The sequence below is a fragment of the Tetrao urogallus genome (genome assembly GCF_951394365.1).
Source record: "Tetrao urogallus genome assembly, chromosome: 24".
Classification (NCBI taxonomy): domain Eukaryota; kingdom Metazoa; phylum Chordata; class Aves; order Galliformes; family Phasianidae; genus Tetrao; species Tetrao urogallus.
In genome coordinates, this window is record NC_136837.1 from 5,143,364 (window position 1) to 5,282,517 (window position 139,154).

General features: G+C 55.4%; 6 protein-coding genes across 10 annotated transcripts; 2 read left to right on the forward strand and 4 right to left on the reverse strand.

Moving 5' to 3' along the window:
* Nucleotides 1–566: 566 nt before the first annotated feature.
* On the reverse strand, nucleotides 567–3,021 carry ELF3 (E74 like ETS transcription factor 3; the record flags this gene model as incomplete). The annotated part of the gene is made up of 8 exons (XM_079546558.1): nucleotides 567–687; nucleotides 784–979; nucleotides 1,121–1,237; nucleotides 1,615–1,704; nucleotides 1,889–2,008; nucleotides 2,096–2,182; nucleotides 2,351–2,572; nucleotides 2,859–3,021. 8 exons carry the CDS (start codon nucleotides 3,019–3,021, stop codon nucleotides 567–569), a joined length of 1,116 nt encoding a protein of 371 aa, XP_079402684.1.
* A 7,054-nt stretch (nucleotides 3,022–10,075) lies between these two features.
* On the reverse strand, nucleotides 10,076–37,479 carry KIF21B (kinesin family member 21B; the record flags this gene model as incomplete). 4 transcript variants are annotated; one of them, XM_079546523.1, is made up of 35 exons in its annotated part: nucleotides 10,076–10,130; nucleotides 11,312–11,511; nucleotides 11,885–12,055; nucleotides 13,023–13,140; nucleotides 13,648–13,812; nucleotides 14,597–14,777; nucleotides 15,056–15,192; nucleotides 16,850–16,888; nucleotides 17,523–17,636; nucleotides 17,802–17,876; nucleotides 18,337–18,542; nucleotides 18,637–18,694; nucleotides 19,003–19,063; nucleotides 19,336–19,501; nucleotides 19,616–19,717; nucleotides 20,141–20,335; nucleotides 20,409–20,556; nucleotides 20,897–21,126; nucleotides 21,275–21,343; nucleotides 21,645–21,752; nucleotides 21,943–22,142; nucleotides 22,664–22,855; nucleotides 23,099–23,216; nucleotides 23,673–23,754; nucleotides 24,036–24,260; nucleotides 24,659–24,722; nucleotides 24,832–25,021; nucleotides 25,576–25,771; nucleotides 26,217–26,332; nucleotides 26,818–26,985; nucleotides 27,324–27,458; nucleotides 27,553–27,702; nucleotides 27,855–28,037; nucleotides 28,289–28,511; nucleotides 37,442–37,479. In XM_079546523.1, the coding sequence occupies 35 exons, from the start codon at nucleotides 37,477–37,479 to the stop codon at nucleotides 10,076–10,078; spliced, it is 4,878 nt and encodes a 1,625-aa protein (XP_079402649.1). The 4 variants fall into 4 exon arrangements, with proteins under 4 accessions (XP_079402649.1, XP_079402650.1, XP_079402647.1 ...); XM_079546521.1 differs by lacking the exon at nucleotides 10,076–10,130 and adding an exon at nucleotides 10,830–10,929; XM_079546524.1 differs by lacking the exon at nucleotides 16,850–16,888.
* A 1,459-nt stretch (nucleotides 37,480–38,938) lies between these two features.
* On the reverse strand, nucleotides 38,939–67,420 carry CACNA1S (calcium voltage-gated channel subunit alpha1 S; the record flags this gene model as incomplete). 2 transcript variants are annotated; one of them, XM_079546542.1, is made up of 44 exons in its annotated part: nucleotides 38,939–39,543; nucleotides 39,713–39,817; nucleotides 40,292–40,389; nucleotides 40,830–40,894; nucleotides 41,562–41,752; nucleotides 42,154–42,282; nucleotides 42,655–42,779; nucleotides 42,900–43,001; nucleotides 43,911–44,013; nucleotides 44,516–44,612; nucleotides 45,041–45,168; nucleotides 45,570–45,729; nucleotides 46,091–46,182; nucleotides 46,455–46,520; nucleotides 46,802–46,930; nucleotides 47,335–47,391; nucleotides 49,506–49,589; nucleotides 49,836–49,946; nucleotides 50,219–50,377; nucleotides 50,569–50,770; nucleotides 51,024–51,170; nucleotides 51,395–51,447; nucleotides 51,914–52,021; nucleotides 52,263–52,350; nucleotides 52,731–52,837; nucleotides 53,395–53,454; nucleotides 53,590–53,719; nucleotides 53,878–54,010; nucleotides 54,133–54,202; nucleotides 54,346–54,439; nucleotides 54,564–54,678; nucleotides 54,973–55,093; nucleotides 55,347–55,554; nucleotides 55,908–56,133; nucleotides 56,732–56,892; nucleotides 57,086–57,167; nucleotides 57,678–57,826; nucleotides 58,325–58,428; nucleotides 58,959–59,164; nucleotides 59,398–59,550; nucleotides 60,088–60,221; nucleotides 60,986–61,125; nucleotides 64,362–64,467; nucleotides 67,260–67,420. In XM_079546542.1, 44 exons carry the CDS (start codon nucleotides 67,418–67,420, stop codon nucleotides 39,283–39,285), a joined length of 5,520 nt encoding a protein of 1,839 aa, XP_079402668.1. In that variant the 3' UTR covers nucleotides 38,939–39,282. The 2 variants fall into 2 exon arrangements, with proteins under 2 accessions (XP_079402668.1, XP_079402669.1); XM_079546543.1 differs by lacking the exon at nucleotides 47,335–47,391.
* A 20,328-nt stretch (nucleotides 67,421–87,748) lies between these two features.
* On the forward strand, nucleotides 87,749–90,086 carry PIM1 (Pim-1 proto-oncogene, serine/threonine kinase; the record flags this gene model as incomplete). Its single annotated transcript, XM_079546407.1, has 6 exons — nucleotides 87,749–87,830; nucleotides 87,912–88,018; nucleotides 88,095–88,145; nucleotides 88,600–88,966; nucleotides 89,576–89,752; nucleotides 89,929–90,086. The coding sequence occupies 6 exons, from the start codon at nucleotides 87,749–87,751 to the stop codon at nucleotides 90,084–90,086; spliced, it is 942 nt and encodes a 313-aa protein (XP_079402533.1).
* Nucleotides 90,087–96,324: 6,238 nt separating this feature from the next.
* Nucleotides 96,325–109,059, forward strand: TBC1D22B (TBC1 domain family member 22B; the record flags this gene model as incomplete). The annotated part of the gene is made up of 13 exons (XM_079546549.1): nucleotides 96,325–96,380; nucleotides 100,143–100,199; nucleotides 101,288–101,601; nucleotides 102,145–102,324; nucleotides 102,784–102,854; nucleotides 103,266–103,394; nucleotides 103,751–103,816; nucleotides 104,645–104,759; nucleotides 107,098–107,204; nucleotides 107,602–107,677; nucleotides 107,988–108,115; nucleotides 108,328–108,423; nucleotides 108,931–109,059. 13 exons carry the CDS (start codon nucleotides 96,325–96,327, stop codon nucleotides 109,057–109,059), a joined length of 1,524 nt encoding a protein of 507 aa, XP_079402675.1.
* Nucleotides 109,060–114,045: 4,986 nt separating this feature from the next.
* Nucleotides 114,046–133,899, reverse strand: BRPF3 (bromodomain and PHD finger containing 3; the record flags this gene model as incomplete). The annotated part of the gene is made up of 13 exons (XM_079546290.1): nucleotides 133,684–133,899; nucleotides 127,581–128,985; nucleotides 126,452–126,608; nucleotides 124,876–125,007; nucleotides 123,676–123,804; nucleotides 122,983–123,295; nucleotides 121,718–121,984; nucleotides 121,072–121,563; nucleotides 118,987–119,080; nucleotides 117,553–117,650; nucleotides 116,188–116,285; nucleotides 115,305–115,459; nucleotides 114,046–114,229 (listed from the first exon to the last, which is right to left on the reverse strand). Exons 2-13 carry the CDS (start codon nucleotides 128,963–128,965, stop codon nucleotides 114,046–114,048), a joined length of 3,504 nt encoding a protein of 1,167 aa, XP_079402416.1. The 5' UTR covers nucleotides 128,966–128,985; nucleotides 133,684–133,899.
* Nucleotides 133,900–139,154: the final 5,255 nt, after the last annotated feature.

Below are 139,154 nucleotides of genomic sequence, written 5' to 3' on the forward strand. Positions count from 1 at the left end.
CTTACATAAATTAAAAGCTACTCTTAGGGAAAAAGCCTGATCCTGGGGAGCCGGGCTGGAAACGCAGCCAAGCCCTGGTGAACTCAGTCCTTGGGCGCTCTTTGGGCTCGCCGGGATCGGGTGAAGCTCTGCAGTGTTTCCATCTTCTCGCGGCAGACGTTGCTCTGAGATGCTGCACAGAGGGGCTTCACCCACCCACAAGGAGCAGGTGGCTGGGACGAGTCACGGGTGGGTGCCCGCAGGAGCCTGCTGCGCCATCACATCAGTGCCTAACGCCACTCACGCTTCTCTTCCCCATTGTTCTTGTCCAGGCTTTGAAACAGACAGAGTCCCAAAGTCACTGCCTCTCCAGTTGGAGGTACAAATCCAGCAAGAGAAATAATGGTTTACAATAACCTACTGGAGCCAAAATATTAGCTTTAAACACCTTGGTGCTGGTGGACACCAGCACACACGAATGTGCCCACGCAAGGCTCGGAGCGCCATGCGCTGCATGGGGCAGCAGCTTCCAGTCCGTCTGCACACAACAAACTCCTGCCAAGGAGCCAGGGGCTGATCCGGGGCTCCTACAGCTCCTTGTTCCTGTTGAGCACCTCCTCCTCCTTCCATCCACTGGAGTTCTTCCCAAACTTGTAGACCAGGCGGCGTCCGTCGACCCTCTCCAAGATCTCCCGTTTGTAGTAATACCTGCAGGGGACAGAGGCGGGCTCAGGGCTCTGGATGCAGCCCTCACGTTGGTGTGTGGGTAGTCTCCCTCCCTGGAGGGGACGTGGGGGCACTCACCGCATCGCTCGGCTCAGCTTCTCGTAGGTCATGCTGCTGTTCTTCTTCTTCTGCCCCCAAAGCTGAGCCACCGCCTCGGAGCGCAGGAACTTGAAGACGCCCTCACGTCGGTCCTCCCACTTCATCAGCCCCTCGTTCAGCTCGGGGTGGATCAGGATGTCACGGATGAACTCCCACAGGTGAGTTCCTCGTGGGGCTGAGAAGAGAGTGAGCTGTTAGGGGAGGGGTCCTCCTGCCACGGGCACAGCCAGCGGGCACCATGCTGCCCCTCGTGTCCCGCCAAGCAGCCAGCAGGGCCAGGGCTGAGGTAAGGGTTAGGGCTCGGGTTAGGACGTACAGTGCTTACTTTTCCGACCCTCCAGGCACTCTCTGCTGTCCTTGCTGAGTTTTCGGGGCCGGCCCCGTTTCCGCTTGCCGTGTTTGCCATCCCCTTTCTTGCTGCCTGCGAAGCCATCTGCACACCGACAAGGGGACATGTTAGTTACCTGTAGATTGCAGCTCCCTCACCCTGGGCTCAGAGGCGCCTTCCAGGGGAGAGCTGGCTGGAGATAGCAGGACCAGGGGCTGCACCCTCTTTACAAGCCCGTTCCGTAGAGCAGAGTCCTCCCATTCCATCCAGCATCGTCCCTCCCTCCTCCCACCAAGATCCCCACTGCCCCAGCTCTGTTCCACCATCCCCCTGCACCATCGCCACTCTCAGTGGGAAGAAATGGGCCCAGGGCACAGAGAAAACCCATCCCAGTGGGGCAGGCAGATGCTCCAAGATCACTGCCTGGCTCTGCTGCTCCAGAAGATGGGAAGCAGCCACGCTCTGCTCTCCCAGCAACTCACCCTCAGGAAAGAGCTTTGCTTCCATGGGATCGAGGTCGAGGTCACTTCCACCGGAGTCCTGCGAGTTGGGACTGTGGGACATGACGGGCCCTGGGGGGCACAGGGACAGGGCTCAGATCGTGGCTCTTTGCAGCACGAGGAGCTTCCCTCTGGCTCTGCCCCCTCCTCCCAGCATCAGCCAGGAATGGAGCCACACTTGGTGCTCTCTCAGCTCTGTGCGAGCAAAGGGAGCTCTGAGCCAGGTAAAATTCTATGGCTCTATGAAAGCACTGACCTGAGAGGTCAGAGCTGCCTGGGGACATGGCACCAGACAAGCAGGTGAAGTCTGTGGCGAGGAAAGGGTTTGTGGGCTTCAGGTCCTCCAGGGAGTCCTTGGCACAGGGATTGCCGAGCTCTGGAGGAGGCAGAGAAATGAAGAAGAGGGTGAGCCCTTCCTGCACCCCTTGTGGCACTGGGGAAAAGCCTGTGGCCCTCCTCGTACCCAGGTGGCTGCTGTCCAGGGAGGTCTCTTGGGAATCCGCATCCTCTTTCTCCAGCAGCTCAATGATCCAGCTCAGCTCGTCAGAGGCTGCGGGGTTCCAGGGAACAGGGATTAGTGATGCTTCAGCACAGAGGGGAGCAGAGCCCAGCCCTGCATGGGCCTTTCTCTGTGCCCCCGCCCTGGGCTGGCACAGGGCTCTTGGCCTCACTCTGTGAGCTGCCAGATCTGGGGACTGAGGGGACGCGGGACACTCACTGATCTCATGCAGGCGGTCGTACAGCTCATCCCCCAGCGGCCCAAATATGAGGCGCATCTGGTCCCTGGTGCAGTGGCAGAGCGCGCGCCCATCCATGTTGCAGCAGGAGAAGTCAATGGAGGTGGCATCGTATTTGTTCTTCTCCACATGGTAGCTGATCCACTCCAGCACCTGCACCTTGGTCCAGAAGTACGGGAGCTCACCGAACCACTCCGGCTTGTCTGTAAGGGACAGAGAATGAGACTTAGCGTAGGGCTGGGCACCTGAGCCGGTCCCACAGGCACAGTGTGTTATATGGGGCTGCCATCACACCTTGTGCCAGCTGAAGTACCCTCCAGCCAAAATACTCCTGGGGAAACTGAGGCACGATACAAGCCTCGACCTGTCCCAGTGGGACTGTGTCCTTGCAATGCTCTTCCAGCACCACCTCATTTATGCCCTATGTGCTGGGCACCCCACCTGCACGCCACCACCACTGCACCCCACCGCCGCTGTGCCCTATCCCACCTGTGCCCTCTGCCAGGGGTTGACTGGTGGGGAGGCTCAGCCCCATGCTGCTGTCCTCCCCGGAGCATCCCAGCACATCCAGGGGCAGCTGCACCTCCTCGGGTTGGTACATGGCGCTGATGTAGTTGGAGAAGATGTTGCTGATCTCACAAGATGCCGCCATCAAGTTCTGTGACGAGAGGTGACAGTGAGCCCTGGCACCAGACACCCAAACCCACAGCGCCCACTGTAACCCCACAATCTCCGTGCCTCCATCCGGCAATGCCGCTGCTGAGCCCCCCACCCAGTGCTGCACTGATTGCCATGGGGCTGAGCCGTAGCAGGATGAGGACGTGGCATCCTCCTCACCAAAGCCCCCTCCCCAGCACCTATCCGTGCTCGCACACAGGGACGGCAAGCAGGTGGTCCCACTGTCGGTGAGACAGCCCCTCCATGGGGATGGACGTTGCAGGACCATCAAATGCTGCCCAGCCCCACAGATGCCCCACGAGCAGGGCCATCCTCCAAGTTGGTACAATAAGCAAATCCCATCAGCTGCAGGGCTGCGAGGCCACAGTGGAAGAGTTGCATCCTGCTGGTCGCCTGGAGCCCACCGCCTCGCTGCTCCCCAAAAGGCAACGATGGGAAAACCAGTGAAGAGCCAGAAAGCACCGAGCACGTTCCCAGCACACATGGAGGGAGCAAAGCGGCCGCCGAGGCTGGGGGACTTCCCCACCAGAGAGGAAAATCTTGGGTACCTTCTGCGCTGTAATCCCTGGGCAGCGGCTAAATCCAGAGAGCAGCGAGCGAGCCCTGCCCGCCGCCACCACAGCTGCGCTGATGGGCAGATCCTGCCCTGCCTTCTCTCTTTTATAGCACGCGTGGCGTAATGCGATCTGGAGGCCGGAGGGGAATTCCAGCCCCGAAACGTTCATGCTCCCTGATCCAGGTGATTTGCATAATATGAACCATCGGCCCCAGCCCAGCGCTGCCTTGCCGGGAAATCTGGGTTGGCCAGTTTAATCATTGTCAGAGCCTCGGACGGCGCTGCCCGGAGTTTCACCCACTCCGGCTGTGCGGGCGCTGCTCTCGGCCGCCGCTCGCTGTTGTTTGCTCACGGCGGTGGGTTCACCTCCGTCCTGCTGCCAAGAAGCGTGCCCAGGAGGGGCAGACCAACCCCAGGGCTGCAGATCCCACCTGGGAGCAATGCCCAGGGAAACGTACCCCCACCACGCACCCCTTCGCCGAGGGGAGGGCAGCGGATGCCTGTAGGGTGCTCAGATGTGGCCATGCCCCGTGCTGGGTCACTCACTGGTGACCACGCGTGGCAGGTCTGGGAGCAGGCTGTCTGCCCAGGGCTGGTGGCCAAGCATCGCTGCTTGGAGAAGATGTTGCTGATCTCACAAGTGGATCACTTTTTGCCCAGGAGGGGTGGCTGGGTGGGCAGTGGAGCTGTGCCAGCCCATTTGTTGCCGTTTCCCAAGTGCACTGGTACACACAGGGCAGGACTGAGGGATGCGTGCGGGATGCATTCTGCCTGTCCCTCAGCCGGTGTATTTGGGACCCAGGCTGGATGCGCTCCTGCTGGGTTCAGCCCTGTGCTGGCAGTTGGGATCTGTCCCTGGGATGCGCCCAAGCCTCCAGCCTGGCGCCCATCTGCCTGGTGCTGCCCCTGCCACGTCTGGGTGCTGGGATTGAGGGGGGACCCCCGCAGGTTCTCCCTGCTGCTCACCTCAAACCAGTGTGCGAGGTATGATGGTGGCAGAGCGGGGTAAATACGAGAGCCCTCCTCCAGCCCAGCAAGGGCAGGTGGCTGCGTGCCCATCCCTCGGTCACGTCACCCTGCCCTGCTGTGCCATGTCGTGGCCCTGGGCAGCAGGGCCAGTGTGCGACCCAGGAGGCACTGAGCCACGCGAGCTGAGCACCTGCCCAGCTTCATTCCTGCAGGCACAGTCACGAGTGCTGGGCGCTGCCAGTCCCTTTTGTTTCCCAGGCTCAGCATCCTGGTGCCTGGCAGCTGCCCCAGCATCGTGGCCAGGTGGCACCAATGGAACGCTGAGCTGCAGTACTGATGGGCGCAGAGCAACCCGTCCTGTGCAGGTAGGCTCAAATTCCCTGCTGCAAACATTCTGACCAGTTTGACTCTTTCCTCTGTTCCTCCTGGCCTCAAGATTTCAGCAAGGCCACGGTTGGGGTGAGACAGAGCACCCTGCAGCAGGGACACGGCTCTGTGAGGTCCTGCAGGGAGCACAGCGCGCTGTCAGCCTGGCCTTTGTGTCGTACCGGGGTGACAAAGAAGCGGCCACGAGTTTGGGGTGAGCTGCTGACACGATGCCAGCGAGGTGTGGGGGACAGCAGGCAGGAGATCCATGTCCCTGCTGTCACCTGCCCTGCTGGAGAAGCTGAGCCCACAGTGCCCCACATTTGTGACCCACTGACACCACAACCCCGGCGTGGGGCACAGCGCGGCGCCAACATCGTCACCTCTGCGGGCACTGCAGCGCGGTCACAGCTCAGGGGGCCCCAGAACGGGTTGGGACGGAGGGAGGAACCTCACAACATCCCCGCAAAAGGCACCGCAGCCCGCGCTGCCACCTGGCGGCGGTCCCCGCAGCATTGCGGGGGGCTGGGGGGGCTCCAGCAGCCGGGCGGCCCCCAGGGTGGAACAAAACGCGGAGGCAATTAGAATTGGATGGAGCAGCCGGAAGGGTCCGATCGGGTCCTGACCTGAAGTTAACGCAGCGCATCGGGGCGTTGTTCAAATGCCACTCGGACGCTGACGGGCTCAGGGCATCGCCACCCCCCGCGGGGGCCCGTGCCAGCGTTGGACCACCCCCACGTGTGGTTGGTGAAGACGTGTTTTCCAGCGCCCCGTCCGAGCCCTCCTTCACATCCATCATCAGTTAGGGACAGCTCTGTGCCATTCCCCTGCTCAGGAAGCCACAACGAGAAGTGGGACAGACTCTCAGCCCCATTTCCTGCAGCTCAGACAACCCGGGGGTCCTCAGCCTCTCACACAGGATGTACCTTGCAGCCCTTTCCGGCTTTGTTGCCTCCTCGGGATGCTTTCAAGGACCTTTTCGGAGGGTGGAGCGCCCCCAAATGCATTTTGCCGCTGTTGCCCGGCTCAGCACTGGCTCACTGAGCCCAGGCAGCAGCTCAGGCACATCCCAGAGGCACACGGCCATCCCTGCAGTCCCTGAGGGCCCGGTTCCTATACGGTCACTTCCTCGCAGCTCCCAGGCCATGCGCATCAGGGCGGGCGGCTTCCAGCTCTGTTCTTCCCCATAACAGTCATCACTGCTTTGTCTCTTCCTTTCAGTACGCTTTATTTGCGAAGACAAAGAGGCAAGGAACAAACACATCCATTGGGAAAAAATCCAAACAAACATACATCATGAGACCGAAATAAGTTACACTATTTACAGGAACACATCGAGGTATAAAATATTTGTACACACCTTGTCCTCTGACAAACCCAGACTGCAGCGCTGGGCTGCGCCACCCAGCAGAGACAAAAAAAGCCTTCACAAACAGGAGTTGGCCTCTGTACAACAGCTCCGAGCAAGCAAAGGCACCTGCTGCTGTGCCAGTTGTGCAGCGGGATGGGCTGCTGGAGCAGGCGGTGCAGCGCAGGGAGCAGAGCAGGGCGGCCGTGGGATGCGGAGCAGTGAGCAGATAAAGGGGCAGAGCTGCTCCACTGGGAATGTGGACAAAGCCCCGGGGTGGCAGGGAGGCAAAGGGTGACGCTTTGCGGGGGACAAGGCCTGGGGGGAGTGGGACTGTGCTGGGATCCCTCCCAGCTGGAGCGGGAGCACCACGGGGTGCGAGACCTGGGGGAGCGGGAGGCGATGCTGCCTGCAGGATGGAGCAAGGCAGCAGTGAGCAGGCTGCAAGGCAAGGAGAGAAGTGACAAGTGCTCTGTGGGATTGTACCTGGACCCCATCCAGCGCGGGATGGGAGCAGAATGCTGAGGCAGGGAGCCCAAAGCAGCTGTGCTTGGAGGTGCTGGGGAGGAACAACGTACCCTTGTGCTTCTCGCAGCTGGCTGGGCTGGGGACAGCCCTACAGCCTTGTCGTTTGTGCTGGGAAAGCTGCAGCTCCCTGGATGGGCTCACAGTGGTTTGGGGGCCCAAAAATTTGGGCTTCTGAGTCAACTCCTTCCCTTCTGTGCAAAGCTCAGCTCCAGGCAGTGCTGTGCCCTCAGCAGAGCACGAAGCTGGCCCCTGTGTGCTGGGAGGAGGAGATTCAGGAGCAAGAGGCAGAGCCCAGGAACAAAAAGTCCCCCAGCTCTCAGCAAGGGAAGGAGCTCCCAGGACAGCAGCGATCATCCCCATGCTTGGCACAAACAAAGGCACCGAGGGAGAAGCAAAACGAGGTGCAGAGAGGCTCAGAGACCACAAGAAAGCAGTGCAAGTCCTGAGCCCCAAAGGAGCACCCAGCACAGTGCGAAAGGACCGACCCCATCTGCATCCCAGCCCTTCACCTTCACCCTCTGCGTCCAAAACCACAGCCCCAGCCGGGGCCTGCAGGCACCGTACCCCGGGCCCTGGAACAGATGGCAAAACGGGCAAATGCAGCCCCAGGGCCTTCTGGTGCCCGCCCAGGCAGAGGCAGGGCAGCCACAGCAAGGGAAGGAGCCGAAGGACCAGAGGCCAAGGGGCCACACTTGGTGGACTTCAGCTGGGGTGGGACTTTGTGCTTTAGCGTTCGGAGGACCTGCCCTCCCCACCTGACAGCATGGCTCAGAGCTGCCCCCTCCCACAGCCCCCCGTGCTGGGGAGCAGGGAAGAGCCCCGCGCCAGCTTCCTAGGGCTGTCCTAGTCATGCTCAGTGCCTGGGACAGGATCTAGATTGAACTACATTTTGGGGACAACAACTCTAACAGCACCTATGAGATTCAGTTCATCTCAGGCTGCCTCCGTTTCGGGCAGAGGCTGTTACAGCACCAGCTGCCTGCTGCTACCACATCACAGCAGGTTCTGGAACACAGGGACCAGGACCAGCCCATTCCAATAACGTGCCCTGCATGGCATTGCCCAGGCAAGAAGAGCTGCTTTGCACCCACAGCAAATCTCTGTGAGAGCAGAGGCAAGAACACAGGCTGAGCTCAGCCCGACAGAGGGACCTGTCTGTCCTTCAAGGGAACCACCGCCCTCAGGCTGCACATCGACCCCACGCCTAAGAGCAGAAGCACAGAGCCCTGTGCTGAGCAACAGGAGGAAACAGGAGGGGCTCAGAAACACAGCAAGGCGCAGTGAGGCCGCGCGTCTTTGGGACAAACTCAAGTGTCAAATCCATAACAGCAATGGCCAAAGGAATACAAACAAAGCCTCCCCAGCCCACCCCCAAAATGAAACCAATGACAACAGCACCCAGCTTGCACCGTGAGGTAGCTAAACCAAATCAACATCCCCCTCCCCCCCCAAAAAAGTCACTCTTCCACATGGGAAATACCAACCCACACAGGTACTTAGACACCAATGCCCATGGTACACCCAGCTACAGCCACACAAATGCAGACACACACATCCCAATGAAAAACAACAGGCTGAGAGGGCAGCACTGCCTCCACCTCCTGGTGCTGTGCGTCACGGGGCAGCCGTGGGGCCTCTGAGCCTTTCTGCCCACCCCCAGCCCCACAGCACAGGGCTCAGCTGTGACCCAGGTGCAGTCACCATCCTGTCCTGGGCAGGGTGACCCTGTGCAGCCGTCATGCCCTCCAGCAGGGCGTGTAAACAGCATTTTCTTCATTCCCCCCCCCCCCCCCCCCCAAAAGGTTAAAAGAAGAAAGATTTCATCAAGTCAGTAGAGATGCTCCTGTTTCAAGGTGTGCAGAAATTCCCTCCTGCAGTGGTTTGAACAAGGGCTGGTGACAAAAAAACAGGGCTGCAGAAAGCAGAAGGAAACTGGTCTGTGCTTTACGGGGCACATCCTGGAGCTCCTCCGAGATCCTAGCTCAGCACCAATGGGATCACACAGAGAAATCCTTAAATCTGAGTTCAAACGTTGTTTCTTCAGTGACAAAAGTGAAGTGAGAGCACATAAGGTGAGAACACCACTCCCAGGGTCAACACAGCCGTTCCCCCATGAGCCCAGCGTGGGGCAGGGCAGATGGAGCAGGGGATGCTCCGAGGGACCACAGGAGAGGTAGAAGAAAGCTCCAGTGTGAGACCAGGGCCTTGTCGGCCCCCTGACCAGAGAAAAGCGAGCAGGACAGCTGGAGAGGCTGCATCCTCACTGACACTCCTGGGCTGAGCCTTCAGCCTTCTGAAGGACTCCAGCTGTGCACAATCATTCTCTGTAGGATTGTCCTTCAGGCGTGCAGCCATGGGGGGACTCGTGCAGGACCAGCGTCCAACCCGCCTGCGCTTTGCTCCTGGCACAGCCATCTCCATCCTCACCCACCTGCAGCCGTAGCTGAGGGTGAGAAGCCCTTCCCTACCCCACCACAGAGCAAAGTGGGCGCACGGGGAAGGGGAGAGGGTCAGCAGAGTTTGCAGTCGGAATTCAGAGATGGCTGCAGGGAAGCACAGCGGGTTGGGCTGGAAGTGGTATGATGGCATAGCAGGGAAGCTCCGGGTGAGCCAGGTCAGATGTGCAGCTCCAGCTGCTGCAGCCAGGTATGCTGAGGTTAGGGAAGGATGGAACTAACTGAAGGTCCTTCTGCAGATCCACTGCAGCACAGAGGACATCCCACAGGAAATGTCTCCAAAGGAAAAAAGAACAACCTGACCTCTGGTTCCGGCCAGAAGACTTCAAATAGCCTTGAGACTGTGGAACAGAGAAAGATTCTTGCAGGAACCAGCCTGGAGACAGCGGGGACAAAAGCAGCAAATCCAGGCAGAGGCTGCATGACGCCACAGAGGCAGGAGGGAGCTGGGTGTCTCTGAAAAGGAGCCAGGAAGCTCACCTGGACTCCAACCTCTCACAGACCTGGCAGGCAGCACAGTAGGGTGGGTGAGAAAAGAGATGAAGTCTTTCCTGGTCACTGGAAAACCACTGAGAAACTGCAGCAGGAGGCAAAGTGGAGCGGATGGTGCTTCGTTGAGCTGCCTCTTCACAGGATCTGTCAGTGCTCAAGGATGGGACAGGATGGATCTCATCCACCCTGCCGGGTCAGGCACAAGAATCCCCATCCCTGGGCAGAGTTCCCATAGATGATGGGGTCTTGGTAGCAAGGGAGATGAACCCCAGCCTTCACCCTCCTGCCACATCTTCTAGCAGTTCTGCAGTTCCTAGTTGGAGCTGGTGGGTAACCTCCTCCCACTCCAGAGCTTCACTGTCAGGTCGCTGAGAAACAGAAGCAAGAGAGAGGTGTGAGCCAGGAGCTTCACATGCCTCAGGCAGGCACTGCGAGAGAAGCGCCGCCCACCCCCAGCCCATGGCAGCATGCAGCCCACGAGGCTCCCAGGCTCTTGCAGGAGGATGCTACGTCTGTCTGAGGGAGCAGGCAGGCCCAATGGGGCTCAGCCTCCAGCTCACCCCACTGGCAGAGCTGAGGACAAAGGCAAGCAGTGACCCGCAGGACTCCCACAGCCCCTGCATCGGCTCTGCCTACGGCTCAAAGTGGTGGGGTAGAGAATTTGGTCTCCCCAGGGCATGGGTTGGTTGGCAGGGGGCTGCCGACTCCCCCCCACCATCCATGCAAGGGTGAGGGCAGAACACAGCTGCCACAGATGTGGGCATTGGGCAAGAGGTTAAAAAAAAGAAGAAAAAAAAAGGAAACAAAACAAAACTCCACAGGGGAATGACTGGTTTGGCTGGGACAAAGGGGCAAGTCACCTCCAGCACGGATTTATCAAGTGGGGAAAAACGCAAAAGAGTTTCATACCGTTAAGAAGCAGCTCAGACCAGAGAGAGAGAAAGAAAGAGAGAAGAACAAAAGCAAGCAACAGCAAGAAAGACAGAGGGAAGAGGAGATGGAGAGAGAGAAAAGGAAAGAAAAGACAGAAGAGTGCATGTGCAAGAGAGTCAGAAAGAGCAGGAGGGTCAAGGCAGACTAGTAGCACGGCCCTTTATGGCAAGGACGCGTCGTGGAAGGCAAGGGGTGAGCCCAGGCACGTAATTCCATAACTTTACCCGGCAGTCACTGTGGCACAGATGGGAGGTGGGGAGGAGGAGAGACAGAGAGAGACAGAGAAAGGAAGGGGGAAAAGGGACATGGTGGAAAAGAGGACATCAGAGTCTTGCTGCCAAATTGCTCCCCGAGAGCAGCAGGGGACGCCCAGCCCCAGGGAAGAGGGGTCCCTGTGTGGGGATATCCCAGAGAGTGGGCAGGGGACAGACTAAGATGGGCAAGAAGAGATGAAGGCACGGAGGGACCAGAAAGCTGCGAGATCCCTCCCACCCTTTTCTCCCTCCAGGCTCCCTGCCCTGCTCAGTGCAAACCCACCCAGGCCCAGGGATGACAGGTCAACCCAGGGCTCTCCCACCTCCCGGGGGCTCTGGGGAGTACCAAGCCTCAGGCTCACCTGGAGGCAGTGAAGATGTGCTTGGAGTTGGTACAGATGGCGTTGATGGGGCTGTCGTGCCCTTTGATCTCCCCAACCGGGGTGAAGTTGTCCACATTCCAGACTTTGATCATGCCTCCTCGGCAGGCACTCAGCACCATGGGGCGGCCAGGGATGAAGGCCAGGGCACAGACCCAGTCTTTGTGTGCATTTGGGATTTGCTGTGGGCATGGGGACAGAGCAGAGATCACAGTCGGCCTCACACACTCAGCTGCAGGGCTGCAGATCATCACTGCTGCCCCGGGGTTGATCCGAATCACCGAGCTGGACTCAAGACTTAGGGCTGAATCCTGTTTTCAGAGTAGCACAGCGACTGATGCTGCAAGCCTATGTCCCAAGGGGAGCTGGCAGTTCTGGGCGCCCTGCAGTACACATCTATAGGCACCCTGAGCCACTTGGCACACGCTGCCAGATCCCCAGGAACCGGTTGCCCTCCCAGGATAGCAGGACCCAGACCAGGTCCCTCAGCCTTTCCCCAGACACACAGCAGCAATCCTGCTCTGCCCCACATTACCCCTATGCTCCCCTCCTGACCTGGAGAAGTTCCTGCTGCTCCAGATCCCACTTTTTAATGCCGTTGTCCCTGGAGCCGCTGAAGAGGACGTCTCCCTGGATGGCCAGGCACTCGATGCCATCGTAGTGAGGGGGCTCGAAGTTGTGAGTGGGGCTGACATTGCCCACCACGCCCTCAGCAATCTCAAACACCTGGGGGGAAAACAGCAGCTGGGAGACCCCGGATGGCTCCGGAAACAGAGGACAGCCCTCCTCGAAGAACTTGGCCACCACCCTCCATTCCCGAGGCTCAGCGCACCGAGCACACAGAAAGCAGATCTGCTGAAAACAGGGCTGTGGTTAAATAGCACCGCTTGGGTGGGTGGTTACAGTGATCCACACATCCCTCACCATGGGCACAGGAGTCCGTGTCATAGCTGGAAATTGTTCTCAGGGTTCCAAGACAATACCTCAGGCACTTACTTTCTCCTTACTCCTATACTTTGCAGTGGAACTATCACTTCATTCTACAAACGCCTAACGACTTCCTACAGTAATGGAGAACTCTCCTGCCAGCACGGCTCAAGGATGTCACAAAAGGGAAATCCAATTCAGAGATGCCATCAGAACTCAGTTACAATTACTGTCTTCCTCATTTCATCCACCGGGAGAGATGTGCCACCACAGAGCCTCTGTTCTGCTACATTTTACCCATCATGAGCTTTCTTCATGATGCTAAGAAGAGTGGAATCCTGCCACCCCCCCACCTCACCACCCCTCTCCACTCCCCTGATGCCAGCTCCAATTCAAACCTACTAATAGCCAGAAAAATAAAATAATAAAATAAAATAACATAAAATGAAGGTGCAATCTTTTGTTGTCCTGGAGCTGCAAATGAGCAGGTGCAAATCACCTGTAACAGGAGGGAGGATTGAGCAGAACAGGACAAACTGCTCAGCTGAGTCAGATGTGACATGGAAGCATGAGCCACAGAGTCCAAGGAGTGAGAGATGCAAACCCCCATCTCCAAATCTGTATTTGTATCACACATGAAATAAAAAGCAAGATTTGGGGTGAGAAGATGCACAAAAAGCCACGTGCAGAACAGGGAAAACCAGAAATCTGGGCAAGGAGGAGAGAAGAGGGCTCTGGGCTCTGCCCAGCAGCCACAGGAGAGTACCTTGACGTAGTGATCTTTGGAGCCTGTCACCACCAGGTCATGGTTGCTTGCAGTCTGGTTTACCGTGAGACACATCACGGGCCCAATGTGGCCACTCAGCTTTCCAACAGGCTGCAGCCTGCAACCAGTGACAAGGGTCAGTCAGCCCCTTCCCAACAGCACAGCTCCTTCAGGGCCCTCCCCCAGCACAAACCCCACTGCCCTCACATCAGCCCCCGACAGAGGAAGATCCTTCTGGGGACATCGCCATCGGAGGTACCCTGCTTCACAGTGATGCTGAGGGATGAAGGCAGCTTTGGGGGACAACAACAGCCACCTGCAGAGCCCACGCTGCACTGAGGGCTCAGTGTCAGTGGCACAGCCTGGGGAAACTGCTGTTCATCCACCATCTCTTCCCTCTTCCCACAGATGGAACCCACATCTCAAGTAGCCCTGTCGCTGCTCATCACCCCTTGGTCCCAAAACAGGGACTAGAAAAGGTGTACAGAAGGGTTCTGAAAGCCTTCATTTCAGGCAGCTTCCACAGCTAAAAAGATTTTCCCTTTCCTTAGGGCAGTCTTTTCAGATGGACACTGTCCACACAGAATCAGTAAGTCGTCCTGCCTGCCTCTGTGCTGCCCCTCACCTGCTCAGCTCCCAGATGCGGACGGAGTTTCCAGTGGCAGCATAGAGGGTGGTGCCAGTGGGGTTGAGAGCGATCTGGTTGATCTGGTGCTCCCCCTGCACACTGGTCACAGTGCGTGTGGTTGTCCCAGCACACGCATCCCCAGAGATCACCTGGCCAGAAGACCTAGAGAGGAAGGGAGGAGAAAGGATGATCAGAGACCAGGTCAGAGCCTCTGAGGCCCTGCTGAGGAGCCCAAAGGGGCTGCTGGCTCCCAGGTGGTCCCACACTGGGAAAGGTCCTGCAGGTATCATCAGTGGTATCATCTGGCCATGGGACCAGGATCACCTCCACCTTCCAGACCAGTGCTCTGCCTGGGGTGGAGCCACAGATGGCAGGTGTGCACAGAACACAGAATACCCTGCCCTAGTTCCCACTTGGGTGCTGCTGCTTTCTCAGTCCTCCTGCAGGAAGAGCTGGATTATTGCTGGCCACACTGGGAGGCAGACATATTTGGCCTCCCCATCACAGGAGAGGGGGGAGGGAGAAAGACCTTGAGGCACAGAAGTGAGCTGGTAACACTGGTCTGCCACGCTCTTTGAGTCCATGATTCGTTCCAATCTTAGACTCCTCCTTGGAGACCCACGTTTTCCACTGCAAAGCCTGGGATGGACTCAGCAATGCTGTTCGGGTCTGGGCCTCCTCTGCAGAGCTGCTGGCTCTCTTGGCCACCCCCAAGAAGGGCTGAAATCCTCTTCAAGGCTCCTTCCTTTGAGCCTTTTCTGCAGAGGGTCCTCACAGATTGCCCTCCAAGATCTCCTTAAGCCTCCCTGTTTCCTACAGCTACTGGTAGGTAGTACTGGTAGTGCTGGTACTAAAGCAGCTGGGCTGTCTCCACCCTATGGGATCCCGGGAGTTTTGGAGACCTGCAAAGCCAGAGGTGCCCACAGCCTCCCTTCCCCCCACGTACGTGAGGGTGCGGATGCAGCGGGCTGAGTCCCGGATGTCCCACACTTTGATGTACGACGTGGACACGGTGAACACCAACCCCGTATGGCTGCAGTACTTGATGGAAACAACGTTATTTGGGTGACCCTTGAGGGAAGCGATTTCCTGACCAGTCACCAAGTTCCACATCTTACAGCTCCGGTCTGCAGGAAGAAGAGCACGTCTGAGAGCGTCAGGCTGGGGAGATCCTCCATGGCACGGAGGCACCGATCCCTTCCCAAACACTGCCTCCCGCCACCCTCAGCTCCTTTCCAGGGGAACGGAGCCAGCCTGCTCCAGCACGTGGACATCAGAGGGCAGGGACAGGAGAGCAGCCCAGGAGGAACCATGCCCGCAGTGCCCACGAATTCCCCATGCCAACCTGCTCCCATAGCGCATAAAAAGCCAGCAACCCCCAACGCCTTCTCTGTCCACCACTCACCTTTGGAGCCAGTGAAAAGCAGTTCATCGGTGGCATCCAGGCAGAGCACTGGCTTGGTGTGTCCTTCTGCCACAGAGACGCACTGCAGTGGGGCTGTCCGCGCGTTCTTGGTGCCACCCACTGGATTAATGATGCCCCTTGCATGGGAAAGAAAGAACAAGTGTGGTGGGGTAGGTGTGTGGAAAGGCACAGCACCACAAGGTCCTACGGGCATGAGAAAGCACGAGGCGCCTCACCCCAAGCATCTTCCTCTGCCTGGCAGAGCAATGGGCCCCTCTGTCTGAACTCAGGCACGTGAGCAAACACCTTCATGGAAAACCTGGGAGTCTCCCCACGAGCAGCCCCAGCCTAACGGCTCTGCCCAGGGGACACAGACTGTGAGACACGGTGCTCATGGCCTCTGCTCTGCTGCTGAGCCACTCAAACCTGGGCAGCACTGAGATGAACCTGGAGGCTCAGCTCATTGGCCTCAGCTCAGTTTAGGACAAACTGCACTTTCTCCATTCTGAAGCTAGGAATGCTTCATTATGATGGCAGCTCCTTCGAGCCCGCCAGCCAGCCTGTGGCTGGCAACGTTTGGAAACAGAACTGTACTCCTTTTAAGACCATAAGGATGACAGAGGCAGCACTGGCATCTGTACCCAGCATCCCTGTGCCCAGTGCTGGCCCAGGGCAGGAGAGAATCTATCCTTGCCAAACCTTCCTCCAAGGGATGCCGGCAGGCACACGCAGCTCAGCCCTTTGGGCACAGCATCTGCCAATCACCTCCACATCAGAGTGTTCAAAGCACCGCGGTCCAACAGCCCCACAGCTGCAGCCCTGATGTTTATGGCCATCAGCAGCTCTTCCCTGCTGGCACCCCAAGCACTGCCAGGGGCTCTGAGCTATGCTAAATCTTATGAGTAGGGAAAACAAGGCAGGAGGCTGGAGAATGACAGGCCCAGGGCCACATGAGGTTTGCATTAGTCAGAAGGATGAATGTAAGCTCATTAATTCGGGTTTGGAAGTCGCATGCGTGCGATCTCTTTCTCAAGTAGCAGCTGTGCTCACAAATTAAGCAGCTCTCCTCTGACCCCTAGTGTTTCTACTGGTCTTGAGGTGACACTGAGACCAAATGGAAATTCTGGCTCCCCAGCGTGAGACGTGATCAGAGCAAACAGCTCAAGGTGACAAAGCACACGCACATCTGGTGCCACATCTCCAGTATCCTCTGCACCAGAGGTGCTCCTAAAGGCAGGGAGAAGGTTGTCCTCGCACCAGGGATCCTCTCTACTGCACTGGGACAAACCTTCACCCCTATGCTGAGCTTTGCACAGCACTGACTTGGCTTCTGCCCACCCGGAACCCAGTGCTGCAGAGATGCAGCCAAGCATGGGGAACACCTGCACATATTTCCCTGGAAGACGCTTGCAAGAAGAACACACTGACACAGTGTCCAGTGTTGCTCATCCCAGCATCACAGTCCTGCTGGAGAGCCAGGGATGGGACAGGACATGCTGACAAGAGCCCATCAGAGATGGCACAGAGCATGCTGCCTCTGCAAAGCAGCCCGTGTCTGCAGGCAAGCCCAGTGCCTGGCTTCCAAAGGCTGAGCAGAGCAGGAACGGTTCAAACTCACAACCGGGGGGACACTGTCAGGGACTGTCGGTGGCGTGCCAAGAGGGGACAGCACACACAAGCTGGGAGGTGGGCAAAGCAGCAAGGCACAGGTGAAGCATGCAGGGACAAGGGAGAGCAAACTCGTGAGACAGAGAAAAGAAGAGGAAGGGGTAATAAATAGAAAGTTGTCTATACCTCAGCACCTCCGAGACAGAGGAATCGCTGTCATCAGACCTAGGGGCAGAAAATTAGCAGGATTATGGGAGAGAAAACCCAGACTAGAAGGGGCAGCAGAGGAGTCAGAGTGGAGGATTGTTATTGCATCCAAGCCAGGGGAGAACACGGAGAAAGAGGAGAGAGGGAAAAGAGAAGCACACACAGAGAACAGAGGAAAGGGCAGAGGAGCAGCAGGGACCGTGAGGGTCAGACAGCAGATCTCCGTCAGGAACGTCCGCGCTGCAAGCAGTGCTCCAAGGTGAGGGCAGCTGCCCAACCTGCCCTGCGGGCGGCCGGCGCTGCGCCTGTGGGTCAGTGCCACCCCATCAGCTTCCTGCCAACCCCCACCCTGCCTCACTGCATCCTGCTTCACATCTTCCAGCCATCCCAGCCTGGCACTGCACGGCTCAACCAAAGCCCAGGACTGGGAGCTCCTGCAAGCAGCTCAGAGGGATACACGCAAGGCAGGAGTGCAGCAGGGCCCAGCGCAGCATCCAGCTGCTCTTGCAGAGGGGCACTAAGGAAAAGCAGTGCCAGGAGGGTGGCTCGAGACAACCTGGGCGCTCCAACACCCACAGTGGGACCTGATAAGGTTTTGCTGTTACTGCACAGGTGCCCCTCGCTCAGACTCTCCCACCCCACCTCGACTTACTTGTCCAAGGCAGACCCCTGGCTCTGGTTGCTCGTGAGACGAGAGAAGACATTGCGGTCGTTGCGAGGGCGTGTGGGTGGGGATGAGGGAGGAGTGAAGCCGACATCTGGAGGCCTGGGCCAGGAAGGATCAGAGGAACACATGACTTGGGAACCGCTCACCTGGCAGCTGCCAAACTGCCCAGGGCGCAGCTGAAGCAGCAGGAGCTGATCAGCAGGCATCTCTGCCAGCCTGCCCAGACCTCCCAGCCTCCCCCTGCCCAAGGCCTCCCCGGCTCACCTAGCAGGTTGCCCACGGTCGTAGGATTTCCTCCTTGTGAGAGGCGACGTGTCTGAGACACGAGATTGTCTGGGACTTAAATAAAAAAAAGAACATAGCAGGTGCCTGCCCTCCTCCATCCAGAGACCTCCGTGCTGAACCTCCACATCCCCCCCTCCCAAATGGAGAAGGTGGGCTGCCTGGTGACACAGTCATGAGATCAGAAGATGCCTCTGAGCGCAGAAACCTTTGGCAACGCAAGAAGCCACCATGAAGGCTGATCAGCCAGGGCAGTGAGACAGGGCCCTCACACCGCCCCTTCTTTCCTTCCTCTTGGACCACTCTCCACCCACACTGAGTGCCAACATAAGCCTCAACGTTCTGAAAAGCCTGCTGGAGAAACCCACCGCTACGTGCTGCAGGCTGAGCTGCATGGCAGGATTTGGCTCATCCTCATTGCTTTGCCCCTCGACATCCAGGGCAGAGTTTCCCACCCCGTGGTCCACGCCTCCCAGCCAACCTCCCGGAGCCCGATGGACCATCGCCCTGTGCTCACAAAGTGCTCCCCCGCGTGGGCAGGCTGACGGTGCGTGACACCTTCTCCTTGTAATAGGGGTCTCGGATTGAGAAGCTGATCCCATCCTCTTTAATCTCCATGAGCGACGCCAAGGACTTGGTGATGTTCTTGGTGGAGATGTCCAGCGTGGGTCCTAGACATTCAGCTGACACTGCCTTCATCTGCCCCGAAAGCTTGGGCTCTCCCTAGAGCAGGACACGGGGCTCAGGCATGGACCCAACACGTCCCTCAACCCTTTCTCCAACACCCTGTAACAGGGCCATGCGATGGCCAACTCACCTTGAACTTGAAATCATCCTGACTCGCTGAGCCCTTCATGCTGAAAGACTGGGAGATGCTGCAAGGAGAAGGTGGCAGAGATGGATCTTCAGCACTGAACTCCTTTCACAGACTGCTACCAGTCCCTCAGCCTCCCTAGGTCACTCCCTGCTCCTCAGCACCCCTTCTCCAAAGGATGATCAAGTCTTTTAGTGTCTAAGAGATGTCTGTGCTCCCCTCCCCAAAGGGCTACGCACCACAAGAAAGTGTAGATGGTGTTTTTTTCCTCAATATCTACCTGCCAGTTCCCTAGGTGGCAACCCTCCCCACCTCCAGCCACCACACACGAACGCACAGCCTGCAGGCTGTGAGGGGCTGGCTGCTCACCTCCCATCCGAAGCCAAGCTGAATTCGGAGACCTCCTCATCTGTGCTGGTGTAGCCGTTCTCTGCACACAAGGGAGAAGGCACATCAGCAGCACGAAGGGAACCAAGTCCCAATCAAAGCACACTGCGCTGGAGCTGGGGGCACAGCCTGGGCAGCCATGAGGCAGCAGGCCTTCTTCTGCACCCTCCGTGCAGCCCAAGGGCATGCTGATGCCAATGGCGGCACCTCCTGGTGCTTCCCGAGCGCCCAACACAGAAAGTCCAGCTCTATCCCACGGGGAAGAGGCGGAGGCCATACCCAATGTAAGGGAGGGCGGTCTGGGCTCTGGCCCACCTTGCTGGACGTTGTGGATCAGCGCCTGGAGCTCAGGGTGCGACTCAGCCTTCTCCCGCAGGGCATCCAGGATGAGGTGGTTCTGCGAGGAGCCGGTCACATCCGTCTGCTTCAGCCGTCCCTCCAGGAGGCGGATCTGGGCCTCCTTCTGTGCCACCTGCAGGCCCTGCCGGATGGACGATCACACCGTCCTCAGACAGGCGCTATGGGATCCCCACCGCACGACTCACAGGTGGGAGAAAGCCCCACGTGCAGACAGCGCTCCAAGCAGCAGCAGCACCTTGTCGATGGATGCCTTCAGGAAGTTGTCCAGCAGCAGCCGGGCTTCAGCGAGGGAGCAGGAGCTGATCACCACCGAGGTGTCCGTGGAGTCCAGCTCCTCCTGGGAGGGGAAGGAACTGGATGAGGCCGGGGGAATGGCAACGGGGCAGGGCCTGACAGAGCGGGCACCACAGCCTGCACAGGCACTCGGGGCTGAAGCTGCTCCACTGCTGCCCCATGGGGTCCTGGCCGGTGGCACAGCCACTGTCCCAGAGGCTGCAGAGACACAAAGCCTCCTGATGACAGAGGGGTAAGGAGCTGTGCGCATTGTGTCTGGTGTCAAAATTGGGCACTAAAACCTGTGGGGTTTGTGCTGAAGCCCAGCTTTTTTCCCAGCAAGTTTCCAGTACAGACCCCACAAAAGCTTGCATGGAGACCACTGAAGTGGGAGCATGCAACTTTCCCACGCCCAGGAAGCACTGTGATGCCTGAGTTCCCTCCCAGGGACGTTCCCATCTCCCTCCCAGCCTCTCCTCCTGCCCACCTTGGTCTCCTCAATCTGCATGATGGTAGCTTGGCAGTCAGAGATGCTGTCATTGATGTAGTCAATGTTGGCCCCCAGCACCTCAATCTCCTCGTTCAGCTCCTGCAGCCCCTTCTGCTCCTTCGGGCTCTCTGCCTGCAGTTTCGCCCTCTTGCCCAGCAGGGCCTCCTGCAGCAGTGCCAGCTCCTCTCGTTTCTGAAGGAAAAAGGGAGAAGGATTGGCACTGTGCTGACACGGCCACCCGCAGCCCCACGGCCACCCCACTCACCTTGATGAGCCTCTCCATGTCAGCCTCCAGGTTGACGATGGTCATCCTCTGCATCACGATGTCGAAGATGCGCCGCTCCAGCGACTGCCACTTGAGGCGGGCAGCTTTACTGAAGGTCTGACTCGATCCCTTCTTGGGGAACTTCTTCCTACAGCACGAGGGGAGCAGAGGCACGTGGGCACCCAGTTGCACCATGTCTGGGAAGCTGTGCTGTCCCCAGAATGATGCCCAAGTGCTGGTTGCATCACAGGAGGCTGTCTCGCTTTTGGATTATCCACCTCTGCCATCACCCCTCCCTGCTCTAACAGCTCCATAGAGAGCACACTCCAAGCACAGCCCATCCCTTTACCTCCAGGCACTTTACCTCCAGCCAAACACACAATGAAGAGCTGGCCTCCAGCCTCTGCCATCAGCCAAAAGGCAGACCCCTGAGCCCTGGGATTCCCTGTCTCGTTAACCCAGCCCTGCAGTGCCACCACTGCCCTGACCTGACTGGCCGAGCCCCATTGACAGAAGATGAGGGGTCTCCCAGGAAGTTATTGATTTTCCTGTTCCATTGGCGCACGATGCTGGAGACGGAGCGAGCGCCGGACTCTGGCTCAGACGAGGTGGTGCTGGCTGAGACCTCTGCACCAGAGTCCAGCATGGCTGGCTTCTGGCTCGTCCTGCCTGCAACTCGGTCCGACATGGGCTTGGCGAGACGGCGCAGCGCTGAGACCTGCCCAGAAGACAGTGTGAGCATGCTGCCATCAGCCATCCCCAGACAAACCCATCACCGACCTCAGCTCCCAGATTTGGTGTTACTGAGCCACTGTTTGGGATCCCTCTTGGGGCTGAAGGCTGCACGAAGGTGGTCCCCCCCTCACCTCCTGAGTTTTCCTTCGCAGCACAATTTCCTGCTGCCGCTTCTGAGACTCCAGAGCCCGGATCTGAAACTGCATAGGAGAGACAGACTATGAGGTCCTGCTGGGGAAAGGCAAGCCGCCCAGACACCTTAGCAATGGCTGCAGAACCAGCACTTCCACCACCAAATACTAGAGCAGTTGCTTTGGCATGAGCATCACTTGTGATTTTAACAGTGCAGAAGCCTCCATTCCAGCCTCAAGGCTAGTTTTGGTGGCACTATTCCCCTGAACGCAGTGGGGAGCTCACAGATCTCCAACAACCACACTGCGAGATTCAGGATCGTCCTGGCACCAGGTGACCCAGCAGCACACAGGCAGGCTGCCTTCTCACCTCCTGCCGGCGCTGCTCCTTCTTGAGCTGTGCTATTTCCCTGTTCCTCTTCGTCTCTGCCAGTCGTCTCCGCTGCTGCTCCTCCCGCATCTGCTTCATCAGCGCGACCTGCAGAGGGAAGGTGCGATGTCTGCACCTGGTGTTCCCAGCAGCCAGGACAGCCATCCACCAGGCAGGCATCCTGCATCACCAGCAGGAGCAGAAAACAGCTTTTTCCTTGAGCTGAGAGGAAGCCAGGCTTGGCCAAACCAGTCTCAGCCTCGCTGCTCCCAAGCAACGCCCTTCCCACCCTGAGTACCTTTGCTTTCTTCATCTCAGCCACCTCTGCCTGCAGCTTCCTCAGCTCCCGCTCGTAGCGGGACTGGTTCTTGAGCAGGCGAGCATGTTCCTTCTGGGCAGCCTGCAGCTTCTGCAGGTCCCTGTTCATCTCCTTCAGCCGTTTCTCATAGTCTGCTTTGATCTTGTTGGCCTTCTCCTCTGTGTAGCACTCCATGGTGCCTGCAGGAGTAGGGAGAGAGTTTGTAAGGGTCTCTGTGCCCCTTGTTTCACTAGAGCCCTCTGTCATGCTGCACTGGCAGGGGTCTGTCTGGGGCATCCAATGGGATGACACAAAACAGGGGCAGTGAGTTACACCAATTGCTGGGCTGAAAGGAGATGTGGACCTGGACCTACAGCCAAGTGCAGCCTCCTTGGCTCATGCTGAGCCTGGAAATCAGCTACGCTGTGGGTCTTTGGGGTCTTTCATATGCCCACAGCACAATTCACCCAGGAATCCGTACACCCCACAAAGCAGTGTTCAATAAAGGCTTTGCCTCACCATCCTCCCCAGCAGTCCCCAGCTCCCACTCCCACAGTGATAAGAGCACAGCCTTGGGATCCCAGCTGCTCAAGCAGAGCAGGGTTGGTGGCAAAGCCTGCGGCTGCATGCAGGGGATGGATGTGTCAGCCCTTAGCCAGGTGGGCAGGAGGAGAAAAGGGACCCAATGCTGCTGGGATGCTGTGGGTGAGGTGGCTCTCACTGAGGTTCTGCAGGACCCGGTCCCGCTCCAGCTGCGTGTCCCGGATCTTGTTCTGCAGCAGGATCAGCTTCTCCTCATACTGGTGCTTGAGCGTCTGCAGGCGCCGTTGGCTGTTCTCCAGCTCATCGATCAGCTTCTGCTTGATCTCTATCTCACAAGTCAAATCTGCAAGGTCAGCCTGGAAATTCACCGCTGGAAGCCAGAGAGCATAGTCAGGCCAGCAGGGATGGGGACAGCATTGCTCCCATGGTCCCACAGAGCCACAGCGCAAGGAGGGAGCAGGGGGGGCTGATGGGAACTTGGAGGCTCCCTGCACTGACTCTGGTGCTCTGCCAGTCCCCCAGAGAGGAGACAACCCAGCATATTGGGGAATTCTCCCTTCCCAGGACCGGAGTCCAGCAAATGCACCCCCGTGCTCTGGGCTCTGTACTTTACCCTTCTCCTCTGCATCCGAGTCCGAGTCCACCAGGCTTTCTTCACTGCCTGAGTCCTCATCTTCATCCTCACGTCCATCCTCTTCCTCACAGCCACTCTCATCCTGTTCCTCCTCCTCCTCCTCCTAAGAGAAAGTGCCATATTTCAACTTGCAGCATGGCTTTGCCCTTCTCTCTGTGATCGCTCCCCTGCTCCAAACCTGAACTCACCCCACAGCAACCAACTGCAGCCCCTGCAGTGTGACTCAATCTCCTACATGGGATGCCCATGGGCTGAAGCATCATTTCTGGGCCCACAGTGCACACCACAGCTAAGGACAGCTCTGTGCTACATCCATTCCCTACCAGCTGAACAGCACTGCGTCCCCTCAGCCTTCCTTCAGCTACCTCTGAAACCAGGCCCCAAAGAGACATGGGCTCCTCACTGCACAGCAGGGCTGACTCCTGGCTGTGTCTGCATGTCCACAGCCCCTCCTTGCAGGGCCAGGGCAGAACCTGATCACCCTCCCTCTCAGGGTGACGACAGTCCTCCATAAGTGAACATCCCTTCCATAGGAACACGAAGCCCCTCTCACCTCTTCTGCTTCGTTCTCATCCGTCTCCTCCCCGTTGTCCTGCTGCAGCTTTGGCCGCTTCTTAAATGCTTCCTTCTCTGGGCTGGGGGAGAGCAATGGGGTACAGGTGAGTCTTAATGTCAGAACGAGCCTCGCAGGGCTACCAACGTCCTGCTTTTGTATTCTATGGGGAAAGCAGCCTCCAGATACTTGGTGGGTGAAAAGCCAACCAAGGCAGTGCCAGGAAAGGAATACACGTGCCCAGGCTTTGTCTGGGTGCTCTGGTTTTAGCAAGGATAGGGGAAAAAGTGAGATATCCATCCCCATGAGGACAGAGAGGGCTGATGTGGGGCATCCCCCTTTCCAGCATCACACAGCCTTCACCTTTTCCTCCGCTGCCTCCTCTCTTTCTTTTTCAGCCGCTCCAGGTCCTGCTTGGCCCGTCGCAGGACGTCAGAGGCCTCGGTTTCCACAGGGGCAGCAGGGCTGCCCAGCCCAGCCAGGCCAGGAGCTGGGGATGAGCCCACAGAGTAGGGGGGACGGGCAGAGAGGCGCGAGAGGCTGCGACGCAAGGACTCATTCATGGATTCACTCTCCAGAAGCTTCGTCCTGGGGAGCAGAGACAAGATGTGGTCAATGAGGAAACGTGCCACTGACATGTCAAACACAAACCGTGCCCAGACACCTCGGACTGGAAGGCCAGGATGCAGTACCCAGGGGTCACATGAGGCAGAGACGGACGCAGATTTGTGGGTCAGCAGCCCCTGGGGGACAACAGAGACTGCCAGCAGGGTCTCCCCATCCATCAGTAGCCATGCAAAGAGCAGTACTGGCCAAATCGCTGCCCAGCACCGAGACTGGGACTACCACAGGCCCAGTGGTCTTGGCTGCTTTGAGGTTTATAAACAAAATGGTGGAGACACAGAGCCAGGAGCAGCATCTTGACTCGCACCCCGCATTGGCACCCACCAGCCCAAACGACCCAACAGACACCGTGCCCAGCTCACCTCAGCTCCTCAATCTCTCGGATGTAGTTCTGGATGAGAGCACCGATGGCCTCATTGCTATCACCTGGAGAAGCAGAGGCTTAAGGGGCTCAAGGCAAGACACAGACAGTGCTGCAGCACCCATCCCTCCCGCACTGGGTGGACCAGGCCAACATGCGTGTGCCCAGCCTCACCTGCCTTGGCCAGCATCAGGTTGGCCTCCTGGCTCATCAGTTGGGTGACCCTGTTGTTGATGGAGTCGATGGCCTCCTGCATGGCCTTCACCCGCATGCGCAGGGCGCTGTTCTCCTTCTGCAGCATGGCGTTCTCACGGAACAAATCGCTGTAGCCCTCTGAACCGTCCTCCCCAATGACCCTCTTGCCCTGTGGGGACACACGGGCAGTTCCTGAGCGCGGGGTGTGCCAGGACACGGAGCCCCACCACTGCCTTCCTGAGGGCAACCCCAGTCTCCGAATCAGGGGAATGAAAAACCTAAGGACCAGGAAAGCCTGAACTCAACAGGTCAGAGGTGCTTCAAGGCTTTTCCCTGCCTAGAATCCCCGAGCCCTAGTCTGAGCCTTCTAAAGCTTGATCCACCAATCCAATCTTCCACCCCACAGGAGTACTGGGCAGGTAGCAGCTCAGCAGCTATCATCAGCAACGGCAAAGTGCCATCCTCACAGTGTCTTAGCTTCACTCACACCATCCACTGTCATCCAAACACTCATCCAGAATGAAGCTCAACTGGCCAGGCCACGGGACACACTCTGTAGGGGAAAGGGCCTCACAACAGGGCCAGAGACGGCCACTTATCTGTGGGAGGAAGAATCATGGGCAGGAGGGTCCTGCTGGCTAAAACTGCCCCAAACCAAACACAAGAAGGGTTCCTCCTCCTCCCGGCTCCATTCCACCTGCATGGACTCGCTTGGGCACTCACTGCCTTGTACTCCATCAGCTCCATCTGCAGACGGGCAATCTCAGCCCGCAGGGCACTGATCTGCTGACTTGTCTTGTCCTGGTTCACCACCACCTTGTTCTTGATGTTGCGAGCCCGGTTGGCATACTTGAGAGTGTTCAGGGTCTCCATGAAGTCGCGGTCAGATGGGCTCACACAAGCGATCATGATGGTTTGGCTTGGGAAGGTGAAGGGCAGGGTGAAGGGGTGGTTTCCCCACTCAGTACACTCAGCTCAAGCCCTGTGCCTCGGCAGCCATCCCAGCCCTCCTATGGTTTATAACTGGGTTCAATCCCTCCTAGCGACAGAGCACCATCAGGAATGGGCTCTACAAAAAAGTGTCCTCACAGCAGGCAGAGAATCCTGGCTGTCATGCCACGCAACAGCACCCATTGCGTCGCAGATCTGCAAGGGCTCCGGAACATTTAGCACCAGCTAACTCTACCAAAGCTGCCTAATTGCAGCTGGGACTCATAAGCAGGCAAGGCATTCACATCTGCAATGCCATGTTGCCTGTCAGGAGGCACCCAACCCACAGCAGGCAACCCACCAGTCATCTGAAATAGCTCCCACACACTCCACGGCCCCTCAGCCCATCGCAGCCCTATGTGGGGTCCCCACACCTGTTGCCACCGAGGGAATCCTGCAGCAGGCGGGTGAGCTTGGAGTCGCGGTAGGGCACATGCACAGCTTTCTTGCTCTGGTCTCCGAGGGCACTGATGACATTCCCCAGCGCCAGCTGCCAACACAAAGGAAAGCCACCATCCAACTTCAGCCCCTGCTGAGTACACAGCTGCCACACAGCCAGAATTTCAGGCTGGGACTGCACACTGCGACACACGCGGTGCAAGATGCGAAGGCATGAGGCTTTCCCAACCAGTTTCGGCATTTGCCCTCCTTCCCTGTGTTGCGCCTCTCACTCTCACAAGCACCAGAGCAGTGAAGAAAAACACTGAACTTCAGGGTAGTTTTTAAGCTCAAATTAGCAGCCCTCAATTTTCTGGGGACTAGCACACTTGGGCTGTACACCATAGTCCTGCTCTCAGCAGTAAAGCCATGCCCTCTAGAATTTTGGATCACAGAATCTTCCCTACAGTTCCAGGCAGCAAAACCCGCAGCAACTCCAGCAGCGCGGAGCAACTGCAAGCAGGACCCAAAGGTCCCCTGGGTCCTCAGGCAGCCCCTGCCCTCCCCCTGCTGCCCCTCGCATGCCCAGGGTCGTACCAGCCCACAGTTGATGGAGATGCCTTCCTTGGCTCTCTCGCCAGTAGCGCCCGTTCTCTTCAGCCTCTCCGAGCCAGCCAGGTCCACAAAGTGAAACTTGGCTGTGAGGGTCTCGTACTCAGTGGTGGGCTGGGCTCCATCCGGCAGGCCGGTCACCTCCCCGTTCACCTGCAGCCAGGCACACAGAGGGCTCGCTACCACAGACCCTGCAGGAGCCCCCTCAGCCCTACGAGCATTTACCCTCGGCTTGCAGCCCCCTGACGATCAGGTGAGAGGAGCCCAACAGCAACTTGCCGCAGGTCACCCCATCCCTGGGACAGGGCTGCTTTGGCGAATATCTTAGCTCCCAATAAATGCTAATATTCCCTACAACCACAGAGAAACAAGACAAAACCCTGCCTGTCTGGGAGACTTCAGACCCTCTCCCCCTCCCAGGGAACCCACACAGAGCCAGGAAGAGCCCATCTAGGAAGCAAGAGCGGAGGGGCAGGGCCTCTCAGTCTCACCAGCTCCGGGCGGGCACACACTCTCATCTGGCACAGATGAATGGTGAAGATGGCGTGGGACCGGGAGCTCTGCACATTCATCTGGGTGCTGGCAGTGGTGCGGGAAAGAGCTCCCTGCTTCAGGCACTGGATGAGCTGCAACAACACACAGCAGAGGAAGAAAACCTTCAAGCACAAAGTACATCCCTGCCTTCCATCCCTCTTCTGCACTCACTGATGCCGCACCCACCTCGTCCTGGGAGCTGATGAGCCGCGATGTGACCCCCGTGGTGTAGATGCTCCCGCTGGCATCCTCGTGGATTTTGATGTTGGATTTGCGGTGACGTGCATCTGGGTCACGGGTGCTGTCAAACAGGTCCAGGATCTCTTCATTGTAGAGCTGAATGGGGCAAAAATGCACGTGAGTAACAGAGAAGAGGAGGCTGCTCACTTCAAAAGGAGCCAGAGGACGCCTTCCTGCCACCCTTGCTGGGAGGAGGGCTGTGCAGAGGACGCAGGCCATGCCATCACCCCTGACTCCTTGTCACTCACCTCCAGGAATTGGGCGCTGACTTTGAACTCAGGCGCTGCCACCCCCTGACTCTGTGCCGCCCGCTTGCGCTCCTCAATGCCGCTGAAGAGGTGGCCGATGGCCCGCGGGATGATGCCCTGCTCATCCTCAGAGATGCTCATGTCGAAGCCAGTGCCCATGGTGTATGTCTTTCCCGCACCAGTCTGCAAAGGTGGAGCTGGGTCCTGCGCTGCAGCCACAGCTGCCCGTACCACCCCGAGCTCCTCTGCTGAGCCCCCCACACCCATCACGCACCCCAGCCCCGCCACCCCTTCTCTCCCTGCTGCAACTCCCACCCGACCCTGAGACTGCTCCATCCCCTCCACACCCTGCAGCTTTAAGTCCCTGCCTGCTCCTAACTTCTGCACTGCCGCCCTGGGAGAGCCCAAAGCCCAGGGCAGAGCAAAGCGGGTACCTGGCCATACGCCAGCACGGTGGCATTGTAGCCCTCGAAGCAGCCTTCAATGAGCTTGCCCACGCACGTTGTGTAGATCTGCTCCTGCCACGTGTCCAGGTCAAAGACAAAGTCATAGGTGAAGGCTTTGTCCTTCCCCAGCAGCACTTGGGGCTCACCGGGCGTCACGGAGGTGCAGATGTGACATCCCTCGATTTTCTCTTTGGACAGCTGGGGACGGATCCTGCAGGGGGAGGAACACGCTGAGGGTGGCCTCAGAGATCACCCCACTGCCTGGCTCTGGGGACATGCTCTGCATTGGGACTGCGGCTGCTCCAGGCTGAGGCCCAGCAGTGCCACCGCTCACAGCGTGAAGCAAACAGCACACAAAGCAGGATGGGGTAACAACCCACAGACTGCACTAAAAGCTTCCCTTGCACCAACCCACACCTACAGCAGCTCATTTGCTGCAGTGTCCGCAGCCAGGCAGCGAGCTCTGGGCTGCATGTAGGAATGATGCGTGGAAGCAACCTGGACTGCCAGGGCACGGTAGGCAGAAGAGACGCACGGCAGTCAGACACAGCATGGCTGCACCCGAACAGGAGACAGCGAGATCAAACTGCATTCAAAAGCCTGAAACGCAAAACGCAACCAGACTGCCCCAGCACCAAAACAACCATCTGAACCAAAGCACCGCCCAGCCCGATGGCTGTCCCAGGCTGCGGGCCCTGCAGACGGAGCCGGGACAGCAGAGGCTGTGCTGGGCTCCAGCGGCGCCGTGACAACACCGCGCTCCCCACCCCGAGGGCTTTGGAGCACCGACGGCGCCGACGGAGCCGCGCAGGCGCAGATCTGCTGCACGTCAGACAGCGGCGCACGTCGGGGCCGCACAGCTCCAGGTTTGGATGCGTTGGCTGCGGGAAGCAGCTGGGCGCCCCAGGGAGCTGCGGAGGAAGGGAACGCAAAGCCAAACGCCCTGGCAAACAGCTCTCATTAGAGCTTAATGACTGCACATCTCCCTCCCTGGATGCTTCATGAAAACAGCTATTAATTCCTCCAAAGCCGCATGGCTGGCAGCGACCGCAGCGGAGGCTCTGCAGGTCGGGGCTCCCATGTCTCACCAGGCTGAGGGCAGCGAGAGCCGGGGGGACCACCGGCGCACGACCCCCCCGGAAGCCGCACAGCAGACATGTGGGAACAGCTATCCGTGTCTCAGGGTGTATTTAGCACCGCAGCCACAACAGAAGGCAGCTTCTGATGTGCTCAGCCCAACTCGCTCCTGTCGCCTTCCCAGGATCCCACCCTCCCGCAGGAAAATGAACCCCAGTTTTAATTACTTTCTGACTAAAGTGAAGTGCTGCCCCTCCCCAGACGCGCACAGCATTTCTGGGGATCAGACAGAACAACAAACTGCAACCACTGTATTTCTGGAAAATTTTTCCTCTCAAGAAAAACGAGAGCAGAGTTTTCAGCAAAAGGCTTTCTTCCCTTCCCTCCCCAGAAAGTGGTTTAATTCGTGCATGTGGGTTTGGGAGAGAGGCTGTGCAGCAGCACTGTGTGACTGCATATGGACTTTCCATAGGACTTCTGGGGACCACAACTGTGGGACCTGCAAGGGTATGAATGGAGACCCAGGTGCCAGCATCCCCTTGTACCACCCCGTGTCCCCAAGAGTGGCTGGGGACATGGGTGCCCCACAGGCTGGTCTGAGCCCCAGCACTTGTCCCAAATGTCATTTCATTGAACCGTAGAATTATTGAGGCTGGAGGAGACCTCTGAGAACACTGAGTCCAACCCCAACCCACCCCACCGTGCCCACAGCCACATCCCTCAGTGCCTCATCTCCACAGCTCTGAACGCCTCCAGGGACAGGGACTCCATCGCCTCCCTGGGCAGCTGTGCCAATGCTGACCACTCTTTCCAAGAAGAAATTGTTTCTAACATCCAACCTGAACCTCCACCGGCACAACTTAGACCACTTGTCTGCAGCAGCTTCCAGCCTGTAGACGGTGCAAATACCAGCCCCTCCTCACACCATGAGAGCAGCAGAAGGAGCCGGGGGCAGAGATGAGCCCAGGAAGCAGCAGCAGCTTCCAGCAGACACAACCCTGCATGGGATGTTCTGGGGAAGCAGCGACCCTCACCAGCAGCCCTACCAGCCAGCACGGGGAGATTTACATGGCCACCACCAAGAGCCAGCACAGAAGAAATCTCTGGGTCAGTGATGCTGTTCTTCCTGCTCACAGCCATCAGACAGTCCCAGCTCTCTGTCATCCATTCCCATCCCTGCCCCACCCCTGCAGGCACTCCAGGTGAGGGGGACGGGGCTCTGAGCAGCTGATGGAGCTGTGAGCGTCCCTATTCACTGCAAGGAGTGGGAGCTGATGGCCTTCAAAGGTCCCTTCCAATTCAAATGATTCTACTGTTCTATCCCCTCCTACCCCAGGGGGAGCATCGCCATGCCACGCACTGGGCAATGCAGGACCTGACCAGGCGGGTCACATCACATCAGCCTCCTCTTCTCTGGGCCAAAGCAAGGCACTCCAACCACCCCTCACACGTCTTGCCGGCCCTCCCTGCACTTGGGCTGGTGGCAAAGGACCGAGGGGGTGACAGACGGCCCAGCAGATCCTGCCTGCTTGGCATTGGCACACAAAACCCGCAGCAGCGGCAGCCTCTGTGCCAAGCAGGGCCCAGAGCCGAGTAGGGGACACAAAGGCCCGGCAGAGGCTCAGCATCTCTCTCTCTCTCTCCCCCCCCTTTCCTGCCATGCTGGCAGGCTGTGAAAGCACTCGTCTCCATGGTTCGGCTGCCAGGGCGACCGAGCATCTGGGAGGAAGCGGCTGAGTGGGGCTGCACCCTCAGGGGCAGGGAGTGTGGGGCACACACAAAGGCAGGGCTGTTGGGGCCAGGCTGGGAGCCAAGTGCCCGATGGGCACCACGGGAAGCAGATCCCACAGGCAGCCCTCAGGGCCCCTCTTGCCTGGGGGAAGAAGCAGAGCCCACAGGAAGAACCCAGCATCTCTTGGCCTTGCAGACAGCAGAATGGGCTTTGGAAGGGGTACAGCCCACATCCTCATGGCAGGGCTTCACCCACTGCTTGGCCAGGAAAAGGGGCTGCACCCACTGGGACACCCCACACAGCCTCCAGCGCACAGGAAGGTTCCATTCAAGTGAAGGGGATGGCTGCAATCATGTCCTCATGCCCCCTGCTGCCTGAGCTTCTTCTCTCCCTGTTTCACGGCTACAGCAAACCCAGAAGGCTCCAGAGCTCCCTTCTGCAGGGTACGGCAGCACACTCCCACACCCCACTTCTCCACAGAACTCCGCACCACCAGCAACAGGATCAGAGCAGAGAACTCCAGGCTTTCCCGTATCTCCACACCAGCACACACAGCACCTTGCTGCCCATCCTTGCCAACAGACAGCAGCTCCCAAAGCGTCAGCTCAGTATGGCCTGGTCCCATAGAGTCCTAAGGAGGACAAAGCCCAGCCCCACTCCCCACTGAGTCCTGGGAGAATCCTTGCTGCCCAGAGGCGGCTGTTGGCACACAGGTTGCTCTGGACCCAAATCAAGACAAAGTTAAGCATTTAATTACCACAGCAGGGAAGCAGCTCAGCAATCAGAGAAAATTGAATAAGGCTCCCCTGGGATTGCCAGGTCTGGTCAGAAAACACTCAGATTAAGAGATATAGCAAGGCATTTCCTAGCAGGAGCGAGCACAGCACGGGGAAGGGCTCAGCCTCCCTCCACACCAGCGTGTGGCTGGCACCAAAGACACAGCAGGGCTGGCTGCCAGGTCCCCACACCCCTGCTGGGGAAATGAGAGAACCTCTGCAGAGCCAAGGGGTGTACGGAGACCTACCGGACACGGCTCAGCAGAGGGACCTGCCACCACACTATACCCATCCCCTAAGTGACCCCAACACAGGCCCTCTGCTTGCCACAAACATGGGGTGCTGGCTGTGCCCAGCTTTATGGGGCAATCCCCACTGCTGTGAGCCCCAGAGGACCCTGGGCCCCCTAATCCTCAGGCTTAGGGAAACCTTTCAATCAGGTCCTGGCAGCCACCGTGTGCTGCTTATTAGCTCTGGCAGGAGCACACTGGCCCCAAGCTGCACCATCTGCTCGGCACCAGGACCTGCAATGGAACAGGGGACACACAGCCTGCACAGGAACCCCGCACTGGGGAACCCCAACCCAAGGCCACAGGAAAGGGCTGGCACGGCCTGGGGGAAGCACGGAACTCAGCTTTACCCAGAGCATCACCTGGAGGGCACCGGGAGCGGGCTGAGTTTGCAAAGTCCCTGCACTCCTCCTCAGCTCCCATAAGCCGATGAGCAGCAGCTGGCAATGCCATCAACATCATGATGGACCTGGGGTGGGTGATGCCACAAGGGTGTCTGCAAACAGACTCCGGACAGTCACTCACAAAGGGATGCAACCAGCAGAGCCTGGCAGCAGTTCCTCGTGCAATCCAGCACACCCCAAACCTGCCGGCTGTTTAACCCCACAGCAGGGACTATTTTGACAGCAACGGGAAGGAAACAGACCCCTGGGACTCAGGGCAGTGGGAAGGGCACAAAAGACAAGGCTGGCTCCTCAATTAGCACGGGCTTGGTGGGAGTATCGCCTTCCCCCTGTGAGACCAGGGGCTGTGCTTCCGACAGCTTGCTTTCGAGCTTTGGCTCCCGTGATTTGCTCTTGGTCGGAGCTCTGTCTCCTGCAATTTGCTCCTGCCCGCCCCCAGCTTCGCTCCTGGTGCAGGAATGCCACAGCCGGTCCTGCCCTCTGGCTTAGGGAGCCCCGCTCCTGGTACTTCGGGGCATTAAGGATTTAAGTCCCCACTGATGGGCACTGGGTGCAGGCACTACAAGCTTCTTACAGCCACGCTGCCCGGGGCAATGCTGCAGGCAGCGCCGTCTCTGCACTGAACCGCAGAGCGGAGCCGCGCTCCCCCCCTGTACCAGCAATGTTTCCATCTCCTTTCTAACATTTCCGCTGTAAAAGCCAGCAAGCGTGCGCCTGATTGAAGCCAGGCGCAGAAAAAAGCCTCTCGCCCACACACCTGGGCTCTGCATTTCCCCCAGGACTGAGCCCTGGGCTGACCCGGGGGGAGCGAAGGATGGGGAAGGTGGTTTGGGGTCCCCGTGCCTGTGATGCTGCTTCCCTTACAGGCCTTGGGGTGCAGCCGTGAGTCAGTGCCATTCACTAGGGAGCACCCCGGTGCCTCCAGAAAGGAAATCCCATGGCACTGTAACCCTGGGAGCCGGGCACATTCTCAGCTTTATCTCACCTCCCTCTCTGCCCAAACATCCACCTCATAAGCTCAGCCTATATGGCCCCATGAGAGCTGAACAAAACTGATCCAACACCACTCAGACTTGGAGATGTCACGGAATCACAAGAGGACTGCGTCCTTTGGGTCACCCCAGGGAGTCATTTCATCACAGTATAGCTTGGGTTGGAAGGGAAACTGAAAGAACATCCAGTTTCAACCCCAGGGACACTTTCCATAGATGGTCTCCCAGGAATGACGCAGCACCACGATGACAGTGAGCGCTGGGTTCCATCCCCCTCCCTGTGCCATCACCCTCAGGCAGCACCCACAGCTCGGGCTGATGACACCTCCCCACCGGCATCCAAAATCATCCTGAAACACAGCTGGTCCCAGAGGCTTCATGTTTGCAGAAACCAACCCAGCAAGCAGAGGAGCCCCAGCCAGGCAGCAGCAGGATGCGGGCAGCAGGATGCTTTACAACCCTGTTCCCACTGAGCTGAGGCCCTCCAGGGCACGCTGCAATGGCTGCAGGAATCTGTCCCTGAGAGGAACATCCCATCATTGCTCCCAAGGAGACCGGATCAGTTCCCAGGGCAGGAGGCAGCCAGGACCCATGCTGCTGTGCAGGGGCACGGAGCATCTCAGCAGGAGTGTTTATGAGAGCGGCAGAGCACTGGAGGTTGCAGGGTTTAAATAAACTTGAAACCCGACTCAACTTCCTTCCCCAATTTCACAAGCTCTGCTTCCTGAGTCGCTGCTGCCTGGGCACACTCGTGTGCTGCACTCCCCCCAGCCGATGCTGCATTTGGGGTCTCGAGGAGTTTTTCTGCAGCCACCCCCACTCCTCAGCCCCCCTCCCCCCCCCCCTCCACCACGAGGCTGAACACTCCAGGTTTACACACACCATCCTGACACAGCAAAGCCACACTCCCTGGAGAGCAGGGCCCTATCTGGCCACCAGCCCCAGAACACGGCTCTGCAGCTGACGGAGCTGCCTGTGAGCCCACGTGCCCAGCAGAGGGGACCCCCAGCCCCAGGTAACCACTGTGCTCCAGGGTGGAGCAGCAGCTGCAGAGCGAGCTGCAGCAGTCGCTGTGAAGGTCACCTGCCAAAGGAAGCAGACTTTGTGCCTCCCCAGGACTCCAAGTGAGCACCCAGAGCATGAGGAGCCCTGGGCTCCCTGCCCGGCGCCCGAATGTGGCACAGCGCTCCTGGCTCAGCCCCTCCCGAGCCAGGCAGCCCCAAGGTGCCCAAAAGCAACGCGTCAGCTTCACGCTGATGGCAAAGGGAAGGCAGCCCTGCCTGCAGCTACAAGCTTGCCGCGAGGCCAGCAGCAGCCACTGGGCCTGCGCCCTCTCTGCTGACGGCAGCGCTGCGGCAGCCACCAGCCATTTCACTGCTGGCACACAGGAAGCACAAACACACCCCCCTGTGCCCTAAATAACCCCCCCACATCCAGCTCTGCGGGACCCCAGCGCCAGCTGGGGATCTTGGAGGTGAACGGAGGAGATTTAAACTGTGCACTGAGGTTGACAGCAAGAAACACCACAGCATCTCCCCTGCCTCATTGTGCCAGGGCAGGACAGCTGTGGGAATCGGGGATCAACAGGGATGGGGCAGCTCCACCACCCAACCCCAGGGACACCAGAATTGGGTCCTGCCTGGTGGCTGCAGCACCTCCTGACAGAGCGGGACCACACACATCACCCATTTAACCCCAGCAGCACACACCACCTTCCCCAAAATCCCAGTATCCAGCATTCCTTTCCCCCACACTGGTGAGCCCACCTCGCTCTCACCAACAGCAGCGACACCGAGACTGAATAAACATCACAGTGCACCTTCATGTTATTATAAAGGAACAAAAGGGAGATTTTGCCCCTGTTCTGCCACACCCTGAGGTAGCAATCCTCCTCCTTGCTGCCCCATGCAGGAGCTGGGACTGCACGGACCGCACGGTGGGTGGGGGTCTGAGGGCTTTGCAGCCCTGCTGCTCCCCGGCAAGGTGCCACACAAAGAGAATCCGCGCTGTGCTGGGAGAGGACCCAGCGCCAGCCCCCCGGGGCTGCTTTGACACAAAAGCAGTGGGGCGAGAGGCTGTTTCTCGCCAGCCCCCGACCTGCTTGCTGCCTGCTTTGTCTCTCAGCATCGTCACTCTCAGCCCTCCTTTGTCTTCACCTCTGCTACGACATCCAGTGCTGCACCAAGCGGGGATCACTTCACCAAGGAGGGGGTGGGAGAGGGATGGAGCCTTCCTTTCCCACCCAGCTCTCACCATGGACACCCCATCCCCACCAAAATACCGCATGGGGAAGACTGCATTTCCAACACCTCCTGTTCATGATCCCCTCATCACAGGACAGCTCTGGCCTCATGGCACACAGGGATGAGGTGGAAACAGAGCAACCAAAGCAGCCTCACAGCCACCACCCCTGACAGCACTGCTTGAGAAAGGAACACAGCCCGGGCCTTTGTTACGAGGCTCCATCCTAAGAAAAGCGCAGGATGGAGGATGGGAAGAGTCTGACCAGCAGGAAATCTCCACCCGCAGCCGCCGGCATCACTCGGACCCCGGGTCAGTGTCCTGCATGGACACCCTGTCCTGCCTCCACACAGGCACCGTAGGAACACCCACATGACAAGGATGCTGTCGCCTCCCCGCTGCTCCCCAGCCTGTGAGACTGCAGCCTGGCTCAATTCTCAGCCCCTTGAACAGAGAGGTGCAGAAAACCCCAATGCTACTTGCAGGGCAGCGGTGCAGGGAGGTGTTTGGGTGCACAGACACGTGGTACACGCAGCCACACACCCACCATTTCCCCTTCATCACTGACACTGCACCCAAAGCATCTTTTGTGCTCTTGCTCTGCCCAAGGCAGCACCTCCGTGTTTCCTCCATCAAGGATTAATGCAGTCCCACCGCATCCCATCAGCACCCATGGTGCCACACACAGGGTCCACACCCATAGCAGTAACACAGCACCTTCTGCCCCATCCCACAGCTCCACGATGGAAAGCAATGCAGGAACAGCTGGATGGGGAAGGGCCCAATCATCCCCTCATCCTGCACAGGATTCAGTGCTCCCAGGGCTGGCCTGGAAGGCACGGGCTGAGCCAGGGCAACCATAGGGCGAGTGGGAGGAACGCACACATCCAGTTCCCACCACGCAGATGGCAGCTCCGGGTCTGTCCCTGCCTTCCTCACTTGATGGGGCTGATGAGCCCTTTGGCGGGGGATGCGGGGACTCCTTCCTCCTTTCCCAAGAGAGAGAAGCAAAGAGAACAGCACCGAACTGCAGGACCCCAGCGGCAGCACTCAGAATACACCCAGCCCGGTCCAGCGCTAACAAAGAGCCCCCTACTTTCATCCCTCTTCCACCCATCGCCGTGCAGGAGGTTTGGGATGTGCCCACCGCCCGTAGTGCCGCTCAGGGCCTCGGCCCCGACCCCCCCCTGCAGCCCACGAATTAGGTGCTGCCGGCAGCTCCTTTATTTAGGTGCAGGAGCCGTAAGGCGCATTGTTCCCAGCTCAGAGGCAGTACAAAGGACACGGAGATGCTGCAGACATCCCCCCCCCCCCCCCCCCCACACGCACACATTGCAGGGACCCCCTCCTCAATGCCCCTTTGACACCACCCAGGGGAGGGGGTCTAAGCCCTTCGTGCGGTGCGGTCAGACGGCCCAGGGGTCCCCCCGCACTGCGGGCTTCAGAGGTCTTGCGGTGTCGGAGCAGCCCCAGGGCAGCACGGAGCGGGACGGGGGACAGCGGGCACGGCTCGGGGGCGCCGGCGCAGAGGGGACGGGCACGGAGCTCCCGGGGCTGCACAGAGCTCCTTCCTCCCCCCCGGAGGCCGCCCCCGCCCCGGGACCGCGAACCCCGCAGCTCCGCGCTCACCTCACCGCCACCTTCACGCAGCTGTCCGGGGCCGCCATGCCCCCACCGCCCCGCACCGCGGCCACCGCTGCCCGAGAGCATCCGCGTCTGCGGGAGGGGGAAGAGGAGGAAGAGGGAGGGAGGAGGGAGCGGGGAGGTGCAGGAGGAGGAGGAGGAGGAGGAGGAGGAGGAGGAGGAGGAGGAGGGGGAGGGGGCGGCGGGGCGGCCCCAGGTGCCGCGGGGCGGGCCGGGCGCTGCCGCCGGGGTCGCTCCCGCAGCGGGGGCTCCGCCGCGCCTCGGCCGCAGAGAGCGGGGCCGGGCCGGGAGGGGCGGGGCGGGGCCAGATGGGATCCGCCCACCGGCAGCGCGGCCACGAGGCCGCCGGGCGCGGAGGTGTTGCGGGGTGCGCGGCCCCGCGCGGACGGACGCTCGCGTGAGCACGCGCGCACGGACAGCCGTCGGTCCCTGCTGCCCTCTGCCGGGTCAGCGGCTCCGCTCCGGGGTGCGCCGGGCTGTGCAGAGTCGTGCGGGGCTGTAGCGGGGCTTTCTAGGGGTGTGTAGGGCGGTACGGAGCTGTGCGGGGCTGTACTGGGATGTCCGGTTTTCCCGGGCTGCACGAAGTCCCCAGCCTCAAAAAGGGACGCGCGGAGTTCTGCAGCTCACCCATAAACCACCCCTGTCCACCTTGTAGGAAAAGCAGCACATCCTCAGTATCCACCGAGCAGAGCAAAAGCCAGCAGCTCCGCAGCCTCACAGCACTCAAGGGGTGTCAGGGGATGTCCTGCCCAGGGGCAGCGCCGTGGGGTGCAGGGCTGTCCCTATGGGTTCTCTGCTGCCTGCGTCCCATCTGCAAGCACAGCTCTTGCTGCAGATGGAGCTCAGCAACAGCCATCTCCCTTTTATTCCATTAACAAAACGCCCTGCTGGAGGGCAGGCATGCCCCGTTGATTCAGTATCTCTCCTGGGACCTATCAGTTTGCTGCATTTTGATAGATATTAGGCAAGGAAAAACCCAGCAGTGTTCGGTTTGGATGGGCTGGAGGCCCTCTGAAGCAAGAACTCTGCCAAAAGCTGACCCAGGGGGACAGGGCTGCCCCAGCGCTTGGCAAACACGTTCCTTCTGGGGCACTGAAGTCTGTAAACCTGAGCCCTCAGGCAGACCCCTTCCTGCAGAGCAATGACCCCTCTGCCCCAAGTGGCAAAGTTCCCAGCCTCAGGCAGATCTGCTCCAAGCTCCTCCAGTGGTGCCCATCTCCTCCCACAGGTCAGGCTGGGCTGCAAGCAGGAGGAACGGGGTCTGGCAGGGCCATGACCCAGGGTGCAGCTGCTGAGATGCAGTGTGTAGCCATCCTTAAAGTGACTGACTGAGGCAGAAGCACGTGGGAGTGGGGAAAGATCTCAGGACCAGGACTGGGACTGCCACATGAATCACAGAATCATTAAGGTTGGAAAAGTGCATTAAGATCACCAAGTCCAACCGCTGGCCCATCCCCACCATGCCCACTAACCACATTTCTAATCACTGCCAGCTCTTCTTAAAGCTCCCTCCCTCAGCTGGTCTGAGTCTCTGCCAGCTCAGGCAGGCAGCAGCCTGCAGCCAGGAGAGCAGAGGAAGGAGGGGACAGGGGAACCCACGGAGTCACACAGCAGGGACACTTTAATGATCTGTGCAGCTCCTGCAAAGACCATTCTGGCACAGCATCACCCTGTCCTGTCACCAGCATCCTGCAGCCCCAGTCCAAAAAGCCTTCTGCGGCCAGACAGAGCCCAGCAGCCCCACAGGCAAAGATGGGGAGAGGTGCAGCACTGCTCTGTTATCCCCCCTAATGGGGTTGTACCCATGGGGCTGCATGGCACGCAGCTCACAGGTGAGCAGCAGAGCTGGTCTGATGGGATGTGACCACACTGAGCCCTGGGGCACTGACTTCTGATGCAGCCAAGGTTTCCCGGGGGGCAGAGCTGCTTTCTGTGTCCCACAGTGCTTCTCTTCCCTTTAGCAGCTCCACTGCTGCTTTCTCCACTTCATCCACCTCCAGCTGACTGCTGGCTGCCATCTCATCCCTGGTCACTGCAACGAAGGATGGGTCACGGGCCAGAGCTGCGAGGCCCCCGGAGATCAGAGCCTGCAACAGAGGAAAGGATCAACAGCCCCGTGTGGAAAAAGTCTGTAGCAGAAGGGCTCACACTCACTGCCTTCGCCCTGCTGCCCACCTCCCCAGCTAAGCTCTCCCCCTCAGTTTTCCACCATGGAATCTCACCACCCCCTTTTCCCTCTGCCAGTCTGCACATTACCTCTTGAATGAGGAAGGTGATGGCAGGGGTGGAAGACGTGTTTGTGTCAGTGCTTTCACGCCACCGGTGTTCTGAGCTGGATGCTGCTGCTGTCACTGTGCTGCCCTGGATGAAAGGAGCAAGGATCTGCAGCTCAAGTATGGTGATAATCATGGAACACCTCTGTGTTAATTTTTCAGCTGCAACCCAGGCTGCACAAGGATTCCCATCCTTCTGAATTTCCTGGGTCCAGTGCAACACCAGCAATAGGACCAGCAGGGAACCAACCCTTCCCCCCCTACCTGGGCACTGAGGCAAAAGCCAAGCACCCAGGTGACAGGGCACAGACAGCCAAGGGCAGCAGAGGAGTGTGGGATCAACTCTGAGACCCTATTTTTTCTGACCTGTCTCCAGAAGCATGAGGGATGCTGCTCTGAGCTTCCCCAGCATGGATCAGCACCGAGGTGGGGGCTCCTTCCCCGAGCTGATGAGGAAAGGAGGCTCCAGCAAAGCTGGGCCCATGCAGGGAGATGCTCCTTCCCAGGATGTTTAGCCTATGACCCCACTTTGCTTCCCTTGGACTCACGCTGTCCCCTTTACCTGCTGGGGATGGAGGCACTGCCCCGATGCTGGGTGATGCTCAGAGGCAGCTCCTCGTCTCCGCCGCAGCCTTTCCAAAGGGATGGGGAGGTCAGTCTCTAGGAGAGGGAAAGGTGGGAATTGAGATGGGCACACGAGCAAGGCCATCACAGCCCAGAGGGGATCAAGACCGAGGAGACTGCATCTAGGGGATGGGACGAATGGAAATCCCAGCTCCCGCCTCTGCCCCACATTTGCTCCTCAATCCGAGTCAGGAAGGAGGAACAGTCCATGATCCTCTACTCCTGGAAATGAACATGGCCTTGCGGCCTCGCTGCATGGGGCTCCTGGTCCTGCCTCAGCCCAAGGCACAGCTCCACGCTCCACCACCGTGCAGGTCTTGGAGCTCTCCAGACAGGTTCCACTGAGCTCAGGGGTCTCAGTTGGCCCTCCAAGCTGCTAGGGGCTGCACCTCCTCCTCCTGCATTCTGTCACCAGCCCCTTCCACCACCCCAGGCAGGCTGACATGCCCCAGAATTGGAATGATGCTGACACTCACCCCGTGCTGGAGGCTTGGGTGCTGCCAGCACTGCTCTCCTCAGCACCTCATCCTCGTACTCCAACCTGGCAGGGACAGGCAGAGGGGTCAGCGGAGCAGGGAGCACCACCCTGAACCCAGGATGCAGCCCTCCCCATCTTCTCCACTCTGGGATGGGTGAATAATGTGCAGACCCCAAGAATCAGGATAAGGATACTCTTACACCGGTAACCCTTCTACTCGCATTAGGCACTGGTGGCCCTTGGCACTCAGAGATTGGTGGGGAAGGGAAAAGGTCATCCCTGCATTTCCTGTGTCTACCTTGATCCTAATGGCCCTAAGATGAAGGAATGATGAGAAAGGTGTTCAGGGCGCACAGTGCACAGAGCCACATGTTTACCCTATACGTTAATAATTAGGGTCCTCTTATAGAGGAGGAAACTGAGGCAGGAAACAGGCCATGCAAGATGACCTGATGCTCAGGGAGAAGAAAGAAACACTGACATATTCCTGGTTCTCATGGCCCTCTCCGAGGACCACAGCTGCTGCTGCCTCAGCACGTTGCAATTAGGTAAGACAGCCCACATCCAGAGCGCGCTCCCCCTGCATATCCCACCCTGGGGACATCTCTGGCGATGCCTCCCATCCAACGGCCAAATTTCTCCACAAAGCTTCTGCGTCTGCAGGGTCATTTCTGCACTGGCACCCAGCCCAGCTCCCCCCCCAGCCCGCAGGGCGCTCACCAGCCCTTACCCCTGCAGCCAGTTGGCGTTGTTGACGTTGGTGTTGCCTTCCTGGGGGAAGTCGTCGAGGAAGACGGGGGAGTCGAGGTCTTCGCTGCCCACCTCTGTAAACTGCAGGGGCCTCTGGCTGGCCATGTGGGGCTGCAGGGGGCTGCTTGGCTCCAGGAAGCTGTCCACCTGGCCAAACAAACCGCCCGTCCTCTGCAAGCAACAGGAGGGCATCAGGAGACGCAGAGCTCTGGGGCCGTTCCCGTGGAGGAAATGTGTTTGGGTGCCCATGGAATGGCAGCCTCGTGCTTCTGGTGTTCTATGCTGCACTGCCCAGGTGGGGAAACTGAGAGGGGATGTAATAAATAACGCAGCAGCACCGGGGTGTGACAAACCCTCTGGGCTGCCAGCGCTTTTGGACACAGCAGAAATCCTTCACTGCGAGACCAGAGCCCAGACTGCCCAGGATGTCCTGATCCTCAGGGAAGAGCACTGTTATGTACTTCTTGCTTGTGGTCAGGCTCATCTCTGAGGACTGTTCTCTATCTGCTGTACCCATGCTGAGCCCCAGTGCATGGCAGTGGGTAGGACTGCTCCCACCTGGCTGTGCTCACCCTGTAGATCCCCTCCTCCATGGCAGCTTCCACCATTGCCCTCTCCAGCTCTTCCTCAGCAGTCAGGTCCCCAGAGATGGCTCGATGAATTTCAGGAGCGGCTTCTTCTTCAATGCTCCTCAGCCCAGCCTGATGGACAGGAAAGCATGGCCAGATGTGGGCTGGCACTACAACCCCTCTCACTTTGGGTTTTAGAGAAGGAAATGTGTTGGAGTTTGGTCTCCAGGCCACGGTGAACCATGCTGCCCTGCCAGCTGCCCCTCCCAGGGACCCTGAGGCTGGTTGGTTCTGTGCTTGCTGACCAACTCAGCACTGATTCACTTGGGGCCACCTCATCGCCAGAACCTAAGGGACAGAGGTCCCCATGTCCATTTCAGCCCTGTCTCTCCCAGTCACCAAGGGCTTTCTAGAGTTGGGAGAGCCCCCTTCCCCTGTCTGCAGGATGCCCCATCATGCCTCCTGTCCTCACATAGCATCACCTCCACCAACCACGCTACCAACCTGGATCTCTACAGGGTTCTTCTTGGGACGGTACCCATAGTACTCCTCCTGGCGCTTCATGAACTTCCTGAAATGCTCTTGGATGAGGAAAGTAGCATAGAATTTGCCCACTGTCACCTCATCATCTGGAGGGGAGGAAACCAACCTGATGACTTCGCCCACCATGCTGCCCTGAATTGCTGCAGAGCTGAGCCCCCCGGGCAGGGGGAGGTCGGCCCTTGGGGAAATACCAGTGGGTGACGTACCTCCAATAGGTGGGATGACCTGGTCCAAAAGCTTCATACTGGTTCGCTTCCAGATTTTTTTGATAATGGTTCTGAGCTCCTCATTGGCCTGTTCAAAATTACCTGTGGGAAAAGGGAGGACAAAGATGTTCATTCTCAGGGGAACATGGACATGAACAAAGACAAAGTGTGGAAACCTGGCCAGACTCCTGCAGGGTGTGACAGCTCCTCGTCAGTCTCCCCACCCAGCAGATTGTAGGAATTAGGCTTTGATTTTAGCAAAAAGTCTGTGCTCATCCATGCTCTCAGATCTCCTGTGATCCTCCCAGTGCTCCCTGCATCGTGCTGGATGCTGTGTTCTCCACCCCAGCTGAAGGGAAGGCTCCGTGCCCTGCTACTGGGAGATGCTGGCCTCAGCTGGCCCCACAGCCCAGCTCCACCTCCTGCTGTGCTGGCTTCTCATATGCTGCTGCCTAACCCACAGGCATGGAAACAAGTTGGTGTGGTTTCTTACCAAAGCAGAGCTTTGCAAACCATGCTGCTGGCAAGGAAGAAAGCAACTCCTCCCCAGCACAGCTAAATTCAAAGAGGAGCCATCCTTTTCCACTCCAGTCTGAGGTCTATGCACACCTGGGGAGATGCAGAACTGGAACAACCAGTGCTATGGCAGGTGCAGGGGATCAGACTACACTCAGCATGTGGGAAGGAGTCTAGCAGCTGAGCGCTGAGGCAGGAATTGGAACTGGGTCAGAAGTGCTCCCGAGCTGCACAGTGAAGTTACACAGTTGGGGTGGCATTGGTTTGCTCATCATGGTTGCAACACAACCTCCAGGCTTGGCCTCATCCCCCTGCATGTGCCCACGGTCTCTGGACCTACACTGATACAAAGCTGAGGGTTGGAACAGAGGGTCTTGCTCCGCCAGCAAGGCGCCCTGAGGTCCTCAGACAGGGCAGGAAAGGGTGCACAACGTGCACTCTGCAGCACAAGGAGACGGTTCCCCATGCTGGGGAAGCAGACATCAGCCTTCATACCTTCTGTCTTGATCTTGAGGGCTGTCCTCACCAGCGCAAAGAGTGTTGCATTGAAGGTGACAGTGCCATCGCTGTTCAGGGGCATGTTCATGCACACCAGGCGCTGCAAAACAACCAGCAGCTGTGAGCTGGGTGGCAGAGCAGGCTGTAAGCTCCCCACAGATGTACAAGCTGCCCTCCCTGTGAGCCTCTCACAGCCCCTGGCTTTGTGCAGAGATACGCCAGGAGCGGTGCGCCCAAGACTGGAGGCTTCAACTTCCCCGGTGGAGATGAGGATGCACAGATGGGGAGCACCCCAGCACAGCTTGGAAAACTCTCTGCAATGAGGGCTGTGGGGGAGCAGCACCTCAGTGCCATTCCCTGGGGATGGAGATGAGCTCAGACAGGTCCTGAATCCCAGAACCCTGAAATGCATCAATTCCACCCAGGTTGCAGTATTGCTCATTTCCCTGACAGATCCTCTCCAGTAAATACCAGAAGTTGGAGTATGAGCATGAATGAAGACAGTGGAAAGCCAGCTGAACTCTCCTCCTCATCCTCCCAGGGGAGGATGCAGCCTGGGAAGGTGCTCTCTGCCCACACCCTCCCATCTCCTTGACTCCTACCTTACAAGCTACACGGTGAGGGCAGAACTTCCCAAAGCCCAGGGGAGGTTGGATACGTCTCAGCAGGGTCACCACGTCCAAGTGCTTGATCCTGCCCCTGGGGAGGAGACAAGCTGTGTCAGCAGGGCTGTGGCATGCAAACAGGGACAGGGTTTTGAGCAAGGGCTGTGTGGAATCATCTTCATGGCCTGCCCCGTACTCCTGTGGTGGGTAAATCCCTTCTCTGTGCTCCTTTTGGGGGAAATGACTGCTCCCCAAGGCAACAGATGGTAGATAAAGGTGAGCAGTGCATGGAAAGAGTCAGCAGCAGCATCTGGACTGGATGAGGCTAGGACTGGGGGTCTGGTGTCCCCAAACCTCCTGATGGCTTATGTCAGTCTGGGACAAGCTGGCAAGTCCACACACACTTCTACTGTGGAATGTAATGCCAGGCAGCACTACAGCTCACTCTGCCCTGGACTGCAGCAAAGGGCAGCCCCAGGTCCTGGCACTGCTCTCCACCTGCCATGCCACATGGTCACTCACTTGGCTTCGGGGTCGTACTCAGCCCAGATCCGTTTGAACTCGTCCAGGTGGTGGGGGCCCAGGATGGACCAGTCACGTGTGAGGTAGTCAAAGTTGTCCATGATGACGGCCACAAAGAGATTAATGATCTGAGGGCAAAGGAGAGGGCTGAAGGTTGCTGTCCTGGGTCAGAAGGGGCTCACAGATGTTTCTGATGACCGCACACGGAACTGAACCTCCCATCTGAGAGCATTATGTGAAAGGCTGCAGCATTTTGGGGCAGCTCTCCCCCTCCACCCGCATGACACAACATGGACATCAGCGCTCGTCTGGACGGCAGCACATGGAGCTGTGTGATGGGACTCAGGGGATTTGGGGCCTCAATGGAGCGCGGCACCAGGTGCAACACGGCCAGGGAGATGGGCTGGGGGATTTGTGCCTCTGGGAGGAAGGCGCAGTGGTCAGCCCCAGGAGATGCTCAGCAGCCAGGAGCTGCCCCGAACCAGGAGCGGTGTGTGAAAGGGAGTTCGGACTGCAGCAGCTGCCATACCAGGAAGGCACAGAGCATGTAGAAGCTGATGAAATAGAAGTAGGCAAAGCCCGTGCCACAGGTGTACTCCTCGCCCTCCGCGTAGTCGGACTCAGGGTCGCACCGCTTCCCGTAGCTGCAGTCCAGCAGGATCTCCTGCCAGGCCTCCCCCGTGGCACACCTGGGGAGAAGGGTTGCTGCTGGGAGCTGTTGTTGCGTGCTCCGCTGGGAAGTGTTTGGAGTCAAGGGAAGCCCTGGTCTGCTTTTTTGTTTCCCCTTTTCTGAAAAATTCACTGATTAAAATCTAGCCTTGGAAGGAAACATTCAGAACAGAAACCCCACAGGGCTCCTGGTCTGCAGCTCAGCCACACCAGGCAAAGCAAGAGCCACTCCTAAAATGCTTCCATTCCTACAAGACATTTTTCTTGAGGAAAGCAAATTAAATCAGCTGCAGAAACGCTGGTGTCCCTTACTCCAAACCAGAGGACTGGTTTCCACACTGACCTGCAGCCCAGCTCCCCTCTGCAGCTGCCAGCACTGACCTGAAGAGCAGCAGCACAGCTTGTGGGAAGGTTTGGAAGTTGTTGTTTCGGTTGATCTGGGTTCCATCCACCATGGCAATCTTCCCAAACATCTGTAAATCACACCTTCAGGTCTCCAGCATCCTTCCTCAGGCACTCTCTACCTTCCAAAGCCTCTGTCTTTAAGTTCCCTTTCTGCTTGTTCTTTGGGTGCTGAGGCTTTTGGGGTTGGGGGCATCCTTGTAGACCAGGGGAAAATGGTCCCAACATATGCAGTCCCTGGGAGTGGCTGGCAGAGAAGCCAGTCCCTCTCCATCCCATCTCCCAGATGCTACCAGGCTGAGGTCTGTCTCTGTTCAAGAGGAATTCCCTATGCCTCTCTCACCTGCATCCCAATCACAGCATAGATGAAGAACAGCATCACGATCAGCAGGGCAACATAGGGCAGAGCCTGTGACAAAAGGACCACAGCGTGTGAGAGACATCAGCGTAGGACCAAAGTGACCCGGGGACAGCAGACTGGCTCTGGAGCTGCTCAGGGGTCAGCACTTTGGCCTGCACATGAAGAAAAGACAGCTTTCTGCCCCCCTCAGCCCCCAGACACCCTCCCACCAGCCTCACTCTCCAGTTCTCATGCACGGATGCCCAGCTCCCTGCAGCCTGAGGGGAGGAGTTCTCTGCCAGCCCAGGGTGGATGCTTGTCTATGGAGGGGAGTGCTGTTCCTCACAGACCTGGAAGGATTTGATGAAGGTCCACAGCAGGGTCCTGACACCTTCTCCCCGGCTCAGCAGCTTCACCAGCCGCATCACCCGGAACAGCCGGAAGAAAGTGATGGAGACACGGGAGTTGTCATCCGGGTCCTGCAGGCAGAAGAGGACAGCAGACAAGAGAGGAACAGATCTGGGGGGGGTAGGGGTCCCCAGTCCTCCAGAGATGGGGCACTCGCAGCTTCTCTGGACAGCTTCTTCCAGTGCCCAGCACCCTGGCACCCCCAAGAAGATTCCCTGGGGGCAACTGGGGGCACAGGGATGCACCAGCCTCCAGTGCTGCACGTGGGACCCCGACAGGCAAGCTCTACCCATTTTTGAAGCCTGGCACTTGGGCTTCCAGAGGGGAGATCTGCACACCAGGGGAAAGCAGCAGGGCTTGGTGTGTCTTCATGACATGCAGGACACGTGCACGTGCTGGCCACAGGAAGGCTGGCAAGGGTAAGGGCAGCAAAGGGGGAAGGGAGCCACTGCAAGCACATGCAGCTGATATTTACAATGTTATCACAGCCTCCGCCAAGGCAGTACAATCCACCACTGGATGCAAGAACAGTCTGTCAAGAGAACAAGAGAGTCAGAAGGGAGGCAGAAATGAGAGAGGAATGATTGCAGAAGGTGGTGGTGCAGACACAGAAGAAAGAGTAAGACAGAAACTGGGGACAGGAGGAGGAGAATGAGTGAGGAGCACAGGGGAAGGATGGGCAGGAAGCCAACACTGGGGCTCGTCAGACAAGGCACTGTGTCTTTTGTGGGGCTGAGGCAGCAGACAGATGGCCGTAGGAACACAGTGACCACAAGGGACTTATCACCTCCATGCCCCATTGCACCTCACCCATGCGCCTGGAACAGAGACACGCAGGCCAGGAAATCTGTGCAAAAGCTCAAGACAGGGGGATTTAGCTGCCTGCCAGCAGTTACCTCCAGACCAGGCACATGATGCGGCAGGTGGGATCTGGAGGCCAGCTGACAGGTTGAAGCTAACCTACAGCTCCCTGCCCTGCAGGCTGTGCTGCTCCTGCTCTGCCTCTTTGAAAACCCAGCACACAGCACTGGTTTGCTGGGGAGCCAGCTCCAACGTGCACAGATACTGCCAGCCCCATGTTCTGCACGGGGCGGCACTGCCAGAGGGTCTCCCATCTCCACTTCCCCCTTCCCGAGAGCAGAGGGTTCCCCATCCCCGGCGGTGATGAAGGCCAGGCCAGGTGGTGGGGCTCTGGACAACCTGATCTAGTGCCTGATTTAGCGGCTGGCAACACTGCCCACAGCAGGGCGGTTGCAACTGGATGATCTTTGAAGTCCCTTCCATCCCAAGCCTTCCTTTGACTCTATGAATATCCCATGGGGTCTGTGGGAACCTGGTGATGGAACAACAGTGAGAACCTGGGCTATGGGAGGAGTCGAGGTCTCCTGATAGCACATTCTCATCCCAGACAGACAGAGACATGAAGGAGTGGAAAAGAAGCAGAATGGAAAGAGAGGAAGAAAGGACAGACTTTGCAAACCAGAGCCTTGGGGCACTCAGGAGTGGCTCAGCACTGAGAGGTGGGCGCAGACTTCTTTTGTGAGGGTCACACTTTCAACAAAGCACCAGCCACCAACAACCCTGCAGCAGCAAGGCGAGCAGTGGTGGGTGCAGTGATTGCACACAGCTCCTGGGCACTCACCGGGAGCACAGCGAGGCTGAGAAGCCCAGAGGCTCCAAGAATGGCCATGCAGGGTGGAACATCTGAGGCTCTGTGAGCCCTGGAGCGTCCTCGAGGGAGGAAGGTGGTTTGCCAACAAAGAGCCTCTAAGCACTCTCTGCCCAGCACTGAGAGCAGCCGGAGGTCACTCAGCACACCGTGGCTGTGGCACCTGATCCTACAGCTGCTCCCAGTTACTGTGGGATGCATCAAAGGCAGTGCATGACCCCCCTCCTTCCACATGGGGCGTGGAAGTCCCGGTGCTGTGACAGGCAGTGGCACGCTGGCTCACCAACGCTGCTCTGAAAGTGCTCCCAGTAAAGCATTCAGCAATTAGCCACTGCCTGCCTCACCCCTTCACTCAGTGTGTGTGGTGTAGAGTTCTGCAGTAGTGCATAGTGCACACATGTGCACGTATACGCAGACAGCGTATTGATTGCTGCATACAAGGACATTGATTGCTGCATACAAGGACACACACAAAGCAAATGCACTGAAATTTGACATGTCTGATCCGCCCACAGTGCGGGCCAGCAGTGTGCTGTGAGCACAGGGAACTGAGGGGAGCACCTTTTCTTCCCACGTGCACTGAGGATCTGAGGATGGACACATGGGAGATTCCCTGTCCAGAGGGGCACATGTGGAAGACAAGCAGGGCAAGTGGGGCTGGGGTAGCCGCGCACTGTGCTGCTCATGGCCCAGCTGGGACCAGGTATGCTGCTTGCCATGGGATCCCAGTGTCTACAGGCTCTTGGGAAGGGAGGGCACAGAGTGACATGTTGGTAGGCTGGGTACAGACCCCTGTGTCCATGAAATAGCCATGCCACAGGCTGATCCTGGCTTGTCCCTCCTCAGAGCATGGCAGAGGGAGAAGAGAGGATGGCTGTGCCCCACAGAGCTGAGGCATCACCAGCTCACCCTGGGGCAGGTGCTGCAGGCACTGATGCTCCTTGGGACACCCTCTGCCCGACCAGTGTGACACTTACATCAATCTCGCTGAGGATGACATCGATGATGCTGCCAATCACTATGAGGAAGTCGAAGACATTCCAGGGGTCCCCAAAGTAGCCCTGCCAGGAAAGAGCAAACCTGTGCTGGAACCCACAGAAATGAGAGTCTAACAAGAGGGGCTCAGCAAACCCCACACCTTAGCTGCCAGGCTGTGGTGCTGCCCCAAGCACAGGGCTGGCAGAGCCCAGCCAGAGGCAGCAAGGAACACCAGGAAAGTGAGCAGCCCAAATAGCGTCACCCAGGATGAGGAAGACCACCTCACTGCAAAATGCAATGCTCTGTGAAAGACTACGCCTTGCTCTCACCTTGGCTTTAAAGGCCATGAGCTTGAGCATCATCTCCAGGGTGAAGAGGACAGTAAAGGCCACATTGAGGATGTCTGAGACGTGGTTCATTTCTGCAGACTGGTTGTAATGCTGAGAAGGCAGGAGAATCCCATTAGCCCACAGCAGTCCCAGCCTCCCCTGTAAGCCCAGAGGCGTGGGCTGCATGAGGTCCATCCTCTTCCAGACCCATGGCTCAGGAGGGGTCAGCAAAAATGAAAATCCACTTCCTGCAGCTCCCCTCGTCCAGTCTGCCCCACTTTGTCCCTTGCCAGCAGCGTGGCCATGTAAAAAAGACCCCAGGAAGGGTTTCGGGGAGCCATGGACACCCCTCCACCTGCCGAGCCCTGCACTCCATCCCTTACCTGCATGCCCAGGCAGATGGTGTTCAGCATGATCAGGAAGAACATGAGGTACTCAAAGTAGGAGGAGGTGACCACGTACCAGATCTGGTATTGGTAGGGGTTCTTGGGGATGTACCGCCGCAGCGGGCGAGCCTTCAGAGCGTACTGCACACACTGGCGCTGGGGAGAGCAGGGCAGTGTGACCACATGGAGCTGCACGGGGCAGTGCCAGGGCACAGGCACAGAGCCGGCGTGAACTGAACCTGGGGAAGGGTCAGTTCATCCGGGGCAGCATTGCCAGCACTCAGAGCTGATGCAGTCAGTCAGAGCCGGGGCTGGTCCAGCTCACCCCATCCCAGCAGCTCCAGTACCTGGTTCTTGTCCAGCTCGCAGTTCTTGTACTCGCTCTCCCCCTGCTCCTGGAAGGTGACAATGACAAAGCCCACAAAGATGTTCATCATGAAGAAGGCAATGAGGATGATGTAGATGATGAAGAACATTGCGATCTCCACCCGGTAGTTGTATATAGGGCCTTTGTTCTCATCATTAGTGTCAATGGCCCTGTACAGCAGCCTACAGGAGGGAAAACAAGGCAATAGAGACCCCGGTTAAGGGGAGGAAGCCCATCTGTCTTCTTGAAGGACACAGAGAACGCTGGGGACATCCTAAATCCAACAGAGGTGGAACAGGAGATTATCCCATTGGCTCCACAGCCCCTACCAGGTTAGCCCTGCTCCTCCGCCCGGGCAGCTCTTCTTTCCCTGGTAAAGGCTCCCCAGCTCACAGCACAGACCCGGCCCTTTGGCCCTGCACACACCAGACTCACTCTGGCCAGCCCTCGAAGGTGGAGACAGTGAAAAGCGACATCATGGCTGAGAAGACATTGTTGAAGTGAAAGGCATTGTGGAACCAGACCCGCTCCTTCAGCTCGATCTGTGTTGGGTCCCCATCCACGTAGTTGATGAAATGCCCCCTGCAGCAAAAGAGATGCGGTACTCACCCAGCACAGCCCCTGCCCACCCACAGCTTCCCCCTGGGAGGGGACGTGACCTTGTGCTATTTTTGCCCCAGGATGAGGGGCAGCAGCACAGGACCTCCAGCTCCTTATTTTTATCTGCAAGATCCCCATGCAGGCACAAAAATGTCCCCATACTCTCTGCTGCTGCACCGCTGGGCTGCGCTGCGGGGAGCTCTTACCTGCACTCCTTCTCTGTTAGCTTGGAGGGATCTGTGCAGCTGTAAAACTTGCCCTGCATTTGACAGAGATCAGAAAAAGCTGTGATTTTGCTGTGAGCTTTGACTTTTGCACAGACCCATCCGTCCCTTCCCAGCCACCATGCTAGCTCTGGCCTCTGCCTCAGCCCAGCATGCTTATGTGCTGCCAGCACAACCCAGCCTGGCGCTCACAGGGCGCCCTGGGGCATGGCAGACCCTTTGGTCAATCCTAGGTCAATTCAGACAAACGCTGCCTAGTGATGCAGTGGCAACGTTTCTTCCAGAGCCCCAAGCTGAGGCATTACCAGCTCATTCTGCCTGGCAGCAAACTACTTGGAAAATAAAGAGGCAACCAAAGTAAATGAACTGGAAGTTAACACATGCTGATAGATCAGCTCAGTCTGCAGGGAGTCCTGGAAGCTATCCCCACATCAGTTAGGAATTCGGGCTCAGTTTTTAGAACAAAGCTGCCCATCTCCTGCCCATCTGGACATCTCTCACCTTGAAGAGCTGCACCCCGATGCAGGCAAACATGAACTGCAGCAACGTCGTGACGACCACAATGTTACCAATGGTTTTGATGGCCACGAACACGCACTGGACCACGTGCTGCAGAGGTTGAGGACAGAGGACACGTGAGTGCACTTGCGGCAAAGTCTCACCTTCTGCTCCTGGCCCACTGACAGCAGGGACAGACGTGTAAAGCAGGAATCTGCCAAGGGGCAGTGGATGGAGCAAGCTCCTTCCATAGGTGGGGTGTGGGAATTGTGTTCCCAGCCCTGTGAACCCTACAGGGCGCAAAGCCTGACACATAACCTCCCATGGGTTGAGGACCCCAGCTACCTCTTACCTTCAGACCCTTCGCTCTGTTAATGGCTCGCAGAGGCCTCAGCACCCTCAGCACCCGGAGGATCTTCACCACTGAGATGGTGCTGGACCTGAGGAGGAAGGCAGGGCTGAGACAGAGCAATTCCCTCCATGCTGGCACCCCAGCACAGCCCCACCAAGGCTCCAGCACTGAGGGATGGCAGAGATGTCACTACAGCCATCATTCCACATCAGGGTTAGGGACACCACCACTGGGACAAAGCGACTCCAGACTGAATTCCCACCCAGAACTTTTGCTTTGTTACTCCAGGAGTTTGCTTCCCAGCCTCCCACCCATGCCTGATGGCCACAAAGCTACAATTTTTGGGTGCTAACACGCCGCCCAGGGTTAGCAGCTCCTTTTCTACCCAACAGAACCAGCTGCACCACCCCAGCTGCCCCACCAGCCCAAGCAATCAGCGCCTGCTCCACAAAGCATGGGGGTGCTTACTCGAATCCCATGGAGACAAGGGACACAGCAACCACCAGCAAGTCGAGGATGTTGAATGAGTTCCTGCAGAAGGAGCCTTTGTGCAGGAAAGCACCGTATGCTGTCATCTGGAGAGCAGAAGCAGTTAGCAGAGCAGCAAGGCAGGGCTCGGGGCAGTGTCCCTCTGCAGCCCCAGGCAGACAGGGTGCAGGGAGCTTCTTGGAGCTCTGCGGGCTCTGTGCTGCTCACACCCTGGCTCTGAAGCCAGGCAGACAGCTGGCTGCAGCTGGAATCCTCTGCATAGCACTGGCTGGAAGCAAAATTCTTCCAGTCATTCAGCAAATTGGAGAAGAGTACATGTCTTACAGTGAGAGCAATATGCAGCAGCTGCTTGAATTACTGTTTAACTCACAGATTGTCATTGCTTACTCTTTCTGGTTTTTTTTTTCTTGACAAAAACGCTGTCGCTGTAGCCCATCTGTCCCAGCACCACAGCACAGCTGACACAGCTGCCTGACCTGACTGCACAAGGCCCCTGGGGCAGATCACACATTGCCAAGGCATCACGAGCTCTGAGAACTCCAGGCTCAGCTAACAGCTTCCCCTCTTGGGGACTGGCGCTTGTACCCATGGCCAGAGCACATCTAGACCCATGTGCTGGGACCACAGAAGCAGAGAGAGTTACCTTCAAGACAATTTCAACAGTGAAGACAGAAGTGAAACCGATGTCAAAGTATCCAAGAATCTGGGGGCACAAGCACCAGAATTAGATGAGATTTGGGTGACATGAGAAACGCAGCAATTTCAAAAGGCCTGCCGCTGTTTTTTGCCCTCCGCTCTGCGCATGGAGGAGCGCAGCCCTGCAGAGCCACACAAGCACCTGGTTGCGGAACGACTCGGCTCGGATGGGATCCTCAGCTGCCAGGGAGATGCTGCTGAGCAAGATGAAGAGCAGGATGAAGTTGGTGAACCAAGTGGCGTTGACGATTCTGTGGCACAGCATCCGAAACCTGCAGGGGACAAAGACAGCGTAAGACACTGCAAAATGGGACAGTAGATGGGGGCCATGGTAGCCAGCAAGAGAATTCTGGCTAAGCCTTGAGAACAGAAAGGCCCCAGGCACAAAGGGATATCTGTGCCAGTAGCAGGGAGAAAGCTCAGCACTTACTTATTTGTTGGGCTGAAGATGAAGAAGGAGCTGGCTTCAGGCATAGGCACAGCCTTCTCTTTCAGCTGGAGCTCTGCCAGAGGACGTGGCCGAGGACTCAGGGGGATTTCAGGCTCATCCTCCTCATCATCACCTGAAGGGTGGTCAATAGGAAGTTTTGCAAGAGAAGCAATGTAACCTCATGTCGTAACTTTCACTACACAGCCAGGCTGCGGCAGCGTCCCTCTGCAACATCCCCAGTATTTCTGGACTGACCTGGGAAGTCTGCGGAGGGGTAGGGATCTTTGATTTCATTGACATTGGATTCAAATTCATCCACTTTTAACTGAAAGAGAGACCGAGAGGCAGACATGCAGGTAAGTGTGCCATATTCAGGTGAGCTCCAAGCCTTTGTCAGCCCTGGCTGGTGGCAGGAGGCACCTGCTTCTCCACCAAGACCTCCCCAGGGCCCAACCCACCAGCACTGACCTTGGCTGTTGTGGGAATCCCTTCTCCCTTCGCCTTCTGCTCAAGCTTCTTTGCCAACATCTGTTTTTCATCTTCAGACTTTTCTGGGTAACCTCTGAGTGGAGGGCAGAGGGAAACAAGGACAGAACTCAGGGCAGGGGCACAGGTAATACCATTCAGTCCTGTTGTCCAGAGCACCTGGCTGGGGAGTTCCCACTGCCCTGTGCTGCAGCACTCACCTGGACATCTTCCGCCGCTTGCGTTCCTCAGCTTTGGCCTTCTGAGCTGAGGTCAGGCTCTCAGCCTCAGCCAGGTTATCAACTGCAATGGCCAGGAAGACATTGAGGAGGATATCTGGAGGGCTAGCACTAAGGACATGAACTTGGCTGTGTTTGGAGGATATGGCCAGGGCTGTCCGTGGCCTCTGCTTTGCTCTGAGAAACCTTCCTGGAGATGAGCTCTTGTTACAGCCCTGGCTGGTGATCCCTGACCCTGTGTATTCAAGTGCTGAGCTCTGGGCTGATGGCCCCGTCCTTCAGATCACTCCTTACACACACACACACAGAGCAATCTGCACAGTCCTGTGCAGCTGGAGCAGTCTATGGGGGTGGGACGGAGCCTGGACACAGCTTTGACGTCAGAGGATACAGTTCCCACAGACAAAGAGGATGATGAAGTAGATGCAGACCAGCATGCCGGGGAAGGATGGGCCCCCATAAGCCATTATCCCGTTGTACATTATTGAATTCCAGTCCTCTCCAGTCAGGATCTGAGAGAAGAGCAGACACAGTGTGAGGAGAAGCAGGACAGAACCCCAAGCTCAGTCCTGCTCCAGTGTCACTGCCAGGTCTCACATCCTGTTCCACCCCTGACCCTACACTCTTCATGACCCCATTCCTATCTTCCTGTTCCAGCCTCCCATGAACCCATACCTCTCCTAATCCTGAGGAGTCGCACAGCCCAGGGAAAATCCAGGCACCCCATCTTACATCTCCCTTGCCCTGCTTGCTGCAGCGCCATACCTGGAAGACACTGATGAGGGCCTGGGGGAAGTTGTCGAATGTGCTGCGTCGGACTTCCATGTCCTCAAAGTCATACATGCCCCCAAAGAGCTGCATGCCCAGCAGGGCAAAGACAATGATGAAAAGGAAGAGAAGGAGGAGCAGAGAGGCAATGGAGCGCACCGAGTTGAGCAGAGAGGCCACCAGGTTACTCAGTGACGTCCAGTACCTGGAGAGAGAAGTGTGCAAGAGGTGGAATGGGGCAACCCAGTGAATGGGCTCTGAGTGCTGGGACTCCTCCAGCCAGGCCCCAGGAGGTGGAAATGGAGCTCCAAGAGTGGTGCGACAGGCAGGACAGACTGAAGCCACTGGTCCTGGGCCCCAGCACCCCCATTTATCTAATCTGAGCACCCAGAGCTCCAAGGGACGCCACAAGACTTCCACTAAGCCCTGCTCTGTCTTCCTCCTCACTCTCTCACCACATCTTGGGGACAACGAGAACGCCAGCATGGCCTCGTTCACCACCCCAGGAGCCACTGGCACCTGCGGACACCAGCTCTGCTTCCCAGCTCCCACACCAACCTGGTGATCTTGAAGATGCGGAGCAGCCGGATGCAGCGCAGCACAGAGATGCCCAGGGGTGACAAAGTGCTGAGCTCCACCAGGATGATCTCCAGGACCCCCGCACACACAACAAAGCAGTCGAAGCGGTTGAAGAGGGACATGAAGTACTGGCGCAGGCCCAGCGCGTACATCTTCAGCAGCATTTCGGCCACAAAGAGTGCAAGCAGCACCCGGTTGGCATTGTCTGGGGGGGGACATTCAGGCCATCAGAGCATGGACCTGTTCATCTCAGCATGGCACAGCAGGAAGGGATGGAGGACAGCACTGCCACATCCTGCCCTGCCACCATTGCAGCAATAGCAACTTTCCAAGGAGGACCCAGGAAAGGATAAGGAGAAGGGTGACACATGCAGTCATGTTCGAGTCCACAGAGTGTGTCTGCATGCAGTGAGTGTACGCATGGCTGAGCTGTGTATGTGTGCTACACGCCATGTCTGTGAGCCGTGCGGTGTGATAACACGCAGCCTGTGCTGTGTGTCTGTACTGTGTGAGCATATGCAATGTGTGCTTATGTGCACTATGCATGTACACTTGTAAATGCATGCACTCCGCCTGTCCACTGTGTCAAAGAATATATTCTATGCATGTATGTGCACACAGCACGTGTGTGCAATGTGCAGTCGTGCACGTGTGGATGGTGCACACACACCTGTGTGCGTGGGTATGTCTGCACGTGTCTGACAGTCGCTGTGCTTTGCCAATGGCTGTGCAGGCACAGTAAGAATCCACCATGTCTACATGGCAGTGAGGAGTCCAGGACCCTCCCTCTCCCTGGGCCTTACCTTGTACAATTGTCAGCCATTCGGGCTGGAAATGGTGCTCAGAGGCAATGGAGAGGGTGTTCAGTGCCACCAGTAGGATGACCAGCCAGTAGAAGAACTTGGATTTCACCACATCCCTGCACTTCCTACGAAACATTCGGTTCCAACGCCTCCACTGCCGGCTGGAGAGAAGGCCACAGGGTCAGCAGGGCCATCAGTGCCAGCAGAACAGAGCAAAGCCACCTCTGCTTCCTTTTCCTGGGACTCTGCTCCTCCTGAACACAGAGCTCCCAGCTCTCCCCACAAAACAAAAAGCCTGGCCCAGCCAGGGCTGCCAGCCAAACCCAGGAGATGGTTCAGCCTGTGCATACTCACAAGTAGAGAATCCATTTGTTCATGCCCTCGATTTCATACAAGCTCTCTGTCTCCGACCCTCCTTCATCCAGCGGCATCATACCTACAGAGGGAACGACAGCCCAGGTTGTCCTTGGAGCCCTTGGGAAGAACATGCAGGAGGGCATCTCTCCCAGAAGCACGCCTGGAAGAGAGCCCCCTTCAGAAGAGACGCGGAGAACCGCTGTCCCAGTGAGACAGCAGAGACAGGCTGAGCAGGAGGCTGCAACTGTCAGATGCAGCACACCCAGCAGGCCCCAGGAACACCGCCCTGCAGCAAGAGCAGCAGCATCAGCAGCACAGAGAAAACTGGGCCCAGCTGGGATGTGAGTAAATGCAGAACAGAAGGAGAGCACTGGCTGCAGGTGTGGAAGACGTGTTTGGTCTTTCCCCAGCCCCTCTTGGGAAACTCGTGTATCTGCCAGTGGGAGAGCTGGTAACCCTGCAGTCTGCTAAGGACAGCAGCTGAGGTAGAGCTTCTGCAAAAGCATTTTGTTTCCTGGGTTTTTAGACAAAACAAGTCTGCAACTTTTCCAATGCTCACCCAGGAACCCAACCCACAGATTGCTGGTACCTTCTCCTCTGGTCCGGTGACTGTCCATCACCTCCGCATGGGTGATCCAGTCCATGTAGCCCTTCAGATCCTCCTCCAGCTGCTGCTTCTCCCGCAGCTTCTGAAATGTGCCTCGTGACTTGGCCTTCTCACGCTCTTTGGTGAACTCCCTGGGACAAGGCAAGCAGCAGAGAGGAGCTGTGCAGAGGCCGTGTACCACAGTCCTGTGGCAGACTGGTCCTTGGACAAGGATACAGCCTGAACTCCCCTAGCATCAAGAGACCGCTCTACTGACTGTTGTCCATCTTGGCCTCACTCCATGATCCAAGATCATGGGATATCACCAACTCCTTGTTGGCTTCCTCCCCACTACCAGTGCAGCTCCTTGCTGCAGGAGGCTGCGGCTGGACAGGCCAGCCAGGGCTAAAGGCTGCATCTGCTGATGGGTGCTTGTACTGCAGGAAAAGGATTTCTGCATTGAGCTAAAATCTCAGATGGTCACAGAAGCTGGTACACAAGGTAACTGGAGGTTCAGTGTTTCTAAGCATGCAAGGAAAAAGGCTGACTGAAAGAGGATAAGGAACAGAAAATATCAAGGCTTTCTTCCCACACGGGCAATGTCCACACTGCTCACCAATCTGGCAAAGAGAAGGGACTGGGGCACTTACCCACTGAGCACCCCCAGCACCAGGTTGAGAACAAAGAAGGAACCAAGCAAAATAAGGCTGACAAAGTAGATCCAGGGCCATTCATTCCCAATGGCATCGTTAACCTGGCAAGGAGAGAGGCAGACGATGTATCCTCAAAACACTCTTCCAGCTGTCTTTCCTGGGAGCCCCCAGCAGGCTGCAGAAGCTTTGTTCCTCTGAAGGGAGCATTTGGGTGGGACGTAAATTCACCCGAGAGCCTAGCTCCTTACCTTCGTGGAGGAAAAGCCAGACCTAAGCATCTGGGAGCAGATTTACACATCAGCTTCATACCTAAGCCTCAGCAAGACAGTCTCCCAAAGACTGAACAACACATTTTTTCGCTGGAGAAACACTGAATGGTCTATACCCTTTCCCAAAGGTGGGAGATAGAGCTCTCTGCTGTCTGTCTATATGGAGAGCAAAGGCTTCTTGGATAGTGACACGTGGACATGCGTGGCGCATGATGGGATGTGCACCACAGTATGAAGATTGCTGGGGAAGGGCATCTTTTGGTGGGGGGCTGATCTAACCTCCTGCATCCTGCGTCCTGCCAGGCAGAACTAGCATTCACCAGCACCGAGCTGGGCACCCAGCCCAGGCCACTGAAGCTCACCCAGTAGAGCACTTCGGTCCAGCCCTCCATGGTGATGCACTGGTAGACAGTCAGCATGGCAAAGCCAAAGTTATCAAAGTGAGTGATGCCGTTGTTGGGTCCCGGCCAGCCACCTCGGCACTCGGTGCCATTGATGGAGCAGTGACGCCCATGGCCAGAGATTGTGCAGGGGGCTGGCTTCTCTGACCCTACTGTGGCAATCACATCTGCGGGGAAAAGCCGTAACATAAGTGGCAGGTTGGGCAAGATGAGCAGTTCCCAGCACCCCCCGATCTCCTGCAGAGGCTTTCACCACTTCCTCACCCCATCCACGTCCTGTACCACGTGCCTTTCCAGCCTGCCACACCACACTCCCAGGCTTTCTGCTACCACAGAGGCTCTGTGGTCCCAAAAGCACACAGAGGTATCTCTGACTTCTCAATCCCTGCCACAGCCCCACCTGTCCCGAGGTAGTAGCAGGTCTTGTGCATCTTGCCCTTGAAGAGCTCTTGCCCCACAATGGCATAGATGATGATCATGAAGAGGACGAGCAGCGCGATGTGCAGCAGAGGCACCATGGCTTTGATAATGGAGTTCAGGACAACCTGCAGACCTGCACCAGGGAGAAAGGAGAGGGTCTCAGCCACATCTCAAACAGCTTTGGGTGCACCCTGTGTTCCTGACAGCCCCTCTGAAATGCCCCACACCAAGGAAAGTCCCAACATGAACTGAAATCTCTGCAGCAATTTCTTGCTGCTTTCCACCCGCAATGCAGGCAGCTGGAACACCCCAGCAGAGCCATTCTCCAGGCAGTGCTGGAGACTATTTCATGCCCATCCATCTGTTTTGTTGTTCTCTTCACGGCTGTATCTACATAAGCTACAGGAAAATGAGAGCTCTGCCAAGAGAAACTAAAGTGAGACCCTGAATGCACCAACCACCCAAAGGTGCTGACACCAAGCCACGGTGGGAGTTATGTGCATGCTGACCTGCAGATCCCAGCACTGACAAATTCAAGCAGCAGGGAGATGTGACACTCTGCAGCTCTTCTACATCCATATTGTGGCTGGGTGTGGACCAGCAGCAAACGGAACCTGTCCTATGGCCAAAACCCCACAGCCCCTCCTGTTAACAAGGGCCCAGCACTCACTTGGCACTCCAGACACCAGGCGCAGAGGTCTCAGCACACGAAATGCTCGCAGGGCCTTCACATCAAAGCCACCTTTCCCTCCCAGAGATCCTCCCTCCTTTGCATTGATCTGCTCCAGGGTCATGGTGACAAGCCTGAAAGAGCCAGGGCACAGTGCAGGGAGGGGAAAGGGAAGAAGGAACGAAGAACGAGGAGGAAGAGAAGCGCATGAGGATGGAGACCAGGAATCTCTGCTGGAGCAGCTGGTGCAAGCAGCTCTGCCGAGCACCCAGGCGCCCTCCCGTCCTATCCCTAGTGGGCCCATTCCCTGTGCCAAACACTGGAAAACACTGTGCCCTCCTGCTACCCAGGGCAAGCAGATCTGACAGGAACTGGGAGGACAGGGAAGAAGAAACGGGAGTTACAGAGGGTTCCAGGGCAAGAAAATGGGGCCCTTGGGAGAAGGCAATGAGCTGAGATCAGGACAAATGTTATTGCTCTCTACATCTATCTGAAAGGAGTTTGGAGCAACATGGATTGGTCTCTGCTCCCAGGTAACAGTGACAGAACGAGAGGTGATGGCCTCGCACTGCACCAGCGGAGGGTCAGGTTGGATATTAGGAACAATTTTTTCTCCAAAAGAGTGGTCAGCATTGGCACAGGCTGCTCAGGGAGGTGGTGGAGTCACCGTCCCTGGAGATGTTCAGGAAATGTGGAGATGTGGCTCTGGGAGACATGGTCAGTGGGCACGGTGGGGATGGATTGGGGTTGAGCTCAGGCATCTCAGAGGTCTTTTCCAATCTTAGTGATTCCATGATCTTGTCCTAAAACCCACTGCAGTCAGCAGAAAAAAAAGGAGTGTGGTTGACAGGCTATGGACCATGCAACCAGAGCGCCAGCAGCTTTCCCCCTTCATTACCCCAGGGACACGATGGAGAAGTCGAGCACATTCCAGCCATTTCGGAGATAGGCGTCCGTATGGAACAGAAACCCGTAAGCTATTATCTTGAGCATGGCCTCGATGGCAAAGAAGATCAGGAAGGCATATTCGAACTTCTCCTGGGGATTGCAAGCAGCAGAACGCACCCTGTTAGAGCAGTGCCACCAGCCTCAGCCTCACACCACACGGCTGCAGCATCGCTGTCACCACTGCCCCACGGCTCTCCTCCCACAGCCTCTCCCGCTGAGGCCCCGGGGGCCGTCCTGCTGCCATCCCACAGCCGCCATGACACGAGCTGGCTGTGCCGTGGCTCCCCGGTGCCTCCCAGGTCTCAAGGCCCTCCGCCTAACACCAGACCCCAGTATGGCAGATTGAGCTGCTGGAGCTTCACCATGCAGAGCTGTGCCCGCTGCCAGCTGAATCCTGGCACCCCGCACAGCCACCGGGCCCGGAATAGCTTGGCCTCCACGGGAGCACGGCCAAGAGCTGGGTGCCCACCTGGCTCTGCCTGTCACCGCCATTGCAGCCAGCCATGCTGATGGCTCTTTCCAGGCCAGGATTAAAATGCCTCTGAAGCAGTCGAATGAACTGGGATATTTATATTTCTGGTTTTCCACAGCCCCTCTCCTCGCTGTGCACCCCATGGAGGGCACGGAGCAGCCCTGGGCTCTGCACCAGGAATGGCACCCAGAGGGCAGAGGGAAGCAGCACACCATGGCTCTGCATCCCCCCCAGGGCCATTGCCTTGACAAATAGAAAGCACTGCCCATTTACCAGCAACCACGGCCAAGGCTCAGACGCGGTGCCTGCTCAGTTGCCACATCCACAAGCAGTGGGCATGCCAAGTGTCCCTGCGTGACTGCCATCCTACAGCACCAGACCTCGCTAGGTCTGAGAGAAGCAGTGGAGAGAACAGAGACCTCAGCACTGCACTTACGGGTCTTATCAGGGCTGCACTGCAAGCGTTCAGCTGAGCAGATTCAATGCTTGCATTCCCCGTTTATCAGTGACGGATCCCCCACAGCCCATCCTTGCAATCCCAGACACACAGACACAGCTACCACACACGTTTCAGATCAGCAGCTGTCAAGGCCCAGGCTGGTCCCAGAATCAGCACCCAGCCGTCCAAAAGTGAACTCCTGGGCCAAGAGAGAGACAGCAGGCAGCCCCTGCTACCTGAGTTACTCCATCCTTGGAGGCTGCAAGCATCCGTACAGCTCCAGCTCTGTGATGTGCTTTGCAGACCCAATCACATACACAGAGCTGGATCATCCTGACCTGTCCTGCTGGTATCACCTCTGTAGGAAGTAGGAAAGCTCACAGCACGGTCATTAGGTGCTATGCAGGGTTCCATCAGTGCTGGTTGGAGAGATCCCCCCCATAACCTGTCCTACGGCTGCCGGTCTGGTTTCCCCTTCCTTGTCTAGCTGTAATCTGTAGACAGATGCTAATGTCAGCAGAGGAAAAGCATGTCCTGACTGTCAGTGTGTCACTGAGCTGAGGTGGGACAGCCTCTCACTCAGGCAGATCACAGCAAACCTCCTGGATTCCCCGCATTATGGGTGTAGCTGCAGGACATGTTGAGCAGGAAACTCACGAGGCCACAAAGCCATGTCTTGAGCCAGGACAGACTTATTGCTGCCACTGGATAGCAGCAGAAAGCAGCCAGGGGACGTTTTGTTCTGGCAGGGTTGATACCTGTTCTGGCATTGCCCTGGGGCTGGGTGCACAAGCCCAGCCTTTAAAAAGTACTATAAAAAGCTGCAGATCTTCATAGCCTGCTGGGCTGCACAGACATGCTTCAACAATGTTAGGCGACATGGAGTAACCTGACCTGCAGGCTCTGAATGAGACCCAGCAGCAGGAATAACACTGCGCACCACACCGACGCAATGCAACACGACACAATTCCAGCCTGCAGAGCAACATCAGCTCCCAGACCCTGAGGCCACACAGGACCCTCCACAACAAGCCGCCTCTTTCCCTGCAGCCCCCAGCCACTGCAGCATCTCGCTGCTGCTGGAAGGAATGCCTCCAACGAGGCTTTGCTGCTCTGTCTGCAGCCCTGCGCAGAGCACAGCATCACCCGCGGCAATGGGCATCTGGCTCTGCTCACAGCAGGGATTGCTCATTCGAAGGCACCAGAATGTGAAGACAAAGAAACGTGCAGAGCGGGGCTGCCAGGCTGCTGATACCCGGGGCTGTTGATATGGCAACGGGCTGAGAAAAATAAAATTGGGCAGAGTATTAAAAAAAATGATTTGTAATAAATACAAGCAGATGAAATCCCTTCATGCAGTTAGCTCGGTGAGGGCCCTGCCACGCGTCCCACGGCTCTGCACCCACCTGCATCCTGGTCTCAGCCAAATCCCATCCACTGCTGCCACCCCTACCTCTTGCTTCTCCCCTGTCACTGCCATCCCCATCTCTTGGTACAGACCTCTCTGCACCTTTCAAACCCTGTCACATTCCCATGGCCAGGGAAGAAACCTGCTCAAATAAAATCCTTTCTTGCTATTCCAGATCTCAAATTTTTGGACCGCTTTAAGATTTTTCTGTAAGGGACAGAGAGAATACAGAGAGGTGCTTTTAAGCCACAAGTCGCCAGCACTGCCTGCACACAACATCCACCCCAGCACTGGGGAGTCCTGAAATTAGCAAAGAGAACATTTTGGTATAAACAACATATTTGGATGCTTTGATTCAGTGCCCAAACTCAGACTCACAATAGAAATCAATACGGATTGAACTACAGTCGGCATCTAAGAGGGGGAAAGGGACAGTGAACTAAAAATAATGAAAGCTATTGATTTGGATCACACCAAAACATCTTATTCCAGGCAAGATGGAGGGACTGGAAACAACGGCATAATGGACTGGGAAGAAGTGATCTCTCCTTAACAGAGGTTTGGGTGGTTTATTTTTTCCTCTTTAAAAAAATGTCCCAGAATTAAAATTCAGCTTAGAAATGAATGGCCAGGCAATTCAGTCCCAAATGTGCTAAAACAAAGCATTTCAGCCTTTCTGGAACAGGAAGTTTCCTTTTGGAAGCATTGAGATTAGAAAAAAAAAAAGGAAGAGAGATACCCTTCCTTCCCCTGTACTTCTCACACCACCCAGCTGCCTTTGCCCTCAACCTACAGTTCTTTCCAGCCACTCTCCAGACCCATTCTGCAGCGGTGTCTCTCTGATTCGTGGCCTCTCGCTGCACTGACACGTGGTGCCACCACGCAGGGCAGCAGCCCCGCAGATGCCATCACCTGGCACCCAGGCACGTTGAGGATGAGCTCCATGGAGCAGTGAAGGCTGACCGCAGCTTTACAGAGAGGAGGGCGGCAGGAGGGCTGAATCTCACCAGGCTGGAGTTGGCCACGTTGGTGTCATCCTCCGGCATGGGCAGGTAGATGGCCAGGGCAACGCAGTTGGCGAAGATGGTCAGGAGGATGATGATCTCGAAAGGTCTGAAACAGCGTTAAGGAGCAGAGAGAGAGATGGGAAAGCAGTCCCTGCCTTGCTGGGGTGTGTGTGGAGGAAGCACAGGGAAACAGCCTCCCTCTGCCCATTCCTGGGTCTCTGGAGAGGGAATTGAAGCAGGGTTAGACACAGGACCTGGAGAGGGGCAGCACCCGCACAGGACGTAAGGGGACAAAGCACAGAGTGAAAGGCCGCAGCTGAGGACTTGGAAACCTGGGAGTTCCCCCTACTCATCCTTCAGCGAGCCACTCTGAAGGCTCAAGGTCCTCTCCCATAACAGAGATCACAGAGCACTGCACTCCAGAGCATGGTGGCCCTGGCTGCGGTTGCGGTGCTCAGCTGCCAGGAGGGAGATGCTGCAGAACAGCAGACCTCAGGTGCACTGTGCCACCCCAGGCTGGCAGCTGAGCCAGCAGACACATGGCTCACACCTCAGCGTCCCCCAGCCCACACAGCAGCGCACTCATGGCTGTTCTGCTGAGTGCCAGAGTCTCTCTCCCTCCATGGAACAGAGAATTGGGTCATCTGGGCCCTGGGGCACCTCTGAACGAAGGGGGTGGGCTGTTGTTTACCTCCAAGGCCCAGGGACAGCCACTTGGTCACTCCTACTGCTGTCACTGCTCTGCTGTGCCATTGAAACCTCAAGGTCAAGCTTCAGCTGTCACATTCCAGCAGTCCCAAAAGGGCTCACGCTCCCACAGGACCTTGGCCATGACAAGGCTCCCACCCCATGGACCACAGCCTCTCCTTTTAGCACAGCTGAAACCCACCACCCCACGCCACCCTGGAAGAACAGTAGCCAGCCATGCTCTTTCACTGTCCTTTGCCGGTCGCATCCAGGCCACACAGGCTTGTGCTCCAGCTGTGCCCATGCCTAAAAGCAAAGGAGTCTTCTCTGTGCACCTGGTGACCTTATGGCTGCCAGCTCTAGGTACAGCATGGCACAAAACATGTAAAAGTTTTTGGTTCCAGTTCACTGCTGAGTGCTTCCCAGTTCTCCAATTCGTTTGCCTTTCCTGCGCTCATCAGCAGCACTGGAGCAAAGTGCAGGTGGAGGAAATGAAAGTGCTGCTCCACCTTCACGTGGCTCCTCCTCCTCTCCAACCCGCAGTTACAACCACAGCCAGTGCCCACTTCTGAGCTGTTTTGAGATCTGCCATCCCCATCCCTACCCATAACTACACTGCCAACTGCAAATCCCCCGCAGTCCCATCCCGCCCTGGGCAGAGCCTCCTGCGAGCACCTGCAGCTCAGCCCTTGAAATTCAGCATCCCAGTACAGCAGCCCTGAAGCCATACTAGCATTTCCCTACCCTATGGTTAATCAACTAATTATCTCCATTCCCAGATAATTACGCAGCACAGGGCTGCAGCGGTCACGCCACTGTCTGGTTCGGCACCGTAGGGTGAGCAACACCTGGGTGCCTGCTCAAAGGGGGTGAAAGGAGCAGCCCACCCTGCCACCATTCATCACAGCCTTTGTGTGGGTGCAGGGATGGAGGGTGAGGGAGATGTGTGACTTTTCGGTGAGAGCTGCGTAAGCAGAACAGGAATCACTGCCCAGGTCCTGCCACTTTAGCCAGGCAGCGCAGTGCTGGAAGTGGATTTTGATCTCTTGTTCCCATGCTGCAAAGGGACTCTCTGACCATTAAGGACAGCAGAGCCCAAATCGGAGAATTCTCCTTTTCTGCTTCTGGGATGCCCCACCAGCACATCCTTCCCTGAGCTGTGTTTCTCTCAAATGGGCAATGAGTGTGGAGGACACTTGTGCATGCAGCCGAGCAGCAGGGGAAGAGTTGGAAACAGACCCTGTCTTCCAGCACACCCAAACACATCCCTTGTCCTGAGTCAGCACAGGCCAGAGCGTGCAGATCACAGAGGACCTCTCTCACATCAATGCATCAGGAAAGGAGTGTTGAGGGAGAGGAAGGTGTTTCTGACCTGGGCAGTACAAAGAATTCTGGGCACTGGATTTCAGTGGCATCACCCGGCTGTATTTATACCCCCTTGAACCTGACTGCCCTCATTTCAGGGTCAGGATGTACGAGCCCTCATGGGACAGTTAGGGATGTCAGGCCAGGAGAGCTGCCAAGTAGGGATTAGCTGCGACCATCTTCTGTGGGGATACCTAGTGTATGGGTCTGGTATCACTGCACACATTCCCATTACTGGGGCTCATCTCTGCTCTGCAGCGTCTGCTGTCAGAGCCACAAAGCTGAGGCACTGACATGGCACAGGATCTTTTCCAGGCAGCTGGAGAGCAGGCAGTATCATTACTCTCAGCCTAGGGTGTCAGAAAGGCTGAATAGATGCCACCATGGTTTCACTGCCCAACCCCAAGCCCCTCTCATTGCAGTCTCCAGCTCCATCTTCAGCTGCTGCTTCCCAGGCTGGCTCTGCTGCTCCGCCTGGCCCCATCCCCACCACACCTCTCCCATCCCGGCAGGCTCTCCTGGTTCTCTCAGCACAGCTCCTACAGGCACAAAACACATTCACACCCAGCAGCCCCTTGCCACCCCAGTTGCTCCTACACCACCACATAAAAGATCCCCATGGCTTCACAGTTCCATCTTCCCACACAAGCTCATCTGACCCCAACTGGCACAACCATTGCCCTTTACACATCCTCCAGGTGTCCCCAATTGCTTTTCCTGCTCCCCCCCTGGCTCAGTGGAACAGCCAAGCACAAAGCCCAAGCACGGCACCGCAGCAGCGTGCTGTGAGCTCTCCTCCTGCAGATCGAGGGTCCTGATCCCCAGCACCCCCCACCTGAAGGATACTTCCACTCCACGATGCTGATGCATGCCTTCCGCAGTGGGTTCTGTAGGGTTAAGCAGAACAGAGCCCTGGGTGGCCGAGGGGCTACTGGTGGCACCGGTTTCTTGGACTTCTCCTTCTGTTGCCTCTTCTTTGCATCATCCTGGTGGGACGCAGGCTCCATGGTGGTTCTCCCCACGCTGTTTCTCCTCCTCTCACCCCACGGCTGAGCCCCCAGCCCCAGCCAGCCAGAGCTCCTCCAGATCCCCCTCTCTGAGGAGCCGGACTCTGGGGGCTGGAGGCTGCGTTCGCATGCACAGCACACAAAGCAGAGATTTAAATTTAGATCCCTGGCTCCCGGGTGCTGTCGCAGCTCCTGAGGCAGCAAAAGGACCCCAGCAGCTGTTGCTTCCTTACCCGGCGCATTGCGAGGCGGGTGAGTGCTTCGCATGCCACTGAGTGGGCTGGGGGTGGGGACGGCTGCCTGGCACCAGGCTCATCTTCTCCAAATGAAAAGTGCTTTTGTCCGTTGTCACCTCTTTCCCCAGTGCCCCAGCCAGCAAGGAAAGCCAGGCAACCAGGGGAACACACGCAGTTAAATCACATTTTGGGGGTGAAATGGACAACAGGACTCCAGCCAGTAGGGCACTTTCCCAAATATTCTTGAGGCCCCTTGATGGGTGTAGCTGCAAAGGTGAGCTATCTACACATATATGCACACACACACTTCCTGGTGATAGCTATAAGAAGTTGCTATCCAGATACATCCGCCTTTTAAAAATTGTATTTATTATATTTATTTGCTAGCGGTGGTTTGTGGTAACCTGTAATAAAAGGGAAATAATGCCTCCGTACCCTTGTGCATTACAGAATCTCACAACCCACTGCTGTAATCTCTACACATGGCCCACACCATTACACTCCTCCCTTTGTAGGATCTCAGCTTCGTTTGGTGTGCTCTGCTCAGCTCAGCCCTCATCCTGTAGCTGCAGGGTCTCTGGGGCTGAGCACATTGCACTGATGCAGGCAGGGATTGGACCCCAACCTCAGACTCTAGTGAGTCCAAAACATGCTCTGGTTTGCCATTCCAGGCGGTGAACGAAAGACACAGGAATTGCAGCAGGCAGAGGTGGGCTGTCAGCACCTCTCTGCAGCAGGGGAAACCAGGGCACAAGGAAGCGGTTTTGCTGGAGCACTCAACAGTCACACTAACCGCACTCCCATCCTCCTGAAATGTTATGGTCCAACACAGACACATCCCAGCCAACACCCCGCACCACAGCGAGCTCATCTGCCCACTGCATGGCGCTGCCCAAAGTTTCCTTGCCTTCACTTTGCACGGTTCACTTAACCCGCTGTGGAGCTGGCTCTGCTGGGCACCGGGAGGATCTCTCATCTCATTTAGTCCTCGTTCTTCCCCCATTCCTTTGTGGAAACTAGAGCTCAACTTCTGCTACTGCCTCCTGCAGAGCAGCAAGGACTCGGGGCCCACCTAGCGGCGACACAGCAGAGGGCAGGCAGTAACGGACACCAGCAGCACGGGACCTCCAAGAACCACAGAACATCCCGAGCTGGTAGGGAACCACAGGGATCCCCGGGTCCAACCCCCGACACCACCCAAACCCTACGGCTGAGAGCAGCGTCCCGATGCTCCCTGAGCTCCGGCAGTCCGGGGCTGAGCCCACCGCCCCCGGGGCCGAGCACGGCCGGACCCCCGGCCCAGCTCCGTGCCATTCCTGTGCCACAGAGAGCAGAGATGAGCGCCGCCCCTCCGCCAACCAAATCGAGGGCCCTCAGCCGCCCCTCCTCGTGTCGCCCTTTCTTCTTTTCCCTCTCCCCGCTGCCCTCCTTCGGACGCTCTCCGATAACTTTCTCCCTTCTTACAGCCAGGTGAGGCCGCAGCAGCGCAGCGCCGGCGCCGCCCGGCCCCACAACCCCATCCAAGAGGCCTCCACAGGAAACTTCAACCCTCGGGCACCGCCGGTTAAAGCCGCCTCAGCACAGACGCCTCCTGGGGCCTTCCGTCCGCAGCACTCCCTCCCACGACAGGACCCTCCCTCGCGCAGACCGCACGCCCGCCGCGCCGGCCGCCATGACACCGCCGCGCCAGCACGCGCCGTGCGTCGTGCGTCATCACGTCGGGCGGCGCCACGCGGAGGGGTGGGCGAGACCATTCGTGGGAGAGGCGGGGGGGAGCGGGCGGGGCCATTACGTGAGGTGGGGGGAGCGAGGGCGGAACCACTGCGAGAGGGCGGGGGAGGGCGGTGACTCCTGCAGGGGGCGGCGGCCCCGCAGTGCTGACAGCGGCCGCCCGAGGGCAGCAGCGCCCCAGCGGTGCTCCGCGCCCGGCAGCTGCGATCCGCTCTCCTGCGCGTCCCCGGCGCTCCGTGCACCGCGACCCCTGCCCCGCCCCGCTCCGCTGCCGGCTCCTGGGGAGCGGCGCTCCGGGTCGGGGCCGGGTCCGCGCGCAGCCCCGTGCGGGCGCTGGCATCGCCGCTCTGCGGACTTTGGGGGCCGTGGGAAACCGGCAAGGGCCGAGCTCAGCCGATGGCTTCACCTCCTCCGGAGCAATTTGTGCCGCTGGGGAGCAGTGAGAGGAGCTTGGACCCACGGTGCCACCCAGCGTGAGGCCGGCAGAGTCACAGAGCCACCACAGAATCAGAGAATTGTTAAGATTGGAAAAGACCTTTGAGGTCGAGTCCGGTCGCAACCCAACCCCACCATGCCCACTCATAGGATCGGGGAGGCTGGAAAAGACCTCAACCAGCAGCCCATCCCCATACGCCCGTTCATAGGATTATCAAATCATTATGGTCCGAAAAGGCCTTTAAGGTCACCCAACTCAGCCCGTCCCGCCGTGCCCACTGATGGCTGGGACACAGCACAGCGCTTCCCAAATCCTCACCCACCCCTCCGGCCCCTGGAAACCCCACAGACGGAGGGGCTGGGGCGGCTCAGGGATGCAGAGCCGAGGGGAAGCCCTCGGGTCGGAGCCCTCGGGTCAGATCGTGGCGTGGCCGCCTTCCGCCCTGGCGTCACCGCGTGCCGGCGCGGAACAAAACAAGCCTGGAGCGGGGAGCTGCCACCGGCACACGGCTCATGAATGGGGCTAAGAATAGATTTCCTGTTTACTGAGCTGCTGGGGCAGAGGGCGCCCGGTGCTATTTTTGCCAATCCTGCCCACCCTGCTGCCTATGGGAGCATGGAGCATCCCCTGGACGCTGTGGGCCGTGAGCATCCCCCATACAGGCACTGTGGGACCCAGCGCTGCGGTCCCCCGATGTGTTTTCCCAGAGGGAAGAGAGCCTTGCACACAGGGCAAAGCGCTGTGGATTATGGCACTTTCTGTGCTCCTCTTGGCCCCTCACAGGAGCAGCGCAACAAAACGCCGAGCAGAAGTCACGCAGTTTCCTATTCTTGAGAATGAGGAAGGCCAGGGGCCATTTACTGGAATCCCCAGCCACAGCCCTCGCCGCAGCCTTTTCTTGTAAACACTGACCAAAATACGTTGTGAAACCCGCATGTGGCTGCCGCACGGGGGGCTGGGCCACCCATCACTGAGAAAACCCAAAACTGTGGCAAAGGGGGATCATTATGGGTAGCAGCATCCCTGCAGGGGCTGCAGCACCCTGCACTTGCCCTGAACCCCAGCCAGGGTCCCCGATCCCAAATCCCACACCCCAACCCCCTATCCCTGGGCCCACGGGGATGCAGGAAGGTGTGTGGCTGCTGTCACCTCCCCAGTGCTGCCCCAGCATCACACAGACATCGCTGGGAGCCTGCTTTGTGGGGTGGGGGCTGGAAAGGGACAGGCTTCATAGGGTTTCTCCTCTCCATAGGCACTCCCTCTCTATAGTTGCTACTCTGCTGGGGATATTTTCTTGCTTTGTAATTGCAGATGCTGCACTCTGCTGTGCAAAATGGGTTGTTGGGCTTTTTTGGTGGGTTTTTTTTTTTTTTTTTTGCTTTGTGAGGTCTTTAGCAGACTGCATCACTAGGGCAGCATCTGTGCTGGTTTGGGTTGGGATACATAAAAGCTGGGCTCTAGAGGGGCTTGCTCTATAGCTGCTGGGCTCACAGGTACATTCCTGCTGGAGCAGATCCGGGGAATCCACACTGCGTGGAGCTGAGCTGCTGCTCCACACCTGCCCTATGGATCTGCAACCCTGTGCTTGGTGCTGCTCTGTGAGCATTCCAATAAAGCCCTTTCTGAAGCACGGCAAAAAGATTGGAGCCTCTAGTAATTGCACCCCACAAATCCCTCTCAGGGAGCAATGCAAAGCTGAGGGCTCCCCAGCACCCACCCCGCTGCACCCCCCTCACACCGCACTGCACTCCCTCTGCATTGCACTGCACCCCTTTTGCATTGCACTGCGTGCTGCAGGCTCTCCCCAGGCTCAGGGGAGCTTTGGGAGGATGCAGTTTCTGCCTCCTTTCCATGGCCTCCAGCAAAGGGCGTCTCATGCAATGGAACCAGGTCGTACACTGCGGCGTCTGGCGAAGATGCAGGAGGTGTTTCCCATTGGCGCAGGAATTCACTGTTTGCGCGTGTGTTGGGGAACGGGGGAGGAGGGGGGGGAGGTTGTTATTATTTAATTTTATTTTCCTGCCTCCATCCAGGAATCTCTGCAATGTGCTGCTCCCGGGGAGGCTGGGGCAGCCGTGAGTCACTGGAACGTGACTCAGTGCCGCTGCTCTCACACAGGACATGAGCAGAATGCAGAATGCCAAAGGAGGGGAACAGCCCTGCAGAGCTGCTCAGACCCACATTTCTCACGGGGAGACCCCCAGTGCAATGGAAGCTGAGCTCCACGTGGGATCAAAGCGTAGCACGGGGTCACAGCACTGCATGGAGAGGTCCTATGCTGAACCCCAGCACTCTCACTGCATCCCATGGCCGCGTGCTGCCCCTCCTTGTCCTCATGGTGACGGTTTCTGGGGGTCCAGGGGCAGTGCTGAGCACTGTGATTCTCATCACACCCCAGGCACGGCCTCAGCTGCCTCTGTCAGCCGTGATGGAAAGCCAAGCTGGGCTGGCAGGCCCTTCTCTGTGATCTTGTTAATTAAGAAGTACATTTAATTAGCAGCACCCCAGCTGTGACTCAGCTCGTCATCATGATCGAAACAAGAGCTGGCACCGTGAACCCCCAACCCCAGCAGGACCCCACTGACGTTTTGGGGTGGGTTCCCATGGGATGGGGTGGACTGGGGCCATCCCCGGGCACAGCTGCTGTCACCCCCTCCCAGGGGCAATTCCTCATTGCCACGCTGCAAATAATCACATTAATAACCCATTTACCACGCTAAAAATAGTCTTGATAATGACACCCAGAGCTTTCCAGGAATAGATCTTAAAAACACGGGGAAAGCTGTTCCCAAAACGCCACGATGTGCAGATGGGGAAACTGAGGCACAGCCACACCGTGTCCCCGGGCACGGAGCCTCTGCCGGGTGGCTGCGGAATGCGCTCCTGAATAAACCGCCGTGGAAATGAGCTCCTTCTGTATATGTATAGGTGCCGTCCTGCCAGCTGGATCCCCAGAGGGGACAGAGAGAGGAAACTGGGAGGCTGCCTGGAGCGTGGGGGCTTCGCTCGGCACCACCGCCCCGCGCTGGGGTGGGGGCGTCGGAGTTGGTCTGCGGTGTGGGGCTGTGCTGGGTAATGCTGCAGAGCAGCACTGCGCGCGGGGTGTGGGGTGGCAGAGGACCCCCCCCCTCCCCTCCCAGCAGGGCCATCGCCCCCTGTACCCCATCCATGGTGGCCAAAATGGGGGCACTTCCCCTCCCGCTAAATTCATCCCCGCGAATGATTCTCCCCATCTGCATCTGCGGCGCAGCTCCCGGTACCACCTCCACCCGCATCCCATCACGCACGCACCCCTCCCTGCACCACCACGTGCAAGGTGGGGGGGTGGAGGGGAGCTGCACGCACACGCGGGGCCGCACCGGGCAGGGCCGCCCTCGCTCGGGTTTCCCGCAGCTCCCGCAGTGGTGCTGCACCCCCCGCCCCCCCCCACGGAACGGGAGGAGCCGCCGGACCGCTCCATTAGCGATGCAGACAGTGCCGCTTCCCCGTCTGGAGCAGCCGCAGCCCCCGCAAAGCCCCCGCCCGGCTGCGGGGCTGCACCCCCCGGAGGTGCTATTCTGAGGGTCCCCGCCCGTGGATGGATGCTGAAGGCGGCGGGGGGGTGGGGACTGCATGGGGGGGTTCCTCCCCCAAAAGGGTGGGCGGTGGGAGAGGGGTGACCGCGGAGGTTCCCCGCAGGCGGCTGCAAATATCGCTGCGCGCCGCTGCTGGCGGGAAGGGGGAGGTTATCAGAAGCCTGTGGGGGTGGGGTCGTGCTGTCCCCGCGTCCCCCCGGCCGCTGCGGTAAGGCCGGGCGCCCCCCGCCCCGCTGTGCCGCTGGAGGGGCGGACGGGGAGGTGAGGACGGAGCCACTGCCCCCGGGTGGGGAAGCAGAGGGAGGTGGGGCGGTGAGGAAGGGGTGGGGACGGCGGGGGGGACAAAGCCACCACCGTGTGCAGCCCTGAACAGAGCCGTCCCCTTGCAGCAGCTCCAGCCCCTGCAGCGGGTCCAGCCCATGCGATGGGTCCGTCCCTTTGCACCACAGCCAGCCCCGTTCCTCTGTATCACACCCAGCCCTCCGCACCGCATCTGTCCCTCTGCATTGCATTTGTCCCTCCGCGCCGCATTCATCCGTCCGCATCCATCCCCAGATCATCCAAAGCCACAGCGACGCCAGGGGACAAGCAGCTATGGGGAGGGGGACGGGGTGGAGGGGGTAGCAGAGGGTCTCCGCCTGCTGCCCTTTGGTGCGCTGCCCCACATCCCTCCCTGCTCCGTTACCGGCGCGTCCCATTGGAGCTGCCGAGCGCGGGGCAATCGGGGACACGCAAGGGAGGGAGCGGCTGCGTTTATTTTCTTCCATCCGAATCCACCCGCCGCAGAGAGAACGGGGTGGGGAGGAGGAGATGAGGAAACCCATTCGGATCTGCAGAGGAGATGCTGCCACCCAAGCCGTAGCGTTAGATTTATTATTATTTATTCATTTTTTTGGTCGGTTATTTTAGCGTCTCGTCTCGTCTCGTGGCGGAGCCGGGTGATAAATATCGGCATTCTGGTAAGCGGTGAATCACCGCCTGCTGACACGAGTGCTCCTGGCCCCCCGCCACCCCCAGCCCCACGCCGCCCCACCGCGGGGCCGTGCTGGCCGCAGCAAATATGTTTGGCCACGTTCCCCTGGCTGCCGCCCCAGGACGGTGTCGGGAATCGGCTCCAAATCATGTTCTGTGGGCAGGCAGCCGCTAGGTAATGGTATTTCCATGGGTGATGAGATGCTGCGGGGACGTGGCGACGCTCCTGTCCTCCTCTGGGATGTGTCCCTGCTGCAGACCCCACAGCCACCCCATTGCTGCCTTGTCCCCGCCCGCTGGGTCCCACGTGGGGCTGATCTCTGTTGTTTTGCAGCCCTGTATCCCCCCCAGCATCCCTGACACCCCCAGATTCCGCTGCCTCCCTGCAGCCTCACCCTGGGGGATGCAGCTCCCCACCCCAGGTCAGTGCATCCCCAGTTCTCATCCCTGTGCTGCCAGTGCTTGTGCCAGATGGATGTCCCAACGGGGTACCACTGCTGCTGGGACCCCAAATCCAAACCCACCCTGGGTTCTGTTACTGTGATGGGGCCAGAACACCTGGAGGAAGCACACGTGGGGCACTGACTGTGCGGTGTCACTTGGTGCCGTGTGGCACATCCTGTCCCCAGTGCTGGCACTGACGTGCTGTGGTCCATGGGAGCCCAGGGGTGGCACCGCAGCAGAATCCAGGCTTTAAAGACTTCCCCCAGCAGCGGCTGATCCCCTCCACAAGTTACAGAAGGTCCTTGGACCTCGTGAGCAGCTGGTGTGAAGCTGTAATTACCTTAATTAGCTCTGGGATTGCATTCCCTCCCTGTGCTAATTTCGTTTCTACAGTAACCAGCCTGAGAGGTGTGTGTGTGCCCGGTCCCGTGGCACAAAGCAAAGCAGAGAGCAAAGCCCTGAAGTCACCCCAAAACCAGGGAACCCCCCTGAATCCCTTGGCCGCCCCCAGCCTCAATGCCCCGTGCATTCGGTAACCCACTGCAGAGCTTTGGGAGGGCCCTGGGTGCTCCTCACTGTCCCAAAGGGGTAACGTGCACCGCCCGACCCTGGGTGCAACGGGTTTGGGATCGCGCAGAGCCCCGGCTCTTTGCTGTAACCCAATATCCCCCTGATGTAAGAGCCATTTGGGAGGAAACCATAAAAGCTTCAGGAAATGGGTATTAATTCACATCGAGGCAATAAAGGGGAAGGAGGGCTCCCAGGCAGAGCGCTGGGCCCTGGGGAGGGCCAAGCTGTGCCCCATCGCAGCAAAAAAAAACCCAGATAGGAAATCATCCCGAGAGCTTTGGGGTTCAGACCCGAGGGGTTCCGAAGTGGGAGCACCCAGCAGCGGGCAGAGCTCCCTGCCCGTGGAGCTGGGCAGCACTGACCACTAGAAGGCAACGGGAACAAGGCGCGGGGCTGCCTTCTCGCCCGGCACATTCCACGTGGGGCCGGCGGTTGCCCTGGAAATGCGGGGGAAAAAAAAAAAAAGAAAGAAAGAAAGAAAGAAAGAAAAAAAAAATTATCTGAGAAATTTAAACAAAAAGGGCCACGAGGCTGAGCGGGCTGCAGTGCTGCGGGAGCGGGCGATGCTCCGGGGGCTGGGTGCTGTGTGTTGAGTGCTGTGCCCCCCCGCCGCATCCCGGGCTATAAATAGTGCAGGAAAGCAGTTGCGGTGCTGCCACGAGGCTTTGGCAGTCCCCAAAAGCCATCGGGAGGGGGGAGCGTGACAGCGTGCGGGGCAGCGACCGCACTCCCATCCCCATTTTCCCGGCGCAGATTGATCCCCTCGGCGGGCAGCGGCTGCAGGACACGGCGGAGGTGCGTTTTGCTGAGTGGCTGCTTTTTAAAAATAACTCTGCCTTTGTCAGCAGGTCAGGGCTGCTCCAGATTGAAGGATCGCAGCCGCCCATCCCTCCCCTGCTCCCCTCTTTAGGATGCTCTGGGGAATGCTGGACCGCCGCATCCCGCGCTGGGAATGCTCCCACATCCCTCGTGCATCACCATCCCCAGGCGCTGAGTGGGGGATGCGTGAGTCCACGTCCCCCAAACCCCACCTGGAAGCTGCCCCTCCGCCCACGGGGTTGGGGAGGAATGGGGGCACACGGGCACGGAGCTGCCAGCGTCCGCTCAGCTGAGTCACGCGGTGATTACGCCCTAAATGTGAGCGCGTTCGTGCAGGGATGAGAGATGCTCACATGAGGCAGCACGGGGAGCTCCGCGCTCTCCCCCCTTCAGCAGCTGAGGGCTGTGCCCCATCCACCGCTGCGGCAGAAAAGGAGCAGATTCAGCCGGGTTTGGCTGGGAATAGGGAAAATGCACCAACACGAGGACTGCAGCAGAGTGATGGATGTGGACGGGAAAACCTGATGGGCAGAGAGTGGGGGCTCTGAGGGACACCGGGAGGAATGGGCAGCGGACACGGAGCGGAGGGCAGGGAAGCAGCTCCGTGGTTTTGTCCTCCCTGCTGTGTCCGTGGGGTTATGCTGTACCCAAAGGGCTCAAAGGAAAATGGGAACGGGGTGAATGGTAGTGCTGCGTCCATCCCCACGGGGATGCAGGGCACACAAGGGCTCTCAGTCCCCATTGGTGACTCTTTGGGCACATTGAGGAGCAAACACTGAGAGAGGCTCTGAGCCTGCTGGGGCTGTCCTGCCGTAGGGAATGGCCCTGTGTGCCCTAACAGCAGAGCAGTGGCAGCTCGGTGTCCTTGCACACACATCCCTGAGCCAGAGTCCTGTGCCATCCTCATGCCACCCCCACGCAGTCCTTGTCCTATCCCCATCCCATCCCATCCCATCCCATCCCATCCCATCCCATCCCATCCCATCCCATCCCATCCCATCCATGTTCCATTCCCACGCAATCCTCATGCTGCCCCTGTGCTGTCCCCACTCTGGCACTCAGCTGAACCATCCAAACCCTTTGCGCTCCCTGGACCCTTCACAATCACCCCCTTTGGCTTTGTGGGGTCAACACCAGGGACAGGGCAAGGACAAGGATATGGGGTTCCAGCCCTCCTCCTCACCCCACTGGCATTTGAGATGTGAGAAGGGACACGGCAGCCTCAGTTTTAGGAGAGATTTGGATGTGCCTATGTCTTCCTTCTGCTCAACACCTCTCTGCATGCAAAGGGGCCTCATCAAGATCAGGAAGGATGTGGGCCGTACAGTCCCCATGTCCTTCTGCCAAGATCCCCAAAAGGCAGAGCCACAGAAACCTCTCCAGAGGGCTCTCCCAGCCCTCCTTCATCACTTCTTCCCATCCAACCCAATCCCCCTCCCCACCTGTCTGGCACCATATAAGACCTGAGCGGCCACAGCTGCCTTTGCGGGGCTCCTATCTCCCTAATTCTGTCTTAAAACAGACCCGTGGCTGCTCATCCTGCTGTGCCAGCACTCTTCTGCTCCATCCTGGGATAAGGGCTGAAAGCGCTGGGGATGACGCAGGGCAGGGTCAGATGGTGCAAACGGAGCCCATGAGTGGTGGCAGAGGATCTTGGCTGCGTGTTATTAATGGGGGTGAGAGCAGGGCAAACCCTACAGAAATCCCAGAAGGATGCTGCAGTGTTCCTGAAGGAAAGTGGAAAGGAGAAGTGAGAACGGGAGCAGCAGTGACCTGAGCACACAGGGCAAGCGCTGGGGGGAGCACCTGGCAATAGGAATGGCTTAGCATCGCTCGGCGCTGAGACCCACAGGGTGGGGACGTGGGGCCGGCACTGATGGCCCTGTCCCGATAAGCCCGCCCCGAGCTGCAGCAGCTGCAGATAACAGCTCTGCTTCTGCACCACGCTGATACCCCGGTGCTGACCTCTCCCTTGGGGCTCAGCCCCACCACCTCCAGGTCTCATCCCAGAACTCCCCCTGGAAAAGCAGGATGCATCTGCACTGACCAGCAGGGACATTGCCACACCGTGCCTCCCCCCTCTGTTCTCTTGAGGCTTGGGTGAGAATCCACTTTGCCTCAAACCCCGCGTTCTGGGGGAAAAGTCATTATTTTATGAAGCTGAGATCTCTCAACTGGGATGAAATCCACCCTGAAGCCCTGTGAGAGCCATCAGCACCGCGGGTCGGGGGGGAAGCAGCTGCTTTGGGGATTATTAATGAGCAGCGAATGATGGGAAAGGCGAGGATCAATCGGAACAAAGGAGTTCAATGGCAGAAAGAAACGCTCGCAGAGTAATGGGAGTCCATTTCTCCTGCCGACTGTCGGAAGCGCATCCTGTTAAACATCCATCAATTATCCCAGCTTGAAAATGCATTAAAGTAATGAGGAATTATCCATCAGATACACTTAAAGGCAGTGCCCCCCTCTGCCCACCACCCTGCAAAGAGCCTCTCCAGGAAGAGAAACGGCCGGTTGGCAGTGAGGAACAGCATTTTCCCAACCTCCTTCAGGACCCACATTTCCCCTATACTGCCCCGTGCCTCATTTCCCCACCCAGTGCTGCCCAACTGCACCCACGCTGTGTCCATGGCGTGACCCCAACACCTCTTTTTCCAGGAAAGGAAGCAGAGGTTAATGCAGTGTGTGTGCTGGTAGCAAAATTCCCCCAAACCGATCCTTCCCTGTTTCCAGGTTGGCCCCACGTTTGAACAAGGATGGCACAGAGGCGGGAAGGGGCTCAGCTGCAGGGGCAGGAGTGAGGAGCTGAGATAACTGCTAGGCTGAATGTAGCCAGCAATGAAAAGCATCCAGCTGGCAGCATAACTTGGGATTGCTTTCAGTGGGAAGGGGAACTGACCCCAGTGGGGTCAGGATGAGCCTATTCCCTTTGAACAGGTTCACCAAGAGACTGGAGTACAGCAGTCAGATGGGCTGGATATGAAAAAATCAGAGATGAGTTCAGGGTGGTGGTTGGCTTTAGGCTGAGGGCAGCGGCCCCAGGACTGCAGAGTGGGATCAGCCCCCATAGTTAAAAGGCTTTCCCCGTTTGGCGCAGGGCTTCAGGGCAGTCTGGGACCTTCCCCTCCATATCTGCAAGTGATGCTGCTCACTGTGCAGCTGGGGGTGGCCAGACATCCCGGGGACAGCAGTGTGACCTCAGCATTTCCTTATGGAACAGGGGAACGTCCCACTCCTGAGCTCCTCTTCCCTGGGGCAGATCTCATTTTCCCAAACCTCTGGCTTTGGCTCGCTGATAACAGCCTGCAGCTGCTCAGGGCAGCGAGTGCTGCAGGTGGCGATGGTCAGTCACTGCCATTAGGTGTCACAAGAGCATCGGGTCTCTGCTCCTCCTGCAAAGAGGAGCAGTGGATGGGAGGAGAGGGGTGGGGAGCAGAGGTGGCACCTCGGAGGCCCCTAGGCAGGGGACAAGCACTGAGAGGCAATCTTGCAGTGTCACCATCATCCCCTCCCTTATCACCCAATGGCTGCACGTCTGCCCCAGCCCCACGGCTGGGCTGTTCCTGTGAAATTGTGCCCCCCGTGCTCCCCAGGGAGGGATGCTCTGGAGTTTCCCATGGAGGGGCTCCCCCTCTCGTGGTGTTCCTGCCCTGCGCCCACCCTGCGCCCACCCTGCACAGTCCCAGCCCTGGGGGCAGCTGCAGGGCTCAGATAACCTTCCAGGAATTTCGATTGTTCACCCAAATGCCGTTTTTCCATCTTTCATTTAAAACTGAGCTGAAACAAAGCACCGTCCAGGGTTTGGCGCCTCGATAAGGCTCCAGTGGGAAAAAAACCTTTCTCCCCAAGGCCGGGCACAAAGCTGCAGCGAGCTGATAAAGCCGAGAGCACCAGGAGCATCCCTACCCCTTCTGTGCCTCCAAATATAGGTGGCCATGCAGGAGAGCCGTGGGGCAGCCCTGGGTGGTCTCCAGCCTCGTGTCACCTCTGCGGCCAGACGCCACGGGGACGGCCACCCTTTGGCCAGGTGCGTGTTTCTCTGCAGGATGGGGTCCTGAAAGCATCGTGCCCCCCCCCGGCCAAACAAACCCAAGCTCTGTAGCACTGCGCTTGGCTGGGAGCACCGTGCGCAGCATAGCAGGGATGCTTTCCCCACAGCTGGCAGTGCTGGGGTGTCCTCAAATAGGGGAGGGCAATGTGGGCAGTTAGTGGGAAACGCGTCTCCTCCCAAGGGCCTGCAGGGTTCCTCTTTGGCTGTTTCTGCAGAATCACAAAGAGGAAGGACCCCCACAGCAGCCCCACATCACAGCGTTGGGCGACGCCCTGTGAGGGTCGGGGCACCAGTGCTTCTGCCCTGCGCTGCTTTAGGGCACACTGCTCAGAGCTGCCCTCACCCTGAATGTTTCCCCTTCACTTTCCAATTTGAGCCCTTCAAATCCACCCCTGGAGGACCTCATTCTGCCCTTTTGCTCAGAAAAATCTCTAAAAAAAATCTCTTTTATTCCCTAAAAGAACCCAGTCCCCTTCCTGCCAGCCCCATGATGCCATTTCTCCCCCACATCCCTCCCCTCCACCCGCCCATCTCATTCCCACTCATGTCACGAGCGGGTCAGTTCTATGCACTGCAGCGGGCTCAGCACGCAGGAATGCTGTGAGTTTGCAAAGTGGTTTCAGCGAGACGTTATCTAATGAGGGAGGAGGAGGAGGGCGGATTAAGCCAAACCCACAGCAGCGGCTTTCAATTAAAGCGGGCAACTTGACGTCTTTTCCTTCTGACACAGCCAACAAATGCCCCGAGCAGCTGCTGGGCTCTCCCCGACCCATCAGTCCCCTCACCTTCCGTGTCCCATCAGTGAATGGAGTATAGGAAATGGGTGCACCAGGAGCTGGGAGCAGTGAGAAATGGGTGAATGGATGCATTAGGAAATGGATGCAGCCCTACATGTGCCAGGGAACTCCCAGTGCCGGCTGCTGGCTGGTGAAATCGTAGAGCCAAGAGGTCTGTGGGGCCAGGACCCTACATCCTGTGCATCCCTGATCCCAAGCATCCCAAATCCTTTTGGCTCTGAGCTGTGTCTATGGTGGATGCAGCACCCCGACCGGAGGCGTGCAGGGCTGCAATGCTGCACAGCACCCACAGTGCCACGGCACCGCCTGCACCCCGGATGCAGGCACAGGGCCAGGGAGGTGACGGAGGAGCCCATGGGACAGCCCCAGTGACGTCCCAGCACCGCTGCTGACGTTCGATAGAGGGAAAAGCCATCCGTAGAGCAAATAATTGGCTGGGCTGTGCAAACCCGGCTTGGCCGGTGTCTCGGGGCAGAGATCTGGGGCCCATCTGGCCGATGTTTACCTGCCTGCTGGAATCCACCCTGCAAACTTCCTCCTGGCTCGGCCCTGATAAGGCTCCTGGTGCTGGCCTGGGGAAGCTCCATCCCCACCACCCTGCAAGCAGCAGGCACCCTGCGGACCGCGTGCTACCCCACACCTCATAAAGGTCCCGCAACAGCTTTCCTCTGGCAATAAGATGGATAAAAAAAGGGAAACTGAGGCACGGAGCGTGTACCACAAGCTGCAGGAGGAGCGGGGCCCCGTGCTGTGAAAGCAGCCCGTTATCGGCGTGCCGGCGTCACGCTCGGCTTCCAGGAAAGGAAGGAAGTGTGGGGTCACCCGGCCCCCGCTGCCGCCCTTTTCCAGCAAACAGCCCTCGCCTGCTGATAATGGGGCCGTGCTGCCGCCGCTGCGCAGGAATTCAGGGCTGCTGGCCGCACAACTGCCCAAAATGCGAGATTTTCCCATTTCCTTTCCTCTAAAGAGCCATTGAGGTGCTGGGGAGGCGGCAGCCTGGGCTGCACGTGGGGTGTGCGACGGCACCGAGCGGCGCTCCTTTTCCACCCTTGTTGCCTCATACTGGTGGAACCTGGGAGTCGCTGGGTGTGCTCCTGCTCTGCACCAGGGGAGCTGACTGCCTGCACCCAGCACTGCTGCGGTGCCCTGGGAGCGAGCAGGGAGCAGGCCTTGCTCCACCCCGATACCAAGAATAATTGCATGATTATGCGATTTGGAAGCAAAGCGCAGATTAATCTCTGATCTCGTTAGACCATGTTTCACCATCTGCTTTGTGCCTGCAGGAGAATCCTTTGCCGTGTGGTAGAGCCAGGGCCAGGCGAGGGGAATCCCCTGGTGCTGCAGGAGGAGCTGGGTGCAATCAGACATGGGTGCTTTAGGAAATGGGTGCACCAGGGACTGAGTGCATTTGGAAGTGGGTGCAGCAGGACTTGGGTCCATCAGGTAGAAGTGAGTGCACAAGGAGCAGGGTGCATTAGGAAATGAGTGCACCAGGACACGCATTAGGAAGTGGGTGCATCACATCTTGGCTGCATTAGGAAGCAGGCGCACCAAGAGCTGGGTGGAGCTCATTAGGAAATGGAAGCATCCGTCCCTGGGTACACTCGGAGAAGTGGATGCCAGCCCAGGCACCAGCTGTCATCCACAGCCAATTCCTGGAAGCCGGGCAGGATCCGGCTCTGTGCGGGGCAGAGCTGTGCTGGGACTCCTCCTTTGGCCAACAAGGGCGGGCGGCAGCACGGGGCGGCCGCAGACACCCCGCGGTTGCCCCAGGCCCAGCCCTCGTGCCAGGGCTGCTCCCAACCTCTGCTGCCAACCTCATGGCCACAGGTTTGAATTTCCATTGGGATTTCCAACTCCCAGAGGCGTGCAAAGAGACGAAGCCCAAAGCCAACTGCCCATCACCCACGGACCGTCCCTCCACCGCCGTCCTTCCCAGCGCCGCTCCATCCACCCCACATGGCAGCGCAGCCCCCCAGCCGCAGCCGCAGACAAAACCCTCTCAGTCCCGCGCTGCTCAGATGTGTGGCCGCCAAAACCCGCGAAAAGATGAAAGGGATCTCCTGGCTGACCCCATCACCCCGCGCTGCGCGCTGCTGCCCTGCACACGGAGCAGCATTTTTCCCATGCTCGGAGGGTCAGTCCCCCCCTGCACTCCCGGACAGAGCAATGCCAGGAATGTACCTGGGAAGGGCGGCGGGCAGGGGAGATGGGCAAATGCATCACTATCATCTATCATTAAAAGGCACTTCACTCATGCAAGAGCTCTACAGAAGGGACCAGAGCTGCAGGGATGCACTGAGCCTTGTTCAGGGCTGTGGTTTGTGTCCTTTCTCCCATGGTTTGCCATACGGGTGCCAGCCTGTGGTGCTGGTTTCTGGAATGGATCCTGACTCTCCAGGCACAGCCCAGGGTCCCGCAGAGTCCTGGCCTGGCCATCAGGACCAGAGGCAGAGGCTAACGGGGAAAAATCCAGGAGAAATGCACTTCCTTCTCTCCTCCACCTTGACCTTGCATCACCCAAAATAATAACAAAGGGGAAATGCAATGGAAGCGAATGGAGATGGGACCCGGGGCACAGCTCAGGGCGCTGTGGGATGACAGCAGGAGCTGAGGGGGAGTGCTGCTGTGCCCCATACAACTCAGACCCCACACCCACTGCTGCCCCATTCCACACGGGGACCTTCCCCAGCAGAGGGGACACGCGGCCTCAGCACCATGGCCACACGTGGGCCCGTGCCCCCATGAGCCCCCCTCTCCCCTCCGCTCTGCAAGAGGGTTTCGCCTGTAAACAGCGATCCCCGGGTAACACTTCTAATCCGTCGCCTCTTGGCTATTATTCCTCCCCGCTAACCTTAAAGCCTCCCCCTTTCTCTTCGAGGCACCCCCAGAGCAGAGGAAATTCCTCAGCCCTGACGTGATGTGAAACACGAGCGGCTCGGCCCCAACCTCGCCGGGGCCATTTCCCAACCCAGGTTTCCCTATAGCATCCCCCCCCGGCCCCCCTCCCCAGCCACCCCTTTAGACATTGTAACCCGAGAGGCTGGAAATGCAGCGCCTTTCATCTTCCATTTCCCACATCCTGAGAGTCTGGGGAGAAGGAGCCCACCCAGATGAAGGAATCCCAACTATGCGGCTCTCTCAACCTCCCGGTCCCCCCCGCTGCCCCCCGTGCGGCTCCATTCACGGAGCAGATTAGCCACGCTGCTGGCTCCACGCGCACCTCCGCACCCGAAAATGCCCGCGCTGAAAGCCAACAATAAGAATCAAGTCGAAAAATAGACGATACAGAAAGAACCCGTTCCCAGCTCCACTCCTTTGCCCCATTCTCTGTAGGGCTGACGCACCCGGCACTGGGAAGCGGTGCCCAAAACCACAGGAGCGGTGCTGCTCGGGGCGACGCAAGCCCCACCATGGGACGCGTGTGTCCCAGCCAGGCCAGGGGACCCTCAGGATGGGGAGAAAGGTCCAACCCGACCATTCTACAGCCCTATTCCTTTTGTGTTCATCCAGTGTTGGAACCCCATGGACCACACCGGCCCCGAGCAGCCATGCTCCCATGTGCCCTGTGCGTGGCCGCATCCTGCAGCGCAGCGCATGGCGTGTTGTGCACATCGCATCTCCTGCACCACTGGGTGACAGCAGGGCACGCTTTTGCTGCTCTTGGGGTGACCTCACGTGGGTGAAAGCGAACCTGGGGTCTCTCATCCAAGGGCTGCACATCTTTTTGCTCCCCGCACAGCCCAGCACATTCCCCTCCCCATCGTCACCTATTTGCTAATTGTGCCAGTGGGGAAGGGCGGGAGGCAGAGGAGGAAACAAAAAGTAAACTGAGAAAGCAAGACTGCAGCTCCAAGGGCCCAGCACAGCAATCAAGCGATAAAGCAGTAATTAAGCCTGATTATCATGCAAGACAGCCCCGGTTAGACTGGAATGCCACTGAAGAGCCCAAAAGCTGCCAGGATTGTTTGCAGCACAGAGAGCTGATCTGATATCTGCTGGGAGATGCTCTCCTGCAGGCTGCCCCCAGCGCTGCATACAGCCTGGGTTCTGCTTCACCCCTTCGGGGTTTTCCTCCTCGCAGCCCTGCACAATCTCCCCACAAAAGCATTGGCTGTCCCAGTTCTTGGGTTTGACCCGGGGGCAGAAAGAGCCACCCTGGGCCATTGAGACCACCTTCACAGGGCCATCCGAGGGGTGGGGCCCCATCCCTGGGGGTGCCCAAAGCCGTGGATGGGACAGCTCAACCCGGTGGGGGGCACTCAGCCCATGGCAGGGTTAAGGCTGGGGGCTGTAAGGTCCCTTCCAACCCAACCATTCTATGGATGTACGACCCACACGTCCACGCAAGCACAAAGCATGCAAGAGGATGCGGGCTGCTCTGCTGTGCCCTCATTGCTGACAGCTTTCATTAAGTGGAAGCAGGCTGGGGAAAGAGGCAATTCCTGCAGGATGAGCTTTAGCTCGAGTTAGCCTGAATGCCTGACACATCCCAATTGCATTGGCCAGGCTGGCATGAGGGAAAGATGAGCATATGTAGGTCAGGCCCTGGGGTAACAGGTAGCTCCCAGCATGGGTTGGGGTCATTTGGGATACAGCTGGGTGGGATGTTCCAGGAACAGAGGGGATGCGGTTGGGAAATAGGGCAGCGTGCCACCCATCGCCCTGCTCCACGTGGAGAAATGCCTGCCCTTCACCTCTGGGACAGAGCTGCCAGCCCTCCGCACCCGCAGGAGGAGCCGCCACTGACTCAGGCCCTGGGAACTCAGTGCTTGGGCACAGCGATGAGCTGGCCCCAAATCATCCAGGTTGCAAGACGTGCTGCTCCCCTGGATGCTAAGGAGTGGTTTGGGCAGGGCGAGGAAGAGGCCCGGAGGAGGTCAGGGAAGGCGGCCCCCAGGAAAGCCCTACTGCTCCCAGGGCGAGCCTTGTTTGTAAATAAAGAGTCTCCGTTTCCAGGGCAGGCCGGGTGGCACCTTTCACCATCGGGAATCCGGCAATGAGTTTGGGGCCGGGTGCTGAGTCAGGCGGTCCCATGGAGGACTGGCAGAACCGGTCATCCCGAACCTGCCCAGGCTTCGGGTGGGGAATAGAGCAGGAGAAACGCAGCCCTGCTCCACCCCGAGCTTGCATCACCCCCACATGACAACAATAATAATAAAAAACAACAAAAGGGAGGGAGGTCGCCGTGTCAGATTTCTCCACATTTTATCAAAACGCAAACGCCGGCAGGTTGATGTGTTCTCAGCCCTCGGGGGACGTTCTGCATCCCCCGGGAGCCCCAAAGAGGCAGTGAGCATCTCCTGCGCGGTGGCAGGGTGGGGCGGGCGCCGTCCCGGAGTGCTTTCCTTTTAAAAGAAACACAGAAACGAGCCCGGCGCTCACCAGCACTTCCAGTAAAACCCATTCAATTTCGGCAATTCATCCCACAAATATGTGTGGGATGCTGGGAACTCCTCGGGGCCGCTCGGGCACAGATGGGCTCCGTCTGGAGCGGCGGCCGCGGCTCTTTGCTCCGCGTGGTAACAGCGTGAGTAATCAGAGACCTCCATCCAGGGCTTTATTTATCTTATCTCTGGAAGTCGGCGAAGCATTTCGGGCTGCGACTTCTGCGGGAAAAAAAAAAAAGGAGAGGATAAAAGAAAGGCTGTTAATCAAAGAGCCCCCAGCGGGAACCTCCACTTTTACTAGAAAAGGGAAAAGTTCAGGCGCCCGGGTTGTGAAGGAAGGGATGAAGTAAAGGCCGGGACGGCGCGGGGGGAGCCAGGGCGCGAAATGTAACGTGAACAGACGAAGAGCTGCAGCTGCCTTGGGGGATTCCCGCGATGAGGACGGGAAGCGCCGGCGCTCAGCGCCCGTTCCGGCACGGAGGAGCGCGGGGGGGGGCGCCGCGCGGGGGGCGCAGCCGGCGGCGTTGTGTGAATCGCTGCCGGGGGGCGCGGGGCTGGGCGGAGCCGCCGCCCGCTCCCTGCTCTACAGGCGGTGTCACCTCCACAGCCGTGTCCGGCCACTCCCCGCGGCGGTGCCCTCGCAACGCCCTGCTGCTCCTCACGAGCCGCCGTTCCCTTCGTAAGCCTCCGTTCCACTCACGGAGCTCTGGGTCCCCGCGTTCTTTCGCCCCCCCTCCGCCCGGTGCTCTGACCGCACAGCACGCCATGACCGCACAGCGCAGCGCCGCGCCGCGCCGCGCCCCTCCCCCCGGACCCCCGCAGGGCCGCTCCCCACGTTCCCGCCACCCGCGCGCTCCCTTCGCCCGTGACGGCGGCGCCCCCCTCCCTCCCCGGCTCCTTTGGCGCCTTTTCCTTCCCGCCACGTCGTTGCCCGCCGCCGTCGCTCCGCCGCGCGGGACGCGCCCTATTGGCTGAGGAGCTGCCGAGCGGGCGGGGCGTCCCATCGGCGCGCCCAGCAGAGGCCACGCCGCCCGGCTCTCCCCGGCCCCGCCCCCGACTCTCGCTACTCCCGCGGCCGGCGCGGGGCCGCCGCGCCACACGAGAGCCCGGCAGCGCGGGGAGCGGTCGCGCCGTGCCCGCCCCGCGGCGCCCCCCTTCCCCCCCCCGACCCCCTCTCCCTCCACCTTCTCTTTTTCGTCCTCCTTTCGGCTCGCCGTCCCCCGCCCGCCTTCAGCCGGGCTGGGCTGCCCGAGCCGCCTGGGTCGGGTTTGTTCGGGCGGGGCTGCAGCCGGAGCGCGGCGGCGGGGATGCTGCTTTCCAAAATCAACTCGTTGGCCCACCTCCGTTCCGGGCCCGGCGCAGAGCTGCACGCCGCCAAGCTGCCCGCAGGTGAGGCGCCGCGCGGCGGTGCGAGGCGGTGCGGTGTGGGGCTCGGGTTGGGGAAGCGCTGACGCCGCGCTCCTCCCGCAGGGAAGGAGAAGGAGCCGCTGGAGAAGCTGTACCAGGTGGGCCCGCTGTTGGGCAGCGGGGGGTTCGGCTCCGTCTATTCGGGGATCCGCCTCTCCGACAGCGCCCCGGTAAGTGCGGGGTGAGTTGCGGGCAGCGGGGTTCGGCCCGGCTCGGCCCCGCTCAGCGCCGCGCGTCGCCCCGCAGGTGGCCATCAAACACGTGGCGAGGGACCGCATCTCCGAGTGGGGCGAGCTGGTGAGCATCGGGGGACGGGGAAAGGGGGGCCGTGCGGATTGGGGGACGAAGCGCTGGAGTATCCCTGGTCGGAAGGGTGCGCGGAGGATGGAGCATCCCTGGCTATGGGGGGATGGGTTGGGAGCGTCTCTGCTTTTGGGGCGTGAGGGGGTGGGTCGGAGCATCCCTCGTTTTAAGGCACTGGGGGGTATCCAGACCACCCCTGGACTGAGACATGGGTTGGGGGAATCCGGAGCATCCTCGTTTTTATGGACAGTAGGAGTGGGGCGGTCCAGAGCATCCCTGGTTGTGGGATGCCGAGGGGAACCACCGGAATATCCCTGATCTGAGGGCACTGGAGCATCCCAGGCCGGGGCTAACTGGGATATCCAGATGGCGGATGGGGCAGGGAGCATCCCTGGCTTTGGGGGACGCACCAAGGGACCAGGTGCTGATAGCACCGGCGTCCCCGCAGCCCAGTGGCACGCGCGTGCCGATGGAGATCCTTCTGCTGAAGAAGGTGGGCACGGATTTCCGCGGCATCATCCGCCTCCTCGATTGGTTTGAACGACCCGACAGCTTCGTGCTGGTGCTGGAGCGGCCAGAACCGGTGCAGGATCTCTTTGACTTCATCACAGAACGGGGGGCCCTGGCGGAGGAGCTGGCGCGGGAGCTGTTCCGCCAGGTGCTGGAGGCCGTGCAGCACTGCCACGACCGCGGCGTGCTGCACCGCGACATCAAGGACGAGAACATCCTCATCGACCTCGCCACCGGCGAGCTCAAGCTCATCGACTTTGGCTCCGGTGCCCTCCTCAAGGACACCGTCTACACTGATTTTGATGGTGAGACATCGCCGTGTGCCGGAGGCGTCCCCCCTCTGTGCAGCAACATGGGAAGGTGGGGGTGGAAACGTGGCGTTATTCAGCTGCCCGCAAAGTGTTTGGCACCACTCGGTGTTGTGAAAGGGGAGCCGGCTCCCGGCCTGAGCACCCAACCAAAGCTTCAGGCTGGGGCGGGGGAGGGCACCCTACAAAAACAAACAGCTTCTGGGGGGACACGGGACGACGGGTTGCAAAACCTGGCGTGCATCACAGAAGGATGGCTCCGTTCTACTTGTTTGCTTTTTTTAAAATTATTTTTAAATTTTTATTTAATTTTTCTTTTGGCAAAGGGGTGGAAAGAAGGTGTGGTTTCCCCCCTCCCTCGGGAGTTTTATTTTTTGCATGTAACGGTTGGTCCCGGCCTTCCCCGACCCCGTGCTGCCACCTTCTGGCCCCACCGCCTTTATTTTACAACCCAAAGTTTGTAAACAAGAGTCACGTGCTGGCGGGGGTGGTGTGACGCCCGGTGACCCCCCCGCCACCACCCGTCCTCACCCGGCCCCACCGCGGGCTGCGCGTCTCTGCCATCCCCAAAAGGGGCTTGGGGACAAAAGTGGCCATTTTCTGCAGGCACGCGGGTCTACAGCCCGCCGGAGTGGATCCGCTACCACCGGTACCACGGGCGCTCGGCAACGGTGTGGTCCCTGGGCGTGCTGCTGTACGACATGGTGTGCGGGGACATCCCCTTCGAGCACGACGAGGACATCCTGCGCGGCCAGGTGTTCTTCAGGCAGAGGGTCTCTCCAGGTGGGCACCAGACGGGAGAGGCAGCAGCGCAGGGCTCCTGTCACCCTTTGGGGACCTCGAGGGGGTGGCGCGTTTCTCAGTGTCCTGCGGTCCTCCGGCACGTGGTGGATGGACGGGGAGGTTGGGCGCGGCGCTGAGTGCCCCCCGCCACGCTGACCACTGCTTTGCGTCCCCAGAGTGCGAACATCTCATCCGGTGGTGCCTTTCCCAGCGCCCCTCAGACAGGCCGTCTTTCGAGGACATCTCCAACCACTCCTGGATGCAGAGTGTCCACCTGTCCCAGGAGGCGGCAGAGATCCACCTGCACAGCTTGCTCCAGGAGACGGGCAAATAACATCTCTGGTGTCTCCTGTAAGGAATGGACCGTTGTCTTGGGATTGTGGGGTTGAGTGGAGATCATCGCTCGGCGCCGTGCAGTTCTCTGGAGCCAAACTCACCCGGAGGTTGGATCCCAGCTGGACTCAGTGGTCCTATCTCACTTGATGTTTTTTTCAGTAAACTTTGGGGTTTTGGTTCTGTCTCTGGGGGCTCCCATGAGTCTTCCTGGCCTGCTGAATTTGGGACTATGAGAGGATTGGAACTCTGAAAAGCTTCAATGGGGGGAAGGCTGTCTGGGGAGGGCAGGGCAGGTGCTCTGGTCTGTGTGCCGTCACCATCTTCGAGTGCCTTCAGTTGTGACGTGGGCTGTGCTGGAGGAAATACTTGAATTTTCCTACACTGCTGCTTTTCCATGCCTCACCTGGGTGCAGAGCTACTTTTCCCAGAAGGAAGCAGGTCAGGAGGAGCTCAGAGCCCTGCGGCGATGCCTTCCCTGAGCCCTCTGCTTCCCAATGCACAAACAATGCAACCCAACAGAGCTGTAAATGCGTGTACAGAGTTATTATACAGGAGCAAAGCTTGGTGTACAGTTGTTAATAATGGTAATGTTTTTGTCCTTTTTTATTCCCCATCCAAGTTTTAATTTATTTTTGTGGATATTTTTTTTAATTTTGTTTTGTTTTGTTTTCGCAAGGAGGAGCCTGAGCCAGGAGGATAACTTATTTATTTATTTATAACCCACGTGGGTCCCCGACCCACGCCTTGCTTCTGCAGCTGCTGACCCCCGGTGCCTGGTCGGATTTCGCTCTGTGTCCATGTGTCTGTCCCACATCACAGATGGATTTGGGGTTTTTGGGGCGGGGGGGGGGCTGTGTGCCCATGCACTCTTTGGTCTGAGCTGGCAGAGAGCGCTGTTGTCTCCATGCAACCTGTGTGTCGCTGGCGGGTTTTTGTTAATAGTTAAAATTGTACAGGGGAATTCAGAAATCCTATTTTTTTTATACAATGCGGTTTTAAATAAAAAGAAAATCGTGGAACAGAGGCATCCCTTTATTATTGCGGGGTGGAATGGAGAGAAGTGGGAGCAAGTGGGGTGCTGACCCCCCACGGGGCTGCAGCATCCCAACAGAGGTGAGAGGAGGACACAGCCCAGCCCCAAAGGCTCCAGCCCAGGGCCCCGTGGGACAGCACAGCCCTCGGGGTGTCTTCAGCCCAACCATTCCCCACAGGTCTGGGAGAGATCAAAGCAGTGCAGAGCCCTCCTGTCTGCTGCAGGGCGCTGAGGAGCATGTGCTGGGGATGGGGAGTAAACAGACATCAAAGCCAGCTTGCGAAACACCGGATGTTGTCAGCCCAATTACATTCGGGCACTGCCGAGCCTGTTGCTCCGGCTCTGTTGGCGCGGTGGGTGTTGGTGTTGTGTGGGTGCTGTTGGTGTTGCACAGGGTACAGGCAGCTGGCGTGCTGCCCCCACCTCCAGCCCCAGAGGAGGCTCGTGGCCAGTTTACGGGAAGTCGGTTACTGTTGGTCGGCAGCAGTGACGCTTCGCTTGTGTTACACTTTCTGAGCTGTCAAACCCCACTTCCCAGCTCTGCAACGCTTTGGCTGCAGGGCTGTTGGTCAGGTTTTGTTTTGTTTCATTTGATGTCATGAGAATGTTGGCACTCGGGTACTACGGAGCTGTTGGCACCGTGCTGCTTTTGGAGGACGCCCATCACTGGGAATTGTGCCTGCTCCTGCCACAGGGCACTGAGCAGTCTGCAAGCTACTTTGCAAGACCCCCAGCTCAACCCAATTGGGTCACTCCTTGGTTTATGCCACACGTTTTATGCTTAAAAACAGCATTCCTACTCCGTTCCCTGTGCTCTCTTCTCCAAGTACAGCTGCTTTTTGGGAACCGGGGCCCTAGAGCTCTGTCCCAGCTCTGGATGCACTCACGTGTTGTGTCACTGCTGCCCCTCTGCACAAAGCGTTAACTCCGTTTGTTTAGCTTTTTTTTTCCCTGCTCAGCTGCATCTTTCATCTCCTCCTTGAGGCCGCTCAGAGCAGGAAGCACAGCTCCGAATGCCTTCAAAGTTCAGCCCCATTTAGAGATGCGGTTTGCACTGAACCTCCCCTCTCGCTTTTCCTCCGGACCATCCGGGAAGCAGCTCTTACACGAAAGCAGAGCAGCGCAGAGCCCCCGCGCCGCATCCTCCCCCTGCTCTATCGCGGCTGCCCGGGTTGAGCACAGCCCACCCTTCCCGTAAACGCTCACAACTGCTGTGGTGTTTCTTAGAAAAGGGCCGAGTTGGTCCGGCGCTGCTCGGCGCGCCGATAGCCGCGGCGTTTCCGTCTGCCGCTGGTGATCCCGTCCACCATCGCTGTGCCTGCGCTGCAGCTTTCCCTCCTGCTGGCGCCTCCATCCAGCCAAGAGCCGTCAGGCCCATCCGTGTCCTGCACCTCTAGGAGTAGGGAGATGGGAGACCCGAAGTCAGTAGCTTAGAATGGTTTGGGTTATGAGGGACCTTGAATGTTCCAGTCGCAGTAGGCAAGTTTCCCTTCTCCCAGACAAGAACAGCAGGGTTGGCTTGGAGATGATGGATGTTTTATTACTTGTCTAGCCGTTCCCGCTGCTTTTACATCATAGAATCATTAAGGTCAGAAAAGACCCAAGTCCAACCCCAGCACACCAAGCCCACTGACCACATCTCTCAGTGCCCACATCTTGAACACCTCCAGCGATGGTGACCCCACCACCTTCCTGGGCAGCCTGTGAAAATGCACCACCGCTCCTTCTGAGAAGAAATGAATCCTAACCTCCAACCTCACAAGAGCAAAAACCAAAAAGGATGAAACAGGAGCAGGACAAGTCTTCATGCCATCCAATTCTGAGATCTGGGGCTGAACGGACAGCTGCAGACTTGCAGAGGGTCAGCACTCAACACACCTTTGCCTTCCCATATCCAGCCACGGTGCTCAGCCACAGCAAAGGCAACAAACTCTCTTTATCGCATCACTTCCTGGAAATGGGAGGTGAGCAGCAGCCAGACGTGCTGGAAACGCACACGCGGGCTCAGAGGTGGCACCTTTGGGCCCTTCTGGGCACAGTGAGTCACAGGAGCTATTTTAAACCCCCGCCTTAGGATGAGAGGAATGAGCAGCAGGTCCCACGGCTCCCTGGTAATGAAGCACTGTGAGCACTGATCTCCCAGCGCTTTGCCAAAGTCCTGTGGGCAACAGCATCATTTCCATGGGGTGTGTGGGGAAACTGAGGCACGGCACACTGGCTTGCTGGAGACATTTTGTGGCAGAGCTTAAGAGCAGGGCTCAGCCTTTTCCTGCCCTATCACTCCCACAGGGGAAATGTCAGCCAGGAGAAAGTGCGCAGCAAGAGGCTCCTGGGTTTATTTATGGGTGCCAGGAGCTTGCAGCCAACGAGCAAGATGAGACCACAGGCAGCAGTGTCCCAGCAGCATAAGCATCTTTCTTTGGGTGGGACTGGCCATCAAGCGATTTCCCCAAGTCCCCCAGGTACGGGAGCTGAGGGCAAAGCCCTGAACTCATCTCAACCCTGGCAAAAATGAACAAAGTGGGGGGAGACGGCCCTTCCCAGAGCTCTGGAAAAACCCCGTGCTGTGACCCCAGGTGCAGGTTTCAGGCACCTGAAGCCTTGTGGGTTTTGCACCAACCTTACCAACATGGAGCCCGAGCTGATGCTGCCTCCGTGACACACTGAAACTGCATCACTGGGCTGAGAGTTGGTGGGGGTTTTTGCAAGGAAGAAACACTCTATTCACCATATTAAAAAAACACCAAAACAAAACAAAAAACCAAAAAACCCACACACCGCAAAACCTTTCCAGTGTGTAAAGCTGAGTCAAATTTAGCAACTTCAGCTAAAGAAAAATATTTGTAAGGGGGTAATCAGAGTGTTTTTCATCCTTTTCCAAGCTTTTCCCCTTCCTCCAGGGTAATTTTTCATGTTTTTAATCACTGTGTTTGTTACAGTTAGGAGGGTGTTAAGCGACCCGAAAACTGAAACAGCTCTCGTTTCAAACCCAAGCAGCCAGTTCAGTTAACCTGAAATGACACACAGGCACACATCAGCGTTTGAAGGGAGAGCGGGTTGCAGGAACAGAGATCTCACCCCACTGAGAAGGCTGTGAGAAAAACAGAAGCAGCAAAATGTCATTTCAGGTCAACCCACGCTGAAATTCTTCAGACTTTCCCCCCACAGGAGCGCAGGCAGGGCCTGCACACAGCAGTGGTGACCCCAATGGAAACTGCTCCATGCTTGCAACCTGTCCCAGGCCACTGCTCATAGCCTGTTCTTGCTGCACATGTGCACGGGTAGAGGAGGGCCCACGCCTGCTTGAATGTACGTAATCCTCCCTAAGCAGGTGATCTGGATGGCTTTGGCTCAGGTTGGCTGCTGTTGCCAGCAAAAAGCTAAGATGCTTGGATTTTGTCCTCCACATCCTTTCATCCCCCGTCCCTTCTTTTGGGGTAGAATGGAGCTGATGAGCACCTCCCCATGCTTTCTTCTCCAGGGTGTTTCTGAACTCTCTGATAAAGCCAGGGAATGAATGAATCACGCAAAGACGACCTGTGAATCGCCATCGAAAAGCAGGAGGGAGATTTCTGAGAAAGACTGATTGCTCTGGCTGGGGAGAGACAGCAAAGCAAACCCACCCTGCACACGTGGAGGGGACAACAGCACCGGAAGGGGCTTTGCAGCACCGGAAGAGTCTGTGCCGCGCTCAGCCTCTCCCTGACACCCCGGACACTTTCCATTTCCCGGTGTAAGAACGCTGAGCTTCCAAACTTCCCACCACCAGCTTGCGTGTCCTCGCGGACACTACCCCCGCTCTGTGCACGTGCCTCAAAGCGGGTCGGGACCGCAGAAAATCCCACGTCAGATCCTTCACAGATCCCCGAGTCCAACCCCACGCAGCCCTACCGGAATCCCGACCCTATGGCTGAGCGCCGTCCTAACGCTGCGGAGCTGCGCCGTGCCCGCTGAGGCAGAGCCTTTCCCTCGCACCCAAACTTGCACACATCTCGTAGACACGCAGCGACCACGAGCTCCGTGCGCGTCGCACGGCGGGGCGCCCCGCGGCCCAGTGTCCGCAGCACCGCCCGGCCCGCTGACGGAGGGCAGCGATCCGCAGCTGGGAGCCTCGACGCGCTCTTATTTTTTACCAGCCCGAAGTTTCCTTTCTCCGCTTCAGCCTCGGGACGGGAAAAGGAACCGATTCTCCTCTCAGCTTTCGATCTCGCTCGGAACTGAAAGCTGCCGGACCCGAAACGTCCCCGCATCCCGCGCGGGAGCAGCGAGCAGAGCGGAGCCGGGTTCCAGCAGCGCGGGGTGCGGGGCTGTGCCGCCCTCTGCTGTCCTCCAGAAACTGATTTTGTACAGAAATACGCCGCTTTGGCACAGAAACATGCACTTTTTTACACAGAAACATGCGCTTTTTTACACAGAAACGCGCGCTTTTGTGCAGAATTATGCGTTTTCCTCCCCCTTTTGGAGCACCCCCATCGCTCGAAGGGCCCCACGAGGGGTTCCAGGAGGCGGCTCTGCGGCCACCCGGCGGCCGTTCGCTGAGCGTGCGGTGACGGCGCTCCGGACCTCGGGGACAACGCGGGGCCGTCGGGGCTGGAAACGGCCCGAAATCCTCGGCGCTGCCCCGGCGACCATAGCAGCCGCGCGGAAGGCCCGCCGTTCGTTCCGCCACCGCCCCCCGCTGTCCTCCGGTTTTAACCCGCTGCCCCCCCCCTCCTCCCGATGGTTTCGCCCTCAGAAATCAGGTGCCCGCCTGGCGCGTTTCCTCCCGCGCTACGAGATTGGCTCTTCCCGCTCAGGGCGGTGCTGAACGCTCCCCGCCCTCCCTTTCGTGAGGTGGGTGGGTTTTCCCGTCTTCCCCCCGGTGCTGATGGAGCGCTCCCGCTCCCCCCCCCACACGGGGCGGAATGGTCTCTCCCTGTGCCCGCAGCCCCACCCCAGCCCTCCTCCGCCGTGACGTCACGCCATCTCCCACTTCCTATTGGCTGAGCCGCCGGGCCTGGAGCATAGCGGCCAATGGCGACGCTCTCCCCGCCCTCATCCAAGATGGCGCCGCCAGGGGCCGCGGGTGGGCAGTGGTGAGGCGGCCTGGGTGTGGGGGGGGCGCGCCGCCTTCTCCGCGCTCCGCCGCTGCGCCGCGGGGCCGGCCGGCCCGGTGGGCCCGCTGTCTGGCTGGCCGCCGGGCCCGGCCCTGCGTAGCTCCGTTATGGCGGCTGAGAGCGGGCGGCAGTTCTGGAAGCGGAGCGCCAAGCTGCCGGGCAGGTGAGCCGGGCCCGGTCCGGGCGGGTAACGACCCCGGGGCTGGGGGCTCGTGAGGGGGGCTGGGCTCCCTGGGGCCACCCTGGCTGCGGGGGTCGCCTGTGTGCCCCGCGCGTGGCCGGAGCCCCGCGGACTGTAGTGGAGGAACGGGTCTGAGTCTTCGGCGATTCGCCCCGTGTGGAGCCTTTGGGGGTGCCGGTCTCCTGATTGAGGCCGCGCTGGGGGCCCCGGGCTGTGGCCGCTCCCCTCCTGCTGCGGCCTTCGTGGCGGTGGAGGAGAAACAGCGGCGCCCGGTAGGAAGCGGGCCTCGGGTAGGAAGTGGGGGGAGGGGGGGGGGAAGAGGGGCGAGGAAGGTTCCTGAGCGGCCGTGTGAGCAGAGCAGAGCACCCCTTGGGGACGCCCGCAGTTCTGGTCCTCCCTTGCACCTCGTTTACGCTCAGTAGTCTCGTCTGCAGCTTGCCCTTCCCCTCCTGGTGCTCTTAGCTGGTTGCGGGGGCGATTAGGTTTGGGATTGCCTATGAAAAATTCCCTCCCAGCAAGGTCTGCAGTGCAGCTGTGGGGCTCCGCTGTGCCTTTGCCTTTGGGGCCTTTTCAAAGCAGGTGGAGGGAACCGACGAGCCGTCCCAGCTCAGCGGATTCCCCATAGGCTCATCCTTTGTTATTGAGGCGACATGGTGCTGATGGTTGCACTTGGTGATCTTGGAGGTCTTTTCCATCCGTAATGATTCTGTGACATCCGTTGGACTGGAGAGGCAGCCTAAGTTTGTGGCAACTAAAGAGAAAGCACTGAGCACTGTGCATCCCTCCTCTCTCTCCTGTGGGAGGATGGTGCTGTGTGGTCCCCAGGTTGCTCTGCATCCCTGTGATCCCATCCCTGGATGTTGTGCTGGGCTCTGCTGCCAGCACCTCTCTTGCACAGATGATGATTTTAGAGCCAGCTTTGAAAGCTCAAACCAGGTGAACCGGTCTGGGAGGCAGTTCCTGCACAGACAATGCGCTCAACATCAAGGCTTGTCAGAGCTCTCCCCTCCTAACAGACAATGGAAATACCCTGTCCTGTGTTGTGGAGGAGGCTCGTTACCAGTTCCGTATGCTCTGTGTGCCAGTCCTTTCCAGAAATTCTTACTAATAAATTGTTTCATGTCTCCGGGGCTGCCTTGCATCTTTTGCACTGGGAGTTCTCAACCTTGGGATTCTTTTGGGGTGTGCTGGCAGGTTGGTCTGGTGTGTTGTCCTGTGTGATGCATTGTTTATTTCCTGCCATATAGAGAGTTGAGTAGTAAGGCATCAGTGTGTGTGTTGTTTAAATGCTCTTTTAAAAAAGGGAGAAGCTGAGAGAGTCTGCTGGGAATAAAACATCTTCAGTCTCTGCAGTTGCCCTAACATGCTGAAGATGTGCTGCAGTGCCCATAACCTGAGCCCTGCCACGATCTGCCCGTAAGAGATGTAACGCAGGTTCCACAGCAGAGCTTAGGCACAGATTGCATCAGGCACTGGGTAGGGAGGTGATGGGAAGTACCTTGTCCCACCGAGCTCTAAAGTAGGACAGGGGACTTGTGCTGTCAGTCTGGGAGCACAGCATCAGCACAGGTCTCAACTCCTGACTCGGTGGTATTTGCTAACACATGGCGCTTGCTGTGAGCTTTCCATGTGTGCAAAAGTCAGAGTTAAGCTTGGAGACAGCCAGTTCATCTAAATGATGCACTAGGGAGAGCCAGGCGAGTGAATAAATGAAGTATTTACTGGTTGCCATTTGCTGCCCTGCCTCTGTTTTCTGAGCTGTAGCAGTGGGATCTGCTGATGCAGCTTTGTGAGGCACTTCAAGATGCGCTGAGAGTCAGTGATGGGCTGAGCTGGAGGAGCAGGATCAGGCACTGAGTCTGCTCAGGTTCTGTGGTGCAAAGTTGCCATCTGGCAGCTGTGAAGGTGTGTGCATGTCTCAGGTCACCTGTTGCATGTCTCGGAGTATTTGCTCTGCTTCCTTTCCAGCTTGCTTTTTATGTACATGTATATATTTATATACAAACGTATGTGGGATGGTGGTACTCAGCTGTACCTGTCACCTTCAGCTGCCTGTGTGGGAGCTCCAGCTGATGTGCTGTGCAATGGATCAGCCTGGGATGCTTCACCTGTGGGAGCCTGGCTCTTCACAGAAGATCTGCCTGGGATGGAACACTGCTGTTGTGTCGGCCGTTAGCAGCTGCAGCAGCATCCGATTGCTTCAGAGCGTCAGGAAGGGATTTCTTCATGCACTGCTGGCTCCCGCATCCCCTATTCTGACTGTTCATTTTGCTGATGAGCATCACACAGACCCACGTGTGGTTTTCGTCCCTTCATGTGGGAGTCAGGTCATGTACCTGTAGGTAGCATGTGGATGTTCCTGGGCAATGCTGGTCCTCTCACAGGGAAGAGCAGTGCTGTGACTGTTGTTAGAAGGTGTTGTGAGCTTGGAAAGACTCTGCAGGCTCCTCTCCTGTGGGGAGCTGCCATGAGTCATTTGGAAACAGCTTTTTTTAACCCCAATAATCTTTTTGCTCTGCCCACCCGTGAGTTTGCCTCTGTTTAATAGCTGTCCTGACTCCTCAATGCTAATTACTCAGAAGACTCTTTGCTAGCCCTGACTGGAGGTGTGCCAGCACAGGGAGCCTTTCAGCACTTCCAGCAGCCGCCCTTTGCAGCTGGAGCCCACCCCTCTGGCCTCTCTGTGTTGTGGCTGTTCCCAGCCTGTGCCCTGGGTATCTCCATGCCTCTCCCTTCTAGATGGACCTGTTGCTGTCACTTCCCTGGCACCCGCTTGTCCTTTGCTGGCTCTCCAACTGCACCAGGCTGTGATCTTCCCCCTGCCACAGCCAGACTCCATCTGAGGCTCCTGGAAAGCCCCAGTGACCTGAGGGAAGCCTGTCCTTTGTGTGCCAGCTCTGAATCTGCCCTTGTCTCTGCTGTGGGATGTGGGGCTGTGCTGTGTAGTGGGGCTGCAGAGGGCTGGTTGTGTCCAGAGATCCAAGTGTGACTTTTGGGGTGGCACGGCTGTGAATAGTTTCCCAAACTGAGGTAATAACTGAGGATCTCTGTCTCACTTCCCCAGCCTGTAAAACTAGCGATGAGTGGTGTCTGTTAGCTCCTTTTTGAGGCAGTGCTCCCCTGCAGTGCCAACAGCCCCCGGGCTCTCTGTGCCCTGGAGCACTTGTCCAGCTCCACAGGGGCTGAGCCATGACTTGTTCCAGACCACATAGGAAGTGGTTGGTTAAGCTGGGATTTGGACCTGCATCAAACCTTGTACTGGAGGCTGCTTTGCTGTAACGTTGGCTGCGAGCCTGAGTGCCAGTGTGGGGTCAAACCCTCAGTGCTGAGGAGTCCCAGTGTTGCTGGATAGAGTCCTTCCCTATTGTGGAGGGCTCAGAGGTGTGGATTCTCTAACCCAGACAACTTTTGGATGAAAAAGAGAATGAATGTCAGTGCTTGTGGCAGGTGGCTGAAATGAGCAGAGAGCAGATCTCTGCTCGAGGAAGCAAATCCCAGTTCAGGCTGGAAAGAACCTAGGAGTTTAAACAAAGCTTCTCTTTGCTGCTGCAAAGAACAAATCTTCAGCTAATTGTGGCTCTTTGGATCTAAGGTTTTGAAGGCAGAAGCTTACAGGAGTTGATTTTGGTCTGTATTTGGATCCCAACAGCGTGCAAGAGGTGTTACCCCAGTCCAGGCTGAGCAGACCATCCGTGGGTGCCCTGAGATATTTTGCACTGTCTCTTTCTTTTTCCCTCCCTGCAGCATTCAGCCCGTCTATGGAGCACAGCATCCTCCACTGGATTCCCGCCTCACCAAAAAGTAAGTGCAGTTTGTCTCCTGGAGGCACAGCCTGTGTGCTTTGCTTTTCTTTCTCTTTCTTTCTTCGTTTTTTTTTTTTTTGGCTCAGTCTTGGTAGAAGTCTCCAGCATCCCTAGCACTGTGATTCCATCCCCTCCTAATTGGACTGGTTCATTTTGATGGGAATGTAAAAATGATGTAGCAGCTTCATTCACATTTCCCGAGCAAACTCAGATGGTACCAGGGCAGCCCCGCTGTGCATCCCCTGTGCTCTGTGCAGTCTGAGCTCTTCGGTGCAGCTGTGATGTACAAGAAGGGCTGTACAAGGAGTATGGTGCTGTCCTGGGCTCTGTGAAAGCTCACAGGAAAGCTTATCTGCTGCTGCCTTTGTAGCCAGAGATCTGCACTGGGCAAATGTAGGGAGAAGATGCATTCTTTAGCAGTGATGTCTGCACCTACTGGATAGGGAAGAGCTGAGGGAAGGGCGAGGTAAAGCAGCGTGGCAGCAGGCAGGGTCAGCAGCACAACCACAGCACCCTTCCCAGCAGGAAGAGGCAGCACTGATCTGCGTGGCCTCCTTGTCCCTATCTCGTGCCGTGCAGCAGTGAACGTTCCTGTCCATGACGCTTCAGCTGGTGGACTTTGACTCCTGCTGCTTAAGGGTAAATGGAAAGGCTCCTCCTGCACCTGAGAAAAGAAACAGCCTGGTCTGTCTGCTGGGAGTGACTACAGCTGTGCCAGGAGCTTCCAGGAGCATAGGCTGGTTCTGGCATGCCTCTCTCCAGGTCACAAGACTTCTTTTTGCATTCATCTGCCTGTTTTCTGTGGGTTGGGAGGAAGCAGAGCTGGAGAAACTGTATGTCTCTCTTGTTTGCCCTTCTGAGCCGAGGAGGCTGGCACCTCTCCAGCTGTTAGCTGGCACTGTGGCTTTCTGTGTCCTGAGATCAAGCAGTTTGGGCAGCCTCGAGGAGCTTAGTGCGTGCCCTGAGGTTTTGGAGGTGGAACTAGGAAACCGGGGGAAGGCAGGGACTGCCTGTGTGGAGCAGTGAAGGAAAGCATGTGGATTATCTAGCAGTGCTGCTCTGACATTGTTTCTCTCTGGCTTCCAGCTTCATCAAGGACCGCTCCAAAGCCAACGTGCTGCCTATGAAAAGTAAGAAGGCCTCCAGCTTTCATGAGTTTGCCCGCAGCACCAGTGATGCCTGGGACATCGGTGATGATGAAGATGAAGACTTCACTTCCTCTTCTTCCTCTTTGCAAACTTTGAACTCTAAAGTGGCCAAGGCCACAGCTGTGCAGGTCCTGGAGAACCACAGCAAAATGCGGGTGAAACCTGAGAGGACCCAGCCTGCTCTCAGTGACGTGCCCACCAACTGCAAGGTCAACAAGTCCAGCAGCGAGGCCCAGCTCTCTAGGATGTCTGGTAAGAGCTGTCTTTAGGAGCAGCTTCTGGAGCTCAATATTGTGGGTACAGACATGTCTGTCTTCAAGGATCCTTGAAGAGAGACAGATTCTGAGGAGTTTTGAAAGTCTATTAAATTCTTGGTCAGCATGTGCTGCTCTTAATCAAGGTCAGGATGAGACCCTGTGGAGGACTTTGCAGTTAGCTTATTCACTCTTTGGGTTGAAGCTCATCGGGGCATATCTGCAAGCTGGTTTTTCTGGGGTTCCCTCAGCTTCCTTCTGCCTCATCTTCTGTCCATCCCATGTCCTCCCATATCTGATAGGGGAAGGCAGGCAGATATCTTGATGCAGAAGGAAGGAAATGGGGGAAGCGATGGGTTAGCCAGTCCACAGAGATCTGTTGCTGCTTCTCCAAGTGGGCCAGCAGTGCTCTGTATGCTGGGGTTGGGCAGGAGAGGTGCTGCCTGCTGTGCTGAGCCTGTGGCGGTAGTCAGAGGAGCACAGTGGGGTTGAGGAGCTGCTGTCCCCTTCCCGTCCTCACCGCAGTATCTGATCTGTGCAGAGGAGACCTGTGTGCGGACCCCCCTCCAGAAGCAGCAGTCCCTCCCCCTTCGGCCTGTCATTCCACTTGTTGCCCGAATCTCCGACCAGAATGCGTCAGGTGCTCCCCCCATGACGGTGAGGGAGAAAACCCGCCTGGAGAAATTTCGGCAGCTCCTTTCCAGCCATAACACGGACCTGGGTGAGTGGCGTAATGGGTGCCTGTGGGTGGGGAGGCAGAGGGAAGCCTGCTGCCTCTGTGAAACATGGTTCACTATCTACTCCAGGCTGAAAAAAGATGACTTGCGTGTTGGCAGATGATGACCTCTTCCAGCAGCTGCGTGTTTCCAGTCTGTTTCTGGTCACAAGTGATGGTTGTGGTCACAGGGGGCTGTTGGGCTTTGCATGAGAACTGAGCCCCACTGAGAAGGGACCAGTGGTTAGCATTCTGGCAGCCAGTGCTCCAGTCCCAGTGCTGAGCCAAGTGTCCCCACTCTCCAGCCACAGACCCGCATCCCCAGTCACTGCTAATGTGCAGCTCCGTGGAGGCTCAGTGTCTCCAGAGCTTGCAGGAGCAGACTGGGCTTTCCTCTCCTTTTAGGTATAGTGGTGCCTGGACGTGCCTAGGATCTAATCCATTGCCACCACTGTCCGTTTGCAGATGAGCTGAGGAAATGCAGCTGGCCTGGCGTGCCCAGAGAGGTCCGGCCTGTGACATGGCGTCTCCTCTCAGTGAGTACTTGGAGCTGGGATGCAGGAGGCTGGGGGGAATCTGGGGCACTCGTGCGCCTTCATGGGAGCAAATCCGTACGTGGTTTTGCTCATGTTGTACCTGTGGCCAGCCTACCAATGAGCTGTAGGATTTTTCTGGTCAGGGGTTGTAATTGCTACATCTCCTGAGCACAGACCCCAGGGAGGTGCTGGGAATGTGGCTTGTTGTTTCAAGAAACTGAATCCTGTAAAGTTGGATTGTATCAGATTAGAAAAGGCATCAGAGTGTGGGAAAGCCGAAGGCCACAACTACTCTTCCCCTGCTCCACATTCCCCATATCTGCTGCATCCATGTGCACAGATGCCCGGCAGGACTTTAGAGGTTGGTTTGTGGTGAGGGAATAGGGGCTGCCCTGAGGTTTCCTCCTGCAGGGTTATCTCCCTGCAAACATGGAGCGTCGGAAGCTAACCTTACAGCGCAAGCGGGAGGAATACTTTGGCTTCATCCAGCAGTACTACGACTCCCGGAATGAGGAGCACCATCAGGACACGTACCGACAGGTACCTACCGTCTGCGTGGCTTCCCGGCCCCTTGCCACTGCGTGTTTTTGAGTTGGGGTCATACCAGGACTTCTACCTGTTAGTTGCGGGTAGAAGTTAGTGACAAGTACTGGATTAGGCCTTCCCTAATCCCATCTGAATTGAGCAAATAACTGGATTTCCCAGCCCATCTCTGTCACCAGCCCAGCTCTGAGCGAAGGATGCTGAACTGTAGGTGACTTCCCTGCGTGGTTGTAATTTGTAGCACTCATAGCACTCGTGTGAGGGGCACTGCAGGGTGGATTCTCTTCTGTCATGTTGAGTTATTGTGCCCCTTAAAAGCGTGGCTGATGTATCTGACCCATGCTGTCTTCCAGATTCACATCGACATTCCAAGGACCAACCCGCTCATCCCCCTCTTCCAGCAGCCACTTGTCCAGGAGGTAAGGGGACAGAGTTAGACTGACAGTGTCGTTAGACTGGGTAACTCTGCAGACCAAATGTCCTGGGTGACTCCCAAAACCTTGTCCAGCTGGTCAGGAAATATATGCTCACGCTGCCGGGTCTAGTCCTCAACTTTCTGAAACGCATCAGTCTTGAAGACCAGGGGCTACAAGGTCAGCATTTTTTTCTGGCAAGAATTAGTAATAGTCCTGAAGCTTTTGTTCTGAAACAAATTTGATGAATTTGACACAGAGCAGGACATCAGTTGTGTTTCACTGCAAAAACGCCCCTGCACAAAGCGATGTGTGGGAAAATCACGTAGGGCTGTTGGAGAGGTGGCCAGGAGGTGTGAGCATCTGTTGTCTCGGTGTGTGTGTGGTATGTCAGAGTATGATGTCCTGGGGCTGGCTGGGAGTAATGCATGTAGGTTTTGGAGGCTGCTCTGTTGGGTACTGCAATCTGTGATGTTCTGCTGGGAGCGCTGTGCCGACAGCTGATGGATAAAGAGCACAGGTGACAGCCTTAGCTGTCCACGTGATGTTCAGCAAGATGTGCAGCTCTTGGAAAGTTGGTGTTGGCTCTTCAAGCAGCAGTCTTGATGAGGACTCTGGATTGTCTTGCTCTGGAAAGAGTGGGCTGGCCTTTGTGGGGATCTGTGGATCATGCTGGAGTCTCTTAGGACTGGTATCTTCTTATCTTAACCATACTGCTGCAGAAGAGCCTGTCAATGCATGACCTTTGCTCCCTGAGCTTAGCAGTTATGCTTTTCTGCCTCTCCTTTGTGCACGGCTAATGCAGGTACCTGCTTTCCTTCAATTCTTCCCTAGATCTTTGAAAGAATCCTGTTTATATGGGCCATTCGACACCCAGCCAGTGGCTATGTACAGGGAATCAATGACCTGGTCACTCCATTCTTTGTTGTGTTCCTCTCTGAATATGTTGGTAAGTGATGTTCACTGCCTCTTAACCGTAATGCTGTGAAGTGCTGGCATCGCCTTGCTGGAGGTGATGTGTTTTCTTTCAGCTCCTGTGCCATGCTACAGATGCATCTTATGCATCTCTTAGTGCACCTTTGCTGCCTGGCTGAATTGACTTCAGTTTCATAACCTTGCTGAGCTCTGCAGAAGTTGAAGCAGTAATGGTAGATTTGTGTTTGAATGTACTTAGAAGAGCCCACCCTCCTCCAATCTTCATGCTGAGGGAGTTTAGGCAAAGCCTTGGTGCCCTGAACTTGAGGTAGTGGGGAGGATCTTGCTCTCAGAGCTTGAATTTGGAGCTCATTCTTGCTCTAGGAGGACAGACTGAAGTATAAAGAGACCCTGTTGAGAATGTAAAATAAACAGTTTAAATAATGATTCCTGTCCTGTGCTGCTAGTGCAGGTGTTTCTGTCAAGCAGAGACTTCTCCCAGCTGCTTTTGGCTTTCTTGTCAGCCAGTTGCTTTTAGCTGGAGAGCAAGTCATTTTCACCCATGGGATTTTCATTCTTTCTCTAGCTCTTGCTGAGTTTTGGAGTTGACATGAACACTGGGGTGCCAAGAGAATGTTTAAGCATAAGGATCATTGTTTCACTGTAAAGAGAAAGGAAAAGGATTTTCTAAGACAGTGACAGAGAAATCCTCTTGGACAAATGATTTAGGATCTGATCCACCGCTTATTGAAGTCCCTGAAAGCCTTCCACTGTCTACCTGAAGCTTTGTAAACTAGTAGTGGTCCTTGTCTTTTGAGGACACTGAAGAGCTAAGCCACCTCGGCTTGCACTGTGTGGCTGTGTGGTCAGGGCTAATCCCCAAGCCATACCGTTGCTCCTCACAGTCTGAAGGAGAAAGCAGTTGGGGCTCTACTGCTACCCGGAGCGAATTCCCTGTTCTGGGAAGTAAAGAGTGAGTCAGCTGAGCCAGAAAAGAGCTGGTGTACGTTGGAGCTGCTTTAGGTACTTCGTGTGACTTCTTGCAGTCATGCACCATGTTGGTCATTGGGTTCATGGCTGGGACCTGTCTGATTGGGGCCACACTTCTTCCCATCTTTCAGGCCCCTTTTATCCTTTGAATGTGGCCGCCTTCTGTCACTGAGAGTTGCACTGACCCAAGCAATACCACACATCCTCTTCTGTCTCCAGAGTTTGGGACTCAGAGCCAACCTTTAGGTCAGGAGCACGATGTGCTCACGTCTCAGCAGCCGTCTAAACCCCACGAAGTGTCACTCACAGGAGCTCTGCCAGCCCCCCACCCCCCAAGTCCTTGGGTAACTGTGGCACTGGTGGCAGTGTCCTGGCTGCCCCAGCCTGCCTTGAGTGGCTGTCACTGTGCCACCAGCTCCCTTTCAGAGCCACATGTTGAGTATCTTGTTCCTTTCTACGGGGCCCCTTAATGATGCTGCTGAACAGATGTTTGAGCTGAGCCATGCCCTCTGGAGACTATTTTTATGTTTAGTTTTTTTTCCCCCAAAGCTTCTTGCAGCCCAGGATCTTCTAGCAGTCTTCCTTTGCTGGCAGAGTTGCTGTTCTTGTCCCTTTGTCCCTGTGAGTACAAGCAGCAGGCTCTTCCCTGTTACCTAGGCTTATTACCACCTCCCTTTCTTTGTCACACTTGTACTGAGCTCATTGTGCCTGGAGCCCTGCAGGGAGCTTTTCTGCACGAGGTGACAGCTGTGTGGCTGAACCACCAGTACCAGCTGTACACACTTGGCCTCGTTCTGCTCCTTAACCTTGCCCATATTCCTGCTAGGGGGAAGTGATCGAGGAAAGGAGGTGGATATCTGCTAAACAGAGTTTTTGCCTGCCTTTATAATTACCTGGGAACTTGAGGATGGCTGTTGAGGAGCCAGAAGAGGAGTAACTGCTAATTTTGGATGATGACCTGCAGCTGGAAAACAGCCTTGTTACTTTTTCTTAGCAGTGTCAGCACTGCTGGATTTGCCTCTCCTGGTTGTTGGCAGAGCTGCCCTCACCCACAGAGAATGTGCCCTAGGAGCAGACCCATGTCAGAGCCTTCATGCATGCACTGCTCTGGCCTCTCAGGAGTGACAGCAGCAGCAGAGACTCTCCTGGTCTCCTGAGCAGCTGGGCTGGGTTCAGATCGTGGTTGCTGAGTATCTTGGGTGCTGGTGCTCTCCTGGCCTGGAGAAGCAGGTCGATGCAGAGGTGTCCTACTTTGTACTGGGAAAGCTGTTCATTTCAGCTTGCTGGCGGTTGCATGCAAGGAGCCTTAAAGCCTCTTGGTGTTCCTGTGAACCACCTGGTGCCCCCCATCCCCCTTATTCTCCTCCCTGTCTGTTTTGCAGAAGAGGACGTGGAGAACTTTGATGTGACAAACTTGTCACAGGATGTTTTACGGAGCATCGAAGCTGATAGTTTCTGGTGCATGAGCAAGCTGCTGGATGGGATACAGGTGAGCAACTGGAGCTGCAGAGATGTCTCCCCGTGCCTGATGCAGCAGCACCACTGCCTTCTCACTGTATCCCCTGGAACTAGCGTGTAACTAGCTGGACCTGCAGCACTCCTAGCATTTAAAATTGGAGTTGTGCCTACGTTTGTTCTCTGACAATGTACCCAGCATTAATGGACATTTGGGCATGATGTGGGGGCAAAATCCCAGGGAAGAAAAGAGCTGCAGCTGTGCAGTGCAGCCAGCACTGTCCCAGCTTCCCAATTACTGGGGCTTCACAGCAGACAGATCCTGGCAATCAGGTGCCGTATGTCCTTGGCTGGTGCAGAGCTGGGGATCTGGTTTTGGTCATTTCCAATTGTTGCAGCTGCTGCTTCTGACTGATGGCCTTTCCCTGCAGGATAACTACACCTTTGCACAGCCAGGGATCCAGAAGAAAGTCAAAGCTCTGGAGGAGCTTGTGAGCCGGATTGATGGTAGGTGACAAGGGAATTTGAATGGGGGAGGACTTCTGTCACAACAGTGAGAGGCTTTCTTTGCAAGTAGGAAGGAACCCTCTGTACAAGGAGTAGATGCTTGCCCACAGTGAGTAGGGGCAGAGCATGGTTGGCCAAAAGGCTCCTGGGGGAGGGATTTCATTGGCAAGGTAGGACGAGGTGAGTGGTGGAGGTGTTCGTGAGACCTCAGCCTTGAAGTACATGTAAGCCATCATGATTTGGACAGTGCCTTATGCAGGAGCTTGGGTGCTGTGATCCCCAGGTGTGTAAGTGAATTGTGCTGTTTCAGAGCAGGTACATAATCACTTTAGGAAGTACGAAGTTGAATACCTGCAGTTTGCCTTTCGTTGGATGAACAATCTGCTCATGAGGGAGCTGCCTCTTCGCTGCACAATCCGCCTTTGGGACACCTACCAGGTATGTGCACTTGCTGCCATCCCTTCTTGGCTGTTCTCTGTAGGGCCACCTCCTCGCACAGGGAGGTGAGGCGCCATGCAGCTGGGGAGGTTAGAGCAGCAAAGTGTGGCCTCTGGGGTGTTTATAGACAGCTGAAGGTGACATGGACATGTTTGGAGGAGCTGTGCTCCAGCAGAGCCGTAGGAGCTGACCCAGAGTTTTGTCGCCTACAGTCAGAGCCAGAGGGGTTCTCGCATTTCCACCTCTATGTCTGTGCCGCCTTCTTGATCAAGTGGCGGAAGGAGATCCTGGATGAGGAAGACTTCCAGGTGAGTCCCCAGTGTGTGGGGCTAATTCTGGGCAAAAGGGGAGGGAATTGCGTCGGGTGGAGCCCACAATGGATGTGGATATGTGACGGCAGCTCAGCTGTCATCTCCAAACTGGCTCTAAGATCACCCAGTCTCAGGAGTTTTGCTCAGAAGTAACCCGTAGCCTTTGTGCTCAGGGCAGAGGACTGAACGGTTGGACAAATACCAGCTCTTTCCTAGGTTTGAGCTTTGGGCGCAGTGAGTCCTACAGTGGCTGCCTTTTGCTGTCTGATTGTAACACTGGATGGGAGCACCCTTTCTTGCAAGAGGTTTGAGGGCTTCTGAGGGTGTTTCACTTGTTCAGACTTGACACGAGCACATCTTAATGCTCTCCTGAGCCTTTCAGACCTGCCAGCATGGCGACCTAAAGCTCCTGAATGCTGCTGCCTCTGTTCATTCCGTCCCTGGGCTTCCTCTGGGCCTGTATTTTGCCATCAGCTGCCCCAGTGTGAGCATCTTCTCTTCCAGGGCCTTCTAATGTTGTTACAAAACCTGCCGACGATACACTGGGGCAATGAAGAAATCGGGCTCCTCCTTGCTGAAGCCTACAGACTCAAGTACATGTTTGCAGACGCTCCCAATCATTACCGCCGATAGGTGCCAGGACTCAACTCCCTCCTCTGCCCACCTCCTCCTCCTGGCCCATCTGATCACTGTGGCATTTTGTCATCCACGTCCTCGGATGCTTCAGCTGGGAGCTGCTCTTCGCTGTACAAAGCTCACGTTGACTCAACTCTTCTGCGTGCCTGTCTGCCACTCCACACACCTGGATGTGCCACTCCAACCACTGTCAGTATTTCACTCTGTGCTGGGGGCCTGAGCCAGGGAGAGAAGCTTGAAGGGGCAGGGGACAGCTCTACAGATAACTGAGCTCTCCCAGCCCTGCCTTGGGCTTGTCCAGCTGCTGGTTGCCTTGCTCTGCTGTGACACGTTTGCCCACTGCTGCACCTGTGTACACACATGCTCGTGCCTCACATGTGTGTGCTGCCCCGTCTGCTCCCTTCTCTCTTCAGCTGCAGTTTGATCCAGCTCCCAGACAAAAATGCCTTATCAGTGACTGGCTGGAGAACTTCCCTGGGGCTGCAGGGCGAGAAGTTTCTCAGGGCCCAGCTTCATTCCTCAAGCCTTGTGGGTTCACGAGGGAGCTGCTCCCACCTGCCCTCTCCTCTCCCTCCTTTTTGCCTTTCTTCAGGTGTGAGACAGCGTGGTGGGCACGGTGGGGGTTAACCCCCCCATGTGCTCTGCATGATGCACACCGCTGTGACGAGACGCTCTGATGTGCCATCGGCGTGAGGGCAGCAGGGGGACTTCTGAAACTCCTTGCACAGCCCCCACTCTTCCGAGGCGTTCTGTGTATATTGTGTTCTTGTGTATATGGGTCAGAGATGTACAATATATGTCCTCCATTTGTAGCAGATATGATTTTATATTTATAACGTGGGTCCCTCGTTCTCCCTGTCCTCTCCATGGCCTCCCACCTCCCCTCTGGAAGTGGGGTGAAGTCAGAGCCACGGGTATTTCTGCCCTGACGTGTTTGGAGTGTTGAGTTTGTCAGGAAGGTGTGTGTCAGAAATGTGTATCTCGAGGCTTCCCCTGCAACGAGGAGTGTGGGAGTTGGAAGGGGATGGGAGCTGAGAGCAGGTTGAGGAGATACAGGGTATGGTGCTGCAGGGCACCATGGTGCCAGTGCCACCAGTGGGCTCTTGGGCACCAAAGATCCCCAGTGCGGTGCTGGCTGTGCCTACTGCTCCCTACAGTGCGGATGCATCTTCCGAGAGAACGCAGCCAGAAACCACCCTGGGTTCTTAAATGAAACCAATTGTGAATGTTTTATCAGGCTGGTTTCCTTCTGTCTCCCTCCTGCGGAGGGCTGCAGGGGGGGGGAGAAATATGACCCCCACATTTCTTGGGGCAGAACATGGAGGTGCCCTGTGGGAAGGGGCAGCAGGGGCTGAGCATGTGAAAAGCAGAGCCTTGTTGCCAATAAAACTCCAGTGTCTCAAGAAACTGCTTTCCTAATCCAGAGTTGCTTTTTTCTTCTTGGGCAGTTAGACTTCTCCTTTATTTCAGTGTGCACCTTCTGTGGTTTCTCTGAGCCAGACCTTTGCTGCTCTTTGGCAGTTTGACATAACTCATTAAAAAAAGAAAAAAATATCAACAGGAGCTCGGGCTGAGTGCAGGACGGGGTGGTCTGGCACCTGCTTGTGTGTGGACTGCACAAAAGCTCCTTCATTGCCCCCAGGGCCTTCAGGTAAGTCACATTCCTCCCTCATGCCTTATTCTCCCACTCCACAAAACCTTTTAGCACCATACTAAGGGAAAGCACTAAATGTCTGAGAGTTGAAGTCACAGCATAGTCCCTGCCCCCCCCCAAAAAACCTGAGACCCTACAAAGTCACTGTAAGATCTCTGCTCTTGTGATTTTAATCCTTTCCCTATGGCTCCTCACTTTCATTTCCTGTATTTCTGGCTCACAGGGAGAAGCTGGGGGCAGTTGCTGATGGTTCCAGGCACGGGAGATGCCAATGTCATGGAAACTTTTTTATCCACAGAATAATTCAGTAAGTCATAATTTCATTTGTTCAAGGACAAGGAAGAAATGATGAAGAAGGTGGAGGGAAGGTTTTATTGGTATGTAATAATCCCACCCAAAAATGGCAGCAGGGAAGTGGAGGGGCAGGCACTGATGTAGGGCTGCAGAGAACTGCTTTTCAGACCTTCCCTAGGAGGAAGCTGCAGGGACCTTGATCCTTCTTGCAATAGGTGGAAAACATTAACAAAGATGTTAATAACTCACCTTTTAATGCATTCATGTCTTCACATACACTGCAGGTGTATGCCAGGCAGCTGTGCACCGCAACGCCCTCCTGGCTACAGAAACTGTCCTTCATTCATTCTGCTGGGTCAGGTCACACATGTGGAGGGAAAAGGAGAAGGCTTGGAATCTGCACAGGGAGAAGAATGCTCCTCAGGGTAGAGTGATGCTCAGAGAGCCACACTGGAGCACGTAGCTCCCATCTCCATCTGTTGGAGGACTCTGCCTGTATCCTGGTACTACAGGAGCCCCCAGGCCCACAAGCAGAGCCCAGAGATGGGATTCACACCCCACGTTCCCACTTCCCATCCCTATGGGGCTCTGCAGCCACCCCAGGCCAAGGACTGCCAGATGGGTCCCCTCCTGCAGCAAGGAACAAACTCACCTGCAGGAGGCACTGGAAGCACTGTGAGGCCACCTTCCCTCCAAGTCCTCCTTCCCTTTGTTCCTCTTCACAGCTGCTTCATGCCTGCATCAGCCCATGTGTGTCAGCTGTGTGCAGCAGCAGGTGGGCTGAGCTCCCTCTGCTACAGGAGGGAGAAAAGAGTGAGTGGGAACGGCAGTGCCTGATCAGGAACCAGGGAGCCCTGCTCTGCCTCCACTTCCCCCTCAGCAGGGATGTGGCACTGAGCAGAGCCTTCACACATCCACAGCACCTGCTGCCACCACTGCCTACCCAAGAAGCACAACAGCAGAAATCCTTTGTTTAATACTGTAGAACATTTATTTCTCAGGGAGAAAATATAGTCTCAGACAGTCAGATTATAGTAGGTAAAATTAGCCTTTTTTTTCTTTACAAGCATAGATTTTCTTATTACCTCTCTTATACCATCTGATATAAACAATTCTAGAAAGCAAATAAACTCACTTTCTACAATAAATAGAGCAATCTGTGCTTTACAGCAGTGACAGTCACGTCTCGGTCCCGTAGCAAACAGCAGATCAGCCACTTCCCATTCTGAAATGTCATTTAAAAACAACCAACCAAAAAAATAATAATATCCCAGATTCTGAAAACGTACACAGGTCACAAGTCCACAGCTGAGTTACCACCCAGAGAAGTGTATGTTCCTTTAAATAAGTTACACTGTGTGCATATAAAAGACCCAGCGACACGACTGAGGACTTCAAGAATGGTGACAGTAAGTCTCAATAACTTAGAGCAGTACTGTACAACTATATACAGAACGTCCTTCCCTCGCCACACCCCAGAGGCATTATTTCTATTTGTACAAAATCCTATGCCCCATCTCTGTATGTGAAAGGAATCTTCCTTAAAGTGTGGCTCCGCGTCCCAATGTATAAGAATTGGTATTTCTAAAAAAGTAGACCACGTAGAAATGGCAGTGATTACTCCCCACTATTCATTATTATTATTTTGACCCCACATTCTCTTCAGTATGAAAAAGTTAAAATAATAAAAAAATATCGAGTTAAAAAGCAAAACGGTGATATTCAATCTACAATCTTGCTCTGCACCTTTGGTTCTTAAAATGGGAAAGCAGAAAAAGGGAACACACAACAGAAGAGATCAGAGAAATTTTAAGTCCTTGGCTCATAGAAAAGGGTTTGTCGTCTGTTTCCAAACATCGGCTGCCTATTTTTGCAACGCAAACTCAGAAAGTAAAGAGGGGCTGCAGCAGAGCCAGGCTGGTTTGTTTCTTAATGGATGACAATGCTGGAGACCCACACAGCAGGAAGGGATGCACGCATGTGAGAGAAGGCAAAAAGGCAAAATGGTCGTGTGCTCTACTTAGTGCTTGGTTTCAACCCAAACCAAGCCAGAGGAGAACTTGAAAGAGACAGAAAGAAGAAAGGAAGAGGAGCCTGACACCAAATGTGCATCCAGCAACACAAGCGATGCATCTCCCTCCAACCCTGATCAACCTCAGTGCCTGCAGAGCTGCCCCAGCACAGGCACCTCCAGAATCAGCTTTGTTTCTTCAGAAAAAGAAGTTATCTTTGCTTAGACTCAAGGCTGTACTAAACCATGGTATGAACTGCTACTGCAGTGAGCACAGTCACCGAAATCAGAATTTAAGTGTGAAACTACCAAATACATTTCTCGGCCATAAATGCACACCAAAAAACACCACAGGTAATTTGTTTTTCATATTTAAAGCTCTGTGCACCTGCATGTATGTGTGTGCAGCAGAGGGGAAAGTTACCAAAATACCTCACTCATTTCCAAACGCAATGCAAGAAATCTAACGTAAAGCACGATGTATGTAGGCAGGAAAATCGTGATACTGCCTCCCTGCTACCATTTCTGTGATGGGACAATCAATTTCATTTAGAAAAACAAAAAGGCCAGTGACGGTCAGAGTAAGTTTGGCACAAGAAAGCCCAGCTGTGATTTCTGTACAGGATCCTGGTTTGCTTACAGGGGCGATGGGTTCAGGGAATGACTCAGGGCTGACTGACACCCAAACTCCTGGCAGCACGGAGGAGGCAGCAGCAAGAAAGTGCGACGAGGTCCAAACATCTCAGCGTCGAGCTCTGCTGCATCAGCTCGCCGTGGCTCCCGCCACCCAGCAGCTTTTCCTAACGCCTCGCTCCTGGCCCCGCACACCGAACATTCCGTCTCCTGCCAGCTCTGCAGCAGGACACACTCACAAAGAACCCCACAGGCTCTCTGGCGCGCAGCGGGCACCTCGAGGAGCGCCGCCCACTGCTGGGAAGGCGGGGCGCTTCGGCCGCTCGGCGCCGGGCTCCCTGTGCCGACACAGCGACGCCTGGAGGAGGACCGAGGACCGGCCGCCCAACGCTCACAGGTAGCTGGAAGGAACGAAGGGATGATCCCCCCGCACGCGGCTCATGTGAATCATGGCTCTGTCATACGCCACCTGCACGGACTTGCGGATGCTGGTTTTTCGTCCTTCCATCATCTTTAGCTTGTCCACAGTGTCATCTACGCCGAGAGGGTAGACCTTGTCACGTGGAAGCCACTGCCTGCAGCAGAAAGGAGAGCACAAAGCCCTGTCACCAAGGGCATCGGGACAGGGATGGGGGAAAAGGAGAGCAAGTACCTGCAGGCCTCTTGCAGCCTTTGGCTGAGCTCTCTGCAGGAGGCAGGCTGCTCCGTGTGCCGGCTCTGCTGCACAGCTGCAGCAGGCCAAGGGATCGGCCCCAGAGCCACCAAGACGTGGCCAAGTACTCCGGCCCCTCAGGAGCAATTAATCACTGGTCACTGTTCTCCCCAGGAACAGATACTTTCATATGATTTACTTTTAAAAAAAAAAAAATTAACCCCCTACAATAGTGCTGTGAATGCTTAAATGCCAGCATTGGACACGGAAGAAGCATCTGCAGCCAAAATACCCTCCTGCACGAGCACTGATTTCTCTTGACTCTCCTTCCTCAAACCTTTCAATTCTCCTTAGAGCTCCAGGGGAAACTGGGAAATTTTTGTATCCCACAGAGCAGCAGATATAGGGAATTCCAAGTAAGTTTTACCACCAGAGAACTCTGCCTTCCAGGAGCCTGTAAGCACCACGGCTGGGGTGAGTGCAACTGCCTGAGTATCATCCAGAAACAGGCAGCTTCCAGTACTCACACCCCATGTCCATGCTGACCAAAAAAGTTGCAAGCCCTCAGTCTGTACCAAGTCTGGTGTGCACTCATTAGCCCGGGTTAAGTATCACACTAAGAAGGGCAGCATCTTTCTGAATGAAGTCCAGCCCCTGGGAGTCACATCTCAGCTCAATGCATTTTACAGGCAGCCAACACTGGCAGCCCAGGGCTCTTCATGTGCCTGAGTAACTTTGTGATGATGTGATCTCTAGGTGGAGGACGTTCTGCTGTTCACCATGGCAATGGAGATGTCCTGTTCTTGGGACTGGGAAAAGCAGGCCATCTTCCTCACTTAGACTTTTCTTGACAACTGCACATTCAAATTCGCCAATTTCCATGTAACATTACTGTAACAGTGGTACCTGTGTGTTCCCCTCTACCAAAAGAGGAAATCAAAACATTCTTCTCTGCCATGGCACTCACCAGAGGCCCCAGCCTGTCTGCATCCACTCACCAGGTTCTCTTGTTGTCAAAGAAAAGGACAAGGAAGAGCTTCTCGCCTGCCTCTGTCTGTCTCTGCTCCCCCAGCTTCAGCACATCCATGGGTGGGACTGGGATGGGGACTCCATTGTGGAGCAGCCCCTCACGTGGCATCTTGGGATCGATTATCTGGTGACACAGGAAGGACATTTAAGCACAAACCCTTTCGAGAACTGCAGAAAATGCATTCTTTTTCCTGCTCTTTCAGTCTATCCAAGCTAGATTATTAAAATCTACTTAGGAAAATTTTTTTACAAAGAGACACTGAGGCAGAGCAAGCAGTTTTGCTTACGCATCCTATCTTCAAGGCTTCTCCTGTGGAAGGGAAACCAGTCAGTCCAAAAACCGAGCATGTGAACTTGGGAAAAGGAAAAGGAAGTAGGTTCTGTGTGGATACAGGTGCACATATGATAACTGGTCATTTAGTACAAAGTCAGCATTGTGTTCAGCAAAGGATTTCCCTTCCTCTCCAAACTTGCACAATAAATTCAACATCAGTGCTGCACTCAGCAGGCATGACATATTTCACAGCAGATCCATTTTGGTGCAGTTCTATTGGCTTCAGTGGAATTGCTCAGATCTACAGTGCTACAAGATGTGAATCGGAGAGCGAACAGGAGAGGAGAGACCTCCTCCAGTCCCTGGCACCGAGAGAGCAATGTTTTGTGAATTCTCTCCAATGCTCTGAAACAGTGAGCACAGGAAAAATTAACAGTGCAAAGGGAAGAAAAAAGCCAGCCACATACTGCATGGTTTTGGGAAGTTTTCTTTTACGTCTGGCTACGCTGCACACTAGTGCTGCGTTCTGGGCTGCCTGCACTGCTGCTACAGACTGCAAGAGAGCAGAAGGTACTTACCAAGGCAGGGTAGGAGGGATAACCACGGCACTTTGCCCACACAAGCTCCAAGGGCTCCAGCTCAGCCTGACTCTCAAAGGACATCAGGAGAGTTCTGCCTAAGGGACAGAAGAATACATGGCTTAGGAGGGCCCAAGGCCCACCAAGCCGGATCTGTCCTCAGTGAAACTGATGAAGCTGTATCTGAGATTGCTTTGGGCCACTGTTCAGAGAGCTCTTTTTCATTCCTCCAAAATGCAAATGCCCAGACTGCTGTGATGTCACTGGCTTTGGGACTATTTGATTTTTGCAGGAAATGCCTGGTTCCCATTGACAGAAGTGTTAGCTAACAATTTTTTCAAACTCAGGTAAGAAACGTTGCAGGAGATCCATTCAAGACATGAATAACTCATCTGCTAGCTCCTGGTCAAGGAGCAATCTGCCTTACTGCAAATCTCACAGCAAGCAGTGCTTACATCCTGGGGAATGGACAATACACGACTTTACCAGAAGTCAAACCGAGTCTGGAAAACACTGAACACAACACGAATGTACTGCCAAGCCAGATCTGATGGGCTTCACCATTATTACATGACAAACATATTCATCTGTTAATGAGATAATCTTGTAAGACACAGAACAAAATGATATTAGTTCTACCAATACAGCCCCACTCCGTAAGTTTATCTCCAAGCAGGGTGGTGAGCACTGGGTGCAGGCAGTCAAGGCACTCCATCCTAGATCCTGCAGGAGGGTCAAAGCTGAATTCTGATTCAGCAGCACCATCATAAACCTGCAGTAACTCTTTCAATGACAAACCATAACCAAGATGAGAGTCTGGTCACAGGAGTGCTGCTACATTACTGCACTGCTTTGGGTAGTTAGGAGTGCTACTTACTTACACCGCTGTACAGCAGTCTGACAAAGATACTGACTTTGTTACCAAGACCTTGAAAAGAAAGACAGCAATAGGAGAGGAAACAGCTATGAAGTCATCTCCAGAGAGACATCTCTTATAATTAGGATTTACTGTTTGCATTGCACTGTCGTGACAGAGAACTCGTTGTAAATCTGGAGAGGGCAGCGCCAGGCACATCACTCCAGACTAACAGTAAGCACCTACCTGAGGAGAACTCAGGGCACAGGCAACCAGCACAAGTGAAAGCAGAAGCAAACACGCAATAGCCTGAATTAGTCAAAAGCAGCATGTTAACACACAGCACAGGTCAGCATCCTGCCTGCGTAACCTGGGTAGCTCCTGCAGGACTGGCTTCCAACATGCACTGAGAACTGCTTCCCCTGGTTCGGGTAGGATGTCAGCCCTCCTGTGCTGCAGGACACGACAGAGGTGTCCTGTAAAGCTGAGCTCCTGTGAGCCATTCTCACCTGAGCTGCCGTAATCGGAGTCTCCATTCACACCTTCCAAGAAGGGCACCCGAGAAAGGGCTGGCTTCCCTCGACTTCGCTTAGGAGGCATCAAACCACTGTCAGAATAGGGAAAAACAGATTACCCTTAAAAACACACCAAATAAACCGTCCCCAGCTGTTTATAATTTGGAAGTTAACTGCACTAGTGCATCCCTGGTGTGATAAGAACACCGAATACCTGAGCACAATGTCTCCCCTGGTGCAAGCACATTGGGCATCATCTCAGCTTCTCCATGAGCAGTGAAGGGGGCCAACAAAAGCCCTGTTGTTAACACAAAGAAGGAACCCAACCAAGGCTTTGTACTGCACAGCTGACACAGTGATGCTTGGAAGTCACATGAGCTCACTCAGTTGTGCACAGACCTCAAAGAGGACAGAATAACACTCCAACATGGTGCTTTCTATCAGCAACAGTCCACAGCCTAAACATGCTTCCACTTCGTTACTACAAGCATTTCAGAAAACGATCCCACGTGAAGCAATCATGTCTTTTCCACTTATTGTAATTCTTTTTCATAATTTCCTAAAAAAACACCCAAATGCATTTGATGCTCAAAAAGAGTGGAGAAAAAGCAGTAAACAGAGCTGCTCATAAATGGAATAACTGTACAAGTTATCCAGGAGACATAAGCTTGTTTTTTAATTCCTTGTTTTGTGGGTGTAGCATAGCTCTAATGTAATTTTTGCTACGTGAATTGCTTGCAATTACCACGATAAGCACTTCTATAGCACTTTTTGTCTTCATAAACACCAACTAACAAGCCCCCACACTCCCCTGTGAAATGTGAGAGAATTTCCTCTCTCATTTCCCTATGGAGAAACTGAGGTAAATACGGTGGATCCATGAGGTCAAGACATGGTTTTAAATGTGAGCTTCTGGCTCCTGCTCCTGTTCGGAGTGAGCCATGAAGGATTTCAAGGGCCCCCACGGCACCACAGCTATGCACGAATCCACATCTCTCCTTTTTGTACCCAGTGAGGCAGCCCCCTGTCTAACAACACTGTACTGAAATCATTTTGTGGGAGACCTGCACCTTATAGAAGAGGCAATGACGACTTCTCTGAATGTTTGGGCACAAAGCACGTAGAAATGGGGAGAGCTCAGTGAATGTTCAGTTTCACCTGTGGTGCTGGGCTGGTCACTTGAGATCAAAGCACTTTGCAGCTTTGGCTCTCAAGAAGCCCAGGAAAATACACATCAGCAAAGAGAACGTACTCATACTGAGAAACAGAAGTGTAACATTTTAAAATCAAGCACTGTTTTGAGACCTATGGCACAGCAGGACAGCACAGAGCCTGAAAGGCTAGGTTTTAAGCAAAGAAGTCAAATGACAGAAGTCAAACCAATTAATCCAGAAAGGAGGTATTCTGGGGAAGAGCACAGAGCCTTACCTGCAGGTTTCAAACAGCAGCCCACTGCCCACGCTGGGGCTGCGCTCAGGGTCTGCGCTGCTCTCTGCGTGCTTTGCAAAGCCATTGGTGACTCCTGCCAAGGAGACAAATGGGAACTGGCTCAGAGAAACACCACCAACACACAGATACCAGCAAGGCCTGATGATCTGCTTCCAGAAAGGCAGGATCAGCCACAAAGACACTGAGTGCTTTAAAAGCAGAAAAGTTCTGCATTGAGTTCTCCAGACTCAGCTGGAAGCAGAAGGTGACTAACAAAAATTATTTCTATTCACCACACATGGAGAACTAGGCAGCTTTTGAAGAAGTAAGTGCTAGAAAAGTGTTTGGAGACAGTAAAGGAGCCCATGAGTTCATCAAATGCTCAACAGCCACACAAACGGGAAATACATGCCAAGGCTACTATTATTTTTCCAGCTTTAACTAGCACAAGGAGCACACTGCTGGGAAACACCTTGTTCTGACAATCCTGATCACCCTGACCTGCTTCTGCAGTAACACAGATCCGACATACCAGACACTCCCTCGGTTAGGAGACATCAGTTGTGTTTGAAACGGTGGAAGGACGTGAATCACAAAAGCAGTGCTGCAATTCAGGAAAAAAACACTGCTTCATCAGCAGAGAAAAAAACATCACTGCCTAATTATCAGTGATTTTCTGGTGCCATGCCTATGCTATTCCATTTTTAATCTCAGCTTCTCTTTCTAAGCTTTATCCACTCCGAGTAACTCCTTTTTGCTTTCTGTACTGGCAGGCAACAACAGCAAGTCCCTGTAATACTATAATGTGATGGAAAGCACAGTAATAACAGTAGAGTAGCACAATCCTAGACCGCAGCAAATAAGGATAAGCCCAAACGTAGCAGCCACAAATACAGAAATGAAGGAAGAAAAGCTGCCTACCTTCAGAAGGCCTCAGGTAGGCAGGGATCTCCAGAAAGATACCCTCACCTCCATTGCCAACCCTAAATGAGGTCTGAGAATGGTGGATCCTGGCTCCACTCCTTCCAGTCAATCAGCTGCATTGCAGGCACCTGAGCTCTCCTGGGTTGACCCTGCCTTCCCACCAGCTGCTCCATCAGTGCTTCAAGCCCTAACTTAGCATTTCCACCACAGTCCCTTCACCAGCAGCTTCTCCTTGGAGAAGCCCTTTGCGTCTTCTTTAACCTGTTCAGGTGAGTAGTTCCCAGTGTTCAATTGCTCTCCTCCCACTCTATTTACCAACAAGCCTCTGACAGCCAAATAACTTTAAGGAGATATCTGAAGTACGAGCTAGTTCAAATATTTCGTGTGGGAGCTGTCCCACGATGGCAGTTAACAGAGAACTGAAAAGCAATCACACTGTTGTCACTCAAATGTTCCTTTTTACCGCATGTTTTTCTAAATTTGATCTCAGATGCTTGCAGGTCAAATTTGAAAAGAACATGCTCAGTCTTCCCAATAATTTTATCTCAATCTCAGAACTGAGGGTTGTAGCTGGTTTAAAAGCAATGTTTACCATCTCTTACTGCATTGGTCCACTGCACACTTTCAACCAAAGGCACCTTTCTGCAGCAAGAAACTCACTCCTAAAAGCGGCCTATGCAAAGCTTCCCATGAGTGCAGGAACACCAACATTTCTCATCCCTTACTGGAAACATCAGAGCCTTTAGCCAGGCCATTCAACATCTTTGCAGGCAGCTGGGCTTGCCCTTCCTAAGGTGGAAGACTTTCTTACAGTAACCCTGCTATAACTGGCAAAAAGAAGAATAAATTGTGACCCACCCTGGATTTCATCTCGTTATTAAATATCTAAACCAGAGGTGTCTATAGCTGAGCTGTTACCACAAACTCCATGAACAGTCAGTGGAGAATAAGAGTGCAATTCATTACAGACACGTCTTGTCAGCTCTTTGTTAGGAATCTGCAGAAGAGAATGGGCTTTTCTCAAGCACCTCTGGTTACGGCAACTGTGTCACCTCCACACACAGAGTTTCACATAAGCAGCTCAGACGCAGCATTCCTACTCTCAGCCCTAAATCTGCAGTTTCCATGTGGACAAAGGGAAGATAAATCCCATGGAATCACCTCTCTGCCCTGCCTGCCTGGGTGATTTCTCTCCATCGCTCTCGCTGTAATTCCTGCCCTGTGGCCGCTTCCGGGTTTGTCGCTCCCCATTGGCACAGGAGGGCAAAAGCTGCTCGCGGTCCTCTCCATTCTCCAGGGAGCAGTCCAGGCCTTTTTGCAGCTTCACCCCATTTTTAGCTTTTTTAAAAAGAACAGATGTCCGTCGGCCCACGCCACTGAAGGGGGGGCTCATGAGGCTGTCTGCAGGTGGCAAGGCGAGTCCGTTCAGACTGTTGTCACTGAGCAGGAGCTGGAAAGCTTGGCTCTCCCGCTGCAGTGCCTTCTTGTCAAAGAAATCCCTGTCTGACATCACCTTCTTCTGCAGCTGGTTCAAGGTCTTGCTGTCATGGATGGGTTTGAGTTTTGGAGGGTCCTGCAGCAATTCCAGCTCTGAGAAAGAGGGTGCAGGTCCTGTGGGCTCCAGGGTGGGAGGATGTGGGAGCTTGGCATCATCTGCAAAAGGAATAAAGAATCCACTTGAACATTTTTAGAAAGAGTTATTCCTAGAGCTACCAAACCACTCCTGTCCCTGTAGTATGAACAGCAGCTGTTGCCTGCTGACATGCACTGAGAGAACTGGAGGCAGCGCCCTGCTACAACATCTCACCTCTGTCCCCTTCCTCATCCTCTTCTCTCGACGTTTTATCCAGCCCCTCTTCCCACAGAACAGGTTCCCCATTGGCCACGGTCCTGCTCTGCTGCTGGGCCAACTTCTGCCGAACAGAGTTGATCTCCCGTCTCAGGAGCCGCATGCGTCGTGTCCGGGCGCCGCTGGACCGCATAGGGCTCACTATGTCCAGCTTCTCAAGCAACTCCTTCAGCTGGGCCTCCAAGGTGAGGTGAGCCCTGTTCTCTGGCAGCAGGATGTTGTCCACTGCATCAAAAGAAATTGTAACAGTGAAGGGAAAGAGCATGGCTTTTTGGAGAATGGAACTCCACTCGTGATATTTGGGATCACAGCCATGCCTCATTACCATCAACGCTATTTATGAACCAATTGCTTTAGTTTGGGTATTTAGGAATTGTTAACTTTAGAGTTCCAGACTTCCTCCATTGGGTAATGAGCAGCTGAATTAACTTGCACTGTCTTCCCGCTCCCATTACTGTCCCAGACACAGCAGCTGAAGAAGTGTCTGCAACCTACACAAGACAGCTTGCAGTCCAGGTCCTTTGCAAAAATGAATGGGAATAGAAAGTCTTCCCTAGGACTGCTTGGGTCCTGTACCATAATCCCATATCATCCCCTTCCAGCCCATAGCAATTCATCTAATCTAGTTGGTCTACCCCTGTCAATTTGCTACCTACAGTGAAATGTTTTGCACTTCCTGTGCAATTCTAGAATACAGGTGAAATCATGTCAGTTTTTCCATTGTGTTCTGCTTGATTATTTGCCACGTTTTAACCAGGAGAATCACAGAAACGGAGAAGGAAAACAGTCTCACCTCAGCCCCTGAACAACACAGAACTGTCTTCATAATAAACTGCCACAAGAACATAATGATCATTGCTCTGATTTACACTGAAACATATGATCTTTGCTCAGAACAAAAAACTCTAGACCCACATTGCACTCTTCTTTAACACACTAAGTTTGTAATACATCCAAGGCAAATATCAAATATCACAGGCAGATAAAATACTTTTCTGAGGCAAACATGCACTGGAAGAGCTGGAGCTAAACTGTACCTAGCTCCAGCCTGCCTGAAATCCTGAGGCTACGAAGGAGTCAGATACATGCTTATGTAAGTGGAAGGATGGAAAAATTCTGTTCTGTTGAACCGTCATCATGGTTTTCACACAAACTGAATGACACGCTCAGAACAAGGCACGCGGTTACGATCCATCCTGAAAATAAAGGTTAATAAAACTCACCATCCTCCCAAGAAAAGCGGTAAAAGTCCTCGGTTTTGGGTGACTCGGGCAGGTGAATCCCCACATCAGTGTCAAAGCCAATGCTTTCAGCCTGCCGCCGCACATGACGCAATATCGCTCCTCCGAGGTCTCTGAGCCGGACAGCTGCTCGGTGGAAAATCGTGTCTTTAGCATTATACCTCATGCAGTTGGTAACTATAAGGTTAAAGTCTTCCTCAAACTCATCCAATGTTCGGTACAGGTGGGACTCCAGCTTCCGCCTCATGGTGGAAAAATCCATTGGGTTGGAAATGAATTCCAGGTAATCTGGAACCTAAACATATAAAACCTGTACAATTACAAAAACCATTTACTAGCCAACTAGAGCGCACCCATCATAAGCACTCTGAATGCCCTTTCCACCTGCAAGGGACAATGCCAGCACTTTATTTCTGTGTCATCCAGGCAAGGCACACATATTGTCTCTCCAAAACATTACTCGTCTGAGACGCACTGAAGCTTCCAGAAAACAAACCAGAAACCTTATTTTGGCCTAGAAAGATACCCACACTGTGAGTCCTCTGAAATATTCTTTAGTCCACCAGCAGCTTGGGATAAGGTGGTTTGTGCTTCCCAAATTATGACAGTACTTGAGTTTCTGCCCAGCAATACCTCATCTCCAACCCATCAGACACCCCTAGGAAGAAGACTTGCCTCATCCAAGTTAACAGGCTCTGCAAAGATCTGGGCAGCATCCTTTTCCTGCAGCAGGTCCAGTGTTGTGCGCAGAAGCACATTGAATGGCGTCAGCCGTAGCTCCATAGCAGCCTGCTGAACCTTCACCTGGGAACAGGAAAACAGCGATGAGCACAGTTACCAAGGATGGGACAAGCAAACTTTTCTGCTGGTTTCTCCTGAAACATCAACTCAGCTCCACTCAGCGGTGGAAACCTCAGGTCATCATCACACCACTGGCCTGCAGACTCAGTGCTGAGAAATTTCTGGCAAACAGCTTGTCCTCTCCTCTCCCTGTGCAGGATGCACATTAATAGACAGCAAATAGACTCTAAACTTTTTGTATGAGGAACTCCTTTTTATTCAATCTCATAGAGCCAAAACAAGAGGAAACCCCATAAAATTAGAAGATAATACAACTGAAAATGAAGACAAGATGCTTCTTGTGCTGGTAAATCAACCTGTAGAACTCCTTATCCTGAGATACTACAATGCCAATTAGCAACGTTACCAAAAAGTTAGAACTATTTAGGCGTTTACACAAACAATATCCATAAGTAGAGCAGTGAGTACAAAGTTTAACATACAAGATCTCACACATCAAGGCAGAGCCAAACAACACTGGTTAGAAGTAAGCAAGTTTCCCAACAGATTTTTTACACTCTGTGGATTTTCTAATACTGTTTTGATTTCAAGGAAACAGTTTGTAGTGTTGTTTTGATCTCTTACGCTGCAACTCCACTCAAAGGAGAGTGGAACAGGATAATAGTATTTATTTCTCTTTTAACGTTTTAGTTTCTTAGATCTTATATTCCCTCATTATGTCATTAAATCAACCACTTCAATAGCAAAGGAAAGCAAGTCTGTGTACACAAAGCAAACTGTATCTGCTAAGACATGCTTAGCAACAAGGCAGCATCAATAAGAGAAAAACTGCTTCTTCTCAAGAAGGGATGATAGAGGTCGGAAATATAATTTACCATTAGGTATGCAAATACACTTTCCCAGCACTCTGCAGCCCAGCACTGATTCTGAGGACGGAGGCTGGGCAGCACAAGCCTGTGACGGAGGGACAGACAACCGCTCTGCACATCCGGAAGTCAGAAAAGAGAAAGAGGCTCCACAACACGTGGTGCTCGCATGGTGCTGAAGAGCAACTCGACAGCCAAAGCTACCAACCTGCTCCCGTTTGAGTTTCTCCCTCTTACGGATGAGCTCAATGAGCAGCCGGGCCCTCTCCAAGTCATGCCGCAGTTTCTGCCAGTATTTAAGCTCTTCCTTCACTGCACTCGTCTTCTCATCCTGCTCCTTCTGTAACACATAACAGTGGGATAAGATGAGGAAACAACTGGCTTCCTTTGTTTTCTCCTCTTTCATAGGTGTCCTCCATGCATTGCTCTCACAGTCTTCCTCTTCTCTACTTGTCTTATTGTTCAGATTATATCACCTCCTTCTCACAGCGTTTCGCTGCAGAACACACAACAGCAGCCTTTCTGGATTTCACATTATCTCAGAAGTTAGGCCTGAGTCATACTGTAGCTAAACTCCAGGAACATCCTGCATGCTTATTTACACTCTCCCTGCCTTTATATCAAAGTTCATTACAGAGGCTGGAAATTCTTTTTGTTGGCTGTTATACATCGAAGAAGCAGCCTGAAGGGTTTACAGTACAAAGGCAAGGCAGGCAAAAGTATGGCAGAAAAAGAGAGCTATTACTGTCCTCCAGGAAACTGAGCCACAAAGAGATTCACCAAAACACACCGGAACAGCTAAGCCGGGGAGATGAGCTAACAGTTTCCAGGACACGGTTCATTGGTTTCACAACGTAGTTCATCCTTCCCTTCCTCAATCTGTAGCTTTCCAAATGGTTTTGAGGCTATAGCTGAAGTGTATACACTTTTGTATGACTGCCAAGGGAAGGATGAAAAATGCTTCACATGATCTAGATGGCTTATATTTATAGAACATTTGTTTTTATGAACTTGCTTATGGTAAGTACTTAACGTAATGCACCAAGGAAATGTCGAACTTCCCCAAGCTTCAAACTGATGAGTGGGAAATATTTTCTTTATTTTTCATCCAGAGCAGTCTTTATGCAAACCAAAAATCTATAAATTCCTCCAACTACAGTAAAAAGATAGATGTACAATGCACAGTAACTAACTGGCTGTGTCATGGGGCAGAGTCTTAGTATTTCATCACTTCACCAACTGCTTGTGCCAAACACAGTGCTGTTTTACAGCGTCAACTGACCCTGGATGCCAGCTCAGAGGAGGAAGGAAAGAAGGCCAGAGCTGATGATTATGTCTAAACTTGCTTATGAGTGTTCATGGAAGGGTCAGAAATTCAAGCTGCAAGAAGAATGATCCAAACTGGAATTTGGCCAGGACTCTGGAGCTAACACCCATTTTCTCAATGAGTGCATCCTTAATCACTAGTGAGGGATGTGGTTCTTTGACTCATCTGACGGGTCAGAGCAGCAGGGGCCCATCTTGCCTTTGCACAATCCCAAGTCGCCTGACTCAGGTGGAAAACTCTTACCTGCTGGCTCATCATCACCAATTCTGGTGACACAGTGACATCCCACTGATACACTAACTCAGTTATTTAGATACTAGCAAACCAACAGGAGAACAAAAGTGACTCAAGAAGAGCTACTGTTGTGTGTTTTTAAAACTCTTAAAGGGCTTTCCCATTCCTAACTCCTGTTGCTTGCCATGCTCTGGAGCCAGGGGACAGGCTGGCAGAGCTGTACCTGCTCAGCATTCCTCTGGGACTGGAGATGTGAGTGCAGACGTCGGATCAGGGGCACTCCATTCCTCGCCTGGCGCTTCAGCAGCCAGTAGTTGTGGAGCCTCTGCATGAACTGGCTCTTCCGCTGGAGAGAGATGTCCCTGCAGATTTTGTTCAGCCTAAAGGAAGCAAAGAGGTGTCATGGAAACAATTGCAAAGCAATTAGAACCCTGGTGATACCATCTGGCTTCCCAACGATGCTTTATGGCATGCAGCTTTGTGCTGGCATGTTGATTTGTGCTCTGAACCACAGCTGCAACTGGTACGATCTGGGGCCTCCAAATTGTGAAGATACATATGCTTACTTTTCAGACTACAACCCTATTTCAGCAGCAGTGAGGCTGGAGGTTCTAACTAGTTGCCACAGCAAAGTACGCAATCACCAATTCAGCTCTAAGGATTAACTTCAAAACTACCCCTGCCAGAAGAACTTGACTGGGGTCACTGTGATGTTCTTAATCTGGACTCCTGGACAGGAGCCCAACAATAATACAGTGCCTATTTTAATCTTTTCAAACCATTCATTAGATTATACATGGTGTCTTATCAGCAGTTTTCCAAAGTTTGCCTATTGAAATACTGGCAACACATCACCACACTTCCTCAGCCACCAAACAAAAACTCAGCACTGTTTGAAAGAGAGCTTGGAAAAAAAGTATACAGCCAGACTCTAAGCTGCTTGCAACACGTACATGTTTAACATGTTCTGCAATAAAAGGAACAATTAAGATGCTATGAAATGAGGGGATTAAAAAAACACATCAGTAGGAAGATGACTTCCATTCAGCTGCCAGCTTGTTTCACAGCCATGTATGTAAACCTGTATCCTAGATGCATGCTTGCCTGTGAGGTACCACCAAAGATCTGTACTATGTAACATTTTGGGATTGTTGCTTGGCAAAGCAGGGAAACCAGTGCACAAGTGGCACTTACATGGAAGAATGCTGGTGAGGAATGTTCCTGCAGAGCACAATTTGAACACAGTTACTGCTAGGTCTGGACTGGAGAGTGCTTCCAAGTTCAACAAAGAAAGGGACCGAGACCTCAGAACAGACCCTGTTCATCTTCTGCTGTCCAGCTCCAACACTCACCTGTAAGAGGGAATTTGTGCAACTGTCACCATGGGCACAGATGAGCGCCCATCAGTCCCCTCACTAGGCTCCTTTTTGATCTTCTGCTTCAATTTCACTTGGTTCTTCTTTAGGGACCCTTTGGGAGGGCCAGAATTGCCTTCCTCCTCCCTCTCCTCCTTCACAATGCCCTCCTGCCTCCCACTGGTAGCAGCTGAATACCCTTTTTTCACTGTTCCAGGTGGGGAATGGCTCTCGCAATAGGCAGTCTTACGCACAGTGAATGTTGTGCCGTTGATGCTGGTCTCCCTCATGGGTTCAATCTTCATGAAGAGACCAGCGCGCTGGGCACAGGTGACATGGAAGGCAGTGTAACAGTTTACTTTGTGGCATTGGATAGCAGCTCCCATGCCTTTCTGCTTGCAGATATAGCATGTGAGCTTCCATCGAGCTGGGGGAATGTTATTTATCCCTTCAATGGGCTCCAGGAACACAGTGTTTGCAAAGCAGACCTCTGGAATCCAAATGGCACAAACCACATGAGCCCAGCGGCCATCACTGGTCTGCTTGAAGGCTCCACCTTTGTTTGGGCAGAGGACACAATCAACAGGATGAGAAGGGGACTGTAAGCAGCAGCGGCAAAGCCACTGCCCCTCAGGAATGTAGGGCACACCGTAACACTCCTGGTGCACAGCCAGATTGCAGATATCACAGAACAGGATGACATTGCTGTTGTGACACTCATCGTCCATGCAGACACAGCAGAACGCGTCCTCATCGATGACGGACTGCTGGGTGCTGTTGTTCCGGCTCTCAAGGTACGACTCCTTTTCCAAGCGGTCTACCAGCAGCTCAAAAGTTTCAGCAGAAACCATCCCATAACCATCCTCCCTTCTCTTCTCATTCACCATTTCCAGCCATGCCAGATCCTCTTCATCCATGTCATACTCCACCTCTGCATCAAGGTCCTCGGGAGGCTTTTCAATGTATCGGTAGTAGGCGGCAGGGAGAGGAGGGGCATCTGACTGTTTGAAGGAGTCTGTCACACGGAAGTTGGGCTGGGGTAAGTGTAAAGATGTTCCTGATGTGTATTTGGAGCAGGATTCCTTCTTCTTGCCTTTGGAAGGTGTTTTCTTGGATTTTGAAGGGAAAAGGGGCTGCTCGCTGTTTTCCTTATTGCTGTTGCATTCTGTGATGTCCTGGGCGGTCAGTTCATCCTCGGTGATGATTTTTAAGGGATCGTAGATGCTGATGCGGTGCAGCCGCCCGTCGATGTCTACTTCCACAATGCGCTGGGCCTGAGCGTACGTCAGCGTCTCCCGAGTGGGCGAGCACTTGAGGCTGTAGGGTGAGGGAGAACGCCGGCCCTCCAGGCTCTGCCGTGATCTTCTCTGAGGCTTCCTCATTGTTGCGGTCCACCAGAGACCTGCAACAAACCAGTACCAGCATGAGCCACGGAGACAAGCAGACAGGAGCAGCACAGACTGAAAAATGCACACGGCATCACAATAGAAAAGCATTTCAACTAAAGGCCTCAGCAATTTCCGGCTTGCAGAGTTTACTTCACCTTAAATACAAGCAAGTATTGGATATATCAATCATTTCTGCAGCGTATATCAGAGCAAGGCACAGCACCCTCCAACTTTCTCTACTTGCAAGCCAGGAAATGTTTCCCATACCAACAGATGAGAAGAGTAGAAATGGGTTTTAGAGAATGTCATGTAAACACTTCGCTATGCACTGAGATCAGCAAACTATCCAGATCCTCAGAAATGCAGACAGTACTCATTAAACCTGCTTGCAGCATTCAATGTTTAGTTCACACAGGCCAAGGAGTTCTTCTCTCTGTTCTTTTGCCTGTGAGTTCCCAGCAGTACACATAATGAGCTAAATATTAGATCTGGTTTTCCAGACCTAAAGGAAAGCACTCCTCCTGCCCTACAAAAGCAGTGCCCCCTGCCAATCTTTTCCTTTTTTTTTTTTTAGCTGAGCTCCACATGAGAACGTACACCAGCAGTGCTCCCTCAGTTCAGAGGGAAGTTCACCCATATCTCCATCCCACTGCCACTTCTTCCTTCACCCACATTGAGAAAGAGTTCCATGGTCGAAAAACCATCTACCAGCTTTGCCTTCCTTTCTCCTGAAGTTGTAGCTGGTTTCTCACACCATCCTGCAGACAGAATGTGCACTGAGCTAACCCGTGTTCTCCACATCATGCAAAATGGGTTAGAAAAACCTGTGAAGAACCAGAGGATGAACTGAGCAATGCAATGGGTGCTAGATGCACATCCTTTCTTCTCTTTGGCAGAATCTACAAAGAAGTAAAAGGGAACGAGTATGGGAATGAGCAATATGGATCCAGATGGACTTACAAGGCTCAGCATCTGCCCCTCTGAAGCCACAATCCACGTTCAGGCCCCTGAGCTGCTTCGCCATGCAAGATCCACAGGGGTATAAGCAGGAAAGCAGCAAGACACCATCTAGACAAAGCTGTTCTGAGAACTGTGCAATGGTGCCCACGTGGAGCCTTAACTAAAAGCCCAAGCCAGCTCTGCCCTCACAAACTGCTAATCAGCAACAAAGATAATCATTTGAGAGTCAGTTCCAGTCATTAAGGAGCTGCCCAACAACGAAGGGTGAAGCTGAGCTGTCAAGAAGAGCTGAAGAAGGATGGAAAGGCAGCGGCAGGATCCCAGAGATCCGAGGGTGAAAGAGGGAAAGTGGAGAGGAAGCCAAGTGAGTAATGCAAGGGACGGCAGAGTCAGGGATGAGAGTGCAAAGCACAGAAAGAACTAGGCAGAGTAACAAGACAGGCCAAGGAAAGAGAGAGCTGAAAAGAAGAAACGTAAATGTAAGATCTCCCCAAGAAGATAAGTCAGCCCAGAGCTTATCTGTTGCTATGCAGAGGCCTGAACCAGCACCTCACCCTTAGAGCACAGCACTTTTGGCCCCTTTCTGTGGGACCTGCAGACAAGAAAAAGCATTTGTATTTATCTGTCACATTATTTTTTGCTCCATGATGGACTTAACCTCACAAACATCAACTGAGTCAAAGCAAGCATCACCTCATGGATCAGTGCCTGCAAGAATTCATGAAGTTATTCCAGAAAGGAGTAACAGATTCCTGGAGACACTCTTCCCCTGAAAGCACTGCCGCTCTTATCCATGAGTCTGCCACGAGATGACACTTACACTAAGAAACAAACCAGCTTTGGAAAAGGAGTCCAAAATTTCCTCTGCACCCATAGAAATAAGCTGCAGGTGCCACTTTCAGCAATCCTGTAATGATAATTTCCACCTGTAAACATAGACACTGGGATTTTCAGGATCTTTTTGACCTGCATACTGCAGAAATGCAGCTGTACTGGTCACAGATAAGTTCATTTGCTTCAAACAGTAGGAAAAGAAGTTCTATAACCAGCATCTAAAGGCAGCTTGGTCAACAAATGGAAAACCAAGAAAATCCTGCTGAAATATGGCTTGGGTATAACCTGACTGGTGTAACCGAAGAAGATACTGGATGCAAGAAGTTTCATGAACATAAAGACACCGGAGGATAAAGCAATTGGAATGACCTGACCACAGCCATTATTAACATTGTGTTCAGGAAAAACAAGACATTAGCTGATGACTGACTGAGAGACGAGCAAATTTCAGCCAAACCAGCGCTCCAAGGAAGGGTTATTTTACATGCTGACAGAAAAACCAAGAGTACGGTGTTCTTGTAGTAGCTTTAGAGACACAGTCAGTTTACTGTCCAGAGAAATTACCCAAAGAGGGCTTTTTACCACAGTAACTGGCTGCTCTAAACCAACCCATTTGCAAAGCACACAACTACTTAACAATACATAGAAGCATCTAAAACGGCACTGAAATTGCTGCCAGCCAGAACTCACTCAGTGCCTGGGATAAGAATTCCAGCTCATTTCTGAAAGGCATCTGGATATCAGGAAGAGACACAACTACCCACCTCCAGAAAGCCTTGAAAGCAGCCATAAAACAAATTCAGACATGCCAAGATGAAACCCTGTGACCTTGTCTGCAACACAGCAACTTCTAAGAAGCAATCCAGGAATGTTATGATCTTCTCAGCACACTTGAAAACACCTCCCCAGCCACATACAAAAAATCTCTCTGCAAACAGCATCTGTGCATGCTGAAATGCTAAACTGCCTTGACTTCAGCAGGGTTAAACACTCCTTCAGCCTATGCTGCTTTTGTCCTACCATGGACAAATGCTGTTGATATAAAAGCAGAAAGTTCAAAAAGTTGTCCTCTTGCTGTCACCAGTGTGCTCAAGGCTTTCCAAGAATACCCCACAATCCACTTTCACTGTGTACGACGCCAGGAACAGAGGGATAAGTTCCTAGAGAGCACAACTAAACGAACAACGGGGCTGTAATGCAAAAAGCTGCCAGAGCTAAATTTAATTCTATCCCACGAGTTTGTTCTGAAATGGTTCACTTCTTCTGAGCAGCAGTTTTCATGTCTGTGGCGCATAGATGCCTGGGGTCTGCAAAAAGGAACTAAGAAAAACAAGCCCCACCAGAAGGCTTAAATTTACTACAGATAGCTTCACAGAAAAAAATGTGAGAGATCCACATACCAAATATCATTGCAACACAGGAAAAATCCTGCAAAAGTGGATCTTCTAAAAGGAGGGCTAAATACTGCTGTGATCCACACTTGTGCAACGCTGTACCAAGGACCAGAAGCATCCAGTCACACCTCAGAAGACCTCAGCCTCCTTCAACCTCTCTCCTTCCCATGCTGGCAGACAATGATTTTCTCACTGGCAACAGGAGTCTTTGCGAGCCTCTGGAAGACACAAGGCTGCAGCTAAAGGCAGCGATGCTGGGGAAGCTTCCATTGTGGTGCGTGGAGATGTGGCACTGAGGGACATGGTTAGGGGGCATGGTAGGGATGGGCTGGGGTTGGACTTAGGAATCTCAGTGTCTTTTCCAGCCATGATTCTATGTGGATGTCAGAAAAAGCAAGGTCCCTCCTCGATGAACATCTCAGTGACACACAGGGGGAAGGGACCCTAAGCTCAGCTTTAGGTAAGGCTCAGCCCGGTTTCTGCACAGAGCAGACACAGGCTCAGGAGATTTTCTCCTCCTCCCACCCCTCAGCTCTGGAGGGAGGGAGGAACAAACACCTGCAGAAGTATTGAAGAAACACAACCATGAAATTGAATCAACAGTGCCACAGGAAATGAACAGCCTGCAGCAGCTGTCTCCTCTCCAGGCTCCTCTCTCCTCAACCCAAAGCACAGTGCTACACTTCACGGCTGCACTTTCCACAGGCTCCACCACCAACACACGCTGCAGGGCTGCCGAGGGCCTACTCTCCTCTCTGATACCCACACACACTTTATGAATCCCTTCACGTTTCTGTCATCGGGCGGAGATGTGGCACACGCCGGGCGTCGTGTGAGGCTGTGGATGAAGTGTAAGGAGCAGCCTGAGTTTAAGCAGCTCTCTGAAGGAACCTGTGGCAGGTGCTGTCCTAGAGCTCCTCTCAGGAGCGCTGTCAGGGCCACAGCAACCTTGCTGGCACCGATAGGGTCAAAACAGGGCACGGAGCGGGCACAAACACAGCGACGAACGCGCCTGTGAGAGAGCCCTTAGCGCCGCGGCCCGCCATTCCCCAGGGAGCGAAAAAAGTCCCCGAGCAGTAGAACCCGGCCGGAAAGAGCGACAGAGCGCGCACACCAAAGCCAGGACGGTATTGGCTACCGCCAACGCCCGTCCCAGCCTCGCCACCAATAGCAACGCAGAGCGCCGCGGGGCTAAAACGGGGCGCGCTCGGCCAATAGCGTGGGAGAAGGTGGGTGGGGCCACCTCTAGCGCCGCGGCGAGGGGCAGCCAAGATGGCGGCCGGGGGGGCCGGTGGACGCAGTGCTGCCCGATACCCGTTCCCGCGCTCAGCGCCGCTGCCCCTCGCTCGGTGAGGGCCGCGGGTCTCTCCCTCCGCGCGGCGAGCGAGCGGGAAGCTCCTCTAGCTGCGGTACAGTGGCCTTCCTGCCGCCTACCCGGTCACCTTCCCGCGACCCCGGCGCAGCGCTGCGTGAGGGAGCAGAGACCCCTGAGGGCAGGGAGCCGCGGCCCGCGCAGCGCGTTACCTCGGCGTCTCCGCGCGCGGTCTCCGCCGTCACCGCCGCCTCCTTATCGTTTTGGGTTTTTTTTCTTTCTTTTTTTCCGTGGTGTGGGGGGAGGGGGATGCTTTTTTTTTTTTTTCCTTCCTTTTTCTTTTTTTTTTTTTTCCTCCTTTAAATCCGCCTCCCCCTCCCCTCCCCCCTGGGGCTCACCCAGCCGGCGGCGGGAGGGGAGGGCACAAGATGTCGGTCCGGCCGCTCCGTCCGCCGCCGCCTCCTCAGCGCCGCCTTCTCATGCCGCTCCGCCGCCGCTTCGCCCCCCCACCACCCCCGGCTCCCCCCCTTCCCGGGGCCCCGCTCCCTCCAGCGCCGCTCCCGCGCTGTGTGAGGAGAGGCGGGGGGGGGGGGGCGCAGGGACACGCACAAAATGGAGGCGGTGGCGGCGGTGCGGCCCCGGCCGAGCGGTGAGGGAAGGCGGCGGGGGAGGGGGCTGCCGCGCTGCGCTCCCCCCAGCCCGCGGGCAGAGACCGCCCGCCCCTCCCGGTGCCTTCCCACCCCCGGGCCGAGAGGAGCGGGAGGGCCCCGGGGGCTGCGAGCGGGGGGAGGCGTCCGCCTCCCGGCTGTGCTGCTGGCTCTGAGCGGCCGGGAGGGGCGGGGGGGAATGACGGGACGCAAGTTTCTTATCGGAGTGGTCGGGTATCGGGACGGGCTGCCCGGGGGGCGGGGGGGTCACCGTCCCTGAAGGAGCTCAGAACTCAGGAAACGTGGCACGGAGGGACGCGGGCAGCGGGAACGGGGGGCGACGTTGGGTTGGGGATCCCAGGGGCGCTCCAGTTAAGGGTTCTGTGATGGTCCCTGGGTTTGGGATTTGCCTGCGAGCTCAGCTGCAGCTGTGAGGGACCTGTTTTAGGCCCCTGGGATTGGCCAGATCCCTGCCCTGAGTTTATGAGAGTGCTTCATCCTACACCCGGTATTTCTTTTTGCAGGAAGCGCGTGGGAACATCAAAACCACATGACAGTATTGCCGGCACCAGTTAGCGCAGCTCCCCCAGAGAGCATGTAAGCCTAATCCCTGCTGCTCTGCACCCAAACAACACTGTCAGACAAATGATGGGATTAATGAGAGTCTGCATTATTTTCTAGTGTGATACTTCGGGTCCAGATGGCCTCCTGACGTTCAGAGGTGTGACAAGGTGGAAGGTCAGAGAGAGGGACAGAGAGGAATGAATGAGGAAGGAGTTGTGCTTGCCACTGAGATAAGTGATGAGATAGGAGCTCCAGAGTCTCCTGTGCTTACAGAGCATAGCATGTACTTGTGCGTGTGCACTTCCCACTTACAGTCATACAGAATATTGCATAATATTGGCATCTGAACGTATAGAATTATAAATAGAATATAGAATTGTTTTCAAAGATAAAAATGTAGTTTTCCCTCGGTTACAACTATAGGATCTTTTGTCTTTCATTGTATGTTAAGTGTGGAATATCAGAGCAGCCAAGCATTCCGTGACAATCTTGTTCTGCAAAGTACTCAAATTGGACCGGGATGTGAAGCTTTAAGAACACGGGAAAAGTTTCACTTAATGCAGAACAGTAACGTTATGACGGATTTTACATTTCAAAACTTCTCAGTACTCATTTCTGTGTTTACTTCTTGAAGAAGCTACTGTTAACACATCGGAACTCAAGGATATTAAATATATATATATATATACATATATATATTTTTACTGCATGAAAAGAAATTGGAGATAAATAAAGCATATCATTTTACATAAAATCCCATCTCGCCCCCAAAGTGCATCTATGGAAAAGCACAATCCTATCCATAAAGAACAACAAAAAATCTATAAAATAGACATCTCAGCAAATGAGTTGACTGCTGAGGAAAGAGTTTCACAGTAAGTAAAATTATTTCAGTTACTGCAATGAGCAGTTTGACTGCCTAATTTCCCTCTTTATATGAGAACATAGTTTGTATTTTATCAGAAGGTTTTAGTGCATATTTTCTCCTCAGCATTTTGGTATTCTTTCATTATGACACTTGTGCAAGTTCTTTTATTTTGACCTCCGTTTTTAAGCCCTTTATACTTAGATTTGCGCTGAAATTGGCTTCTTATAATCACGTCTTGCGAAGATTTGCATATGTGCTTAATGTCAACTGTGTGAATAGTCCTATTAAGTTCCGTAGGGTGACTCTTGCACAACATGAAATATGCACAGACATCTTGGAAGATTGAGGGCCATATGTTTGAGCGTTAAAACAAGTTATCCATCATTTAATTTTAAAATAGAGCTGTGGAACTAATGTGTTATTTGAAAAAACATTCTGGACTTATCTGAAATCCCAGAGGCACAACTTAATTCAATTTCTTGGCTCTCACAGTTTTTAAATGGTACAAGTTCAAAACCGGGGATGTCACTTCAATTGAAAATGGCAGCCAAGACAGTTCAAACAGAGCTAGGCACATTCAGTCATAATTTTCTTCATCTTTATTCAAGTATTTAAACATATTTTAAGAGGGAGAAAATTATCATTTGTAATTGAGAACTGAAAAATGACCTTTTTTTTTATTTGTTGATTCATTAAGCCTCAAAACGAGTACTTCTGTCATCTGTGTTTTGGTTGTTTGTTCTGTGGCTGTTTTCTTCAGAACTATTGGAATTGTTTTTGTTGCTAAAAAGGACCCGTGCACGCTAAAGGTTAAAAGCCACATACCTCGAAGTGGTTAGCCTTGGCTCCAGTACAGTTCAGCTGGATTCGCGAGTGCACTTCCTGAGATCCTAGTTTTATGGGGAGTATTTATAGCCCTGTTCAGTCCCACTGACTTCAGAGAGATGACACAAGCACCTAGCGCTGTCTTCTTAGTAGTAATTAATGGTATTCCTTTTTTTTATCTTAATGGGCAAATCAGTTTTAAAACCCTTTTTGGGTTTTTCTGAAGAAAGAACTGAAATTATGGTTGATAGTAGGATAATTCTAATTTTTCTAGCCAAACTTGTCTGAAAGGAGTTAGCTCTCATTCAACTGAAAGTTACTAAAGATAAATGCTTACTTTTAACATTATTTAATAGAGCACAACCCAGCAAAAGAGAAAGAAGTTATCAATCAGCCAAAGTGCTGTCTGAATCAGTGGCGAAGCAGCATTGGCTGAACATCATACGAAGGGTTGTATAAGCCCATGCAGTCAGAAAATGGCTTGGCATGAGAGAAATTAGAGAAAACATCCTATATTCCACAATTGCTTGGAAACACCAATGTTTTCACAGCAGAGTGATGCTGATGAACACAGCTGCAGTTAGTGAAGTAAATGTTCATCCTTTGTGGGGTGAAAATGAATTGGTGCTGGCAATTTTCTGGTCTTTCTTTCGTGTTTTGTTTCTCTTAGTTGGGTTTAAAAACTAAAAGCAAAAAACAAAGCCACGATCGTGTTACAAGCCCACACTCCACAATGACATGGGAGACTGCATAGGATTAAGAACTTTCCCTTGCTACTTAGGCAGGTGAGGCATGGAAATATGAAAACATATTACAATCCTTGAAGGATCTCATTAGAGTTCTCAGATGTGTTTATCATTTCCTATGTTTTTCTTTTATCCCAGTATCACACACATACAACCTGAAAAGGATTAGTCCATTTAGAACGTTACTTAGAGTGTGAGAAGGTTAAATATGAAAACAGTTTTTTTTCTTATGGGATAAAATAAGTGTAGAGTTTTCTAAGAAGCTGTAGATATTTTCAAAGCACAGAGAGTTTTCTAGGTGATGTCCAAAATGTGCTGAATACTGTGTGTCTGCTTAAAAAAAAGATAAATCCTTATAACTTTATGGTGTCTCTTACGAAAAAAAAAATCATTGGTTCATCCGCTTCTTCTCACCCAATCTCAGCTGTAAGTACTCCATAAATAAGATCTCTCTCGTAAAGTTGTAACTCACAGATCTCACTGGCTGCCAAAAAACTTGCACAGAAAGATTGTTTATGATGAAGGCTTCACTTTCCAAATAATAGTAAAAAAACTCCCTACATTCAAAAATAAATGCAGGACTGAGATATAAAAAGTATTTCAAGATGGGCATCTGCATATTATGTGAGGTGGGCACAAATAATTTATATCAGCATCATTTTTACTGCGCTTCAGTGTAAATAGCATATTTCCATCTGGCCTGATTTATGGGATTTTGGATGTTCACTAAATGGTTGAGTGACTTTTATCACTGGATTTTGTATTTTAAAGTCATGTAAATTACACAAGGAGAAAAAAAAAAAAAAAAAAAAACTAGCAAAATGAATGTCCATGAATTATTTGCTCCTTAGGGGACATGTGGCAGAATCGTGTGCTGAAGACCACTGTGCATTGTCAGTGGGTGAATGAAAGATTCCCAGAGTGGAGTCCACACACAACTCTTGAGGTTGTTCTCACTATTTCAGAGTATTCAGTGTAAGCTCACAAAAGAGAAAGCACTCCACACAGAAATCTGGACTTGATATAAAATATTTTTTGGAAGTGTATTCAGTACAAAGACATGCAGCTGAGATGTTTGTGGCAGCTGCAGAGAGCTCCTCTGTGACCTCTGTTAAAGATTACATGATGGACAGAGAAGCCAAGTCAGACTTGTTCAAAGGGACGATATTTCAACTGCTCTTTGATGGAGCAGCAACTGCTCCCTTCCTACATGCAGGGAATATGCAGGTTGCATCCCGTGGAGCAGGACGAGGAGAGAATGGTTTCCTCAAACCGTGGCTCTTTAAGACCTGCTTATATAGTAGTAAGACTGAAGTCACTTTCAGATGCAGTTTGCTTATTTTGTGCCTGTAATTGTTTTTCATCTCCCCTTCCAGTAGTAGTAACATTTATAGCACACACCTATGTACTTGAGTATTGGCTTGGGACATACTGACGCATATACCTCCAACAGTTCCAGGCTTCAGATTACATTAGTAATACTTCTAGTACATCAAATTACCTCAAGGATCAAGACATACTTTTATGTTCGAATGAACTACTTAGCATATTACAGAAGCAAAGGTGGAACAAACATTCCCTGGAGGGAGATTGCAGATGCCAAGCTGGTTAGTCCGGTAAACAGCAGCCGGGCTCAGAGAACCACCTCCCTCTGTCTGTGCATCACACTCTTCTTATCGCAATACTATCTGAACACCTTTGCAAACCAATTAAATCCAGACAAGTTGTATGTGAGAAAATGCTTAATCCATAGTGATAAACAACAAAAGATAGTATTTTATTGTTCTTCAACTCATACAAAGCTCTATACCTACTAAAGAAATAGCATCTGAGGGCAAGGCTGGATGCAACTGGCTGTGGAAGCAGCACAGTAGGGCTCTCTTTCATGTCACCAGTTTCCACAAGGTGACACTAATTTGGCTTTTCTTAGAGAGCCTGCATTAGGGTGCACGTAGGGTCCCTAAAATCCTGACCTGTGAGCCCTTGGCCCTCAACTGCTTCCTTTCCAACTGCAGCAAGACTCTGGAAGTTCA